Here is a 144,179-nt window from a genome sequence, read left to right as displayed (position 1 = left end):
CATAAATGACGATTCAGATATGTGGATGTATTATAAGCAACGCACTGTAAATTAATTGCAGCACTCCTCAAAACAAACCTAATCTTCGTACACAGTGGTTTCTTAGAAATTCAGTTAACTCCTCCAAGGGGCAACACAAACTGACGACGACGTACGAACTCTTCTTTCGACAGTACAGGTTCCCTCCTCCCGAGACCATCCTAAATTTCACACACCTATTGATTCGGTGGCTCGGCCGGCCAGAGTGGCCGAGAGGTTCTAGGCGCTTCAGTCTGGAACCGCGCGACCGCTATGGTCGCAAGTTCGAATCCTGCCTCGGGCATGGATGTGTATGATGTCCTTAGGTTAGTAACGTTTAAGTAGTTCTAAGTTCTGTGGGACTGATGATCTCAAGTCCCACAGTACTCAGAGCCATTGGAACCATTTTGACTCGGCGGCTCAAGTTTCCTTACAGAGTGGCATAAACGTCCAGGCGATAGGCCATTCAACAGGGGTAACCACAGCACATAAATGCTTATATTTAATGTATTTTTGCTCCGCTCTTTCTTCTTGTATCTAAAAAGGAGTTGCATCACTGAATTTCTCTCATCGAGATCAGATATCCTACTGGCAAAATTTTTTTGTGGGAAACTAAATTGATGCCTATATATCGGTTATTATCGATGCTTTGCAACATATTTCTGTTTGTTTCATGAGGTCCTGGTCACTGTTAGCCTAACTGAAAACAGATTACAGAGGTCGGGAGGAATTTGAAACAGAAAACTTTGGCATCTCACTGTATTTGTATGAATTTTTCCTTCGATTTATAACTTAAACTGTAGTACTACCATCAACAGCAACTGATAATTCATTACTAAATCAATTGTATTTGATGAAGCAGAATATCCATAACAAAATTTTATCTTATCTTTATAGTCAAATAGCCGCAATAAATCATCCCCATCACCCAACTTTAGCTAAGAAGAGAAATGTACAGTTTCATAAAATTATAAATGCTGACTCAGTCATAACATTCAGAGGAAATTTACAAGATGACAGAGAAGAAGAAGGGAAGCATTATACTAAGGTCACAAAGGAGGATAGAAATTTAATATTTTCCTAGATGTATGACCCAAGGGATTTAGATTTTCTTTACAGAGGGTCAGACACAATTACAATGCAAGTTGAGACAAAGAGTGGCTAACATTTGGCCCCAAAATTTCTTGTGACCAGGAGATAAAATGCTATTTAATGCAGAGGATTAGCTGTCATGAATAATTAAAGGTGCACTACGAGCAATATTACAAAATTCTTGACTGTGTTTGTAAAAGAACAATAATCGACACACTACACACAAAAAATTTAAAATTCTGATAGAAAAGTCGAAGGTATTCACCAACAGAGACCAGTTTTGCAAAATCAGCTGTTAGAAATATCACAGAAAATAATTAAGTAACTGATAAAAAGTAATTATGTTTTTATGAAAGTACTAAAATCCTTCGATTTGATTAGATTAGTATTTGTTCCATAAATCATGAATACGACACTTTGTAATGATGTGGAACATGTCAGGTTAATAAAAGGTGTCTATTTTAGATATTACATTACACAAAATATTTTTGTTTTTTTACTTTTTTTTATTTTTTGTGGGGTTGGGAAAATTACCCACTTATTATATCCAAACGAGTAGAAGGAGTTGCCATTAAGAAGTTCTATTAATTCCCTTTTAAATGCTATATGGCTGTCAGACTTTTAATGCTATTAGGTAAGTGACCAAAGACTTTTATGGTAAAATAATTTACCCTCTTCTGATTTAACCTTGAGTAGTGAAGATCATCCTTTCTCCTAGTGTTGTAGCCATGTACACTGCTATTACTTTTGAATTTGTTCGGATTGTTAATAACAAATTTCATAAGTGAATATATATACTGTGAGGCTACAGTGAAGATCTCTAGATCTTTAAATAAGTGTCTGCAGGATGATCTTGGATAAGCTCCAGCAATTATTCTGATTACACACTTTTGTGCAATGAACACTCTTTTACAAAATGATGAGTTACCCTAGAATATCATGCCATATGAAAGCAGAGAATGAAAATAGGCATGGTAAGCTGATTAACTCAGACGTATATCGCCAAAATTTACAATGACCCTAATAGCATAAGTAGCTGAACTCAAACGTTTCAGAAGATCCTCAGTGTGTTTTTTCCAGTTCAACCCCTCATCAATGCATACACCTAGAAATTTTGAATATTCTACCATAGCTACCAGTTTCTGATCGAAGTCTATATTTATTAATGGTGTCATTCCATTTACTGTGTGGAACTGCATATACTGTGTTTTGTCAAAGTTTAATGAGAGCCCATTTGCAGAGAACCACTTAATGATTTTCTGAAAAACATCTTTTAGAATTTCACCAGCTAATTCTTGTCAGTTGGGTGTGATAGCTATACTTGTATCATCGGCAAAAAGTACCAGCTTTGCATCTTCGTGAATGTAGAATGGTAAGTCATTAATATATATTAAGAACAGCAGAGACCCAAGACCAAACCTTGTGGCACCCCATTGTTGATTGTTCCCCAGTTTGAGAAATCACCAGTTTTTTGCATATTATGTAAACTGCTTATTTCAACTTTCTGCACTCTTCCAGTTAGGTATGATTTAAATCAGTTGAGCACTGTCCCATTCATACCACAGTACTTGAACTTATCTAGAAGTATTCCATGATTTACACAATCAAAAGCCTTTGATAGATCAAAAAAAAAATCCTAACAGGTGACTTCCGGTTACTCAGAGCATTTAATATCTCATTAGTGAAAGTATATATAACATTTTATGTTGAAAAACCCTTCTGGAAACCAAACTGACATTTTTTTAAGACTTTATTTTTACAAAGGTGTGAAGTTATTCTACAATACATTACTTTTCCAAGAATTTTGGACAAGGCAGTCAGAAGAGAGACTGCGTGGTAGTTGTTGACATCAGACATATTTCCTTTTTTATGCAGTGGTTTAACAATGGCATACTTCAGTCTATCTGGGAAAATACCCTGCTTCAGAGAGCTGTTACATATGTGGCTAAGAATTCTTGGGAGCAAGCTTTTATTATCCTGCTGGAAAACCATCAATTCTGTGTGAGCTTTTATTCTTGAGAGAGTTTATCCTCTTCCTAATTTTAGAAGGAGAGGTGGGTGGAATTTCAATTGTATCAAATTGTGTGGGTAAGGCCTCTTCCATTAACTGCCTTGCTTCTTCTAATGGACATTTAGATCCTATTTTCTCTACAACATTTAAAAAATGATTATTCAAAATGTTTTCGACTTCCAGCTTGTTTATCAAGTTTCCATTCTCTTTGTTGGTGATGCCATCATCCTGTACTCTTGGTTGCCCTGTCTCCCTTGTAATAATATTCCAAATTGTTTTGACTTTGTTATCAGAAGCATCTCAGAGATGATGCACATGCTTCTGGACTTTTTAGTAACCTTTCTTAATGTAGCACAGTAGTTTTTATAATATTTGGCTGTTTCTGGGTCATTACTCTTTCTTGTTGTTAGATACAGTTCCCTTTTCTAGTTACAAGATATTTTTATTCCTTTAGTAAGCCAAGGTTTTTTGCATGGTTTCTTATAATTAGATTTAACTTCTATCTTGGGGAAACAGTTTTCAAATTCTCTTACAAGTGTATCATGAAATAAATTATATTTTAAATTAGCATTGGGTTCCTTGTACACCTCATCCCAGTCTAACTGCTGAAGATTTTCTCTGAAATTTCTAATTGTTGAGTCATTAATTGAATGCAAAACTTTGGGGGGTAGTTTTGAATTACTGAATGGAGCTATGTCATATACTGTAACTATCTGAGCATCATGATCAGAAAGGCCATTCTCAACAGGACAAGAATTTATGTTTTTAAACCTATCTTGGTCCATAAAAGTGTTATCTATTAATGTGCTGCTGTCCTTTACTACCCAAGTAGGAAAATTAATGACAGATGTCAAACTGAAAGAACTGAGCAAGACTTCCAGGTCATTCTTCCTATTACACTCTTTCAGTGAATCAACATTGAAGTCCCCACAAATAATAATTTGCTTTCCCCTATCTGACAGATAGCACAACAAGGCATCCAAGTTTTCCAGGAATAAATGAAAGTTTCCTGAAGGGGACCTATATACTGTTACAACTATAAAAGAGCCCTCCTTCAGTTTAAGTTGACAGGCACATGCTTCTATATGTTGCTCTAGACAAAACTTTCTTGTATCTAAACTTTCTACACAGTGTTAACTTTTGACATATATGGCAACTCCTCCTCTCATCTTATTCTCCCTAATTATATGTGCAGCTGCTTTATAACCACTGATATTTATCTTTTCCATATCAGACACAATGTGATGCTCAGACAGGCATAGTATATCTATTACATTATCAGATTCAATGTCATCTAAACAAACCAGGAACTCATCTACTTTATTCTTCAATCCCGGAATATTTTGGTGAAAAATGGTAACATTATTTTTTTACTTTACTGTTGTGAGAATCTATTTTTTTCTTTAATCCAACAATATTTTTGTTAAATATGGTAACATTATTATTTACTTTCCTGTTGTGAGAATGTTGTGAGTTTTGGAACTCTTTAGCACCTGTCTGCCTGAACTTCTCATTGGACACTGATATTAGTCTAAAAAAGAGGTACATCCATGAGTACTAGTGTCCCCCCTTATGGATTTCGCTAACAACTCTGCCACTTTACCCTTCCCTTTCATATTGAGGTGTGGGCCATGCCTTGTGAAATCCCCCCTATCAATAGCCTCGCCAGGAACCAATCCAATGTCTGACAGAGTGGCCGCCCTACGCAACTGATCCAACTCCATATTTACCCTCCTGACAGAGCAGTATAACTGGGGCTGATCATGCCACATGAAAGCAGGCACCAGCCCAACACTGGTATGGGTCGTTGCTGAGGCTATTTTCACCAGGTCACACTCAATACTGTAGCTCTGATCCCTATCAATACTGTTTCCCACTCCACCCACTATCATCACATGGTCCTGCTTTGTGAAACCCTTGCACAAGGAACCTATATCCTCTACCACCCGGCTAAGACTTGCACTTCGCTTGAAAAGTTTGCGACCTGGTACTTGTCACCTAATTTTTCCTGCTTACTTAAGTTACCTGTCTAGTCAATCGATGAGTCAAGTTTTATTTCCTGAAAGACTGAAATATGTAGCAGAAATACCCAGGCATAAAACTGGAGGTAAGGAAGTGACCTGTAGATATAGAATCGTCACCGTCCTTCCTCTTTCCTCAAATATTTTTAAGAAGGCAGCACATAACAGACAGCTGCAAAACTTTCCAACACTAATATTTTAACAACAGCTCATTTTGGCTTCTGTAAAGATTTCTCTACAGGGAAAGCAGCATGTGATCCCACAAACTCAGTTCTCATACAATTAAACAAGACTGTTAGCATTTTCTGTGATGTTACAAAAAAAAAAAAAAGAGCCTTGGTTGTGTTGCTCATATGAGTCTACAGGAAAAACTGGAATCTTATAGTGTTAAACACATTCCTCTATCACTGATAGTCATTTCTTAAGAATATAAAACAGGTGGTCACATTAACTAATAATATCACGAAAATAAGCCTAATTCTGGAGTGGGGAAACATTTCATATGGTGTCCTGTTAGGTTCAGTGGTTGGCTTGCTTCAGTTCATCACCTATATAAATGATTTACCAGTGACACCAGACGATTATTTAAAAATTAGTGTATATTATTTTAAAAATTATGTATACTGTTAGTACAATAATATCAATAAATGACCTGCATACAACCACATCAGACACAGACAGGAGAATACAGGAGAAAATTACAATTGATTCATAATAAACAGCACAAAGCCCTGAGAAAGGCCACTCGCGTTAGTGCATTAAACGTCAGACAATTTTATGTGTTGACAAAGCAACCAACAGCCCAGAAGAATTTTATTGACAGCTTAGTGTATTTATCTACTTTGGATTAGAGCTGTTGCAGACATTTTGCAGTACCAAACTGCAGTTCAGTTGATTAAGGAAGCTGCTATATATGGAGCCCTCTGAGATATCCAGTTACCTTGAACCGACTTCATGCACCAAGTAAAAATGGACGTCAGATCACAGGGTACAGAGGAATGGGAAACATCATCTATAAATAAAGGAAAATATTATAGTTGGATTCAAACCCAATTACTCAGCTTAACGTGGTTTCACAATACATCTGTGCAGTGCAGAGCTGTTTCTACAATCATGAGGACGAGGTTTAATCACAGCAGCTACCCTTCTCATTTACTTCGTCTACAATTTAGGAATTCTGACATCTGTAACTACAGAAACACACATTTGGGAGAAAATAATAACTTAATCCTCACCTGCCCTAAGTATACTCAACATAGAGAACAATTCCTCTAAAAATTTGACAAAAAATTTTTTAACGCCCTGAATTTATACCTATGAGCCACCAATGTTTGTCAGTCTCCTATATTTGTGTTATGTTATGTGTGGCGAACGTCCACATGCCTCTTTTATCGAACCACTTGATAGTAAACAACTTGTCATTTACTTGAACTCAGTTTCTCCTAGTTTCAACTTCTTTTACAGTTTTGGCCTTTTGCACCTATTCTTACAAACAGCATCATGCTTGTTCCATAGTTGTGGAGCCAGAGAACCAGATCTACACTGGAATACCATTGTCGACACGCAGAATATGTTTCTGTTCCGAATATTGTCTCAAAAGCGTTGCTACTTTTCTCTAAATTGTGGACTCAAATTTCTGTTGCAGCGCCTGTATAAACAATGAAATCCAAAATGTACCTAGTTTGATAGTCACGCACCACAAATTTCTTTATTCCAAATCTAGGTGAAGCTCAGTGTTTAACGTCCTCTTGGCAACAAGGTCATTAGAGATGGAGCACAAGCTCAGTTCAGGGAAGGGTGGAGAAAGAAAGCGCAACACCCTTTTATCCTGGTATTTGCCTTAAGCACTTTAGGGAAAAGCTAAAACAGGATGACCGGACACGGTTTTGAACTGCCATCTTCCCAAATGCAAGTCCAGTGTATTCCAAATCTACTTTGCATTCATGGAATAAATTGTTTAAAAGATAATCGACCTTTGAACAACAAGAGACACCTGTCAGTGCAAAGCTTATGATATGGACAAATGCTCTGCGAAGCGTCGTATGAACTTTACAGCAAATATTTCTAATTTTAAATAAACTGTCGCCTCCTGTACTCCCACCGTTGTCACTAAAGTGCAGGATCTCAAAATTAAAATAAAAAGGCCTCAGGACATTATTTCCTGAAAACTGACGTGCTTAAAAATATATCTCTGGACCAATAATAACTTATTTTCTTTTTACCTTGAGCCATTGGAACACAAATAGCAATAAAACAATACAGTTCGTCAAATGCAGTATTTTTTCACTTTGACACTCGAGAATGCACAGATTTTGGAGCTTTTGCTTTGGTATATACACAAAATTTGTACGTCTCGTCTGCTATAAAAAGAATCAGGTCTTCTGATAGGAATATCGTGAAAAACGCCAGAATTTACAGGGCTGAGGACTATTACATAGAGATTCTGTTGAAGCCTCACCACTGCTACCAACATCATAGAATTCTCACTCACAGTCGGTGCCTGTGAGTATTTCCATGATCTCTCCACCTTTGCAACCATTGTGACGTGACATTGCTCGTAGAACAGAAAAGCGCAAAGTTAATACTGATAAAAACATACAAAGCAAAGTCTAAATCTGCAGCAGCAAACGTAGCTACACACTCGGTCTATGAACCAGAACTATGAAAGTCTCTGGAAGAACAATGCAGAAATTTGGCTCTGTGTGCTACATACGAGATGTGAGTGGAATGTTTTAAGAATGGACCCACTACTGCTTACTGGTTTGGTGGGCAGGTACAAAGAGGGTGGGGAGTGAGTCATTGCCTTGTCTTTGAATGCCCTCTGATGGGAAACTGCGTTTCCTTTATTCAGTTCGTTGTGGCTGCTGGCTGAGTGCGGGTCTGTTAGGGTTTGTTGCCAGATTCTGTCTACATGAAAATGGACGTAGTAACGGAGCATCGAGTTTGTGTGAAATTTTGTTTTAAAACCGAGAAATCAGCTTCTGAGACTTACGAACTATTAAAAATAGCTTTTGGAGATAATTGTATGAGCCAGTCAAACGTTTTTGTCTGGTTAAATAGATTTAAAAATGGCCATGAATCATTTGAAGATGAACCACGGTCCGGCTGTCCTGCCACCTCAAAAACGAATCGAAATATTGTGAAAGTTCGTGACTTAGTGCGCTCTGATAGTAGACTTACAATCAGGGAGATGGCTGATGATCTTATTTTAAGTTTCTATACAGTTCAGTCCATTTTGACCGAAGATGTGAACATGCATGGAGTGTCTGCAAAATTCATTCCGAAAGTGTTGTCAAGTGACCAGAGACAATACCAACTTGAAGTGTGCCAGGATCTGATTAATCGGACTAAAAATGACCTATATTTGTTGAATAGGGTAATTACAGGTGACGAATCATGGGTATATGAATATGATCCCGAAAAGAAAGTGCAGTTTCACCACAACCGAAAAAAGCACTGCAAAGGCGGTCGAAGGTGTAGACAATGTTGGTGATTTTTTTTCGATTCTATCTGTACTGTGCATCATGAATTTACACACGAATACCAGGAATACTACAAATGCGTCCTTGAGCGTTTGGGCGAAGACGTGCTGAAGAAAAGCCCTGCATTGTGGAAAGACAGGAGTTGGGTGTTAAACCGTGACAATGCTCCGGCTCTTCGTGGCTTCTCCATCGTTGAATTTTTGACCAAATTCAAAATTCCTGTTCTTCCACAACCGCCATATTCTCCTGATTTGGCCCCTGCGGACTTATACCTGTTTCCCAAACTGAAATTTTCACTGAAAGGGAAGCGATTTGACTCGATTGAAGACATCCAGGCAAATACGGAGAGTGTCCTTAACACACTTAAGGAAAAAAAATTCCAGGAATGTTTCCAAAAGTAGGGACACCGTTGGAGTCGGTGTGTTCAGCCGATAGGGGACTTCTCTGAAGAAGATGCATCACAGTAGCATGTAAGTACTACCATTGTACAATTACAAGCCCATTCTTAAAACTTTCCAATCACTCCTCGTATCTAGAACTTGCAGCTACCTGTGGCTGAGCATGCTTACAATGCATGAAAGAGAGAGTTGGCAGGACACACCTATAGCACTTCAGGAAAACCCAGAGGCTGCGCTTAAATGCGTCAACAGCACCTGGGGAGCTGCGAGGTATGATTAGTTAACTCGTCTATAGAAGAAAAAGGGTTGAATAAGATGAACTATTAAAGTATTCTGTATCGAATTTGGGAGTTACACTGAAGAGCCGTAACACCATCACCACCTGCTTAATAGCTTGTCGTCCGTCTTTGGAACGAAATACATCATTGATTCAACGTATCAGCTATCCAACAATTTGTTAGTAGGTTTTTGGAGGTATGTCGCATTAGATGTCTACGCAAAAGTCATGTAATTTGCAAAAATAACGGGATAACGGGCCGCTGATTTGCGTACGCAGTGATAGTGCCCGATAGCGACCCAGATGGGTTCCATAGGATTTACATCAGGCGAATTTGGTCAGCGAGACATCAACGAGAGTTCATTACGATGCTCCTCAAACCATTGTAGCAGAGTTCTGGCGCCGAGACACGGACAAGTACACTGCTGAAAGATGACACAGCCATGGGGGGAACAATATGCATGGTTGCTCGAAGCTGTCAGCGTATCTTCGATTACTACCACAGGTCCTATACAAGTGCAGGCGAACATTTCCCATGGCATAATAGTGCTCCAACAAGCTTGCGTCCGTGGCACTCCGCACGTTTCTAGTCGCCGTTCACTTCGATAACGGCGTTTTTGGAGACGACCATCGACCTAGGGTACCAAAAATTTGATTCAACCAAAGAGTCGACACATTTCCACCCATAGTCGGACGAGTACCGATGGTCTCATGTCCATTGCAATAGTAATTGACGACGTCATTAGATCAATATGTGAACACATAGGAGTGGTCTGCTGTGGAACTCCAGGTTCAACAATGTACGATGAATAGTGTGCTCCAGAACACTTGTGCGTGCTCCAGCATTGTACTCTCTCGGGAGAGATGCCACAGATCACTAAAATCCTACTTTAAAGAGCAGACAAGCCTCCGAACCGCACATTCTGTGAAGAGTCGTGGACGTCCAACCATTTAGTGCCTAGTGGTAGTTTCACTGTCGTTCTTCCTCTTCCCATAGACCCTCACGACGATAGTGTGTGGACATTCGATCAGCTTCGCCATTTTCGAGGTACTCGTTCATAGGCTCTATGTAATAATAACCTGCCCTCGGTCAAAGTCGCTTATCTCAATGGATTTCTCCATTTGCAGCCCTTATCTTTGCTAGGGTGATCCCCCTCTGTGTTTGCTCTTCTTACGTACTTTTGTTACAATGTCACATGCCTGCAACTGCCACCAGGCGGCAGCCAACATCTTCATGGGCAGTGGTCATAATGTTTTTGGCTTTTCAATGTATGCTTTGTGCAAATTCACTAACAGACACTCTGAAATGGTTGATTTCCTTTAGTAAAACCCACACTCCAACTGAGATTATAATGGCTTCGGAAGCCTTGTTAGTGCCTTTCTAAAAATCACTAGGCAAGTGTTTAAGAGCATTTAAGTTGCCAGTACCAGGGTCTGCATATACTGCCAGCTTTGCATTAATTTTCACCACTTGTAGAATTAAGTGAGCTGCTGTGAAGCTACAAATCACCTTTCACTAATTACTCGATAACACATGCCTAGTCACACATAAATCTTACCTATACCACATATAAAAGAAAAGTCATATACTTTCACCAAATAAATTAGCCATATATGCTCATAACTGCAATGGCAAAACCTTTCATTACGAGAGGTCTTGAATGTAGAAAGTTAATATTATGTTTCTTTCAAAATACACACCTTATTGTGACCAGTTTTTTGTTTAGCTTAAGTACCATAGTAGCATTATTTTTATCAACCTTTCACATACATCTCACTTGTATTTTAAAGAAAATGTTGGAATTCTTTTCTAAATAGATGTAAAAGAGAACAATACGTTTTTTAAGCAGGCTACAATTTATTTCACTTGATAAATATACAGTAGCTACATAATTTGCAGTTATCAACATTTTTAGGTGCCAGATGGACCTGCAGACACACCACTCTTATAAGATTTTGATGTGGCATCAAATCGAAAGACCTGCACCAGGCGAACGGTCTACCCGACGGGAGGCCATAGCCACACGACATTTCCATTTTTTTAACGCTCTGCTGTGCTTGTTGATATAGTAATTGCGAATGCTTCTTATTTTAGCTTTTGCAATACTTAAATCACAACTCTGGACATTTTCCTATATACCATTTACTACTTCAAGCAATGCTTAATATCTGCCCTGTAGCACTCGTTTTCATCTTTCAGTGAACAAGATCAGTCCTTGTATAGTTCAATAAACTGTATAATTATTGCTAACAGTCATTTTATAGATAATTTTAAGTACTGCAAAACATATAAATGCCCAAACTTCTAACATAAAAAACCAAATATTGCGATGCTGGTTCGCAATACCACAACAAGATGACAGTCGAATCATTCTAATTGTTGGTGGAGGAAAGAAAGAGGTATCATAAAGTTAAATAACTTTAACTTTTATGGAATAGCTAGAAGTGTAGTCACTTGAGTCTCGACACAGGGTTTTGTGTGTTTCTGCAAGCAAATTCATTAATGTCATTAAGTGGCGACCAAGTCATGTCAGTTCTGCTGCTTGTGGAAACATGGTTTTACCACATGATATCTTAAGATATGTCCTACAGCCTTGTCCCTTCTTCCAGTCAGTGTTTCCACATATTCCTTTCCTCATCGATTCAGCAGAGAACTTCCTAATTTCTTGTCTTACCAATCCACGTAATTTTCAGCATCCTCCTGTGACACCTCATCTTGAACACTTTAATTCCTTTGCTATCCAACTTCTCGAAATGTCATGAGTCACTTCTACACAATGCTGCTCTCCAAATGTACTTAGGCTTTTTACCAATAGACTCCCTTTAACGAGGAATACTTTCTTTGCCTATAATACTCTGCCTCTTATATTCTCCTTGTTTCACTTCCCATATATAACATCTAATATGCTATTTGACGTTGTTGACTGCATTTGTACTAATGCATCTGAAACCCTTCTGTATAAATAGTAGACCCTTGAAGTCTCTGTAGGGATTGTTTTCTGGTCCTAACATTATATTCATGCTTTGCAGTTTCTTTAAGAAGAGAAAAATAGTGGTAATTAGTAAGGACATTAAAAATACAGTTTTCAAAATTTGAAATTTTCGTCGAAGTCCATGTAACATGCTCTAGAAATAGCATAAGATAAGACTCTTATAACACAGTTGTGTATTCTGTAAATTGGGTTTCTCCCCCATCCCCTCTTCTGGAGAAAGATAAAGCCCACACTGCCCAACAAGAAAAAGTTACCTGTATTGAAGAAGAAAAATACAAGCGCTTTGGACATTATTTGCTGTTCAGAAAGAAAATAAAACTTAATAAATAAGGTAAAGAAGTACCATGTATTTGTAAGTACATATTTTCTTGAGCAACAAAAACGTTAATATTTTGAAATGTTTGTATGACATTATTCCTATTCTTTTACTTCTCAGCACTGTCAAAAATTATCATACAAACTTTTTCAGGACTATTGGCTATTAATTTTGCTTTTAACTTTAGTAAAGTCAGCTGTCATTAACAGTTCCTCAATTCTGATATTATATTCTGACTTTTGTATCACAGATGTTCCAAACCTCATTTTAACATTATGTTGATCTTCTTTATAGAGAGTACACATCCCCATTAAATGGCGAGACTGCCTGCTGTTCCTTTCCGCTAACGTCCAGCATAAATCAACCTCATATTATCCTTAGCTGATATCAACAGGATGGCGCCACATGCCACACCTCTCAAGTGACCATGGCTGAGGCCAAATCATTTGTCCTGGCGGAGTGATTTCGGAAGGACTGTGGCTCCTGAGATCATCTAATTTAACAACACTTGACATTTTCGTCTGGGGTGGCCTAAAAGGCAAGGTCTACAGGAACAAACCACACAATTTCGAATATTTACGAGAGAACGTCATCCACGAAATCCAGGGAGTGACCCCAGAGGTTCTGGCAGCAACATTCGAGAATCTGCAGCATTGTGTTCAACTGTGTATACAAGTCGAGGTCACTTCCAGCACCTTTTGTGATTGACTTCAATTTCCTGATGAACACGGTATGACATGATCATTTAATTTCATTTCCTAGTTTTTATGCAAATCCTTTAAGTGTAATTCAAGCAAATGTTTGTTTGTGAAGCCTCTTTCGAGTCGGTCAATCTGTAGCACTGGGAATTTCGAGTTTCCTAAAAAGTTTTCCAGTTGCAGATTGCGACAGTACCTAACGGTTACTGCTTGTGTAATTGCTCCTCTAAACAGCAGTCCATATGAGCAAACCAGTTGCATGTTTACCTGCAATTACTCGTTCTTTAGGTACAATACGTGGGCTATGCATGGCTCTGTTTAAAAAGAATAGCTCGACATAGGCAGAGCATACCTGCTTTCATGCCCTGCAGTCAACTCGCTGCAAATAATAATCTGTAGCTGTGATCCTGCAGTTAAATATTCTATGCACTGGCTACAGTTGTGAGTTAATAAAATATAAGAAATATAATATAAAAGTTAAGTGAATAGTTTAGTAATAAAGGTTCTATTCTAATGTCTGTAATTGATGTGAATGAGAGAATTATGTTGGATAGTGTTTATTCAATAAAGATCATATCAAATAAACAGGAAGTGGTCCTATGATATTCAGTTAATACACAGATACAAAATACCCTTACGCAATGCAGTAGAGATACATTGAGAGCCTTATGACAATGGTAACAATATACTCAGACTAAACAGTCATCAAAGATACATGAAAACTAACTCCATTTTGTGATCACAACAAGCGAAATACTGACCAGCTAAAAAATAGTTCAAAGTTCAACAAAATGATTCACAAATTAACTCACACGACACAAAGAATGGTGACTCATACTCCGTCTATCCTCAGTTCAGAAATACGGAAGTAGAAGTTAGAGTCCGACTCTGGAGCACATTCAGACCTCTTGAAATATAAAGCCCTTCAAAACTATTGTAGTGGCCTCTCACTACCCAGGATTAGCCATCTAAATCATTGAATCACAGAGTTACCATAGGCAGGTCTGCCCCCTTACAGTATTTGACATAAGTGGCCAGAATTGCTCCCTTGAGCTCTTGCCTCGAAAAGTCTGTCTCCACTTAACTCCTGTAGTGTTCCATTACTGTCCAACTCTCATTGGCTGAAGGCCATCCCCACCAAAAATACATCTTTCCTAAGCTATACAAGCATGATTTGACTCATCATGACCACTTCCCAGACAAAACTAAAATATGAGAAGAATATTTAGTTAAAGAAATATTATAAATATTCAGTCACACATTGATCATTTGTGGTAATTACAAATAAGTAATAGTTCATAAATAAATAAGCTAGTATTCTTGTGCAAGTGCACTCATATTCAATGACAAAGAATCGTTGTTAAATATTTTTTAAACAATTATTTATGCCTTCTTGACATAAGTTTCTTTTGGTTCTCTTTTCAGTTGTGGTGTCTACTAACACATGCAGTTCGTGACATTTAAATTAACACAGTATTTTAGTAGCACTTGCAATCAACACACAAAAAAAGTTACTGGCAAAATAGTAAACAGCACATGAAATAAATGCACAATTATGAGAAAATATAAGGTACTGATGCAGTGTTCTTTCACTGTGTAAGTGTGGAGAATACAATGTTCTGGCAAACATTTTCATTATAAGAAGTTACAAAAAACGTAATTAATCAAAAACTAAAACAGATGCAGATACATAGCTTTCAAAGGTGATAACTGTAGTACAGTGCTATCATCTGAGATACAATGTGATGAAACTGCATGAAGCAATTAAAAGATGTTATTCAGTGGTTCATTGTGAAAATATTTATTCACCATACAATATCAACTTCTATTGTTCAAAAGGTATTTAAATTATTGTTGTGTCACTGGATGCAACTCATTTTTCTGGGATCACTGATGTACTCAGATTTGCATTAAAATTTGATTGTAAATTATTAAAGACTCTCAAAGAGCAGTAAGAAGTTATTTTTCAGCTTGTCTGACACTCCACCATTTCCTGGATCATTGTTTCCTGCACAAAGACGATGTGATTGATAGCTGTCCAAATTCCCAGCATTTGGATTTTCGTGTTTCCGGTCATGCTGCTTGTCTCTGCACCTGGCTGGATGGAACTGCTCAACTAGCCAGGCTGGCCATTGTGTATCTTGTGCCCTGGGCCCACTAGCATCCAACCATGCAACAAATTCATCTCTCCTCAGTACCAGCCCTCAGTGGACTAATAACTCGCCCACATACTCGTAATGTTAAAAGACTTATGGAGAACTCCACTCACATGACTCATATGTGTGCTTACAGTACTTTCCTAGCAACGAGCAGATTCTTCCAAAAGATAATGCCCCAATGGCGTGGAACTAAGCAATGACATGCTGATTTAACAGTATCCATATTTCTACTAGTGCAAACAACGTTTAAAGTAAAAGTTGCTTGACCAGCTCAATTTACTATGGATACTGCATCAATACAAATAGCTGATAGTTGAAAAGTTTTCACAGTCACCAAAAATTTTATTTCCACCCAGCAATAATGTCACTGCAAAATGCCAGCTATCTTTGTCCCATTAGCATACTTGCCGACAGGAAAATAAAATTTGTGAAATGTTTATCTGCATTGATGAATTACAATCATCACCTACAGTCAACATGACCTGCCTCTATAAATATCACACGACTGCTAATATAGAGATGTTAATGTTGCCAGATTTAGGTTAGAACTTCTGTAAAGTGGAAATTAAAAAGGAGGTTTAGCCACATTTATCATGAATCTTCATAATTATAAGAACAAAGATATTGATAAATTTTTCTTGGATCGGAATACAGAAGCATGCAAAGCGGAAGTAAAATGTGAAAACAAATCCTTTTCAGTAGTGTGTAATTTAGCACTTTAAATAAATTTCAAGCTGCTCACAAATCACTTGGAAGCTCTATTGCCTTATTCAACAATTAAAAAGGCAGTTATTGCTGATGATTTTAAATTACATTTCCTAAAAACTCTTCCACTAAAAATTTCCTGTTGTGAGCAACATTATCGTTCAGTCTGATTGCTACTATAAACTTTCAAGCTAGGGTAACTAATTACTAATTTCGTTATGGAAAGGTCTAATGAACAAAATTATATGAAGACATTAGCTGTAAACAGTTGTAAGGGCAGTTTATGAGAAACATAGTTAGTGCATGCAAAACTGGTAAGTGATGTGCTTCATTATTGTTAATTGGTAGTTTTGTGATAAACTGAGAATGGCAGCTCTGTCTCTAATTTCAGATTCCTACTAATGGCGCCTTTATCAAAACATGTACAGTGAATAGTGATAAGTGTCAGAAACATAGCTACCAGTAATAGTAACGTATGCAGTGTTCATGGCAGGAAAATGCTTTTCAGGGTGTATTCTTTTGAATCTGAGAATGATGTGGATAACTATGACTCAGATATCAATCCTGAATATGTTCCTAAATGCAAATGCAATTCAAAAGTTCTTGCTAAGGTAAATATGAATATTTATTGAAGCAAGCAAACAATGTTAAGTTGCATCCCTTACCATAGTTCATCTAAATTTACATCACTGGGTGAAGGTAGAAATGTTAAGGGCCATCCTTAACATTGTGCCACAGTGAGGTGCTTGCTGAAATTAATTTTATATTGTGCTGAATCATAGATCAATTTTTGAGGTTGTTGTACATCATTATTGGAAAAATTGTTTGTCTAAATCTTAATATCAAAAACTGAAACAATTTGAGCCTTTTACATTTGTATTTTTGAGGGCTTTTACAGTAATGTTTCATTATTTCACCCAGCAAGTAAGTGGAGGTAAGTATGTTAAGCCATATGAAGAGCACTCACTTAGCAAGCAAACAATATTAAGTACAGTTTTTAAGAAAAGAATTTTTAGCTGCAAATTACCATTTTAAAAACATAATTACTGAAAGTATATTTGAAAACAGTTACCTGTACGAATAAAAAATTACATTGCATCTGCTTGAAATATCTTATTTATGTTATTTTATTGAAATCTTACTGTGCTCTCTCTCAAAACAACAAATTTTCGCTTACCATTGTTTACAGCAAGGTCTTCCTACTAAATATCATGATTGTCCAAAATATGTGGAGTTAAGCCTCCGTATAACAACAGAGACAAGTAAATACCATCAAACTTATATACGAGGAAACCAGTCATCAGTAACATTACTAGATGCTATACAAGCCACATATATTTTGTTTTCAGGTGACAAATATTGCAATCAATAGCAAACCAAGCATAATTTTTAAAAGCTGAGTTAATGAAATTTGTATGGACATAATAAATGATTCCTAGCCAATTCCATCTCATTTAACTTCGAAAAGACACACTGTATGCAACCTGGAACTTTATGAAAGGTTTAGCATATGCCAACAATATTGATACCAGGTCAACAGATGTGGTTGATAGTGTTAAATTCTTTGGATTATAGCTCTATAATAAATCCAAGTACGAGAAACATACCACAGAAGTGATGAAGCATCTGGACAAATCTTTGTTTACAGTGCGGATGTGATCAGACACTGGCAAAATAAAAATAAAATCACTTGAATATGTTGCCTATTTTCTTTTTATTTACAGTGCGGATGTGATCAGACACTGGCAAAATAAAAATAAAATCACTTGAATATGTTGCCTATTTTCTTTTCAGAATGTAAGAAGAGACCAAAAGAGTGTAATTCGAATTCCTTGTGGTGTGAATTCATGAGCATTCTGCAGAGACCTGCTCATTAAATGGAGGATACTAACTGTTGCTACCCGATGTATTTATTCCTTAATGGACTTTGTCATATAAAGATTTAAAGTTTCTTTTTTGTCAGGAGTATCCAATTTTAATAACTTATCAACATCCATAAAAAGTTATGCTATTTATAAAATTCTATTCAATAAAAGCTTAAATGATTTATTGGTGGACAACTCTATCTATAGCAATGAAGAATTTCTTAGTAGAACGGATTGATATCGTTATACCGGTACATTATTAGTTTCAAATGACACTTTTTTTCAAATATGTACCAGTATTACGTATTCTTGATTCATAACTTGTTCTACATGCTTAAATCGATGGAACAAAATGTGCAGTTAATCTAATCAGTATTTACACCTGTGTATTTTATGTGTCTGTAACACAGGCTGCCGATCTCTAACATTGCTATTAACTGGCTATCCAGTTTTTCTTACGCTTCTTCAGCCTCTTTACGAACTGTTCGAAACAAATATTTTCATTGCAACAAGATGCAAAAATGTTGAGTCTACTTACTATATGTGACGCGCAAGAATACAAATTCAGTAAACTTCAGTTACCTACATTGTTAATAATAATAATAATTATTAATAATAACAATTTGAAGTCTTCCATATTGAGTTTGAAATGGGAGTAACGTTCTTAACGCTCACAGACATCAGTCCCATTCTATATGAATCGAGGTGACGTCTGCCTTAGCGAAACCGACGGTACATGACGTAAAAGTTTCAAATTGAAGTCGGACACCTGGCGGGAATGTGTGACACTTGGTCATGTGAACACATCTCTGTCCACACTGACGTGGTGGTTAAATATCTCTGACTGATACTATATTTGTGCTGACTCGGAAAGTGAAGTCTTAGTCACTTTGTGCGCCGCGGCTGTTGGTGAATTGAGTTGAACTTGTTAAGCTACCGTGTTACCCGTGTATTGATTCAAAGTTCAGTATGAGTCTCCAGTGGACAATAATTGCTGCTTTTCTGTATGCAGAAATTGCTGTTGTTCTTCTGTTGGTGTTGCCTGTTGCTTCACCGCAAAGATGGCAAAAAATTTTCAAATCAAGATTCTTAAAGAGCCTCACAAGCCAGGCACAAATCTATTTCGTTGTGTTGCTGGCAGTGCTGGTTCTCTTCTTTCTCGACGCCATACGTGAAATGAAAAAGTATTCCAGTCCAGATGAATCTGCGCACCAGCATCTTGATGCCGAAATGCAGGTGAATATGCGCCTTTTCAGAGCTCAGAGGAATTTTTACATATCAGGATTTGCTCTGTTCTTGTCACTGGTAATTCGGCGACTTGTGTGCTTAATGTCAATGCAAGCAACGTTGTTGGCACAAAGTGAAGCTGCTATGCAACAAGCGAGATCAGCAACTACTACAGCTCAGAGTCTCATGGCACAGAATCAGACAAGCGCGGCACAGAACGACACGAACGAAGCCCATGACAAGGAGGTGACAGAGCTGAAAAAGAAACTTGCGAAGCTGGAGAGCGATCTAGAACGCGAGAAGAAAGATAAGGAGGCCATTAAAGCTCAAGCACAGTCTGTTAGCACAGAATATGATCGTCTAAATGAAGAATTTCGTAAGATGCAAGCCAAGGTAGACGTTGCTTCTGGTGAGCCGAAGAAAGATGCTTAACTTAACGTGTTTTTGTGTTGTGCACACACAGCATTGAATATTTGTTGTATATACTGCTATTCTTTATGTTTGAGAGAGATTTTAGTACGTTATGGCATATTTTCATCTAAAATGCAAATTTTCCTCCACTTTGATTTCGTGGTTTCAGTGTTAACCAGAAAAAAATCTTTCTATTGTGTTGTCGTTTCCTTTTCATCAAACATTGTGTAGTCATGTGCTGCCATTACTTTGCATTAAAGTACAAGGAAGGTGTAAAATTTGGTTACGTGGTGAGCTCTGTGCTACATAATTTTGCTTGTAGGTCTTTCTTGTAAAAAGAATAGCAGTAAAATGGAGACTGACTATATTCTCTCTCCCCCCCCCCCCCCCCTTTTTTTCCTCTTCCATCCCTCCCACTATTCCTTCTGTTTTTTGTCCATTTATTTAATTTCGTTATGTGGTAAGCACTGTAGAGCCTTTTTCAGACTCTCATTAATCTCAGATTCAAACGATTATTGAATATATAAATTGTTATTCTGTAATTAGACTGATATCTTTTAAGATAGTTGCCAGCATGGATTTCATAATTAGGTTGTTTTGATTTCATAATGCATTTAATATAACACATTTATGCATTTCATAAAGTTGATATAAAATGGCAGCTATGAAAGTATTTTGGCTTCATAAGTGAGCTGTTAGGATATTTCTAAATCCTGTGCAAGTTTAATGGCTGTGTCAATATTATTGGGTTTAAGATTTGATACATTTAGGCGACCTGTTTGCCCTATTATGTGGAATTTCAAAAACTATAATTGTAGCTGTATCCTATTTGAGAGTACAGCATGCCAGTGATATGAAATCTGTGAGACTTTCATGTAATAGAAAGTTTTCAGCTTCATGTTTTATTCATATAAAAGTTAATTTAGGTGACTGAATATTATCAGTTATTTGAATTTAAGAAAAATTCTTGGTCAGTATGCAGTTGATTCTATGAAAGTTTTTACCTGTATAATGATGTAGTTTTTCTTCTTTTAAAAATATAAGCAATCTGCACTGTTACATAAAGTGGTTTGGTTACATCCACTAACTAATGATAATTTCTTTGTACTGAAATATTATTTGAAGTAAAAACTCTCAATTTCATAAAATTCTTTCATTTTGCCTGTTTCCCAGTTATTTCTCCTCATAATATGTGTGTGTGTGTGTGTGTGTGTGTGTGTGTGTGTGTGTGTGTGTGTGTTTTACCACAACCTTTACTTCAAACTCGCATTTTAGCTTTGCCAAGTCTCAACCATATAAACTGGTCTGTAACTGTAGCAAAGATTTTAATGGAGAGTTTAACTGTCATACTCTAGCCAAAGAAAACATATTCCATAATAGGTTCTCTTTAAGATGTGAAGTTGTCCTAATGTGCAGTAACATTGTCATCATATCACGTGAGGCAGCTGCAGCTGAATTCTTTTGTGGGCAAGTCCAAGTAAAAAGTGCAGGCAAATTTAGTTTGAGATAAATGTCAACAGGTGCATTTGTAAGGGGAAATGATCCCACATTGTTTGCTGCCCTATCTAATGTTGTAATTAAGATGCAGTTCCCCACCCCCCTTCTGCTCACACAGACCTAAAGCTGTGTTTTTCTAAAAGGTGTAATCTGGGTGCTTTGTTTAAGGAGTCAGTAAAATTTGGTATACCTTGTAACTTGTTTTGTGGAATTGTAAGTTGGAAAGTTAACATGTTTGCTGTGCTCAGGTGTGGCTACAACAGTTGATTTCCCTGTGGGGGAAAAAATCAAATTAGTTTTTATTAGATCTGCTGGAAGGGGATGGAAAAAAATTGAGATACACACTAAGAGAATCAAAAGCAGTATTGTCCTGAAATTACTGTTCATTTCGTACTGGAATATTTGATTTGTGAAAAACATTGTTATGAATGCTGATGTTAACATTTAAGACTGCTGAAAGTGTAATCTGAGTTCAGTAAAGTGAGAGAGAAATTATGGTCCAGCTACTATCAATTTGCCTGACTACTTCTCTCTCATACATTTTATTTTGTCATAATTCTTCCATTCTAGTCTGTTCTTTGAGCCACTTACTGAAGAGCTATCAGTTTTTAGTAGTTTTTGCATTAGAAGCCCATTTCGTACTGTCAATATGCAGCACTAGAGGCAAAGAGTACATCATTTTTCTCAGCAAAATAAAGATGGTTCAGATATGCTCACTCAACACAGAATTATTTAATTTTTACAGTTTCAGGATCTGGAAACCTATTTTGGGGCTGTTTTGCCCGATCCTTTTTCAACTCTGAATTTCCCACTGCCTGGAAGCTGTAGCTTTAATGTATGTTGATTGAGGCAATATTTTGTCTCCCAAGGGCTGTCGGTGTAGATTTTGTTGACACAGTCAAAAGTTATCTCAAAATTTTTGACACTCACATTACTTGTGGGTCTATTCCATAATTTTGTTCACTGCTTGCAAATGGTCCATTTCTAAAGGCAGTTGGTTCCTTTGCCTGACTGAGATTTCAGATTTTTTTACCATCTTGATGGCTTCTTTCTTTTGAAATAGAATAATTATGGCTTTGTTACAGCTATGGTGAATTGTCTTCGTATGCAAACATTTTATAAACAATTTTGCATGCTTCTGTTTTGTAACTTTAATCTTTGCCAGTGAAACATCATCTCCTGGCACATCCTCTTTCTTTGTACCTTGAATGATTTTATTAACATCTGGAATCATTCTTTTTTTTTTTTTTTTCAATTAATTATCTATGTTTCCAATACATATCAAGCTGTAAAAAAGTTTTTAATAACTGCAACTGGATAGGCTTCCACAGCCAATGTGAGCTTTAATCTTTCGTAATATTTGGTGGCGGCATTTCATTAGAAATAAAACTATATAACCAATGTTTTGAACATCTTTGCATCAGTCATCTTCAGGGTGACTTAATTCGTTGATGAGTATTGCTACAAAGATTGTGAAAACATGGCTTTTGTTACTGTTTTTATGTTACAAAATTGCAGTACCTTAGATTGTATTCAAATTTAAAGAAATCTTGCGTGCTTGTTCAGTTTTCTCCCTGTTAATCACTGTGCCATCTGTAATCTTATCTATCCAACATGTTTCTGTTTTGTCTTATTCATAATTCTACTGTTTTTAGTTTATATTTGTATAGCATCTGTTCATATCCTCACGAAGATATTTACTGGCACTTTGTTTATTAATTTAGCCTAATCTGTCATGTCCATAGTGGTGCTTGTCTGAAACTCTCATCCTCTTCAATACTGCCTTCTTCCATTTGAGATTTTATTTTACTTTTGCCATAGGACACTTGCATAATTTTTTGTTGTCTGTGTAAGTTCTTGTATTAAAGAACTTCTCCTTTGGCCTCACGAAATTCAAGGACTTAAAATTCCTGTTTGTTGCATGGCAAATATTGTTCACTGCTTGACAAGTAGGAGTGTATTGTAAACAAGGATACGTTGTTACAGATATAGGCAAATATTTTCTTTGAAAAATACCAGTGTAATAAAGTACATGTCAAGCTAACAATAGAAAATAAACATCAGCTAATTAGTTTAACTGTGGAAGCAGCAGCTTTTTTCAAAGTACTTGTTTTCCTTCTAATTCACTTAGCTGCTATTAGCAACTGTAAGCATAAATAGCACTACACTGTACAATGATATTTTAAATTGGTTTACGGATGATGTTTCTATGATTTGCTTGTGTTTTGTCGAGCTATAGCTTAATTTATTCCATGTAATTGAAGGTTCTCCTTGATGACATCAACAGAATATGGGGAAAACTTGCTTCACAAGATGCTAGTTGATAAGTACTCTTCTTATGCCGCAATTACAAAATGTCCAGAGTGGCAAGAGGCTGTGGCATCTTGTCTTGATAATACAAGGAAGGATATGCTGCTTTGTCCGAGCCTGGCAATTCAACTTAGATGGATGCAAGGGATATGTATAAGTGAAAGCCTCTTTAGGGTAGAGGTTAGTGTCACTGATTGCTCGTGTGAACATCCAAGGTTCACTCCCCGGTGATCCTGTTTGATTTTTCTGCTGTGGTATCACATGACAAGCTGCTCTTGACAATAAGTAGTAAAATTGAAATTGAGCAAGTTTTGTGAAGCAGCATCAAACTGAAAGGTCTGCAGCAGACTGGGAGTCCCAACATTTACTTTAATGATAGCAATACTTTTAGTTCATTTTAGTGGCTACAAAGTGTAAACTATGTGCCTTTGATTACCTATTCCCAAAGACAAAACTGCACTACTGTAGTGAAGTCAAATGTGTTCTACTTATTACAGAAAAAGATTAAAGTAATAATGGAGGCATATTCATTAATAAATGTAAGTGTGAACTAGATACTTTTCACCCTACCTCCATTACTGCCCATCTAAGTAAATATAATCATAAATACAAGTTGCGGAATAAAGATAATATAATTTGAAGGAAGAGCGTACACAACTTTGATGGAAATCAAGACATTCTCTTTGTGTTTGAAAATCGTGTCAGGTTGGACTTGTTTTAGGTCTCTCTAGCCTTTCTAAATAAGCAGTTTGGTTCCCTCCAACTTAAAAAACATTGGTATATGGCACAATGTACGTAAGTTGTTTATTAACAACAGGTATATGATAAATTGCTACACTCGTCAGAATGCAGTGAACAGTGACCATGTGTGTGTGTGAAATCCACATGAGTCAATTTATGTGTGTATTTCCACATCTGAAGAAAGCCTCAGTCTGATAGTTTAGTCTACCTTTAAATGTGCCACTCAATGCATGCAGCACTGTATGTGGTGAGTAGCAGTCTATTTTATAACACATTGTTGTTGTTCCATCCCAGATATTCCACTATTAAAGTTGTTTGCTAATTGGAAATAAATGTTTTCAAATGCAGGAAAGAGAAATTGCTATAATAATATAGTCTTTCTCCAGAACATAGTAATATACCAAGAAACATATGTTACAAACAGGGATTTCAGTACAAAATCATTTTCTGAGTGGCTCTACATGGACGGAACACTCAGTATGGCCAAGTTTGAAGGATAGTTGTTGAGAAACCTTAGGACACTCCCAGCATTAATTCTTTAAATATCACATTAGGATGGTGTCTGCTATGCTCCGTAGTGTCAGAACAGGAAAATGTACTGGATAAAAAATGTAAAACAATGAAACCAGATTTCCTGGAATAATAATAACAATTATTGTTTCATTTTGTGCACTGGATGTTCTAAAGGATAAGTTATTTGCCAACTGTGAGCAGTAAGGAGGGGAGGGCGTGGATTTGAAAGAAAACACTTATAAAGTGTGGACAGTATAACATGGCAGTGAGCATAAACAAACGAGAACTTAGACCACCCGAGAGGAGAGAAGTGGAGCAGCAGAACAAGCCTCACTTCCCTTTTACAGGGCTGGTGCGGCTTACATCCATGCTATATATGTGCCTGCGAAAAAGAACTAACATAATGGGCTTAGGGATCACCGATCTCTTTTGGCGTTGTGAGGGTCATACCCAAATCTCATCATGGACCAGTATTAGTCTCTTCACTCATTTTAAAATAAGAAAATAAAATGATGAGCAAAGCATTTGGTAATGGTTACAGCACAATTCTTCGCTGAGGTTGGCAATGTAGTTCAGGCCCAACCTCTACCTGTCTTTTATGCAACTGTAGTTCACTACACCCTCTCACCTAAAACTGTCATTTTAAAGTGTCTACATAACACCTGTGTTGGCACTAGCAAGATTTTTTAGTAGGTTTTATTGACAATGAGCCTTAAATAGAACTACTTTTTTGCCAGTTCATTAGTTACTTCTACTTCAATATGGACCCATTTCCTTTCAGTTATGACAGAGTTAGGGCACCAGTTTGTTGTGCTGAGCTTCAGAGAGATGCTGTGATCATATTATGCTCACATTATTAAACAAAAGAAAATGTGGGATGCACTAACAACAGTATTATGAAAAGGATAGACTGGTTTTCCCCATATAGAGGAGATGTTGAGTCGCCATTTCCTGCTCCCACTCCAGCGTTACTCCACCTTCTGTTCCCTCCGATACATCCATTAGTCTCTTTCCCCTTTATTTCTCTCCTTTTCTGCCCCTCCTCCCCTCCAAACCTCCCGACTGGACCTAGCAGCCCTACCCTGTATGGCCGGTCGAAGTGGCCGCACGGTTCTGGCGCTGCAGTCTGGAACCGCGAGACCGCTACGGTCGCAGGTTCGAATCCTGCCTCGGGCATGGATGTGTGTGATGTCCTTAGGCTAGTTAGGTTTAAGTAGTTCTAAGTTCTAGGGGACTAATGACCTCAGCAGTTGAGTCCCATAGTGCTCAGAGCCATTTGAACCTACCCTGTATGCTTCCACAGCAGCACTACACTCTCTCTCTCTCCTACCCTGCTATCCCTCCCCCTACCCAACCTTCTCCTTACCACCATAGATCGCTTCTCCCATCAGGCATAGTTGCTGTGCACAGTCCAGCCTCAACAGCCAGAGACAGTGGTCGCATGCGCGCATGGAGGGTGGGGAGGGTGACGAACATGTCTAAATTACAACTGTTTTTGCCAGTCAGGTAGCAACCTTTAATATTAATCATCCAGATCCTTAAGCCTCAGTTGGTATTAACTATCATGGACAAAAAAATTTTGCAATTACAGTGACACTATCCATGGTTTTTTATGCAAGGAAAACTACAGCAAATTATGGGAGAGTGGCACAATGCACACAGAGATATTTGTGTATTTGAGGTAAATGAAAAATAAAACAATAAATTAACTTGTTCAGTCCTTTTCAAAGAAAGTATAAATCCAATAGCATAGATGAACAAAAATATTCTGGGGTTACGGCATGTTAGGTAGTCCCAGAATGAATAAATAAAATAGGAAAGGGGAGCTGTGTAACACAATACTGGTCCTCTCCCGAAGGAAGTATGGCTAGTCTGTGCCACACACAATGCATGGTGGCTTGCAAAGTATGGACATAAATGTCAACCCCCAGGAAGCTCTTTGTCCAAAACATAACCAACCCAGCTTCAGTGGAAGATATGTATTAATATTGACCAGTACACCCTCCCACCCCAATTCTTTAAAAGATCAAACTCCATTGTACAAAACAACTGCAAACTTCTGATTACTTTAAAATGATATAATGTGTGATGTATTTCACATTAAGCATGTAAAACTTTTATGGGTGAAGACACAAAACACTAGTTTGATATATATCTCAATGTTTATGACATATCTTCTCAAGTATGTGTTGTACTATACTAATACAATGTTGCAGGTATTTCAGGTACACTCAGCAGCATATGTGGGTACTGTCTGCAAAAATCTGTTGCAAATAGGGTTACTGGAAAAGAAGAAAAAAGTACACGATAAATTTTTTCCTTTCAGTGTTTTGTTGGGGGGTGTCAGTGAGAAAAAGTTTTGCAAAGGTTTGAAAATATGCATAAAGTTTACTCAAAGTCACAAAGTACTCGAATAGTCAAACACTAGATGAATATAATTTCAGTAATTTGTGCACTGTGAATTATGCTGCCTCAAGACATATGCACAGTGTCTAACTTTAATACGTGAATGATTATGTTAAATGCTGAACATAAGGTTATACCTGATAATCAGCAGATTATGACAGAATTTTAAATTTGGTCAGTGGTTGTTCGAAATATTGAAAACCAAGTTTTAGTTGGCCCTGGAAGCCATGCAACTGGGACTGCGCACCATGCAAACCGTTCAGTAATATAGACATGAAGGCACCCATTAACCACCTTAACATGCCTCCGTGGGGCAGTACATAGTCCTATAGTATTCAGTTGCAGGTTCCTATACCAGTTGTAACTAGTGGTTACCAGTTTGTGTTGTTAACTACAACCAGTTACTGTGTGGACAATCTTAGCACTTTGTGCAATGCTGTTGCATTTTCAAATTCAGACAGTGTTACTTTTGTGTATGGTGATCTGGTAAGTACTTGTATCAACAATTCTTCCTGCCACAAATTAATAATGTACATAATTATGTACACATAGAGACATTCTTTTTGGAGTGTTGACTCACTACCCCTCTGTATCACAGCTGCTGCTAGGGTATAGTGAGCCTATAAACATTACCCTTCTGCTGTGGGAATACAGATGAGTTTTAATCACAGAACCCTGAATATAATCATCAGATATGCACAATATGAGGTTGGTGTAAAATTTTGTGTGGGTACTTTCTTTTCTGGGGAAGAAACCATTCCAAAGTGAAACATTACTCTTTTTAGCATTCTGTTGCAGTCTACTTTATCGTAAGTTTTTCAGCACAATAATTTCCCTTATTTCTTTTCACCTTGTCCAGTCATTTCATATTTCCATTAAATGCAAAAACAGAGCGCGTTGTTATACAGAAATTAAGTCACTATATCTTCCTTGACAGAATCTTGTTGTTTACTATCGTTATACAATATTTTAACTGTGTAGAATCTTATCCTGAGATGAGGTAAGATAAGGGTAACAATTAATAATGACCTGATGCTGGTTAGGACACTTCATGTACCATACAGCATGAATACGAAAATATGTCACACTGCTTGCAAGCTGAGTCCATCTTACAAAGATATGCTTGGCGAGGACCCAATTGGTCAGAGAGGTTCCTTACTTGTGATGTCCCCACAGATGATGGAGCACTTGTGAGCAGATCTCTCCCATGTTGTGGTAGATTGTAGTCCCGGTTGTGAGATGAGGGCGGCCATAATGGGAATGACTGTAGATGTCCATTGTCGAGTTGGGGCTGGTGTAATCTAAACCTTCAGTGAGGCAGACACGTCAGGGTCCATCAGAGTAGAGGCGATATTGCACGGTGCTGTAGGTGTGATGTGATGACAGCCGGGTCTCTGTCATTAGGTAGGTTGTAACTGCATGAGAACTGGCGGGTAATGAAACCATTCTCAGTTAGTCATTCGGCCTGCCACTCCAAGCCCAACAGGATGTTGTGAACTAGTTTCATATGTAGATCATCAGGCAGAAAGTGTTGGGTATCAAGGTAAACTTAAAGACACTGGATGCAGATGGGTTGGCATCTGTGGTGTACAGCTATACAGCCATGAGCAAGACTGCGTCTGAGTCTGTGATGGTTTCCAATGGCAGTTTTCTGGGGCGGACTTAGTTCAGATGTTTGTGACATTGGAAACCATGCAGGAGCAGTACTTCAACCATCACCCATCTTAACAGCTGTGTCACTACCACTAGAGTCTAATGGCAGCCTTGTTGGGAGAATGTCAGGATCCACATGTCATGGATGGAAAAGCGATGCAGACGACGTCGTGATGGTGGCTCGACTGCAGTGAGTGGAGGCTGCAGCCATCCATGGAGTCGTTCAGCTGAACTAGTCCCCTTCTGTAGTGTTGATTGGTAGGAGGCCAAAAAGGTGGAGACTGCATTGTCCAGACAGTGGTGATGGTGAAGCTTCAATGGCTGATCTTTAAATGTTCAAATGAACCTCTCCACCAGATCACAGGATGCCAGGTGGAAAGGCACTGTGCAGACAAGACTAGTTCCATTGGATGCGCTGAAAGATATGAACTTGGCAGCCATATACTGAGGCCCATTGTCTGTGAGTCTTGTTTCTTGGCAGAGCTCGCGAAGATGCGACTCAAGGCTTGAATCACATGCTGAAAGGACATAGAAGACATCTGGAAGATGTGATAGGAAACTAGATCTGGTGTCGAGCACAATGAACCATGAATGTCCAAGAAAAGGGCCTGTGAAATTCAAATGGATTCATGACCATCGTGTCAATGTCTCCGGCCATGGAAAATAGCGACTAGGTGGGGCTGCTTGTTTGCTTTGGCAAGATGGGTGGGTGGCCACCAAGGCAGCAATATCATTGTCTATCCCTATCCAATATACATTTTGCTGCACCAGGTGTTTTATCAGTACATTGCACTAATGACCTTGAAGAAGCAGGTATATAATCCAGTATTGAAGAGAGGATGGAATGAGCACTTGAGTCTGGTCGCTTTCGCCCTCAAGCAACAAGACACCAGTGAGGGCAAAGAATTCATGCTGGTGATGCAAATAACGTTGAAAGTCTGGGTTGACTATATGCTGGCCGTCCAACGTCTATCCCTGCTGGACCAGAAGGAGAAGTTTGCAAAGAACAGGGTCTTCCGCAGAATGTTGAACCATGAGCTTAACATTGATAGGGAGCAAGGTGAGAGCTGTTTTGTCTTCGGTATGTAAGCAGACACAGACTTCTGGATCAGGATTAAAGGAGGAGTCCTGACCCACTGGCAACTGCAAAAGTAGGTCAGCAATGGCATGATGAGTCCTAGAATGGTGTTGAATTTCATAGGAATAACAGGTGAGAAATAGAGCCCATCATTGAAGGCGGTGAGCCGATTTTATGGGAATACTGGCAATGGCACAAAATAGTGGCAGCAATGGTTAGTGGTCAGTCAGTAAGGTAAAATGACAACCATAGACAAACTCATGGAATTTTTTTGAAGCAAAGACAACGGTCAGGGCTTCCTTTCCAATTTGTCCATAGCTGCATTTGGCACAATATCAGTGTCTTTGAGACAAAAGCGACCGGTCATTCCTTTCCATCAACTATATGCGAGAGGATGGCTCCTACACTGTAACTGGATGTGTCCGCCACGATTACCACAGGAAGTGATGGATCATAAGCCATCACCCAGGAAAGCGCAACTAATGTCCCAATTCCATTCCATGTTCTTGCATAAGAGATGGTGCAGTGGAACAGCAAGAGTTGCAGCATGGGGAATGAACTTACAATAGTAATTCAGGTGGCCCAATACAGACTGAAGTTGCTTGACATTTGTCGGTGTCAGTAAATCCTGCAAGGCCTAGACATGTTGCAACATCAGCCAGATTCCTGAGGCGTTAACAATGTGTCCCAGATATTCCACTTGAGGAACGAAAAACTGGCATTTCTCCAAGTTACGAGGATATGCAGCATGGGGGACGGATAAAAAGAGTGTCTAGGTTATCAGCCATGTCTTGTGCGGGTTGTCCCACAATGATGATGTCATCTAGGTAGTTGGCTGTGCCTGGCACTTACTGCATAAGGAGCTCCAAATATCACTGGGGCGCCCGCAATCCGAAAGGGAAGGCAGTTGAAGTGGAAAAGGCTGAAAGTATGTTCATCACCAAAAAATTGCACAATGCCTGATCCAGTGGAAGCTGCACCTATTCTTCCTCGAGTTCAATTTTTATGAAGCTCTTGCCCCCGGTCAGCTGAGTAAGAATCCAATCCATGTTTAGGATATGGTAAGCATCCACAATATATGTGCATTAATCATGTTCTTAAAATCGCCACATATGTAGAGGAGCCATCTGGTTTGTCAACCTGCACAAAGGGTGCTGCCCACTCACTACTGGAAACAGCCATAGAGATGCTGGTGTCCTGCAAACATTGCAGCTCCACCCACAACTTACCCCTTGGGGTGAATGGGACATGCCAAACCTTGAAAAAGTGGAGTGTAGCCATTGGGAGGAGGATGATATGTGCTTCAAATCCCACGAATCCCGTAGTAGAAGGCTCAAATACTGAATGATACTTCTCATGAAGGGCTGTCAATGCCTGGCCGGATGCTACTGGTTGAATCATGCACTTCTAGTCCCAAAGCTGTGAAGAGGTCGAGTCCTAATATGTCTGTCACTCCTGGGGTATCAATGAGAAGGACGCACCCTTTACAGGTGATTGTCCCATGTTGGAAGAGGTTCGTTAACTGTCCTTTGACCACCATTATGTCACTACTGTAACTGCGGAGGTGCTGGGAGAACAGTTGCAGTGGAGGAGAGCCTAACCGCTGGTAGGTGCTCCACATGATGATTAAGGTGGTAGAACTGGTGTCTACCTGGAATCGACAAGGAGATCATTAACAAACACCGGGAGGGGCATTTGTTAATACTGGATACGAAGAGTGGCATGGACGTGAAGCACCTGTGGGTGTGCCAAGTCCGATTCCTCTGTCAGGAAAGTATCCACTTGAGCCAAATCCACATGCATCTTGGTGTAGGCCTAGTAGACCTCTGCTTTGTGACCCTTCTTGCCGCAGGAGGGACATCAGGTAAAGCGAAACTGGCATTGGTGCAAGGATGCATGATAAAATTGTTAACACAAGAGGGCAACTGTTGGGGGCGGTGGACAGGCAATGCTTGTTTACCAATATGCAGAGAGTCCAAGGGAGCAGGGGCTGCTGGGGTAGTGGGCAGTGAATAGGGCAGGCCACAAAGACAGAAGAAGGATCTTGTACGGCAGCTGATGGACTGCTCAAATGATGTGAAGATAAGTGTCCAATGTGAGGTCTTTCAGCCACCTTGTATAGCTGGGACACAGAGGAATTTGTGCTGATGCAGTTCCGCACACTTGACACAGCGGAGGAAATAGGTCCCTGGCATGGAGTATGTCTTATGGCGCTTGTCTTGCCATCTGGCATCTTTGTTGTGATCAACACAGTCTGGGGATGCAACACCTTATATATAGTCAACCACGTAATGCTTCAGTGTTTGAGGGGTTGATGAACCCTTTAGGCGAACAGTGGGTATGTGACAAGGTTGGTAGCAATAGAATTTAATCATCCCAGAAAACAACAGAACTCATGAAAGTCCTGCAGTGGTGGCAGATGGTGTATGAGGTTGGTTTGCTGTGGTGTAGGGTGAATACTGCCTATGTGGACAACATGTCTGAGAAAAATAACTTCAGTCTGCTGAAGTTGGTATTTGTCATCGTTGATACTACACCACTGGCAGTGAGCACATTGGGAACTTAAGATGTAATTTGTGCAGTTTCTGCAAAGGCGATAAGATGAGAATGTCATCCGGGTATGCATAGCAAAAAGGGAGTTTGAACAGAACACTGTTGATAAACTGCTGCTAGGTTTTAGCTGCATTCTTGAGGCCATGTGGTATACACAGGTTTGTATAAACCGAAAGGTGGGATAACTGGAGGTTTGTGAATGTACTTTACACTCATTAGTATCTTCAGGTATGCTTTCTTACATTCTAAGATACTGAAAAATAGCCACCAGTACGCTTATGGGTGAAGTATTAGGGATGGGAAAAATCAATTGGCTAAAATCAAAACTGGTATTTTAGTTCTGAATGACTGATACTGTTTGATACTTGTTTTATCTCAGTTATAACAGGTTTTTTCATTGTTTTGCTAATAACAGAGTAAAAAGACAAAAAAAACAGCAAGTCAGTTTGCCATAACAAATTTTTGGTTTTTAAATACAACTTTTTTAAAAAACCTCTAATATTCATTCATAAAATTTTCATTGTTGGGAAACATTTAATTATTATACGAGGGATGGTCAATAAGTAAATCAGCCCCCCCCCCCCTTTTTTTTTCCTCTGCCAGTTTCAGTTGAAAAAATGTGGAATTTGTAGTGGAAGATCATCTAATGTTCCAGCTTCTGCCCCTACAGTTGCATAAAGTTCTGATTGGTGTGGCAGTATATGGCTTTCAAAATGGAGCCTGTAACAGAGGTACATTTCAATCAGAGAACTGTTATTGAGTTTTTTTTATGTAAAACCAGAGCATCACAGGTATTCATACATGCTTGGAAAATGTCTACTGAGATCCTGCACACAGTAAAAGCATGGTGAGTTGTTCACCGAGGTGTCTGTTATCATCACAACCAGGTCGAGCAAACCTGAATGATCTCCTGCATGCTGGCCGGGCACACGTAGTTGTGACTCCTGCAATGTTGAAACGTGTGACACACTAATTCAAGGTGATCAACATATCGCAATAAAACACCTTGTTGCTCAATTGGACATCTCTATTGGTAGTGCAGACACACTGGTCTACAGGTGGAGGTACTCGAAGGTGTGTGTCCACTTGGGTCCTCACTTCCTAAAAGAGAACCATAAAGATCAACAAAGCGCCATCTGTGCAGAGTTGTGTTACCAGTGTGACTGAAACAATTTTTTGTGAAACTCTACCACAGGCAATGAAACATGAGTTCATCACTTTGAACCAGAAACAAAACAGCAATCCATGGAGTGGCACCACATCACCTCTCCTCCGAAGAAAAGGTTCAAAGCCACACCCTCAGCTGGTAAAGTCACAGCAATGGTCTTCTGGGACACTGAAGGGGCTATTCTGTTTGATGTCCTCCCTTGTGGTGCAATGATCTGCTCTGCAGAAATTGAAGAAATGACTTCAGCGTGTTCATCACCACAAAAATGCAAATGAACTTCTTCTTCTCCATTGCAATGCAAGATCTCACCCAACTCTGTACACCCAAGAGAAGCTCACAAAACTTCACTTGACTGTTTTTCCTCATCCGCCCCATAGCTGATCTCACACCTTCCCACTTTCATCTGTTTGGCCCAATGAAGAACGCAATCTGTGAGAAGCAATACATGAGTGATGGGGAAATTATTGATGCAGCAAGACGTTGGTTCCAATGTCGACCAGTAGAGTGGTACCATGCAGGTGTACAGGTCCTCCCAGTAAGGTGGCATAAGGCTATCGTATTGAACCAAGATTTTGTTGGATGATCAGGTTTTGTAGCCAAAATAGAGGGGAATAATATGGTGTAATGGAATCTTGAACCTGCTATCAGAAAAAAAAAAATGTGTTGCATTACTTATTGAACACCCTTCGTAGGACTTAGGAAAAGTGAACTGCACTATTTTCATAACAAAGCCTACATTTACAAACATGGCATAATAATCCGTATGACACTGCAGAGACAATAATATACCTGTTGCATACGGTGTGGCCTATTAGACAATAAGTGTGTACGTACAGTGTGAAAGACTTGCCCGCACCTGGTCTGTAGGGTTGTTTCTCGCTGTCATCCTCAGACATCAGTTGTATTGCACTATAGTACCATCCCCAGTTATGAAGTACTTTTTGAACTGCAATAGCAATGAATCACAATGCTCGCTGTCGTCCTTGGGCACCAATTGTACTGCAGCAAGGTACCATTCCTAGTTGTGAAGTAGGAGGGGCATTTGAAAAGTCCATGCAAAGTCCGATAGGTGATACCACCGGCACGCATCGAGGTCATGGTTAATTAGTAGCATCTTTGGAAAAAAAGCACACCAAGTTTCAGCCATATTGGTCTATTCATTTGTGTTTGGCATTCATGTGAATCAGGAAGTCAAGTGATTGTCAAAAAATGGACGAAGAAGAATTTCGTGTGGTGATTAAACATTACTTTATGAAAGGCAAAATGCCACAGGAGACTAAAGAGAAGTTTGATATACATTATAGTGACTCTGCACCTTCGATTAGAACCGTTTATAAGTGGTTTCAAAATTTTCGATGTGGCCATATGCGCACAAGTGATGCTGAACATTCTGGACGCCCTGGAGTGGTTACGACTCCAGAAATCATTGACAAAATCCATGATAAGGTGATAGATGACAAAAGAGTTAAGCTGCGTGAGATTGCTAATGCTGTGGGCATCTCGAATGAAAGGGTACATAATATTTTGCATAAACATTTGGACATGAGAAAGCTATCACAGCAAGGTGGGTTCCGTGATTGCTCATGCTTGACCAAAAATGGAGTCGTGTGAAGTGTTGCAAGGATGGTTTGCAGCTGTTCAGGAAGAATCCGCAGGACTTTAGGCATTGCTTCATCACTGTGGATGAAACATGGATACATTACTATACTCCTGAGATCAAACAACAATCTAAACAATGGGTTACCAAGGGAGAATCTGCACCAAAAAAGGCAAAGACCAGTCCTTCAGCTGGAAAGGTTATAGTGACTGTCTTTTGGGATTCGCAAGGGATAATCCTCATCGATTATCTGGAAAAAGGTAAAACTATTATAGGTGCATATTATTCATCGTTATTGGACCATTTGAAAACCGAGCTGCAGGAAAAACGCCGGTGATTGGACCGCAAAAAAGTCATTTTCCATCACGACAGTGCACCAGCGCACACCTCAGCAGTTGTGGTCGCAAAATTAATGGAAATAGGATTCCAACTCGTTTCACATCCCCCCCCTCCCCCTGCTCTCCAGAGTTGGCCTCCTCGGACTGCTATTTGTTCCCCAATTTGAAGAAATGGCTGGTGGGACAAAGGTTTTATTCAAACAAGGAGGTGATTGCAGCAACTAATAACTATTTTGCAGACTTGGACAGCTCCTATTATTCGGAAGGGATCAACAAATTAGAACAGCATTGGACGAGGTGTGTAAGTCTAAAAGGACACTATGTCGAAAAATAAAAAAGGTTTACCCCAAACACGTAAGTAGTTTTTATTTTTGCAAGGACTTTCCAAACACCCCTCGTATTTTATGAAGTGTGTTAGCAGTGAAGTACAATCCATTTGCTTTAAAAAATTTAAAACAGGAGGCGGCACAAAATATTTGTGACCTAATGTAATGAGAAAATAACCATATTGTTCCATGGACGAGAAGGTGAATTTAATTAAATCGATACCACCCAAAAGTGACGATGCAGGGAAGTCTTTATTTTGCAACCTTTCACTCATGCTGTCACTTCACCTGTCTCCTCCACCTTTGTAATCTTTGCTGGAGACACTGAGACCAATTTTAGCAGCAGTCTCAACCCCATATTGATCATGATCTCCTACTTCTTCATCTTCATTAGAATTTATCAATCTTTGAAGCTTACATTTATTACTGGTAGTAATAGGAATAAAAAACTGAAAATTGGTTATTTCAGAAATCAATTGTTTTAAGTGACTTTAAAAGTCACGTTAAACTGGAGATGAGAGAACCAGTGTAACCGAAAACTGGATGTTTCAGCGATAACTGCCATTGTTATCTTGTATGTTCAGTATAGGACAGCTCAAGGATCGAGAAGGCATTAAGAGCCCTACACTCTCTGCACAGTCATACTGACCCATTTTCCTTGGGCACCATCCTAATGGGAGAAGCCCATTAACTATTAGGAGATCTCACAATCCCAGTACGTAAGAATTCATTGACTGCTGCTTTTGTGGTGCGAATCATGTGTGGTGGTAATCTGAATGGCCTCTGCAAACAGATGGGTCTAGGGTGCTGATAATCTTGTAGAAAGTTACAGTAGGGACACAGAAGCAGGAAATGCACTACTGACTAGGGTCACAAGTAGATGATGTGTGGACACTGACACTGCCAGGAATGACTACATTGTCGTACTGAGATCAAATGGAGATGATGTGTTGGAGTTGTCTGGAAAAGGTGTGAGTGAATGAAACATCTGAGAACCAATCAGGTAGCATTGTGTGGCACTGAGTTCCTCCAGACCTGACAGACTGCGTGACGTATAGTGTCATTTTCGTCACCTGTACATAATGACTCCAATATCACATAGAAATAATACAGTAGAAGTTGCTGCAGTTCGACGAGGGATGCGATGCAGTCTTGTAGGTATCGCTGTTGCTGAGTGCACTCCAACAGAGATGTGGCGTGAATCCCAATGCAGAAACTATTATTATTTTTTTATTTTCAACTTTTACATTATTTGCATTACATAAACCAAAAAATGAACAAAGTAACCCACTTGAATACAGCACAATATGCTATCTGGAAAATTACTGCCAAGAGTCTATGAATGCTTAAAATAGTATTAAAAAAGTGATGGATGAGCATGTGAGGAATGTCACCATTACATTTTTTATACAAAAATTTTTTGACTGATCCATTGAAGCTTAAGTGCAAGAGAACAAACTACTTCTGATAATTGACTCGTGTGGAGGACAAACAAAATCCATAATTATATGACGAGATTTTTCAAGATCAAGGAGGACTGCCATTGTTCGGTATTAAAGTGATCTCCCCCCAGATGCAGTTCCCTTGTGGAACACTGTGATGTCTTTTTTAAATGCAAGGGAAGCTTCAAAACAGCTCTTTTCTCATTGAGACAGAAAAATATACCGTACCCCAAGAAGATTGAATCAAAATACATTTCACTGTTCATCACGAATATTTGGCGAAATAATGTGTTAAGTGTGATGTGCTGCCAAACGATGAAAGCGAACCTTTTATGAACAGAAACTGAGTTTGTTTTTTTATAGAAACTTTAAAACAAATATGTAACTGTAAAAAAGTGGCTTTTATAACATGTCCAAAAAATAAAGGAAATTACAGTTTTCCCAGTTTTTTTATGATGCGATCACCCCAGCATGTGTAAATAATGCATGCATGCAAAATAATAAAAGTATCTAATTTTATTTATATAGATCTCATGTACACTTTGTAATCCCTTCCTGGAAATTTATTTATAATCCCACATTTTCCTTCGCCTCTTCTTTTCATGCTTTTTCTGGAAATACTAACAAATGCAAAATACCTGTATTGAACATTATCTCAGTTTACTTGCAGTATAAGTAACACAAAAATTTAAAATAAAAATGTTTCCACATAGGGATATGACCCCACAGCCCTCGGATTACCATTCTGTTATCTTTCTGCTGCACTATCTTTGGTGGAAACTATGCTATCGCAAGTGCCCGATGCCTCACCCAACCAACTCCAAAACTGCTGTTTCGTCTACAACTTTGGCCACCTGCAGCTCCAACTTTTGTCACTTTCATTTATGGACAAGCCCTGCATGTACCATAAATTTGAATGAAATCGGTAATGACAAATAGGCATGGTCCCATTGTCAGTCCACCTTACAAAGATATGCTTGGCAAGGAGGCAGGCGATATTCAAAGAATTTCCTCTCTCCTGCCATTCCCAAACTATATAATGGCATCACGAGTTACCTTACATGCACACGCATAGTCACAAATAAAATAAATGAACAGCACAAGATGACATATTGTTTCCACAGTACTGCCAATCATTGTCTGTACCATAACGACGAATCTTGACTTTCACAACTACATTTGCGATGCTTATCTCCGCAGTTTTATTTCCTCCAATTGAATGGGCTTTTTGTAAGTCCTTACACTCTAATGCATTATGGAAGGTTGTAGAATACAAAGTTGTTCGTTTCGTTTATTACTGGAACGCTCCTTAGTAGCTCTTTTTTCCAAAGAACAGTGAACATCTGAAACTTTTTTTCCACTTCCTTCATGTAGCTGCATCTAGATTATTTTTATTTTGAGTTAATAGCCCCAATTTTCGACAAATACTGGGTTATAACCTGCCCCATATTTGGATTCATTATCTTTGTTTAACCTATATCACTAAATAGCTACCCTGGTTCATGGAACCAATCCCAATTTCAGAATGCCTACCTAACAGCTTCCATGGGCAACAAAAATTTGATTATTAGTATTTCATATAATTACTGACTGAATTTAAAATTCTGTCATGATCTACTCATTAAGAAGTGTAATCTTACATTAAAAGTTTAACACAGTAAGACAAGCATTAAGATAAAACTGTATATATATCTTCAGGCAGCATAATTTACCACACGTAAATTCCTGTATTACATCCACCCAGCACCAGAGAATATGAGCACTTAACAGCTAGCAGGAAACTTTACATATAATTTCAAACCTCGATGACAGTTATATGCTTAGTGTCAAATATTTTAACACATTAACTTATATGTAATCAGAAGTTTGAAGCTGTGTTATACATGAGATTTCATTTCTTTAAGCTGAGTTTGTTTTTCTGTAGAAACTTTGAAACAAACGTGCAGTTGTAAAAATGAGGCATTTATAACAACTACAAAATACTGAGAAAATTGGTCTTGACTGAATGAGGTTAACTGAAATGAAATGAACAGATCAATGAGCATAAAGCTAATAAAACTACAATGACACGAAATGATCTCACAAGAAGACCACACAGCAACCAGATTTTTATAATTTTTTATATTTATGGTTCATGATGTTCTGAACTCAGATGTCAATCACCAAAAGCAATTCGATGCAACTCCCAAAAAGTCTTAAGAAAATCAACTTTGAAGCTTTCCAAGAGCATTTTAATATCCTAAAATAATTTCAGTTTTCCAACAGGCAGTATGGCCCTGCGGTAAAGTGCTTGCTTGCCACGTGAGAGTCTAGGTCCAAGTTCTAGCAAATGCAAATTTTTAAATGAAGGTGCATGTTCTACAACCATCTCTGGAAAATGCAAAAAACATAAATATGGGAAAGACTCGACAGCACTCGAGGCTGGTAACCACTGGATTGCTGGTTTGTCTCTCCTTTTGGTCATTATTGTTTTTATTCAGTTCAAACATCTAAGTCATTGATACAAAAAAATTCAAATATATGCTAATTAGCATGTGCCATTTTTATGAAAAATCCTGTCTTCTTATTTCTCATTACATATCACACAAAAATTTAGTTTTAACTGCAAATATAAATTCTTCATTACCAGTCTTTTATCAAAGTTTGCTTAAATTAAAAAATATATATAAAATAATTTTTTTCATCTTTATGTACTTTACATTTTATGGAAATGCTCGTACACTCCTTTTCAGAGGAAACTGATCAGATTTGCTAAGTCCGCAATGTAATAAATATTGGCAAGCAATGATAATTTGTGCCACATTGGGGCTAATTTCTACTTCTTGTGAGCAGTACTCAGAAATCCTACATGGAAACATCAGTGGAATGAAAGTACTGTATGAGGCACTGCTGGAGAATACCTCAAACAGCCCAGTGGTTGAGGTGACCACACACAAAAAGCAAAAAATCCAGGTTCCAGTACCAGTCTGGTGCAAATTTTCATTACTCAGCACACATTCAAGCAATACTCTGTACAGTGTACTTCAGGCTAAGATCTCAAGAAAAGGGAATAGAAGTAAGATTATCATTTAACGTCTTATCATTATCACGGATATTTGGGATAGAGCTAACACCCAGATTGGGCTAAACAGGAGTTGAGTTTAAGAAATCACCTCCTGCCATTTGTCTCAAGTACAAAAAATTTTAACAAGGGTTCCAGACAAAGATTTGAGTGCTGGCTCTCCAAAGAAAGAATATGGTGATGTAGGCTTCTGTTACATTCTAATTTGATGCTGCTCTCCACCCTAGTCTTTCACGTACAAGTCTCTTCATTTCTGCGTAACTTCTGCACCATACATCCAAGTGAGCCTGCCTATTCTTTCTCTCTTTCCACTGTTTTTACTCCTGACACTTCCCTCCATTACCAGTTAACTACTTGTGTTTTTTGATGCATCAATGCGTCCTACTAACTTATTGCCTTCTTTTAGTCAAGGTGTTCTGAAAAGATCTAGATTTGCGACATACACTCCTGGAAATGGAAAAAAGAACACATTGACACCGGTGTGTCAGACCCACCATACTTGCTCCGGACACTGCGAGAGGGCTGTACAAGCAATGATCACACGCACGGCACAGTGGACACACCAGGAACCGCGGTGTTGGCCGTCGAATGGCGCTAGCTGCGCAGCATTTGTGCACCGCCGCCGTCGGTGTCAGCCAGTTTGCCGTGGCATCGTAGTCTTTAACACTGGTAGCATGCCGCGACAGTGTGGACGTGAACCGTATGTGCAGTTGACGGACTTTGAGCGAGGGCGTATAGTGGGCATGCGGGAGGCCGGGTGGACGTACCGCTGAATTGCTCAACACGTGGGGCGTGAGGTCTCCACAGTACATCGATGTTGTCGCCAGTGGTCGGCGGAAGGTGCACGTGCCCGTCGACCTGGGACCGGACCGCAGCGACGCACGGATGCACGCCAAGACCGTAGGATCCTACGCAGTGCCGTAGGGGACCGCACCGCCACTTCCCAGCAAATTAGGGACACTGTTGCTCCTGGGGTATCGGTGAGGACCATTCGCAACCGTCTCCACGAAGCTGGGCTACGGTCCCGCACACCGTTAGGCCGTCTTCCGCTCACGCCCCAACATCGTGCAGCCCGCCTCCAGTGGTGTCACGACAGGCATGAATGGAGGGACGAATGGAGACGTGTCGTCTTCAGCGATGAGAGTCGCTTCTGCCTTGGTGCCAATGATGGTTGTATGCGTGTTTGGCGCCGTGCAGGTGAGCGCCACAATCAGGACTGCATACGACCGAGGCACACAGGGCCAACACCCGGCATCATGGTGTGGGGAGCGATCTTCTACACTGGCCGTACACCACTGTTGATCGTCGAGGGGACACTGAATAGTGCACGGTACATCCAAACCGTCATTGAACCCATCGTTCTACCATTCCTAGACCGGCAAGGGAACTTGCTGTTCCAAAAGGACAATGCACGTCCGCATGTATCCCGTGCCACCCAACGTGCTCTAGAAGGTGTAAGTCAACTACCCTGGCCAGCAAGATCTCCGGATCTGTCCCCCATTGAGCATGTTTGGGACTGGATGAAGCGTCGTCTCACGCGGTCTGCACGTCCAGCACGAACGCTGGTCCAACTGAGGCGCCAGGTGGAAATGGCATGGCAAGCCGTTCCACTGGACTACGTCCAGCATCTCTACAATCGTCTCCATGGGAGAATAGCAGCCTGCATTGCTGCGAAAGGTGGATATACACTGTACTAGTGCCGACATTGTGCATGCTCTGTTGCCTGTGTCTATGTGCCTGTGGTTCTGTCAGTGTGATCATGTGATGTATCTGACCCCAGGAATGTGTCAATAAAGTTTCCCCTTCCTGGGACAATGAATTCACGGTGTTCTTATTTCAATTTCCAGGAGTGTATATTCAGACTGCACTTTCTAATGCTTACATTTATATTCTCCCTCTTTTTCATAAAAGCATTTCTTGCTATTGCTAATCTATATTATATAATTCTCAAACAATGGAAAATCCAGGATGGAATGTAACAATATTATGAAAAGGAAAGTTGCTACTCACCATATAGTGGAGATGCTGAGTTGCAGAAATGCACAACAAAAAAAGACTCACAAATAAAGTTTTCGGCCATTAAGGCCTTTGTCAACAATAGATATACACACACAGTGGTTTCAATTGCCTGAGACTGCAATCATTTGTATGAGCTGTGTTTGCATGTGTGTGGGTGTGCGTCTACGTCTATTGTTGACAAAGGCCTTAATGGCCAAAAGCTTTGTTTGTGACAGTCTTTTTGTTGTGCCTATCTGCAACTCAGCATCTCCACTGTATGGTGAGCAGCAACTTTCCTCTTCATAATATTGTTATATAATTCTCTTTACTTCTGCTACAGTCAATTGATCTGCTGCCCCGGGTAGCAAGATTCTTCTACAATCTTTAGTGTCTCATCACCTAATCTCATTCTTTTAGCACCCCCAGATTTGACTACACTCAAATACCACTGTTTTACTTTTGTTAGTGGTCATCTTACACCCCTCTTTCCAAGACACTAGCTATACGTCCAATTGATTTTCAAAGTACAAGCTTTTTTTATTTCTTCTACCTAAATTTACCCCCCATGAACCATGGACCTTGCCGTTGGTGGGGAGGCTTGCGTGCCTCAGCGATACAGATAGCCGTACCGTAGGTGCAACCACAACGGAGGGGTATCTGTTGAGAGGCCAGACAAACGTGTGGTTCCTGAAGAGGGGCAGCAGCCTTTTCAGTAGTTGCAAGGGCAACAGTCTGGATGATTGACTGATCTGGCCTTGTAACAATAACCAAAACGGCCTTGCTGTGCTGGTACTGCGAACGGCTGAAAGCAAGGGGAAACTACAGCCGTAATTTTTCCCGAGGGCATGCAGCTTTACTGTATGATTACATGATGATGGCGTCCTCTTGGGTAAAATATTCCGGAGGTAAAATAGTCCCCCATTCGGATCTCCGGGCGGGGACTACTCAAGAGGATGTCGTTATCTGGAGAAAGAAAACTGGCGTTCTACGGATCGGAGCGTGGAATGTCAGATCCCTTAATCGGACAGGTAGGTTAGAAAATTTAAAAAGGGAAATGGATAGGTTGAAGTTAGATATAGTGGGAATTAGTGAAGTTCGGTGGCAGGAGGAACAAGACTTCTGGTCAGGTGACTACAGGGTTATAAACACAAAATCAAATAGGGGTAATGCAGGAGTAGGTTTAATAATGAATAGGAAAATAGGAATGCGGGTAAGCTACTACAAACAGCATAGTGAACGCATTATTGTGGCCAAGATAGATACGAAGCCCACGCCTACTACAGTAGTACAAGTTTATATGCCAACTAGCTCTGCAGATGACGAAGAAATTGAAGAAATGTATGATGAAATAAAAGAAATTATTCAGATTGTGAAGGGAGACGAAAATTTAATAGTCATGGGGGACTGGAATTCGAGTGTAGGAAAAGGGAGAGAAGGAAACATAGTAGGTGAATATGGATTGGGGGACAGAAATGAAAGAGGAAGCCGCCTGGTCGAATTTTACACAGAGCACAACATAATCATAACTAACACTTGGTTTAAGAATCATGAAAGAAGGTTGTATACATGGAAGAACCCTGGCGATACTAAAAGGTATCAGATAGATTATATAATGGTAAGACAGAGATTTAGGAACCAGGTTTTAAATTGTAAGACATTTCCAGGGGCAGATGTGGACTCTGACCACAATCTATTGGTTATGACCTGTAGATTAAAACTGAAGAAACCGCAAAAAGGTGGGAATTTAAGGAGATGGGACCTGGATAAACTAAAAGAACCAGAGGTTGTACAGAGATTCAGGGAGAGCATAAGGGAGCAATTGACAGGAATGGGGGAAATAAATACAGTAGAAGAAGAATGGGTAGCTTTGAGGGATGAAGTAGTGAAGGCAGCAGAGGATCAAGTAGGTAAAAAGACGAGAGCTAGTAGAAATCCTTGGGTAACAGAAGAAATATTGAATTTAATTGATGAAAGGAGAAAATATAAAAATGCAGTAAGTGAAACAGGCAAAAAGGAATACAAACGTCTCAAAAATGAGATCGACAGGAAGTGCAAAATGGCTAAGCAGGGATGGCTAGAGGACAAATGTAAGGATGTAGAGGCCTATCTCACTAGGGGTAAGATAGATACCGCCTACAGCAAAATTAAAGAGACCTTTGGAGATAAGAGAACGACTTGTATGAATATCAAGACCTCAGATGGAAACCCAGTTCTAAGCAAAGAAGGGAAAGCAGAAAGGTGGAAGGAGTATATAGAGGGTCTATACAAGGGCGATGTACTTGAGGACAATATTATGGAAATGGAAGAGGATGTAGATGAAGATGAAATGGGAGATATGATACTGCGTGAAGAGTTTGACAGAGCACTGAAAGACCTGAGTCGAAACAAGGCCCCCGGAGTAGACAATATTCCATTGGAACTACTGACGGCCGTGGGAGAGCCAGTCCTGACAAAACTCTACCATCTGGTGAGCAAGATGTATGAAACAGGCGAAATACCCTCAGACTTCAAGAAGAATATAATAATTCCAATCCCAAAGAAAGCAGGTGTTGACAGATGTGAAAATTACCGAACTATCAGCTTAATAAGTCACAGCTGCAAAATACTAACACGAATTCTTTACAGACGAATGGAAAAACTAGTAGAAGCCAACCTCGGGGAAGATCAGTTTGGATTCCGTAGAAACACTGGAACACGTGAGGCAATACTGACCTTACGACTTATCTTAGAAGAAAGATTAAGGAAAGGCAAACCTATGTTTCTAGCATTTGTAGACTTAGAGAAAGCTTTTGACAATGTTGACTGGAATACTCTCTTTCAAATTCTAAAGGTGTCAGGGGTAAAATACAGGGAGCGAAAGGCTATTTACAATTTGTACAGAAACCAGATGGCAGTTATAAGAGTCGAGGGACATGAAAGGGAAGCAGTGGTTGGGAAGGGAGTAAGACAGGGTTGTAGCCTCTCCCCGATGTTGTTCAATCTGTATATTGAGCAAGCAGTAAAGGAAACAAAAGAAAAATTCGGAGTAGGTATTAAAATTCATGGAGAAGAAATAAAAACTTTGAGGTTCGCCGATGACATTGTAATTCTGTCAGAGACAGCAAAGGACTTGGAAGAGCAGTTGAATGGAATGGACAGTGTCTTGAAAGGAGGATATAAGATGAACATCAACAAAAGCAAAACAAGGATAATGGAATGTAGTCTAATTAAGTTGGGTGATGCTGAGGGAATTAGATTAGGAAATGAGGCACTTAAAGTAGTAAAGGAGTTTTGCTATTTGGGGAGCAAAATAACTGATGATGGTCGAAGTAGAGAGGATATAAAATGTAGGCTGGCAATGGCAAGGAAAGCGTTTCTGAAGAAGAGAAATTTGTTAACATCCAGTATAGATTTAAGTGTCAGGAAGTCATTTCTGAAAGTATTCGTATGGAGTGTAGCCATGTATGGAAGTGAAACATGGACGATAAATAGTTTGGACAAGAAGAGAATAGAAGCTTTCGAAATGTGGTGCTACAGAAGAATGCTGAAGATTAGATGGGTAGATCACATAACTAATGAGGAAGTATTGAATAGGATTGGGGAGAAGAGAAGTTTGTGGCACAACTTGACCAGAAGAAGGGATCGGTTGGTAGGACATGTTCTGAGGCATCAAGGGATCACCAATTTAGTATTGGAGGGCAGCATGGAGGGTAAAAATCGTAGAGGGAGACCAAGAGATGAATACACTAAGCAGATTCAGAAGGATGTAGGTTGCAGTAGGTACTGGGAGATGAAAAAGCTTGCACAGGATAGAGTAGCATGGAGAGCTGCATCAAACCAGTCTCAGGACTGAAGACCACAACAACAACAACAACAACCTAAATTTAATTTCCTTTCCTAATTTAACCTTATTTTCCTTTACTGCTAGCTCAATGTACAGATTGTGTAACATGGCAGACAGACTACAACTCTGTTTAGTTCTTTTTTCTTGGCTACTACCTCCCTTTCATGTTTTTTGACTGTCTAGTCTGGTTTTACCCCAAGTGGTAGATAACCATTCATTCACACACTGTATTTTATCTCTATTGCCTTAAGAATTTCAAAGGGTGTATTCCAATAAACATTGTCACATTCTTTACAATCTTTTCTACAGTCTGTCTTCTAAAATAAGTAGTACGGTCAGCATTGCCTCGCACATCTCTATATCTGTCTGGAACCCAAATTCGTCTTGGGGACTGATAACCTAAGATGTTAAGTCCCATAGTGCTCAGAGCCATTAGAATTCGTCTTCCCCCACAGTTACCTCTACTAGTCATTTCACATTTCTGCAGATATGTTGTGTTTGTATTTTCACTCATTACTTATTAAATTGACAGTTTCAGAATACACCTTTCAGCATATGCCTTCATTAAGTTCTTCTCAAAGTCTGAGGGTTTCTCATACATTGCACACGAAATAGTTTCATCATGGCTGATTCTCCCAAAAACCTTAATAATTCTGAGAGAATGTTATCTACTCCAGGCATCTTGCTTTTACTTGGTCTTTCATTGCCTTCAAATTCCACATTTCAATCTTTCTTTAGATGTTGCATGCCATCTGGTATCTAAATCCTCATAAAACTGATTATCTTTTCACCAAAGATTTTTTTTATTTTCCTGTTACAGCATCTGACATTGACATTGGCATGTGTATTTTTATAACTTTGCATTTGTCCTCGAGCTGTTACTGCTTTGCCGCTTTCTGTCAGTCGCATTCTCTACACATTTCTATCCCTTTTGCCTGCTTCATTTTTATATTTTATCCAATAAATTGTGTATCATTCAAGGATTTCTGCCCGGCCTTGTCTTTTCACCAAGTTGTTCCTCTGCTGCCTTCACTAATTCATCTCTCAAAGAAGCCTACTGTATTTCAATCACTGCCTATCGTTCCCTTTGGGACACTCAACAACGTATGTCTTTTCTAAATTATCCTACCTTTCTTCCATTTTAATTTGCAGTTCATAACAAATTACAGTCAGAGTCCATATCTGCCCTGGAAAAGTTCTGCAGTTTCAGCTTTTGTTTCTACGTCTCCATCTTACCACAGTATATTCTATCTGATATCTGGTGTTTCCACATCTCTTCCACATATACAACTTTCTTTCACGATTCTTAACCTAAATGTTTGTAATGATTAAATTGTGCAGTGTGTGAAATTCTGGCATGTGGTTCCCCCTTTCATTCCCTGCCTCTAGTTCATGTTCTCTCAGATATTCCTTCTTTTTCCAGAAGTCAATTTCAGTCCACCATTAGAAGTAAATTTTCATATCTTGCACTGTACTGAATAATCTCTATCTCATCATACATTTTTCCGCAAAACTCATGTGCAGAGTTAGTAGGCATGCACTGTACTCTTGAAAAGATGCTGTTTGGGCTTGTGGAAAATACCTGTGATCTTTGTGCAAGATTAGATTCAAAAGTTATCTTGGTCACATGTTACTTTATTAAAATTGATTACCAGTCTGATGGGCAGCCATCATCACATCTAATGATTACAACATTGCCAGTATTCACCAGATATTGACTACACACCTATGTATTGCTGCTGTAATCATTAAATCCGATGATGGCTGTACAGCCAAAACCACCCAGCAGCATTAATGGTAGCAGCACGTGACCAAAACATTGACTTTTATAATCTAACTCACGTCTGCTTCCACTACTGTAACGGTTCATGGCTGTGTGTGTCTAGGCTGTAATAATCCATTCACTATGTTATTCATAGTATATTTTATCTGCATTCCAATTTTCTTGTTCATTACACTACTGAACAACTGTTTTGCATCTCTGGGATGTGATATCCCAATTAGTATGTATAGAACTCCAATCTACCTTTCAAAATGTTCTAGCATGTAAGATTTTTGAACTATCAAGGGTGGCTGTTTATTTTCTGTATATCAAGAAGCATGCCACCATTATTAAGCCATACAGAAGTACTGCACATCCTCAGGGTATACAGCAACCACAGTTTTCCCTTGTTTGCAGACATGTTGCTGAATCAACACAGCTTGGCCATGTTTGCTACTGTTACAAGGCCAGATCTTTCATTCACCAGACAGCTTGTTGCTGCAGCTACTGAAAAGGTACCTTCTACTCTTCAGAACCATACATGTGGCCTCTCCACAGGTAACTTTCTGATGTGTTTGCTCTCAATAATGCTAGCTGTACCACTGTGGATATAACTCATCCAACCATGCCGATCTCCATGTCTAAAGGGGGACAGGGTGACACAATATCCAAGTTCCAGTGCACAAATTTTGCTGTGTTCTGGAAAGAAAGTACTTTTCTTCTGTATCCATTTATATACTTTCAAGACCACCGTACCAACTTACTTATAAAAATGTTTCCAATGTGAAAAATATATTTCTTGAAGAGTACTGGAAGGTGTAAAACATTCACAATAAGAAATTCTTGTTGGTCTTTCTAGCAACGGTTTCATGTTTACTGCATTTGCTTTTCTATTTTATGATTTGGCAATTACTTTGTGACTTGCACTTCCTGTCACCATAGCTATCAATTAACACAGGGAAGAAATTTGTGTGTTATAACTGCCTGTGCATCACAAACTACTGTAGCATGTGTGTTACTGTACTTCAACTGTTTGTGTATAGTGATTTGAAAGTCAAAAGACTGGGGACCATTTTCCAAAACAAGCATGAAAAACCACTGGAAACCACGTGCAGGCTGCAAGATTATGACCATCAGGCACTTGGCAGTTAGTGGTTGACATGTTTTTGACAGAACAGGGCTATTTAAGTTGTGGGCAAGGCCAGATAAATAAGGTGAAGGCTGTGGGAATTTCTGAGGAGATGGCATGTTTCTGCTGGTGTACTCACATGGGTCTTGGAAAGTCCAGCTGGTTGGAGTAGGTTGCTGTGGGGTTAGCTGCCAGCCATTTTACTGGGGCCTTCCACTAACTGCCATTTGCTGACTTCAAAATACGACTAAAATTGACCTACATGTTACAGACTACCCACATTAAAACTAAGTACAACAAACTCTCTGTATCAAGGAGACAAATTCATTGCAGCTTTGAATTTGGTTATACAGCCACAATTACGAAAACTGAACTGTGTTTACGAGTCTTGAAACTGCACAAAACCATTTTAAGCATTGCTGTGCACAAATGCATACAGCCACAAACAATATCTAACCAGCAATTGGTGGCAGACAGCTGTGGCTGGAAGCTGTTACATTTGTCCCATGTCTACTGGGTGTGTGTGTGTGTGTGTGTGTGTGATGCATCCTCCTAAACCTAAACCAGAGTGATGCATCCTCCTAAACCTAAACCAGAAACAGTGAGATGTGTGAAAAATTGCTGCATCAGGTGTACAATTTAAACTTATAACTTCTTCGTTACCAACTATCCACAACATATTTCGCAGACAGTATCCACTAAATATACTACATAAATAAATCATTGTAAAACATGTTTCAAGAGAGATTACATAAAACACCAAGATGCATGAAAAAATTATATATAGTTTTAGCAAATTTTTTGTTTACTACTAAGACATGCCTACAGTTGAGTCAACTTACAGAATCCCTGACACCTGGCAGTTCTTTTGATGGCTTTCAATTGCAATGTGCAAATGGCTATAGGCCAAAGCAATAGCTTTCTACAGAGCTATGAAGAGGCATTGCCATAGAAATATTTACAAAATGCAAAGCAGCTGGGTGTAGTGTCCAGAAACTGCCTAGAGTCATATCCCAGTTAGTCTACTGCAGGAGTACATATAAGGTTTTGTTTCTAATACAAAATTGGCAAAATGAATACCCTTGAAATGCTCAGTTTGTCAGCCCGTATACAATAATCAGCATGTATTACGAATACAAATCTGTGACAACCTATGTATAATGTTCACCCTTACTTATCCAAGTAGTAGCTGCAATTTAATAATATAATGAAATTAATGACTGAATTTATGAGCCAATATTAAAATTGCCTGTTACTCAAATTTGGTGTCATTTAGAATAAATGTGTTGTGGGTGTGGCTCAATCACGCAAGTTGGTGGCTGTGTATTTCATAATAATTTTATTCAAATGGTTGTTTGTATCTTTTGCAGTGTCAAGAGATTTATACTTTTAATGCTCATTTAAATATAGTGAATGGTCTGTAGACAAAAGGACAGAGTGATCAGCGTCAAGAAACACATCTTTTGAGGTATGTTACTTATTTGTTGCATGTGTTAAATTTAAATGGATTCCGAAATTACATATTTGTGAAACACTGGGAAGAATGAACAGGCTACATAAATCATGGGAAATCAGCAGTCACCGTCAGTAGGCCAGCCAGTTAATGAGTCAATTTGTGCAGGAGTTGCCAGCAGCAGTAACTCCGAGACACACAAATGATGTGTGGTAGAAGGCTGCACTATTTCAACTGATAGAAATATTTTTGTTTTAGATTTTGCCAAATTTACTCTTGGTTTCAGTGACAAAGTCTCACACAAGTTTCGAACTAACTCTAGACAGTTTCACAATCATTCGGACTCAGAATGTTGTCGATACTTGGAAACTTCAATTTCATTTAATTTGATTATATGGCCTAGGACTTTCACTTATTGAGCAGCATTTCATTATGTTTGTTTTTGTTAAGATATTATCCAGATTTTTTATTTAAGCATCTATCATCTGAATTGAAGTATCAGTCAATGAACCTTTTCCTTTTTTATAAAAACCAATTATTTATTTTGCAAGCTGTATCTGAGCAATTATCTGGCACTGAACAAATACACAGGATTTAAGTGTATGATTACAATCTGCCTGAAGAGCTGCTTTATTCAAACAGAGACACACATTTGCCCAATTCCTTGTGCAGGTTGGTAAACGGATTCTTCGTCAGCAGTTTTTTTTTAGTGTAACCTACCCAGCAAGGGATGTTACAAGGCTGGCTGGTGTACCAGAAAAATAATCGTTAATCTGGCTCCATATCTTGCAAAATAGAGCAGTGCATGTTACTATACATGTAGATCTCTCAATACATAGTTTTTAGCAGCATGACTATGGGGCACATTTTTCTGCCATCCTTGAGTTGAACCCTAATTAGAAAACCTGCTATACTGTACATTAAAAAATAAAGTAAAATGCATTTCAAAATGCACAAATCCATATTTGTTACTGATGAGCATCACTTATTGTCTGGCTTTGCTGTTTATTTTTTAAATTCATTTTACGTCAATGTTTCAGAGTACAACATATAAACACGTTATCACCAGTTCTTTCATATCTCATCTTACTCTGTCTGCAGCTGTAGATAGTTCTCCTGTCTCAACCTTGAAAAATCTATTGTTATTTACATCAATAAACAGACCTCAAACTTCATAAGCTACAGCGATCCTCAGCTTTTGTCCGCTACTACATCACTATTAAACAACTTTTCTTATCTTTGATGGTTTTGTGAGTTTGGGCTACAACAGAGCAAGATTTTAAGTCCCAAACATAAGAAGTTAAACAAATGGGTTTTGTGAAAAATAAAAACTGTACACATTAAATAAATGTTCTTTATTGCCTCAACAAGAAAATAAGATACAAAAGTCTTGTTTTCTTGACTTTATATTTACACAAAAATACGTTAACAATTAACATCAGGATTATAAAACACCTCTGGTGTTATGAGAAATACGACCTATGAAGAATAAATAAGATGAACGAGTTGCTGGTGTGAAATACCTCAAAGTCAACCTGTCACCATTTGCTTGCGAAACCGTGTGGTTGCCCAGATAAGTAGATTTTGTGTATGCATTGTGAAAGTAAGGTGTGGTGCAGTAATACTGTCAAGCCTGAAAAACTTACGTTCTAAAATAGAATTCTGCTTCAAACTTGGGCAAATGGCAAGCAACTGTCACCTCATGCTGCAGCAGAAGCATGGAAATAGTGCTTTTGTATACAAGTGATACAAGCATTTCCATAACGGTTGGGGCATCCCGTTGGGCCTGCAACTTTTTGTACCACTGGTACAGAGCTAATTTAAGTCCCAAGTGTCAAAAGCCATCACTTGGTGTGCACCAGAGGCATCGCAATTCTAACATTTCTGTACAGGGCATTCCACAATTAAGACCAACCGCTTGGGGCACCAAGCTGAGAGGTGTTAGGGGTGGCCAAGTACAAGATTTGTATACAGCCCATGCAAAAACTGACAAGAGTGAAAATGTATGAGGAAAAAAGAGGAGGGGAGCAGGGATAAGTGGCACCAAGTGATAAATCGCTTGTGTGGAAAAATGTTCCTTAGTGGCTCTGCGGTAACAACACAGTGAATTTTCTCTGTATCTCAACTAAAGGTCATTGACAGGCAGTTGAAATGATGGCAGACATTACAGAAGCATCAATATGGGAGGTGTTTATAGAATTGTAACGGAAAAATTGGGCAAGGCTAAAACTATGTCTGCAGTTCCAACCTCATGAACTAACTCATGAACAGAAACATGGCAGGATGGAAGTGCGTAGGGGGAGGGGGGTGGCAGTTTTAATCTATCAATTATGGATGACATACTGCAACTGTGATTTAAATTAGCAATAACAACCTTTCCTTTTCAAAAACATTTAACTATCAACAGCTAAAGTTCTGCTGTTTTCCCCAGCATCTAGCTGCACTTGGCCCATGATATAATGTTCTTTTAACACATCCATCTAATGATATGTTAATCGTACAATAAATTGTATAAAAAATCCAAAAAGAGCATATGGTTCCAGATTTATTCCCAAATAAATCACTAACAGTGGATAGAGACCCCACCTTTCCTGAATGGACCTTTATGGGTGACGAGTTGTGTTGCTTGAAGTACAATTTTGAATTGATGAGGCAAAGCATGATGTGGCTTTGCTCAGGGTTAATGAAATCCTGAAAGGTTACAGGTAAAATGATCCAATTCAGGGCACTGAAAGCAGCTACCTATGTGAAAATTTTTGGCCACAAACTAGAGTGAATGAGACGTGCACCACAATACTTAAACAAATGGACCCTGGCAATACTGCATAACGATGCGCAGCCCGCCCTATACTGCCATACTGTGCAGCGGCTCCTTTGCATTTAAAGGGGTTATTTTGCTCCATCCTTCCTTTGATTCACTGTATCTTGCCCCTGCTAAATACTTACTCTTCTTGCCTTGGATGAAACACCAATAAGGACAATGCTTCAATCCAGAACCATACGGATGCTTAACGTAAGCTCATCTCACACGTTGCCTTTGCCCAATATGCATATTTAGTTCACAAACATACCATATTTCCTGCAAATTCTTCACCATATTTATTGAGCATAGGTTGTATTCTATTAAAAGGCACTGCTGGGTATCAGGATAACACTTTAAATTTCATTTTTGCAGCATTTTAGCACACTTAGTTAAAATTACTAATTTCAGCAACATAGTACATCTCTTTTTATCTATACTCAATAAATCATGCAGAACAGACATTGAAAAACATTACAGGAGAGCATAAAAAGGGTAAATACACCTTAAATCACATCCTTTATCAAAATTAAATAGATCATTGTCAATTTTTCCACCTGAAAAAATCGTCCAAAAATTCTGCTTTTTTGTTTCTCTAATAATGATAGTGTTCATCATCCGAATCCAAGCAGACCAATACTGACGTTTCCACAACAAATCATAAAAGTAATGATATTAATCTGAAAACTCCACAATGCTTAACAACATTTTGAAGGCGGCATACTTATGTAGCCATTTGATCCAAAACAGAATCAGCCAAACAATGCACGAAGGACAGTAATAATAGTGAATGTGTAATTTAATTGCAAACACAGATTACACAGTCTTTTTAATGAACACGAAGTGTGTTGGTTACAAATGTGACATTAACTGCCAGAATAAAATTCTAGTAGCAACTGGGGATTCAGGATCAAACACAAAACCTCTGGATCATCAAATCTCTACCTTAAACCCAATAAAATCTCACAATTCTTGAATGTGCCATCACTGAACTTTCAATTTTCTAATTTTTACATCCGGTACTCAAATTCTGGAATATGAATGAGTTATTTCATTTTCACATTAGAATTTATGCTTATAATTTTGATTATATACGAATTTAAGTGCTTTAGTTATAATAATACTTCACAAAATAATAGCTCTGCTTCATCACACTGGTAAATTATCTGAAACAGAAGAATATATGTTCAAAAAGTCTCATTATGGACACACAACATTTTCATTTCAGAAAAATTATGTTTTACAGCTTACTAAGGAGTTCTTATAGTTATTACCTGTTTTGTGATCTTTAAACGAATACATTTATCCAACAATTCTTTGCATTATCTTTCTTCTTCAGATTTTGCTTATTTGTTGTTTAATTTCACATCCACCAGAAACTAACAGAGAAACTGGTAGATAAAGCTCTTACATGGTGCCACCATCCAGGTGGAATGTACAGCATCTCTCCTGGCAAGAGCACAGTTTCCATTGCTGAGATTTCTTTGTACAAAGGGAAACTTTCATAATCAGGTGCTTCCGGGTCTACTTGGGCCGTGTTAGTAACCAAGCCACTTTTTGGAGGATATAAGGCATCCGAATCAGTTGGTGAATAAAGAAGTACTCTTTTTTCACCTATAACCTGCAATCAAGGACATCAGTATAAGCTCTTGTTACCATTTAATAATTTTTTTTTATAAAAATGATTTTCCCTATTCAAAAGTTGTCTACTTCAGCTTACTGTAGGAAAATGTGTCAGTTGGCCCTTTTTCATGGTTTCTAAACCAGAATATTATCTACAAATGTTGAGCATTCGACAAACAAAAATTCCTGAGAACTTTGCAAAGCTAACTGATACAAAACAAAAATATGTTACCTTTACAGTTTCCATTATTAGAATTTCCCCCCAGGAATTTCCATTATTATATTAACAATGAAAATAATGAATTATTGATGATACAATGTAAAAGGATAGATAAAAAAATCTACTCACCACGTGGCAGTAGGAGAACACACACACAAAAATGTTAAACCCTTAAAAGCTTTGGGAGCCAGTGGCCTCTTCTTATGGCAGAAGAGTTTACTGAGATTACTACTAAAACATCATGTACAAGTCAAGTGAAAAGCTAACTCCATTGTATGAAACAGGGGTGGTAGGGAGAATAGTGGAAAATAGACAGGTCAGGAAATGACAGATGTAGAAAATTAAAATGGGGTGAAGAAAGGATTAGTTATTGTGAATAAATGCTGAGACAGAAGGAATTAAAGTAAATTAAGGCTATGTGGGTGGCGATAACCGAGGTTATCTTGTCCTTAGTTCCCACCTGTGGACTTCTGAGAAACTGATCTCTAAGGGAAGAATCCACATGGCGTGTGTGGTGAAACAGGCACCAACATCATGACTGTTGTGTTGTAGAACATGCTCTGCAACAGGATATTGTGTGTCGCTGGTATACACCTTCTGCCTATGCCCATTCTTCCTGAATGACAACTGGGTGGTAGTCAAGCCCATGTAAAAGGCTGAACAGTGTTGACATAACAGCTGGTATATGACATGTTTTACAGGTGGCTGTCCCTTTGATAGTACATGTTTTGCCAGTTACAGGGCCAGAATAGGTGATGGAATGAGGGCACATAGGGTAAGTCTTGCAGCGGGACGGTCACAGGGGTAGGAGCCATATGATAGGGAAATGGTGCAGGAGCAGCATACAGTCTGACAAGGAAATTATAGAGATTGGAAGGGCGACGAAAAGCTGTTCTAGGTGTGGTGGGCAAAACAGGCAGAGGGTGTATACAAGCGACACACACTATCCTGTTGCAAAGCATGCTCTACAACGCAACAGTCATGACCTCAGTGCCTGTTTCACCACATGCACCATGTGGTTTCCTCCCCCAGAACCAGTTTCTCAGAACTCCACAGGTGGGAACCAAGGACAAGATGTCCTTGGTTCTCGCCACCCACCTGGCCTTAATTTATGTTAATTCCTTCTCTCGCAGCATTTATACACAGTAACTACTACTGTCTTCACTCCATTTTAATTTTCTACATCTGTCATTTCCTGACCTGTCTATTTTTCGCCATCTCCCTCCCACCTCTGTTACGTACAATTTACTTAGCTTTTTTACTGTTATTAACTCGTGCACAACATTTTAGTAGTACTCTTTCTTTTACATTGTATGCTGTCTTCCACTGTTAAGTTCTCAGGTTTTCAAATCTTGACTGGTGCTGTTCTCAACAGTCTGTCTTTACTTCTCATCCTGTCTCATAAGTCTCCCCCAATCCGGGGTTCTGGGTGACTTTCCTGAACTGTACCCCTTTTCCTAAGCCTCTCCAGTCTTTTTTCCTCACCCCTCTGCCTTCTCCAACTCTTCTGCCAGAAGAATGAGCCACTGGCTCCAAAAACTTGAAAAAGTTTAACCATTTTGTGTGTGTGTTCTCCTGCCATTGCTTGGTGAGTAGATTTTTTACCTATCCATTTACATTATTATATTAATGTTCTTTACATAATGTACAAGGTGTACAACTTTGCTTCCACTGTTTTTTTCCCAACATTTGAGGCTTTAATGGAACAAATTGGTTACATATGTATCATTCAAAGTATTTTCCATCGCTGGCCACTACTTTCTCCCATCTTTTGGGTAGTGTACGAAGCCTGCGTTGAAAAAATTGTTCATCCTTTGAAGTGATCCACGAATCAATCCAATTTGTGATTTCGTGAGATCGGAAGTGTTGGTCAGCCAGGCCATACGCCATTGATCTAAACAGGCGATAGAGGGAGCAATGCCTGGAGAATATGGCGGGTGGGGACTTCCCATTTTAACATTTCCAAGTACGTTTTGACCTCTTTTGTAACGTGGGCTCGAGCATTGTCGTGCTGCAAAATCACTTTATCGTGTCCCCCTCTGTATTGTGGCCATTTGTTTTTTAATGATCTGCTCAAACGCATTAATTGCGTTTGATAACGAGCACCTGTGATAGTTTCACTTGGTTTTTACACCTCGTAGTACACGACGCCGAGCTGGTCCCACCAAATGCGGAGCATGATGTTGGAGCCGTGAATACTCAGTTTGGCCATCGATGTGGAAGCATGGCCGAGTTATCCCCATGATTTTTTGCATTTAGGGTTGTCGCAATGAACCCATTTTTCGTCCCCTGTCACAAAGCGATGCAGAAATCCCTTCCGCTTTTGCCTCTGAAGCAACTGTTCACAAACACACAAATGCCGTTCGTCTCTTGGTTTCAGCTCACACGGGACCAAAGTTCCTTCTTTCTGAATCACGCCCATAGCCTTGAGAAGTTCTGAAATGGCTTGCTGTGTAACTCCCACTAATCGTGCCAATTCTTCTTGAGTTTGATGCGAGTCTTCTTTCAGCAATGTCTCTAATTCTGCATCTTCGAAAACATTCTCTCTTTCACCACTGTGGCGGTCTACGATGTTAATATCACTGTTCTTGAAACATTGAAACCACTCATGACACGTTTTTTCACTAATAGTGTCCTTACCACACGTACTTGAGAGCATTCGTGAGACTCAGCCGCTGTTTTCTTTATACTGAAACAAAACAGTAACACCTCCCAAAATGATGAGAATTAGGCTCGTAAACTGACATTTTCAATCGAGAACAACTTTATGATGCAGGCACAAATCGTCTAATGTTTGAATGAGGACCAAGCTAACTGCCTGACGTCTGCAAACTGTTTCTTTCGACCGCTACTTACTGTTCCCGCCACCTATTGGCAAACGGTGGAAGCAAAGTTGTACACCTTGTAATTAAATGTGTTATCTGCTTACAATATTTTGCACTTCACTTCTGAATATCATATGACAAAGTAAACTGGATTTAATGTAATGTATTGCTGCAGCTATTATGCAGTATTCTATCTGGATATCACAACTAAAATGCTGTCAACCCACCTCAATGGCCACTGTCAAACTGTGGCTAACCCCAAACAATACAAATCCTGTTGATACAAGGTATTATCATTTGAATTTGACCAGGGGAAGAGCTTTAGTGTGGTACATTTCCTGGGGAAAGAAATACAGTAGAAGAAGAATGGGCAGCTCTGAGGGATGAAGTAGTGAAGGCAGTGGAGGATCAAGTAGGTAAAAAGACGAGGGCTAGTAGAAATCATTGGGTAACAGAAGAAATATTGAATTTAATTGATGAAAGGAGAAAATATAAAAATGCAGTAAATGAAGCAGGCAAAAAGGAATGCAAACGTCTCAAAAATGAGATCGACAGGAAGTGCAAAATGGCTAAGCAGGCATGGCTAGAGGATAAATGTAAGGATGTAGAGGCTTATCTCACTAGGGGTAAGATAGATACTGCCTACAGGAAAATTAAAGAGACCTTTGGAGAAAAGAGAGCCACTTGTATGAATATCAAGAGCTCAGACGGAAACCCAGTTCTAAGCAAAGAGGGGAAAGCAGAAAGGTGGAAGGAGTATATAGAGGGTCTATACAAGGGCGATGTACTTGAGGACAATATTATGGAAATGGAGGAGGATGTAGATGAAGATGAAATGGGAGATACGATACTGCGTGAAGAGTTTGACAGAGCACTGGAAGACCTGAATCGAAACAAGGCCCCGGGAGTCGACAACATTCAATTAGAACTACTGACGGCCTTGGGAGAGCCAGTCCTGACAAAACACTACCATCTGGTAAGCAAGATGTACGAGACAGGCGAAATACCCTCAGACTTCAAGAAGAATATAATAATTCCAACCCCAAAGAAAGCAGGTGTTGACAGATGTGAAAATTACCGAACTATCAGTTTAATAAGCCACGGCTGCAAAATACTAATGCGAATTATTTACAGATGAATGGAAAAACTGGTAGAAGTCGACCTCGGGGAAGATCAGTTTGGATTCCGTAGAAATGTTGGAACACGTGAGGCAATACTGACCTTACGACTTATCTTAGAAGAAAGATTAAGGAAAGCCAAACCTACGTTTCTAGCATTTGTAGACTTAGAGAAAGCTTTTGACAATGTTGACTGGAATACTCTCTTTCAAATTCTAAAGGTGGTAGGGGTAAAATACAGGGAGCGAAAGGCTATTTACAATTTGTACAGAAACCAGATGGCAGTTATAAGAGTCGAGGAGCATGCAAGGGAAGCAGTGGTTGGGAAGGGAGTGAGACAGGGTTGTAGCCTCTCCCCGATTTTATTCAATCTGTATATTGAGCAAGCAGTAAAGGAAACAAAAGAAAAATTTGGAGTAGGTATTAAAATCTAGGGAGAAGAAATAAAAACTTTGAGGATCGCCGATGACATTGTAATTCTGTCAGAGACAGCAAAGGGCTTGAAAGAGCAGTTCAACGGAATGGACAGTGTCTTGAAAGGAGGATATAAGATGAACATCAACAAAAGTAAAAACGAGGATAATGGAATGTAGTCGAATTAAGTCCGGTGATGCTGAGGGAATTAGATTAGGAAATGAGACACTTAAAGTAGTAAAGGAGTTTTTATATTTGGGGAGAAAAATAACTGATGATGGTCGAAGGAGAGAAGATATAAAATGTAGACTGGCAATGGCTAGGAAAGCGTTTCTGAAGAAGAGAAATTTGTTAACATCGAGTATAGATTTAAGTGTCAGGAAGTAGTTTCTGAAAGTATTTGTATGGAGTGTAGCCATGTATGGAAGTGAAACATGGACAATAAATAGTTGAGACAAGAAGAGAATAGAAGCTTTCAAAATGTGGTGCTACAGAAGAATGCTGAAGATTAGGTGGGTAAATCACGTAACTAATGAGGAGGTATTGAATAGGATTGGGGAGAAGAGTAGTTTGTGGCCCAACTTGACTAGAAGAAGGGATCGGTTGGTAGGATATGTCCTGAGGCATCAAGGGATCACAAATTTAGCATTGGAGGGCAGCATGGAGGGTAAAAATCGTAGAGGGAGACCAAGAGATGAATACACTAAGCAGATTCAGAAGGATGTAGGTTTCAGTAGGTACTGGGAGATGAAGCTTGCACAGGATAGATTAGCATGAAGAGCTGCATCAAACCAGTCTCAGGACTGAAGACGACAACAACAACAACAACAACAACAACAACAACATTTCCTGATTACAGGCGTGAGAACTAATACTTAAATTTAAATCTTTATCCAGTATCTATGTAGGGAACGCATGAGACCACTGATAGCACGTCGACCATTAGAAGCAGACATTAAGTTCAGTGGATCCACTGGTCATATTTAGAATTATGTACCAGCTCAATGTTCATACTCTTATCGTCACAGTAGTATATAATTATCAGGTTTTTTTACATCTCACTTTTTCAGCCAACAAGTCATACAATTTTCCTTTTCTTTCCTGCTTTACTGACTTTATAACTACAACCTTCAGCAAGTTATATCTCCCCTTTATTACAAAAGACAGTGCCCAAGTCTTCTAATTAACAATCACATATATAATGTTTTAAGTCAGTACCAGTCAATGGAATGGACATCAAAATTATGACACTTTAGTCTATTGTCCATTTTATAATGACTGACCCCAACTTCAAGCCCACATTTTGGTTACACTGCATGACAAACATCGATGTATTTACTTATTCCAGCATATTTTGGCGAGTGTCAACAATGGAATTAAAACAGCCAGACAACAATTAGGAGAAAAATTTCCTTTGCACAGTTTAAAGATACAACCTTTTTGTATTTTCAGGCAGAATTTTTTTTCTAAATGGTCATCACATTGCTATAATGTCCAACACAATATGCTGCAATTACACTTACCACTCTAGCTATTGTGGTGAAAAAAGGATGTAAAGCTTGAACTTTTGATGGTCACATCATATATCATTACTAATGAATACCGTATTTACTCGAATCTATGCCGCACTTTTTTTCCGGTTTTTGTAATCCAAAAAACCGCCTGCGGCTTAGAATCGAGTACAAAGCAAGCGGAAGTTCTAAAAAATGTTGGTAGGTGCCACCGCAACTAATTTCTGCCGTCGAATATATGTACCGCTACACAGGCATGCTTTGTAGGCACAAAGATAAATACTGGCGCCAAAATCTCTGCGTCAGTAAATAAATTAAAAAAAAGGTGGAAGACGAGCTTTTTTTTTCTCCGCCCTGAGTTTCGACCACTGCATTTTCATACATTATCCAACGAAGTAAACACAAATTCTGTATTGTTCATCTTCGAATGTAGCAGCATTTCAATGTACTACGAAAATCCGACAGGAAAGACTGTTTGGGATGTTTGTCAATATGGCCAACTCTACATTCTGAATTTTTTCCTAGCTGTGAGAAGAGATGGTTGCTAATAGGAACCTAACAAGATGTGAATCATATGCAGTATTCTCTTCACCATAAGAAAGAATACGGATATAAACATTTTACCATGTATTCTTTCGTGTTTGCTGCTATCTCATTTAAATCCTGTCTGCCTAATAAACTACGAAACTAGAGTGAGACAACAGCAAACGCGGCAGAATATACATATCGTGTCATGTTTATATTTGTATTATTCTTATGCCTAATAGTGATACAGTCAGAAATGGAGCATGGCAAATGACTAGATTTTTAAATATAAGATGACTAATTTCTGCGCAGAATTTGATGTACTAAAGAAGCGGCCGCAAAGATTTTCAAACGGAGAATAATTTTCGCCGAACTCTCGTTCAGAACATGTTTTATCATACGCAGTCTATTATTTGGTTCTTGTTGATCATTATCAAAGAAAGCAGCAGTGTAAGTAACAACAAATAGCAGTCTCTTGCCATTGTTTCGCTAATGAGATGATTCCTCTCTCTCTCTCTCTCTCTCTCTCTCTCTCTTTTTTTTTTTTTTTAAATTGTAAGCGGCGCTAGCGCGCACAAAAGCAAGCCATGCTGCGAGCGGCGACAGGCCATAAACACGCACTATCAGAATGCTACAAACAATGCACGACACAGTACAGTAATGGATTTTCAGCTTAGAGTGACGTAAACACCTATAACAAAGAAAACGGCACTTATCAGATCAAAGCAAAATAAGCAATTGATTCAAACCAGACGAAGCATGTGAGAAAGTTAGGGTACCCGTATAAATATGGACGGAGCGCCGGACGCATAGCAATGGCTACCTGGTAAAGCTTAACTGCTAAGCTTACGACTCGAACCAAACTACTGTAGCTGCACCGTCATTCATTCGACCTAAATTGTGTCTCGTATTACAATGGACCAACTTTGTTTCGATTTGGAGGTGCGGCCTAAAACTGTTCTCCCCCCTTGAATTTCGAGTCTCAAATTTCACATGCGGCTTAGATTCGGGAAATTTTTTTCCTTTATTTCGAGTCTCATTTTTCAGGTGCGGCTTAGATTCGAGTAAATACGGTAACTCCATTGTTTGTCAGTTATGAGTTTATAAAGTAATTAAATTAGTAGCTACAGTCTACATGAGAATATGGTGGAGGGTACTTGTCATACTAACATGCCGCCACTCTTGTGATGTGGATAAGCACCTATTCACCAGCGAAGAATGGCAATTTTGTATTCACATTCGAATACAGCAATGCCACTTTCATTTGCTGCGGGTAGAGGGCATTGCTGAATACAGAGCTCTTACATCAGCACACCCCAAAAGGAACCTAACTGGTATGCAATCTGGAGCAGAAAACTTCCCCTTATTAAGTGATTTAAAGTTACTTTGCTACACCCAGGGCATCTGCTTCTGTTACTCATGTTGTCAGCTGCTCATGGCTCAAAATCTGGAATATTTAGCAAGTTTTCTTTGCTTAAGGGATTTCAAAACCATGTTTAGTAATTCTGCTTTCGTGGCACTGTCAATGGTAACATTATCATTGCTATCATGCAGTGAAAGTATTAATTGTGTCTTGCTGCTGTGTACGTTACATATGATGAAACTCTATGGATTTTCTGCCAGATTTCGAGACAGTTTTGTTGTGTATTACAATGAACTCAATGGCAAATTTTGAAACATTGTGAATTTACATTCTTTTAAATATTGCACACATTTTCATTGGTTTTGCAATGCCCTGATCTGTTTTGCATACTGAGGAGGATCTGTATCATCCTACTTAGTAAGAATCTCTCAACTGCTGTTAATGCTATCTCTTTGAATTTAATCCAAATACAGTCTATGTCATCGTAGTTAGTTTGGAAGAAATGGAGATTACCTTAGGAAGGTGTCAATCAAATTATTTATCTGCTTTTTTAAACAGGTATACTGTACTCTGCATGACCTTTTGGTTACTGAACCCTGCATCTGTTGTGATGCTATTTATTTGTTCAGGTTTACACGATTCTAAGATGTCAAACATGTTATCATGGCCATCTTCACTTCAAGCAGGTTGAACTAATTGCTCAAAATAATTTTTGAAGAAAGCACTTAGAATTTTGTACAATATTTCATACCTACCACTGACTCTGAAAATGTATTTTTGCCACATATTGAGTGTCAATCGAAACTGACACCAACTGCAATTTTTTTGAGTCAGGTACTTATTTGAGCAACTACCTCATTTAAATCTGAGCATTGGTAAGAATCAATTATTAATTTATTCTGTCTGTCAAGTATAGCCTCTACCCATACTAACTTACAGCAATTACGTACTTCAACTTAGCTACAACACAAACTATTTTTAATAGCAAAAAGCAGTTCATCACTAACCGAATTTAATCTATCCTTTCCAAACAACGTTTGGTCCTTTGTACAAAAACTTTGGCTAAACTTATCTGCGGCTGTAGTCAGCTCTCAGTATCTACAAGATGTCCCAGAAGGAATGCTCAATATTCATATTATATGACAGAAATAATCATTCAAAGCAAAAAAGGCTAGTAAATCTAGGCTCTAAAATGCATACCTTAAGAGCTATGAGCACTTTGTCATCTTTGCTACTGTGAAATACAAGTTTGCATAGTTCTTAAGGAGAGATGGTGGCAGTCTTGCACTGATCTCTTTGCAAATCCATGCCTGTCATTTTTTGTTCAACTCACTGAAATTTTGCACCCTTATGTATAGGGATTCAATCTGCTTTAAATAATTTTTACAAAATTGTTAATAAAATTTTAAAGCTGTGACCAGAATTTTGAACTTTTTGTTACATTATTATTTTAAGGCACACTTTTCCAGGAAATTGGCAAATTTTTTTCTATGGCAAAGTAACCTACATTAATAAATGTACAATTAAGTGCAGAAACTTGTTGGTAAATTATTTCTATTATTTTCTGTGATTTTTGGATTTGAAAATTTTTTTATGACAAATTTTCCACATATTATCAACCATAAAACTGTATAATGTTTAGATTAAAATTTTGTTTCACTTAAATGTTGCTTCCATGTAAAAGAATTTGCGTGCCATATTTCATTGAAATCTTTCCAATGTGTGGGTTCCTGAAGGAGAAAACCTTGAATTGCAAAAAAATCTTTTTAAAATTTGAATGAAGTGTTTTAAAAATTGCTAAAACTGCCCATATCCATATTCCAATTCTTCCTCATGATCCTCTGCTCCTTTGCCTAGCAAATTTTTCTATTCTGCACTGAATTGTCCGCCTTTGCGATTCGTTGCTCTTCGATGATCCGCACTATCTGCTGAGTGAAGACTCCAAGCGTAAAGCCCAACTTGCTGACGATGTGAAGCCTTGCCACATTCCCACCATTAAACACTGCTGCAGCTTCCAAAGCAGAAATCTCCACTACCGTATTGGAAACAAGCACCGTCTTTGGACATATCTACCAAATAAGAGCATTGAAACTTTCATTCGGATTCTGCATTTTGCTGTGTAGACATTTTTCTAACAGTTCTGGTGAAGCCAGTGCTCAAAAAGTTGGTTTAACCCACTTCTGACTAGCGTAACATATATGTCATGGAACAGCCTGTCATTGTTTTCTCTTGTTCGCAATAATGCCTGCGTTTGGAGTGGCTATTGTTGTATGGCTTTCAGATAAGGAGGCTTTGTTGTTCACGTTTAGGTAGGTTTCAGTCGGTTGCAAGCATTAAGTGGTCAGTGACTGGTGCTTCAAGTATGGAACACTTTTCTGACTGAGATTATGTCTTTGAATGAGAAGTAAGTATCATTTTTTATCGCAAATTATAACACAATTTGTTTAAATTATGGTTGATTATAATGTTAAAAGTACTGAAATTTATGTTAATGGTTATCTACAAAATGCAATTCTTATTTTTGTGGCTCCAAATACAGTTTTAATTTTGTGTTGCATATACGTCACGCTAGGCAAAACAGTGAAGATAACGATTCGTTCTCTTTAGACGTCTGTCTCTCCACAAGATCCTGGCTATTCTTGAAGGGGAGGACGAAGATGCAACAGATATACTTATTGAACCTCCTGAAGCTAATGTGGATTCAGATGAAGATTCTGGGGAAGAAGATGGGGGAGGAAACGTCGATAATCTTGGACCAAGGCAACTCCGGGCTGGTGCAGAAGTGGTTTTAGCTAGTAAAAACAGGTTAGGCAGTGAACCTGAGATAAATTTCTCTCCTGATGATAAACCAGATGAACAGGAAAAGTCACAGATCTTAAAAACTGTAATCAGAGATTGGGAAAAAAAAAGAGAAAGAAAAATGATCTGCTTAGTGTTAGTTCTGTATTTCCTGAGAGTGATTATAGTAAATACAAACACTTGTCTCCAGTTCAGTGCTTCGAATTATTTCGGAACGACGAAGTAATTGAATTTCTTCTCACTGAATCGACGAAGTATGCTTTGTTCAAAAACTGCTCATATCCAAAAATAACACATGAAGAGATAAAAGGTTTTCTAGGAATTCTAATTCTTTCTGGCTATAATCCTTTACCTAGCAGAAGATATTACTGGAATTCTGGATTGGACATGACAAATGAAATGGTCCACAGCACGATGAGAAGGGACAGGTTTGAAACAATTATGAGATTCATTCACTTGTGTGACAACACAAAAATAGATGCTAATGATAGAATTTGGAAACTTCGTCCATTAATAAATATGCTAAGAAAAAAAGTTTGCTTTCATTTTGCTAATTACAAGTTGCATACACATTTACATATTACCTCACAACTGAAAACTGCTGTTTTGCAACCATTTCCCAGCACCCACAAAATATTAAATGAGTTATGAGACATAATTTGGCTGTACCTGTGCTAACAAGTTATGTTTTGGGTCATAATGCAATGGTGTAACAGTACCCTGAGGCCCAAACCAAGCATTGATGTCTGGATCTTCACTCTGTTCTTCATTTTTGTCCTCAGAACTAAGGCAGCAGTAATCTGGTATTCTAATGTCATCTTTAAGCTCTGGGATCTGCAAAAGATAATGATCAATGAAACTGTGTCTGAAGCTTTACTTATTTAACAATAAAAAATTATTCTCATAAAAAACAATGAGTATCACTGCATTATTAAGCAACAAAATAACAGAATGAGCAGCAATGTCACTTTTCTTTCCAATCAGTGTGTTCAAACTTCTTAAGTTCACCAATGCAACTGATAATCACGTTCATTTCTTCGCAGTAAAACTGTAATTTATTACTCTGATATCATACATTCTGAACAGTTTGATTCAGGTACAGCAAGAATGCAGAAAAATTGTGATAAAATGCCAACCGTAGGCTAATGCTAATCTAGTTCTGTTATGAAAAGTAGTTAATAAATCTCTAAGGTACAGCATGTACATACTATCAGTTCATCCTGCACAAATTCTTCTCCTGAATAGTATCCCACAGAATGTCCTATAGGCTTCTTTATAGAACATCCAGCTTCACAATCAGAACATTTTTGCATACTAATTTATTATATTTTTTTTCATCCACATGTACTGTGGAGTCTAAGCATGTAATTTCAATAGGTGTAAATGAAACTCAAAATTATCTTAGTCTTTATGTTGTAAGTGTGGCCAGAATGATTTTCCCCAAATAGTGTTAGTCTGCTCTGAACACGATATTAATTTCCAAGAGTTGTAGGGAGGGGACAGTCTGGAACAGCTGTTTTCGAAATAATGGGCCACCAGTATCTTTTGTGTCATCTTAGTCTTTCGAGGTGGCATGCCTGAATAAAATGTTTAAGGTTTCAAGCCAGGTCGTTTAGAATAAAATACTCTAGCTTTCAACAGCTGTCTCCTGCTGATGATGGCAGCAATGTCAGCTGTTGAAGGCTTGAATATGTTATTTAAGATTCTTTTGGCTGTTGAGCACATATGGAGCTTGCAGTTTCAGCATAAAAGATATACTATTTAAATATCACCGGAAAAAGAATACCATACCTTATGTCGGATTCAAAATAATTATGATGTGCTATTTTTTTATGTTTTGTAATCTGCTAATATCTCCACGGTCAATTGCAGAACTGATTAATTTGCTAGTAAGGTGGCTCGTGCCATTCGACTTAAATTGTCATCCAAATGTAATCCAATAAAGCTAACTCATCAACTTTTTACATTAGTTGATTGTTATCATCCTACTTTAATCACTTGGATTTTTAATGTTTGTTTTTTAACTGTACCATATAGGTTTTTGCGATGTTCAGTTCTAATCAATTTAATAAAATAAGGAAAAAATAGATTGGTACATGTGATATGTTACACTGCAAACAGGAAAAATGAAAAGACACTTCCATTGGCTTTCGGCCAAAGCCTTCACCAGAAAAGGGAAAAAAACACACACACACACACACACACACACACACACACACACACACACAAAAAGAAGAAAGCACACCTCCCACACATATGATCATCTCCAGCAGCTCAGACTGGAATGCAACTGTCGCATAGAATGGAAATAGTAATCTGCTGGAGGGGAAGGGGGAGCAGGGTACTGGTGGGGGCACAAGAGCAATGTCAGGCGGAGCACATAGGAACTAGACTGCCGACAGGCGCAGCGTCAGAGGCTGTAGGGCAGGGAGGTTTTGCGCGGGGGGGGGGGGGGGGGGGGGATGTAGAAAAGAAGGAGTGGGGAAGGGGCGTGCAAGGATTGGCAAAGGGGGGGGGGGGGGGAAACAAGAATAGGTGGGAGGTGACAGGACAAATGGTGTGGCAACTGTTGGGTAGTGGGTTTGGGGACAGTATATAACCGTGAGTCGAGGACAGGATAATTTCGGAAGCAGAGAATGTGCTGTAAGGGTAACTCGCATCTACGCAGTTCGGAAAAGCTGATGGTGTAGGGGAGGATCCACAAGGGTTGGGTAGTGAAACAGCCACTGAAATCAAGCATTTTATGTTCAGCTCCATGTTGTGCCACAAGGTGGTCTACTTTGTTCTTGGCCACAGATTGTCAGTGGCTGTTCATCCTGGTGGTAGTCATACCAATATAAAAAGCTGTGCAATGATTGCAGCTAAGCTGCTGTATGGCATGGCTACTTTCACAGGTGGCCCACCCTCTGATGGGTTAGTATAAGCCTGTGACAGGAACGGAATAGGAAGGGCTGGGTGGGTGGGCGGCTTGGGCAGGTCTCACACATGGGTCTTCCACAAGGATATGATCCTTGTGGCAAGGGGTTGGGATTGGGAGTGGCATAGGGATGGACAAGGATGTTGTGGAGGTTCGATGGGTGACAGAATATCACTTTAGGAGAGAGGGACAGGATGTCCCTCATTTCAGTGCAATGACGGATAAAGCCCTGACGAAGGATGTGGTTCAGTTGTTCCAGTCAGGGGTAGTATTACTGTACTAGTGACAAAAGGCTCATTCCTTTGTTGCTGGTTCTGAGGGGGGAGGGGGGGAGGGGAAAGGAGGATTCGGGATGTGAGGAGAAATGGCACATAAGATCTGTTTGCAGACCAGGTCTGCAGGATAGCCCCGTCTGTGAAGACCACAGCATACTGGGCAAAGGAGTTCTTGTCACTGCAAATGTGCCATCCCTGGCTGGCCAGGCTGTAAGTGAGGGATTTTTTGATGTTCAACGGATGAGAGCTGTCAAAATGCAGGTACTGTTGGTGGGTTTAATATTGACAAAGGTGTGGAAGGAGCCAGCAGAGAGGAGTAGGTCAATGTCTAGGAAGGTGGCAAGCTGGGTTGAGAAGGACCAGGTGAAGTGGATGAGAGACAAGATGTTGAGGTTGTGAAGGGATGAAGACAGGGTGTCTTGGCCCTGAGTCCAGATCATGAAGATATCATCAACGAACCTGAAGGACTATGGGTTTGGTATTTTGGGAGGCTAAGAAAGTCTCTGTCAGACAGCCTATAAACAGGTTGGCATAGGAGTGTGTCACCCAGGTGTCCATGGCTGTGCCACAGATTTGCTTGTATACCTTCCTTTCAAAGGAGACCTAGCTGTGAGTTGGGATAGAGTTCATAAGGTGTATGAGGAGTGAGGTAGTGGGTATGGGTTCTGAAGGACACTGGGAAACTATGTTCAATAGCGGTATGACCACGGGCATGTTGGATGTTGGTGTATAGGGAGGTTACATCAACTGATCAACTGTGTTGAGTAGGTTGGTTGGTTGGTTGGTTTAAGAAGGGTGGGCGGGGGCTGGGGGGGGGGGGGGGGGGAAGGGACAAACTGCGAGGTCATCGATCCCTTGTTCCCAGTAAAATAATTAAACAAGGGAAAGCAGAAAACAAAGGAGACGTCCAGTACAACAACAGGAGAAAGGAAGAACCAGAAGAACAACGGAAGGATAACCAACACTACTATGGACAAAACAGAAAAAGAAAACCACAGAGAGAAAAAAGAAACAGGTAGAAGGGGCAAAAACAAAAGCACAGATGACCGTGGCTGGCCGACCATAAGAACAAAAAGGAAAAGCCAGCCACTCTGGGACACATTAAAACATCCACCCTAAAAGCATTAGAGTGGAGAACACAAAGGGATAAAGGTCATGCGCCAAAACTTATACAGAATGATAAAACCCACTGTCGCATATAAAACATAAAGCTAAATTGGCTGATGAGGCATTGTCAGCTGAAATTAATGGCAACGAGTCCAGAAATGTAGAGTCCGTTGAAGGGCAGCCATGGAAGGACAGCTCATCATGATATGAGCCATTGTCAGCCGGGTGTCCAACCGACACTGAGGTGGGTCATCACGGTGCAGGAGGCCAATGCAGAGCTGGCAGAGAACCACAGCGTCCCTGTGAGAGGCACACATGGAGGAATGCCACACATCCGTAGTCTCCTTAATGGCACTCTGTTGTGCACGCTGAGGTTATGCCATTTCCTTTCCCAAAGCCATAAAACCTTGCAGCGTAGTACTGAACGCAGGTCAGTTGCAGAGAAGCTGATCTCCGTAAGCGGTTTCCGTGTAGCATGTTTGACCAGCCTGTCGGCAAGTTTGTTGCCTGGCATTCCGACATGACCTGGGGTTCAGACAAACACCACCGAACGACAGGACCGTTCCAGGGCATAGATGGACTCCTGGATGGTCGTTATCAAAGGATGACGAGGGTAGCACTGGTTGAGAGCTTGTAGTCTGCTCAAGGAGTCTGTACACAGAAGAAAAGCCTCTCCAGGGCATGAACAGATGTGCTCAAGAGCACGAGATATAACCACCAGTTCTGCAGTGAAAACATTGCAGCCATTGGACAAGGAATGCTGTACAATATCTCCTCCATGGACACACGCGAAGCCGACGTGACCATCAGCCATTGAGCCATCAGTGTAAACCACTTCGTGGCCTCGGTACTTGTCAAGAATTGAGAGGAAGTGGCAGTGGCCTATGTGTACACCACGGAGATGTACGTGAATGGACCTCAAGTATAGGTGGTAAAGGCAAGGCTTCCAATTGAGAAAGAAGGGATTGGATACGAACTGCAATTGGAAGCCCTGACCTGGGCAGTCGATGCGAGAGATGAACCGCCCTGGGTGTGAAAAGGAGACTGTGATTTGGATGCTTGGATGCGCAGGAGAACTATGAACGTGTGCTACATAACAGGCCAGTAGTGCACGACTCACTTGCAATGGACGCACTCCAACCTGCATAAGGATGCTGGTCACCGGACTCGTCCTAAAAGCTCCTGTCGCTAGGTGAATGCCACAGTGGTGCACTGGGTAGAGTGAACGCAAAGCTGAGGGCACTGCCAAACCATAAACCAGACTCCCATAGTCAAGGTGGGATTGAACAAGGGCTCTGTATAGCTGCAGCAGCATATTTCTGTATAGCTGCAGCAGCATAGAGCGATCTGCACCCCAGTTGGTGTTGCTCAGGCAGCGGAGGTCATTGAGTTGCTGCCAGCACTTCTGCTTACACTGAGGAAGGTCAGGAAGGCAAGTCAATTGGGCATCGAAAACCAGTCCTAAGAATCAATATGTCTCCACTACTGTGAGTGGATCGTCATTAAGGTAAAGTTCTGGTTCTAGATTAATGGTACGACACCAACAGAAGTGCATAACACACGACTTTGCATCCGAAAACACTGGATACCGGATGGCTCCCTATAGGTGCCGCTCAGCAACACCAGTACTGGTGGAGCAGTATGAAGTGCAGAAGTAGTCTGCATACAGAGAAGGTGAGACGGATAGCCCTACAGCAGCTGCTAGACCATTAATGGTCACTGAAAACAGAGAGAGACTCAATACAGAGCCCTGCGGGTCCCTATTCTCCGGATATGGGAGGGGGGGAGGGGGGGGGGGGACTATGGGAGGCATTAACTTGGATATGGGAAGTATGAAGTGACAGGAAATTCCGGATAAAAATCGGGAGTGGGCCTCAGAGACCCCACTCGTATAATGTGGAAAGGATATGATGTAGCCAGGTGGTGCCATACACTTTTCGTAAATCAAAAAAGATGGCAACCAGGTGTTGGTGTCTGGAAAAGGCTGTTTGGATGGCAGACTAGGGGCAAGATTATCAGTGGTAGAACGACCCTGGCGGAAGCCTCCCTGACACGGAGCCAGTAGGCCACATGACTCCAGGACCCAACCCAACTGCCGACACACCATACGTTCCAGCAGCTTACAAAGAACATTGGGGAGGCTGATGGGTTGACAGCTATCCACATCAAGTGGGTTTTTACTGAGTTTGAGCACCGGAATGATGGTGCTCTCCACCACTGCGATGGAAAGGCGCCATCACACCAGATCCAATTGAAGATGATGATGAGATGTCGCCTGTAGTCAGATGAGAGATGTTTAATCATCTGAGTGTGGACCCAATCTGGTCCAGGAGCTGTGTCGGGGCAATGTGCAAGGGCATTGAGGAGCTCCCACTCAGTAAATGGGGCATTATAGGATTCACTGTGGCAAGTAGTGAATGAGAGGACTTTCCCTTCCAGCCACCGTTTGAGAGTGCGAAAGGCTGAAGGGGGGACGTAATGGGGTAATTCTCCGACGCAGAGGCTCAAGCATAGTGCTCAGCAATCGCGTTTGCGTTGGTAGATAACACGCCATTTATGTTAACACCGGGAACACCTGCTGGGGTCTGGTACCTGAAAACAAGTTTGATCTTTGCCTAGACTTGGGGAGGTGACGTATGACCACCAAGGCACAGTCTTTTGCTGGGGGCACTCTAAAGAGTGAGGATCGTGTTTTCTGCCACAGAAACGATTGCTGGATTGCTGTAGTCACCTGCTCAACCATCACATCGATGTTCCCGTGTGGGGTAGATTCAACGGTCACAGCAGAGGTGAAATTTTCCCAGTCTGCCTTGTTTAAAGCCCATCTGGGCAGGCGTCTGTGGGCTTGACACCGGGGCAGTGACAGGAGGATAGGGAAGTGGTCACTACCGTGCAGGTCATCATGTGCTCTCCAGGGGATAGAATGGAGAAGTCCTGGGTTGCAAATTGATAAATCAATGGCCAACTACCTACCTTGGGCCACAATGAAATGTGTGGCAGCCGCAGCATTTAGCATTTAAGAGGCAGAGGTCAGACAGACAGTAAAGTTTCGACATATCTGCCTCGGCCAGTATGCACAGTGCCATCCCACAAGGGGTTATGGGCGTTACAATCTCCCAGAAGTAGGAAAGGTTTAGGGAGTTGAGCGATCAGTGCAGTTAAAACATTCAGGGATAGTACACCATCTGGAGGAAGATATACAACGCAGACAGTTATTTCCTGTGTAGTCCTTATTCTGATAGCCATAGCTTTGAGAGGGGTTTGAAGGGGCACAGGTTCACTACAGACTGAGTTTAGGACAAAGGTACCGGGACGAATAAGAGACGCTGCCATCCTTAGCCTGACGTTCCTCCCATGGTGGGGCAGGAAGGGGAAGGGAATGATTTGGGGTCGTACTTCTGTGCATTGAACTGAACTCGTGAATACTTAGAGACTGCTGGTGCTTGACCACCAGCAAGAGATGACGTACTACGCTTCATCGCTCGTCATCCACCCTGATGCCACCCACTCCGACCAGGGGCCCTCCCCACGGGCACCACCCAGACGCAGCAAAGGTCACCTGGCAGGATGGCCATTGCCGGGAGTCCCGATGCCCCAGGGGGATGGGCATCTACCCCTTGACATACATGGGGAGTTAACAGTGCATGCATCAGCAGAGCAATCCCTTTGTGGTCAGGGGGCTACAACCAACAGGGTACAAGGCAGCCCCACCACAATGGACTGGCTACCTTGCTGGATATCAGGTGCAACCAAGCAAACAAGTACATTATCATCGTCAGCATAGAAAATGATACTGCACAGTTGATGGATAAATAGGCACCCATGAGGGTGACCTCACTCAACAGTTGGAGAATGAGCAGAAGTGCAGACCCTCATCAACGAAGGATGCGATAGGTCTCAGTGCATGACGGACACGATGCACCATGTAAGGCCCCCTTCCCCAATTGGCTCGCTCTTTGGGAAAATTTTGAAAAACAGGAGTCAAACCCTACAGGGGACAATCACAAAGGCCAAAACGTGAGAGACTCCTTTTAGGCACCTCTTATGACAGCCAGGAATACCTTGAGCCTATTCTAACCCTCAGACCTGCAGGGGGCTGTCAAGTAGGAATGGGAATTTCGGAAAGTCAATGAAGAAAATAGTTGGTATCTTTCTCGTGGTATGCTAGATTATGGGCAGTTGGTTGGGGATGCTGCTCAATTAGGGCCAAAATTCTTTCAGTGGGAGCACAATAACCAGCTACAATGGGATGTCCAGGATTGTTCAGTTTGTGGATTTTGAGGAGCATGTAGAAGGTGGGTGTGTGGGTTGTCATAGGGGTGAAGACGGAAATGGATCCAGAGGAGGACACAAGGCTTAAAGCAAGGACTGGAGGTTATGATGGACTTCTGGGATGGGACCACTCCAGCACAGTTTATAGGTGGAGGAGTCAATTGGCAGAGTCCTTCCATCAGGTAGTCAATGTGATTGATAACAGTGGTGGAACCCTTGTCTGCAGGATTTGGTTTTTGAGGCTGTGTATGGCTGTCCTTTCTTCTGCTGAAAGGTTGGTGACCTTGGGAAGGTTGGTAAGATCAAGTTGGAAGTAAGGAATTTCTGGAAGGTGACCAGAGGGTGGTTAGAAGGGAGGAGGACGGCGGAGGGGGGGGGGGGGGGGGGGGGCAGGATAATAGTTGGATAGTGGTATGAACTGGGAGAGGCAAGGTTCAACGTTGGGATTTTTTTTTTTTTTTTTTTTTTTTTTTTTTTTTTTTTTTTTTTTTTTTTTTTTTTGTGGTTTTAGGGCGCAAAACTTCTATGGTCATTAGCGCCCAGCCCGTGACGTAGAAAACAGGAAGAAAACGAAATTTAAAATCAGCAGCAATGGGAACAAAGTCATAAAATTTGAGAAACTAAAGGCAGAAGGAATGCTTAAAAATCCACTATAGAAAGGGGTTGGTTGTCCCCCCAAAAAAAGGCTTCAAATGACTGACGTCATTTCACTGTCACTAATAAACTGTAGAACGCGGTCAGCTGAGCGCGTGTCATCTGCTAAAATCGACGATAGATCAGGCGATAGCTGTAGACGGGAGCGTAACGGATTAAAATAGGGGCATTCAATTAAAAGGTGTCTGACCGTCCACGGCTGAGAGCAGTGGGGACAGAGTGGGGGAGGATCACCGCTTAAAAGATGTCGATGACTAAAAAGACAGTGCCCTATCCGGAGTCTAGCTAAAATTACCTCCTCCCGACGACGCGATCGGGAGGAAGAGGTCCATGCGCAAGGAAGGGCTTTCACTTCCCGCAATTTATTATGGGGAAGTGTTGACCAATGCGCATGCCATAAATGAGCAACTTGGCGACATAAACCGCTCCGTAGATCGGTAAACGGAAGAGACTGAATAGCTGGCCGAGGAAGAGAGACTGCAGCCTTGGCCGCTATATCGGCCGCCTCATTTCCACAGATACCAGCGTGTCCTGGGAGCCAGAGGAACGCCACTGAGACGCCCCCCAGGTGGAGCAAGCGCAGACAGTCCTGAATCCGGTGGACCAGAGGGTGCACAGGGTAAAGAGCTTGGAGACTTAGGAGAGAGCTGAGAGAATCTGAGCAGATTACGTACTGTATCCGCTGATGGCGGCGGATGTAGTGGACAGCCTGGAGAATAGCATAAAGCTCCGCAGTATAAACCGAACACTGGTCGGGAAGCCGAAAGTGATTTGGGGTGTCGCCAACAATATAGGCACTCCCTACACCTAACGATGTTTTCGAGCCATCGGTGTAAATAAATGTGGCTTCCGTCATTTGTGCACATAGAGCAGCAAATGCCCGACGGTAAACAAGTGTAGGGGTACCATCCTTGGGAAATTGACATAGGTCTCTGAGCAAGTCGATCCGGGGACGGAGCCAAGGCGGTGCTGTACCCCAAGTTGTCAAGAAGGTTTTAGGAAAGCGGAAGGAAAGAGAATGGAGCAGTTGACGGAAGCGGACTCCCGGGGGTAGTAGGGAGGAGGAGCGGCCTGCATACCCGACATCAAGGGAGGCGTCGAAAAAAAGGTCATGGGCTGGATTAGCAGGCATGGAAGACAAATGGCTAGCATAACGACTCAGAAGGACTGCCCGCCGATTGGATAGCGGAGGTTCAGCAGTCTCAGCATAAAGGCTTTCCACAGGGCTGGTGTAAAAAGCTCCAGACACTAAACGTAATCCACGGTGGTGGATAGAGTCGAGACGCCGAAGAATAGACGGCCGAGCAGAGGAGTAGACTATGCTTCCATAATCCAATTTCGAGCGCACTAAGGCGTGATAGAGGCGGAGAAGGACCACTCGGTCCGCTCCCCAAGAGGTACCATTCAGCACACGGAGGGTGTTAAGGGAACGCAGACAGCGAGCCGAAAGATAGGAAACGTGGGAGGACCAGCACAGTTTTCTGTCAAACATAAGACCCAAGAATTTAGCGACGTCGGAAAACGGAAGGTTGACAGGACCTAGATGTAAGGAGGGCGGAAGAAACTCCTTACGTCGCCAAAAATTAACACAAACGGTCTTACTGGGTGAGAAACGGAAGCCGGTTTCGATGCTCCACGAGTGGAGGCGATCGAGACATCCTTGAAGACGTCTTTCAAGAAGGCTGGTCCGTTGAGAGCTGTAGTAGATCGCAAAATCGTCCACAAAGAGGGAGCCCGCGACATCAGGAAGGAGACAATCCATAATTGGATTAATGGCAATGGCAAACAGTACAACACTCAGCACGGAGCCCTGGGGTACCCCGTTTTCTTGGGAGAAAGTACGGGAGAGAGTAGTGTTCACCCGCACCCTAAATGTGCGCTCTGCCATGAATTCGCGAAGAAAAAGGGGCAGCCGGCCTCGAAAGCCCCAAGAGAACAGTGTGCGGAGGATGCCTGTCCTCCAACAGGTATCGTATGCTCTCTCCAGATCAAAAAATATTGCTACCGTTTGGCGTTTCTGGAGGAAATTGTTCATGATATAAGTGGAGAGAGCAACAAGATGGTCAACGGCAGAACAATGTTGTCGGAATCCGCATTGGGCTGGTGTTAAAAGACTGCGGGATTCCAGCCACCAAGCTAATCGGTAATTCACCATACGCTCCAAAACCTTACAGACACTACTCGTGAGAGAAATGGGGCGATAGCTAGAGGGGAGATGTTTGTCCTTTCCAGGTTTCGGAACGGGAACGACAATAGCTTCCCGCCATCGCCTGGGAAAGGTACTGTCGGTCCAAATTCGGTTATAAAGGCGAAGGAGGTAGCGCAGGCTATGGGTTGATAAATGCAGCAACATTTGGACATGGATACCATCCGGTCCTGGGGCGGAGGAGCGAGAAGAAGAGAGTGCATGTTGGAGTTCGCGCATGGAGAAAACAGTATTGTAGCTTTCGCGATTTTGAGAGGAGAAAGCAAGATGTCGCACTTCCGCTGCACGTTTCTTCGGGAGAAACGCTGGCGGGTAATTTGAAGAGCTCGAAATCTCAGCAAAGTGCTGACCCAATGAGTTAGAAATTGCGACGGGGTCCACTAAGGTATCATGCGCGACAGTGAGCCCAGAGACCGGGGAGAAACTAGGCGCGCCTGAGAACCGTCGAAGCAGACTCCAAACTTCCGAGGAGGGAGTGAAGGTGTTAAATGAGCTAATAAAGAATTGCCAGCTTGCCTTCTTGCTATCGCGGATGACGCGACGGCATCGCGCACGGAGCTGCTTATATCGGATACAGTTGGCCAAAGTTGGATGGTGACGGAAAATGCGAAGAGTACGTCGCCGCTCACGTATTGCGTCACGGCATGCCTCGTTCCACCAAGGAACTGGGGGGCGCCGGGGCAATTCGGAGGTGCGTGGTATTGAACGTTTCGCAGCTGTGAGAATAACGTCGGTAAAATGTGTGACCTCATCGTCGACGCTGGAAAAGCGACTGTCATCGAATGTCGCTAGAGACGAAAAAAGTGTCCAATCGGCTTGGGCAAACTTCCAGCGTCGCGAGCGCATATATGGCAGTTGAGGCTGCAGTCGAAGGACACATGGAAAGTGGTCACTCGAGTGTGTATCATCAAGGACGAACCATTCGAAGCGCCGGGCTAGCGGAACAGTACCGACCGCAAGGTCCAAATGAGATAATTTTGCCGTGGAGGCAGACAAAAATGTGGGGACCCCAGTGTTGAGGCAGACTAGATCCGCTTGGTGGAAGACGTCTAGCAATAGTGAGCCACGTGGACAAGGATGTGGAGATCCCCAAAGCGGGTGGTGGGCATTGAAGTCCCCAACCAGCAAATAGGGGGGTGGAAGCTGATCAAGAAGATGAAGGAGATCAGCTCGTGCCATTGGTGTAGACGATGGAATGTATACCGTACATAGAGAGAACGTGTATCCAGAAAGGGAAAGACGGACGGCGACAGCTTGGAAGGAACTGTTTAAGGGGATTGGGTGATAATGGAGAGTATCATGGAGCAGAATCATGAGTCCTCCATGGGCTGGAGTGCCTTCAACAGAGGGGAGGTCATATCGGACGGACTGAAAATGAGGGAGAACAAAGCGGTCATGGGGACGCAGCTTTGTTTCCTGAAGACAGAAGATGACCGGCGAGTAGGATCGTAAGAGGATCGACAATTCATCCCGATTGGCGCGAATGCCGCGGATATTCCAGTGGATAATGGACATAGGGTGAACAGAAAATGGAGAAACGTGACCAAGGGTGCTGTCAACTCAACGACTGCTCAGAGCTTGCGACCGACAGCATGGAATGGCATTCAGTCGAAGGCAGAAGATCCTGATCCATAGGTTGGTCAGGAGCAGCTCCTGCCACCAACGATCGGCCAGGTGACCGGCCACCAGCAGTGCGCCTCGGCGACACGGAAGATGGCCGAGGGCGATTTCCGCCAGGTGGTGCTGTAGTTGGGACACGCCTTGGCGGAGAAGGAGAGGAACTGTGTTTCTTCGTAGCCTTCTTGGAGGTATGATGTTTAGATGAAGGAGGAACCGATGGTTGTGAAGTTGCAGTACGTAAAAACTCTTCACGAGAATACTCTTTTTTCGAAGACTTGGCGTCTGACTTTTGGGCTCGAGATTTAGCAGAACCCGACGAAGGGTGAGCCATAGAGGGGGCAGGCGAAAGTGGTGAGGTTGAACGGGCGATCTTTGCGCTGGCCGATCTGACGACCGTGGTACTAAATGTGAGGTCGCAAGTCTGCGTGGCCGCCTCCTTTGTTGGCCGAGGAGAAGCAAGGACAGTGCTGTATTTTCCTTTCTGAGGCACGGTGGGCTGTCGACTGGCGAGTAACTTTCGAGCAGCAAAGGTCGACACCTTTTCCTTCACTCTTATTTCCTGGATGAGCTTTTCATCCTTAAAAACGGGGCAATCTCGAGAGGAAGCAGCGTGGTCACCCATACAGTTGATGCAGTGCATAGCCTGCTTTGATTTTTGATGGGAGTTGAACTTTGTCAAATGTCAAGAAGACAGTGCGGGTGGGAATGATGTTCGAGTCAACCCTTTTCATAACCCGATGAACAGCGGTGACGCCCTGGTCAGACAGGTAGTGCTGAATTTCTTCGTCAGACAATCCATCGAGGGAGCGTGTATAAACGACTCCACGCGAGGAATTTAAGGTACGGTGCGGTTCCACCCGGACAGGGAAGGTGTGGAGCAGAGAAGTACGCAGCAATTTTTGAGCCTGGAGGGCACTGTGTGTTTCTAACAACAGGGTACCATTCCGTAATCTGGAACAAGACTTTACAGGACCCGCAATTGCGTCGACACCTTTCTGAATAATGAAAGGGTTGACCGTGGAAAAGTCGTGACCTTCGTCAGACCGAGAAACAACAAGGAACTGTGGCAACGATGGAAGAACCGTCTGTGGCTGAGACTCAGTGAACTTACGTTTGTGAGCAGACATAGTGGAAGGTGAGGAAACCATTGCGGAAGAATCCCCCATGATTACCGGCGTCTCCGATGGCGCGCTCCTCCCTTGTGGGGGCCCTCACCGAGGGCACACCCGCCTTAGGTGATTGTTCACACCTCAGGTCACACCTCCCGACAAACGGACGGAGGGACCAATCGGCACTTTCGGAAGGTATCAGCTCGGGTAATCACCCCTCCCTGGGCCTGGCCTTTACCAGGGGGTACGTACGTGTCCTACCTGTCTACCCGGGGCGGGGAATTACGCGTTACCCCGTCACCGGCTACGCATGGAAGTGCGTGGGTCGGCCTTCAGACACGCACAGGGAGGAAGAAAGAGAAAGGGAAAGGAAAGAAGAGGGGGCCTCAAACGCCGCAGCGGAGAAAAGGGGAAAGAGAAGAGGTAAGGAAAGGAGAAGGACAAAGGAAGGAAGAAGACATACAAGCAAGGAAGAAGAAGAATGCGGTACATTTACAAGCGTCCGTCTCCGGACGTAGGCGCAAACCATACTCCCAGAGGGGGAGAAAGTGAAGGAAAGAGCCAGAGGTGAGGGGGGGGGGGGGGTGAAGACAGGGGATGGGGAAGGATGCGGAAAGGGAAGGTATGCAGCCCAGAAAGGAAGGAAGGCCACATTAGCTCGGGGCCCCGTGCTCGCTACGCACGTATCCACAAAAGAGTTGTGGATCCCCTGGGGGGATAGCGTTGGGATTAGATTGGCTTTGGCTGGAGGGACTGATGGCAAAGAAGTGTTTCCATTGCAGACACCAGGAGAAGGGGAATAGGTCTTTCACCTGTCCAACATTGTTAAATTTGGGTGTGGGGTTAAAAGTGAAGTCTTTGGACAAGACAAACTCCTATGGGGCTGAGGGTTTTGATGGAAAGGTTGAAAGAAGTGTTACAGGAATGTTTCGGGCCTGGGTTTCGGGTAGGTAGCAAGTTGAAAAGGAGACCCGGGCAGGGTCTGGGTGCTATGAGCAGTTAACAAGGACGATAGGAGTTGGGTAGTGATACCCCAAGGCAGCAGCTGGATGTCAACAGGTTGGATAACTTATGGAGATGATGTCTGGAATGCACCTCCAGGTGCAGGAGAGCAAGGGACTCAATTTCAGAGATGTGATGTATGTCGGAGGGATTGCACAGTAGCAGTCTTTCCATTGTGCCTATCTGCAATGTAATGTGTCATCTTTATGGTGAGTGGCACTCTATCTTTTCCTTATATTGTTGATATTCTTACTTGGAGTTTCCACTGTTTGATATAATCCATTTAACCATTACTAGTTTCCCAGAATATTGAAGGAACTAGAAATTGTTTCTGCATCACTTCCTGACAAGTTCCACATCATCACAAATTGTTGTATTCATGATCTAAGAAACAAATATTAATATAATCTAATATAGTCATGCAAGTATCATCTGCTAAATGAACTAATGGAGAATTTATATGTACAGGTAACTCATTTGTGTATGAATACAAACAGGATTGGCCATGAAATAGAGTATTGAGGCATACCTTGTGAGATACTTTACCCCATATGGATTAATAAATCCTAGTGTGAGGGGACATTTACCCTTTCTCTACTGTTCTGCAGGTATGATTTAAGCCATTGCAGAGCAATGTTATTAATCTCAAAATTATCTAATTTGTAGGAAAAAAAGCAGCATTTATCAAGTCAAAGGCCTTTGTAAGGTCATAGAAGATACACGCAAAGTTTGCTACTTTGATCTAATGCTTTTAGTATCTTTTCAAAAAAGTTGTTTATTCGATTCTTCGTGCTTCCTCATAGTTGGTTACTAAGACAAATAGATTGTATAATAATATACAGTACAGCATAAAACAGACAAGGTTTTCCTTTACAAAATACTTGGAGGCTATAGATCCATATATAGCCCAGATTACCAGGGCACTGCCTTGTGAGGCACTAAGTAACATACTCACATACCAATAAACAAGATTATAAATTTCAACAGGATTAGAAGAAACCCTGAACTGGCAAAAAAAGTGAAGAGGATTATTATCGTGACCATAACCACATGGCACAACTTTACAAAAGATGAAAGAAGGGGCTGATTGTTACGACAGATTCTGAGGCTTTACGGAAAGGTCAGTTTGGTAATGGAAGGAAGTGTGATGTGTAGTAACTGTAGAGCAATAAACAGTTTCAACAGGATGGAGGTTGCACTAGTTACACAGGTATGAAAAGGCTTGCAAAGGATGTAATTTGATGGACAGCTATAGTAAACTAGTGTGGACTGAAGACAACAAAAGTTACAACCACATATGACAATCTTCATGAGAAACACACTACATTGTTCATGGAAACATAATATCTCCAGCAAAAGCATACCATATTAGTCATGATAAGTTGGTACTTAAATCAGCATCCTAAGATTTTTGTTTCTGAGGTAAAGACAGTTTTTTATTTTTCATTAATAAGAGAAAGGAACATACTCCACAGCAGATCAGTTTTATGTTTCTCATTACTGGTACAGAAGCTTTCTCTGAGCAATGAGAAATTCTGAAAGGCATGAAGGGACTACTTATTGTATCGCTATTGTAGGATTACTTATTGTATCAATATTGTAGGACATGTTCTGAGGCATCAAGAGATCACTAATTTAGCATTGGAGGGCAGCGTGGAGGGTAAAAATCTTAGAGGGAGACCAAGAGATGAAGAAGCTTGCACAGGATAGGGTAGCATGGAGAGCTGCATCAAACTAGTCTCAGGACTAAAGACAACAACAACGACAACAACAACAACGTTACAAAGCATAACTGAGCATCATTTTTCCACTTTGAATCACTCATTTGCCCTTGTTCATTGTTCCTTCATTTTTTCTTATGTTAGGAAATAACCCAAACTCTGATATCATGCAGTTTATTGTTTCTGTGAAGTATTTCTCCTCTTCACAGAGCACTATATCCTGTCTAACTTCAACTCTGAATGCTTTAAATCTCCACACATCAAGAGAGACCAACCATTTTTATTCTACTAAGTACAATTATCTTTGTCAGTCAGAATTAATATTTTATTTATCATTCTGCCTTAAATATTTTTTGGCAATACTCTGTTACCTGATCAAAAAGAGGATGCTGAGCAAGATAACCCACATCTTTTCCCGATTCTGGATTTCTTACGTAGTCCTTAATAAATGTGCCAACTGTCATCAGCTTTTGACTCCAGTCAGGATGCAAGTAGTGAGGACCTAATTCCACAGGAACAGTGCGGGCACCAGCTTTAGCTTGAAGGTAAGTGAAGTCAGTCCATCGCTCCATAGCTGGCCAATGGGACATGCAACCTAAAAAAAAATGACGCGTACTGTAGGACACTAATTACTTTTGTAGTCATTATTCAGTGTTTGTGAGCCATATAAATTAACAATGGAAGACATGGCAATATAAATTAAACTTGCATTACTAAAATTTATATTACTAAAACTAGCTCCTTGATATGACGCCTATGGCGTATAACTAGTGGTGCGCTATACATGATATACACTGTTGACAAGCTATATGTAGACATTTCATTCATTGCCGCTATAGGCAAATGAAGTAATTTACCCAAGTTGTAGGGCACCCTTTGGGCTGCAGGCAGGCAGTTTTTCTGAAATGGTCAAGTTTGTGATGTATTTGTCCTCTCTTGGGCTAAAAGTATAGCATAAATGCAATAATGGAAGCACTGCGAATTATCGTCATAGAAACTGTTGAGCTCCACATGCCACTGATGTACATGGTAATCAACTGACATCTTACAGCTCAACAATTCTGGAAGAACACCAACCATTAGTAGTGGCATTATGGTTTTGTCCATGTCGAAGGCAATCTTGAGTGATCTGCTTACAAAGAATGAAGGAGGAAAGATAGGGGTTTGAGGTGCTTTCAGTTACAAGTTAATTAATGATAGAGCACAAGCTCAGGTAAGGAAGGAAATCAGCCATGCCCTTTCAAAGAAACCATGCTGCCATTTGCCTTAATCAATTTCAGGAAATCAAGGAAAACATATAACTGGATGGCCAAATGGGGCATTTGAATTGTTGACCTCTTCCATAGAAGTCCTGTTCATTCCGATTTGATTACAAAACCATCCTTGAAGATCACATTCACCTCCCTATTATGATTAGCTGTAGGAGACTGTTTTATCTTACAGAAAAGTGTCTACAAATGGCTCAAAAGACAGCAAAAAATACTTCAAACCACTTTTTTGATATCTCAAATGTAGGAAACCACGTTGCTTTAAATTCACTCATTACCTCAAAGCATGGGTACAAAACTGATTAACTTACATTTTTGTGTTTCATTCCACGGTAGGGACTGGGCCTGGTCTTCAAGTTGATTAGATGCCTCAATACCGCATTTACTCGAATCTAAGCCACACTTTTTTTCCAGTTTTTGTAATCCAAAAAACTGCGTGCGGCTTAGAATCGAGTGCAAAGCAAGCGGGAGTTCTGAAAAATTTTGGTGGGTGCCGCCACAACTAACTTCTGTTGTTGAATATATGTAGCGCTACATATGCATGCTTTTTATGCACAAAGATAAATACTGGCACCAAAACCTCTGCGTCATTAAATAAATTAAAAAAGGTGGAAGACGAGCTTTTTTCTCCGCCCCGAGTTTCAACCACTGCATTTTTGTACATTATCCAACGAAGTAAATACAAATTCCGTATTGTTCATCTCCGAATGTAGCAGCATTTCAATGTACTATGAAAATCTGACTGGCAAGACTGTTTGGGATGTTTGTCAATATGGCCAACTCTACATTCTGAATTTTTTCCTACCTGTGAGAAGGGATGGTTGCTAATAGGAATTTTTATGAATTGTGACTCACATGCAGTATTCTCTTCACCGTAAGAATAATAGAAATATAAACATTTTGCCATGTATTGTTTCGTGTTTGCTGCTATCTCATTTAAATCCTGTCTGCCTAATAAACTACAAAACTAGAGTGAGACAACAGCAGACGTGGAAGAATATATATATCATGTCATGTTTATATTTGTATTATTCTTATGCCTAATAGTGATACAGTCAGAAATGAAGCACGGCAAATGACTAGATTTTTAAATCTAAGATGACTAATTTCTGTGCGGAATGTAATGTACTAAAGAGGCGCCTGCAAAGATTTTCAAGCGGAGAAAAATTTTCGCTAAACTCTCTTTCAGATCATCATCTATCATACGCAGTCTATTATTTGGTTCTTGTTGATCATTATCAAATAAAGCCGCCATGTTAAGTAACAACAAATAGCAGTCTTTTGCCATTGTTTAGCTAATGAGACTATTCCTCTATTTTAATTGTAAGCGGCTCCAGCGCGCACAAAAACAAGCCATGCCGCGAGCGGCGACAGGCCATAAACACGCACTATCAGAATGCTACAAACAATGCATGACACAGTACAGTAATGCATTTTCAGCTTAGAGTGACATGAACACCTATAACAAAGAAAATGGCGCTTATCAGATCAAAGAAAAATAAGCAATCAGTTCAAACCAGATGAAGCACGTGAAAAAGGAAGGGTACCCGTATAAATACGGTTGGTGTGCCTGACGCATAGCAATGGCTATCGGGTAAAGCTTAACTGCTAAGCTTACGACTCGGACCAAACTACTGTAGCTGTATCGTCATTCATTCGACCTAAAATGTGTCTCATTACAATGGACCAACTTTGTTTCGATTTGGAGATGTGGCCTAAAACTTTTGTCTCCCCTTGAATTGCGAGTCTCAAATTCCAGGTGCGGCTTAGATTCGGAAATTTTTTTTTCCCTTGATTTCGACTACATTTGAGACTTTTGACCACATCAAATTCTTTTTCGATCACATCGAATTTTGGAATTCTGTACCATGTAATGTACCATTCTAATGCCTGCTGGGATGGTCATTTGTAGTAAATAAATTCCTCAAGCAATAATTTCATTAACAAGTAATTTATAACCTCACAACTATGAGCAAAGAACCTGTTTCCACAAGGAGTTACACTTTCCTTGGAAAACCTCTTAACATATGCTTGTCGACATTCCCCAGAATTAGCCCCACCTTCACCCTTATGGTAACAGTTCAATTCGCCTTTGGGTTAATTCTCTATTTCTGCAGCCTAAAAGATCACAGACATTTTCAGTTCGGATGCCTTGTTGTCTGGATTCTCCGTCACTGACGAAGTTCAGGTCATCTCTGTGCCGTATTTGTGTGTTTATTCAAAACTGGCCTGGGGTGTGCCACAGATTTCCTGTCTCCCAACTGCTTGCGACTAGACGTGGTACCTTGTTTCAGTTGAACACGGGTCATTCTGGTCTCCTTATTGGCAGCCATTAAGCAGGAGCTCTAGTGATTCTATGAGGCTGGGTGACTGAACCAATTAAAACAAGCACTTGAACCAGACTCCTGTTAGTAGTCAAGAAACACAATGGCTCCTTCTGACTAAGTGGTAATTTTAAATCAGAAGTCAATGCCTAGGCATGAGTAGAAACTTGCCCTGTACCACATCCAGAAGGCCACATCACAAAGCTTGTCAGAGGAGAGTATTTCTCTACAATCCACCTAGCCAACCCACATTTGCAAATACTACTGGATGAGGAGCTGAAAAACATCTTAGTTATCAACACCCCCTTCAGCTTGTACAAATACAAGCACTTTCCTTTTGGGATCTCCTTCACTCCTGCACTATTTACTACATTAGATGATACAGTACTGAAGCCCCACTTAGACAAATGCCAGTTTTTCCAGGAGCACATGGAATACCTCGGGTACTTGCTATACAAAGAAGAGATCCCACCCACTAACCACAATGTAGCAGCTATCAGCCCTCTACATCACCCTCGAAACTTACAACAATTTTATTTAAAGTTAAACCCCCCCCACACGCACACACAAATGGTCAATATCATGCAACCACTAAATCAGTTGTGGAAGAAATGTGTTCAATGCAAGTGGACAGCTGTCTGAATGACCCTTTACATAGTTAAATATTACGCTTCATTTGGCACCTTGCCTTACATAATTTCCACCATCACATCCACTGCTTATGGCCACAGATTCCTCTACATGATAGTGGTGCCGTGTTGGCTCATAGAAATAATGATGATACTGAATAATCCATAGGCTGTGTTTCAAAAATACTGATACCTGCACAAAAGAATAGTCACACAGAAAAGGAGGCATCGGTGATTGTATTTGCAATTAAGAAGTTCCATGTATACCTGTTCAGTACTAAGAACACTTTAATCACAAACCAAAACCACTGGTAGATTTCTTCAGGCTCCAGTCTTCCAGAGTGAACAGCACTGACTCCAACATTGGCACTTTTCCTGAAATTCTTCACTTATGCAATGACATGCAAGGCAACAGGGCAACACGCAAATGCAGACACTATCTCATCTTCCTGCAGGATCAGATCTAACCTCTGACCAGCAAGGAAGGAATCATATTCCCATTGCGCACACGCACACCCGCGCATATAACAACCCAATATTATGACAATTCATGTGCTATGTGCTCAATCTTGTCGCCCACACTTTTTGAACAACAAAAATCATAAGTTCCAGGCCATATGGTGGCCTCAGCATGGACCCTTTCCCATGGTTTACAATTCTCTCCTATGAAATTGTGGGTCATGCGTTTTCCTGGATGTAGTAACGCAGTTCAGTGTCTTGGGATTTCTTGTTGATAAAAGGGGACATGGCTGTCCCATCTTCATCTGAAGACTTGCTGCATGTGGAAGCTTAACGCTCTGCTTCCTTGCCCACATTCTTGGGATGTGGATCATACTACTCTTATCCATATTTACTGGGTCCTGGTTTTGTCCAGACTGGATTATGGTTGCCAGGTTTGTCCTGGCAGCTTCATCAGCTGTGAAACTGTTAGGCCCAGTCCATCATTTTGGTGTGCATGTGGCTGCTGGTGCCTTTCGGACTAGTCCCATAGATAGTCTCCTTGCCAAACTGAAGATCTTCTTGCTTCAGATTAGATTGTACACTTCATGTACTTAAGAGGGGTATTGTCCACCTGATTCTTGCCCTCGGATGGGATTACCAGTTGGAATGCGCCTGCCAAGATCCCGGTCTCCTCTAACTGAACTGCATTCCCCATGTCTTCTTGTGCACTCACCCTGGATAGTGCTCAGCTATTAAATTAGGACTGGTGTCTTTTGAAGTCCTAAACTCTATCACCCACATGACCTTTCAGCATCTGTTACATCCAATTCAAGAGTTCCAGGGTTCTACCATCTTTCACACAGGCAGCTGTAAAACTGTGGATGAGATTGGTTTTACATCTCGTGCAGATATGGAATGCCATTAGCTGCCACAAACATACAGCGTGTTTACGGCAGATCTGACAGTCTTTAGCTGTGCCCTCCATTTTATGAAACAGGACTGCCTTGAATGTGTTTTAATACGTTCTGACTCAATGAGCAGTCTACAGGGTATTAACAATACTGATCTAGCCACCCTTTGGTCTGAATTATTCGTGAACTTCTCACTGACCTTGGTCGTGCTGCCTGCTCAGTGGTATTTCTCTGAGACCCAAGTCATGTGAGCATCCTGGGGAATGAACAGGCCAACCATATGGCTAGAGGGACTTTACTCCCTGCTTGTTGGCTTTGCTGACCCCACGTGTGGATTTCCAGGTGCACATGAGATCTCTGCTTGCTTGGAAATGAAACGACATCTCGTGGGCTACTGCCTCATCTAATAAACTCCCCACAGTGAAGGAGACTACTGCAACAGGGTGCTCTTCCTTCCGTTTCTCGTGGAAGGAATCTTTAGTCCTATGTCATCTCCACATCGGTGATACCAGGTTAACCTGTACTTTCCCGTAGTTTTCTTCCGTGTAACGAGACACCTCCCAATTTGGTTGTGGAGTCTTACAGGCAATAGCTCATACCTTTTGGCCCTCCGTAATAAATATGGACTTCCAGACTTAGTGCATCTTAATATTGGCAGACACTCCCCGCATGGTTGAACTGGTTCTTTGTTTTCTCCACGAAAGTGGTTTCTGTTCACTGCTACAAAGTTTTAATTTACCTCCAGAGCAGATGCAGGGGCAAGGCAAGGCAGTTGTGCTAAATCTAGGGGATCCCTGATCCTACCCCCTTGACCATTCATTGTACTCTTTCATCCCTCTTTAACACTCTTTTAATTGTTTTCAGATTTGATTTGCATCCTGTCTGCTGTATCCAATTATCTGTTTTGGGTGTCGCACTTCGTTGAATAGTAGGTGCTCTTGACTGTAAAGGATCAGGGGTGGGACAGCTGTGGGTGGCATGATTCCTGTTGCAAGCAGAGCCATCGGGGATGCCCACCTGATGACTTCCGTGTCTCCTTCAACTTTCATCTATTACTGACTGTACAAAAGATATCCAGTACATTTTTAACCTCCTTGCTTTTTTTGTTATGAATCTCCTGAATAGATCAGAAAATTTTCTTAGGGGACATCGCTACTTCCAGATGAACCTTTCTGGGATTTTGGGACTGATGACCTCATTGTTTGGTCCCTGCCAATCTACCATTTTCAGAATCTGTTTCGACTCGTGTTGAAGCAACAACAGCCCCTCTACAATATTTATAATAAAGTGATTAGTTTTTAGCATATTCAGGTGGAGGAAATACATACTACTGTGTGAGCCAATAGTTTTGTGCTGCCATTGACATTCATCATTGTCAATTCAATTAACCAACAGAGCACAGAGCATTGGACTGCCAACTGAGGAAAGAGACAAATGGGGAGGGGGGGGGGGGGGGGTGCAGCGGCAAGACCTGCTGCAGCTTTACTGGTGACAACACGAAAAATGTTTAGTGTAGAGGGAGGAGTTGGACAGCAGGGGAACTCTTAGGTTATATTATGTTAGTGTACAGTATAGAACTGGTAGGTGAGGTGTGTTTAGGGAGTGGTTGACTGACATCTGCACAGGGTGAGAGGGCCTTGATGAGGCAATACACTTGGGTAACAGGTCAAGGCTAGCGATCTGCACATATACAGTTGATGGTGGTATCGCGTACACAAGGTAAAAAAGGCCAGTGCATAGGAAGAGCTGTCCTTCGTACTCAGGTGATTCATGTGAAAAAGTTTCCCCACATGATTATGGCTGCTCAACAGGAACTAGCAGACTTCGAATGCAGAATAGTAGTTGGAGCTAGATGCATGGGGCAATCAACTTCAGAAATAGTTAGGGAATTAAATATTTAGAGATCCACAGTGTCAAGAGTGCCAAGAATACCAAATATTAGGCATTACCTATCAGTATGGACAACACATGGGCCCAACAGCCTTAATGACAGAGCAGTGCCATTTGTGTAGAGATGTCATTGTTAACAAACAGCTCTGCAAATAACTGCAGAAATCAATGTGGGACGTACGACAAATGTATCCATCAGGACAGTGTGACATAATTTGGTGTTAACAGGCTATGCCAACAGGAGATCGACACAAGTGCCATGGCCTGCAGTGGCCCACCTCGACTCGTGACCATACCGTTTTGACCCTAAACACCTGGAAAACCATTGCCTTGTCTGATGAGTCCCGATTCCAATTGGTAAGAGCTGATAGTAGGGTTCAAGTGTGGCACAGACCTCACAAAGCCAGGGACCAAAGTTGTCAACAGGGCACTGTGCAAGCTGATAGTGGCTCCACAATGGCGTGGGCTGTGTTTACATGGAATGAACTGGGTCTTCTGGTCCAACTGAACTGATCACTGACTGGAAATGGTTACGTACGGCTACTTGGAGACCATTTTCAGCCATTCATCGACTTCATGTTCCCAAACTATGGAAGTTTTATTGGTGATAGTGCGCTGTATCACCAGACCACAGTTGATCACAAATGGTTTATAGAACATTCTGGACAATTTGAGTGAATGATTTGGCCACCCAGGGTGCCCAACATGAATCCCATTGAACATTTATGGGAAATAATTGAGAGGCCGGTTCCTGCAAGAAATCCTGCGCTTACAACACTTTTACAATTATGGGCTGCTATAGAGGTAGCGCGGCTCAGTATTTCTGAAGGGTACTTCCAATGGCTTGTTGAGTCCATGCTCACCGAGTTGGTGCACTATGCCAGGCAAAAGCAGGTCTGTATGAACATTAGGTTTTATCACCTTAGTCCATTGGGAAGGTGTAGGATATGGAGTAAAATTAAATCATAACAAAGGAAGGTACAAGTCAGTTACAGTAGAAAAGGGGGAAAAGTATACATGATTTGATGACAGAGGGTTAAATGGGGCATGCCTAGGAGATAGTGTTCAGAATGATGAGGTACAGGGACTAGTGGAGATTGAGAACAGTAGTTGCATTTATGAGGAATGAGCTATATTTCCATATACTCCAGAAAAATGTACAAGTTATGAGAGTAGAATCGTCAAGAAATAACATTTTTTATTGTAAAATTTTTGTCTTTTGTTCAGAAGTCCTACAGCCATAAACTCACACTTCACGTTAAAAGCCTCTTCATTCAACACACATGAAATACAGAGCTGAACAGCCCACCTCAGTGAAGAATTCTCTTAGTTGTACCTACAAGAACTGTTTCTGCAAATGTAAATATTTCATGAATAGTAAGACCCAATATCTCCCAGAAATGAAGAACTATATATCAGAAATAAGTGCAGGATATGGGAACTGTACTGATAAGTCACATATGTCCGACCAGTGACTATGATGTTTGGCTATAAAATAATGGGATTTCTGTTTTAAAACTTAAGATAAAAAAAATTCTCCCCTTCATCTATCCCTACAATGCTCCATGCGAATTCTCCATTGATGGTAACAGTGCTGGAAGTATTCCTCTGTGAGCTGTTTCACGACACCTGCCACTTGTTCTTTCACAACTTCAACGGACTGAAATCTTGCTCCTTTTAATGTAGATTTGACCTTAAATAACAAAGGGGTAGTGTTGATTAATAGGACCCCAGTGAAGACAATTCTGTGAATTTTTTTCCCCACAGTCATTATTACTTGAAACTTCTTGGCAGATTTAAACTGTGTGCCAGACAGACTCAAACTTGGGACATTTGCCTTTCATGGGCAACTGCTCTACCATCGGAGCTACCCAAGCGCGACCCATGACCTGTCCCCATAGCTTCACTTCCACCAGTACCTCGTCTCCTACCTTCCAAACTTCACAGAAGCTCTCCTGCAAAGCTTGCAGAACTAGCACTCCCGGAAGAAAGAATATTGCAGAGACCTGACTTTGCCACAGCCTGAGTGATGTTTCCAGAATGAAATTTTCACTCTGCAGTGGAGGCAAAGGTTCCAAGTTAGCCTTGGTCTGGCTCACAGTTTTAATCTGCCAGGAAGTTTCATATCAACAGACACTCCACTGCCGAGTGAAAATTTCATTCTGGATCATTATCAGTGTTCGAATTTGTTCATTTGAGCGTTTTTGTCTTATAATGAAGTTGGGCCCTTCCAATGCTTGGGTTGGTGCTTAGTTCCTAGGTCATAAGCGGAAAACCAAAATTTGTCACATTATCACTCTTTCCAAGAAGTCAGGGTCATTTTCAGTGGTATTCAAAGTGTCGGTACAAATCTTTTCACAAGACTCTTATTTAATCGTGACGATTTTCAGTGCCAGTTTTGCACGCACTTTTCTCATGTTAGTTCAGTTGTGTAAAATTTACAGTGCACTGTTTTTCAATTACTACATTTTCAGCAATTGATCAGATAATCAACTGACAGTCAGATCGAATCAGATTATGTACTTTTTCAATATTTTCATCCTTTTTTTATACTGAGACATTTTCATCATCATCTCTGCCATCTTGGAAATGCTTGAATCAGTCAAAAACTCGTGTACTTGATGAACAGGCTTTGCCATACACTTCTTTTAGTGAAAGATGGCTTTGCCATACACTTATTTAGTAAAGGTAGGTTTCAGTAGCAAGGTCAGTCCTTTATGAAATCAACCAATGGTCTTGATCTTGACATCTCAGATTTTCATGATTTTTTTGTACATTTATACTAGTAGTTGAATGAAACATTTTTGACTGTCAAGAGAGCAATGTATGATGCCTTTAATGACTATTTTAGCAGGATATTACACATGATATTTCACAGAACCCAAAGAAATTCTGGTCGTATGTAAAGGCTGTTGGTGGCACCAAAGTTAGCATCCAGTCCCTAGCGAATGAGACAGGAACTGAAATTGAGGGTAGCAGAGCAAAATCTGAAATGCTTATCTGATTTCAAATGGCCCTAGTTTAAATCCTTGTACCACTGAAAAGATGAATGAAATAAGTATTCATGTCAGTGATGTTGAGAAACATCTGAAATTGAACAAAGCTCCAGGACCCAATGGAATCCTTGTCAGATTCTATACTGAATTTCCAGCTGAGTTTAACCACTCTTCTAACTATAAACTATCATCGATCCCTCAAATGAAAAATTTTGCCCAGTTCTTTGAAAAAAAGCACATGTCGCACATGTCTACAAGAAGAATAGTAGAAGTGATCCACAAAACTGCTATCCACTGTTCTTGAAATCAGCTTGTTGTAGGACTTTTAACATATTCTGAGTTTGAACATACTGAGGCATCTCAAACAGAAAGACCTCCTCAATGCCAACCAGCATGGATTCCAAAATCATCAACCATGTGAAACCCAACTTGCACTTTTCTCACACGACTTACTGAAAGCTCTGGATCAAGGCGGTCAGGTAGATGCAGAATTTCTTGATTTCCAAAAAGCATTAGACTCACAGTATTTCTTGATTTCTGAAAAGTGTTCAATTCAGTATCACACTGATTCTTATTGTCAAAAGCAGATTCATATCAGGTATCAAATGAAATTTGTGGCTGGACTGAGGACTTATTGGTAGAGTGAATGCAGCATGTTACCTTGGATGGAGAGTCGTAGTCAGATGTAGAAGTAACTTAGTGTGCGCCCCAGGGAAGTGTGCTATTCATGTTGTATATCAACTACCTTGCAGACAATATCTGTAGTAAAATCATGTTTTTTGCAAATGATTCAGTTATCTATTATGAAGTACTATCTGAAAGAAGCTGCATAAATATTGTCAGATCTTAAGATTTCAAAGTAGTGCAGAAATTGGCAACTTGCTTTAAATGTGCAGACATGTAAAATCTGACTGCAGGGATCTGACACCTCCAGAGGAACCAGAGGAGCTTTGTAGTGATTCTTCTTCTTTTCTTCTGCTTCTTCGTCCTTTCCTTCATAATCTTTGGGGAGCAAGGTGGCATTTAAAGGTCTATTTGCATTGAGCACTAGAACATATGAAGAGTGGACAGCCCTGGGACCCACTGGTTGTGGGTCCATCAGCCACCGTTTGGTGTTAGGACTCATGTACGGAGGTTGTCAGGGAAAGGGATTCCAAGAGAAATCCATGTACCAGTAGACACTGGTGAAGGAAAATGCTTCTCCAGCCAGCTATGGGAAGTGGTTCCCAAGGAAGAGACTGCAGGAATCACAGGAGAGAAGGATGGTGTGAGAATTGGTTTGTGGAAGGTTGAGGTAGGGGCGATGGTCATACGTTAACATAATTAATGGTCATACACACAGGATGTAGGAGTTCATATTTCTTACGTGCATCATTATACAACAAACATATTTGCATTCTTGGATCTTCTTTCTTGAAAACTGGGTGAACTAGAGAACTTAGAGGATGGTGTTACATGCAGATGACACACAAAGGTGCATGTTTAAAGGGACTACCTTCGTGGAATGGTCGTCCACAGTTGACACATTCTGGGTTTGCCATGCAGCAGGATGACATATGCCCAAAGCATGAACATCTGACGCACGCAATGGGACATATGGTTTCACATCACACCTGTACATCATGACCTTATCTTTCTCCACAATGGCATTCCCATCAAAGCTAAGATAAATGCGCATGTATCCATATGATTATCCTTGGGTCCTATTTGAACATGTCTGATAAAACGTACACCTCACGGTTGGAGGTGAGTCTCTAACTCCTCGTCTATTTGGAGCATAAGATCTCCGTGGAAGATGATTCCTTGTACCACATTCAAAGTTTTGTGTGTGACAATGATCACAGGAATGTTACCTAGACAATCACATATCTGAAGGGATGTAGATTGGGCAGCAGAGGAAGTTTTAATTAATAATGACCCATTTTGCATTTTTCCCACAAGTTCAGCTTCCCCAAATTTGTCTTCAATGTTCTTGACAAAAAATGGTTTCATTGCAGTAAAAGTATCCTCATTAGTCCAAGTCTGGCTTGTCCCTCTTCCCACAGCGTAGCCAGGGAGGGAAACATCGTGGAGTCTTATCCTCCTTAATTATAAGAATATTTCCAATATAAAGAGACTGCTGGGGCCTAGCAGCCACCAGCAGACTAAAGTTTATTAATTCACTTTATGCATGGGTCTTCCATCATGATACCACCCACTTCAAATGGGGACTCTCCTCAATGGCATCATGCAGCCACAGCAATGGTTACCTGGCAGTAAACCATTGCACGGAGCCCTGTACCTTAGCCATGATGGGCACATACCCCTTGGTTTGCGGTGGTGGGAGGCACATTGATACCCCTCCCCTTCACACACACACACACACACACACACACACACACACACAGAGAGAGAGAGAGAGAGAGAGAGAGAGAGAGAGAGAGAGAGAGCTAGCTCCAGTTCTGGTCTTCACCAGTCTACACATTTCACCCATTACTTACCTGTAATCTTAACTGGTACAAGTGGTTTAAAATACATGGCGTAGAAACTTTCAAGTGATGGACATTCCACTGTAGGTACTGGTGTACCATGAATGCCACTGATATCTGAGGCTAACAATCTCTGCCTTTTGATTTCTGATACTGCTAGAGGTTTCATATCCACATCTGAAACAAAAGTTGCAACCTGTGCACAGTTACCAGAAACTTCCAGTACATGTTACAAAACTGAATAACTAAAATAAAAATAATAATAAGAGAGAGAAAATCAACACTAACTGTAAATTTCAGAAACCTGAGATATACACACTGACTTATTTAATTACTTTCACACAAAATAAATGGTTATATGTTAGAATAGCAGAATGTGGAATGAATGTGGAAAAGATGGATCAATGATAACTGATGTGTAATGTGATTGGAGCCTATAATTAACGAATACAATGCAAATTATTGATGGTAAATTTCCATGCAACTCTGTACACCGTCAGCTTCGTACCTGAAGAAATCCAAGGAACTGAAATTAGTTTGCTCACTTTTCACTATCTCTAAAGAGTCAAACTGAATTAGTTTCCTGTAAATAATTCTTGTATAGCCGTAATCTTGATTTAAATTCTGCACTTCAGTGAAAGCAGTGATGTTACAGAAATTGTTATAGTTACAGCACAGATTGGTGATTCTGGTACTCCAGGTTCATCACTCTTCCGATAAATACAAACATTAATTCCCTTTTATAATGCTGAGAGCTTTCTCTAGATGCCTAAACGAAGGCATCTTTACTTCCACTTCTGATCATAACATTAGAATTCATTTTCTGCTACCTTTACTTTCCTGAGTATTTTGTCATTGTCCAGTGCGAGTTCAGTCTCCTCTACATTTTTTGTACATTCTTTTTCCTGAATAAGTTTAAAACATGTGAGAAAAAGCTGATTTACAATTCTCTCATTCATTTCACGAAATTATACAATCAAAACCTTATCTCAAACCCACAGGACATACTTCTGTTGCAACTCTTCTGAACTTTTTTCATAATCACTGCAATTTGGATCACCTCCAGGAATTCTGAATACAGAAAGCATTATCCATTTTACAAGCTACTCAGCTATTCTTCATGAAGTCTGCACATTACTTCCTTTCTTATTGACCATCCCTCTGATAATCTTTTCTGCCATTGCACTGTGCTCTTAACTAGACACACACACACACACACACACACACACACACACACACACACACACACACACACAGATATATATATATATCATTACAGTACAGTGCTCTGCACTTCTGCCTCGACTGACATCTCTGCCAAAACTCTTTGTCTTTAAATATGTCTGCTTGTGTCTGTATATGTGTGGATGGATATGTGTGTGTGCGCGCGAGTGTATACCCGTCCTTTTTTCCCCCTAAGGTAAGTCTTTCCGCTCCCAGGATTGGAATGACTCCTTACCCTCTCCCTTAAAACCCACATCCTTTCGTCTTTCCCTCTCCTTCCCTCTTTCCTGATGAGGCAACAGTTTGTTGCGAAAGCTTGAATTTTGTGTGTATGTTTGTGTGTCTGTCGACCTAGATATATTTTTCCTACGTGGAATGTTTCCCTATATATATATATATATATATATATATATATATATATATATCACTTCTTGGGCACTAAGATATAAGAGTCATAAATAAAACTAGTACAACACCATCAATAGAAATTTTGTGTAAATACCTAAATAATATTACTTTTGGTGTCTGACAAGTACAGTAATAGATATCTAACAAAACCAAGATTTTCACAATGAGGTATTAAGTTATTACCTTTTGAAATATTCTCAGAGAGAATACGGGCAAGATCAGATAGATCAGGGGCAGGTGCTGCAAGTGGTGCTCCAAGCAGCAACCCCATGTCCAATATCTCCATCACATTCTGATGCATTATGGTCTCTTCTGACGGCTGATCTTGCGTTTCAGATAAAGAAAGTTTGACCTGGTAATATTTCAAGAGACTGAGCATAGAAACAAGAGAAAAATCTCTGTAAATTTGTAATATTTTGTGTGCAATGGTACAAAGATAAAATGCAGATTATATTAATAATTAAAACCAGAGTATTTAAAAGATGGGAACCGTGCAAGTTCTTTTTCTACACCTGATCACATTTTTTTTTTTTTCAGTTAAACAATTTCATGTACAATACAGTACTAATATTTCACATCTAATACACCTGGTCTCCACAAATTGGGGGAAAATCAGTTAATAACAAATAACCCAAGAAATAGCAAGCAATCCACAAGAAACATGGGAAACACCTGTACAGAGCTATTAACTGCCTCTCTGAAAGCAATACGGCAGTCACTGGTACAAGAGGAAATGCAAATTTGCTCAAATGGCATCCAGGCACCATTCGTCAGATTAACTTCAGTGTTGGGCAAGTTTTGGACTGGAAGCAAGACAACTCGTACAATGATTTTTAAATGGTTAAATGTTCACTACAGACAGTGACAACTTTAAAAATCAGCTAAATTAACCAAGGGCTATGGAACTGATATTTGTGACCCCAAGAAGTACAAGCCTTACCTCATAGGAGCAACTGGAAAAGTCATATCAGCAAGTTCTTTGCTGAGAATGCTTCAGGGAATTCTTGTGTATGCAAAATGGGCAGTTTAGTAGCCCTTCCAGACATGCAAATGGAAGACACTGACATATTGATATTGGCAAATTATTTGGAAATAAATATGCAATTGGTCACTTTTTGATTTTTTGATACAATTTATTTTACCATTAACATTTTTTGGCCTCCTGCAGGTTCATCATCAGGTGGAGATGTCACAGAAACATTACATCGTGAATCAAGTGTAGCTAGATACTGTGGTGGTGGTGGCGAAAATTACAGAAACTTAGTTATCGATGGCGAAATGTTTACAGAACAGGAAGGTTGTCACATTTTCGTTACCTACAGCACACTGCATCATATTCACAGTAAATCCACTCCCATAATGTACATTACCAGGTAAGACACAAAAACTTACGCAGCACTTAGCAGCACTGAAGGTAAATACTTGATGTTATCACAAAGAATATGAATATGACTTATCGCACTTTACTACATCATAATCTTTGGCCTGAGATGCACTGTATTACAGTATAAATTTATAAGTACACACAATATATTTGAGTGAATTTTGTAATATGAATTAAAATTTATACAAAAGATAAACAGAGTTAAATATGTGCTATGTGATTGAAGACTAACTGAGTTACAAAATGCTATAATTGCTACATGAATGTAGGATATAATTTATGCATAAGGATGAATCTATTTTATTATTATTGGTGTTTTGGTGCCAGATTGTCTAGGAAATTCTTGAAGAAAAAGTTCTCTATTGATTTAGTTTCTTTGCTAAGGAATTTTTGAGGTGATTTTAGCTTATGAATAAAAGTCTCTAATTGTTCAAGGAGATCTATCTGCAGCACTTTTTCAGCCATGTGTAGCACAGCATGATGAGTAATAAGTGAGCTGGGCTTATTTAACTTTTTGAGTTGGAGGGCATCCATATGTTATCTGTGGTGGGTTGCAAAACTTCTTGCTATTTGCCCTATATAGAAGCAAGAACAGGAGCAAGAGTTTGTATGCCAATCCAGCAGATTTATTATTATGAACAATTTTATTTTGTAGTTTGTCAGTATGGAAGGATGTGATCTGCAAAGATTTTCAAGTTAAAATGACACACTGCCAAGGAATGGAAGACTGGCAAATTTTGTCATTTCTTTCTTAGCTTGTCATGTTGGTGGTGGATTTTTTCAACTAGGGTGTTTATTATGGTGGTGTTATGTCCATTATTTTGGACTACAGGTTTAACCCAGATAGTCCTGAATTATTTGTTTTTCAAAATTGCTTTATATCTTATCTACATTGATTCACAAGGTTGTAAAAAAGAAAGTAAAAACAATTTTGAGTATTTATTTTTATTTAGTATTTCCAGAAGTGGGCGTCCTTCCAGAAGGACGTCAGAACAATAAGGGAAAATGTTTTTAATGTATATGACATTGCACAATTAATTTGTTTTGGTTTTTATACTTTCAAATAAACATAAATAAATTTGAATTATGGGCTAAAACAGGTAATAAATACAAAAAATAAAGAAAATAACCAACACACATATTTTATGCACTAGTATGATAAGACAAAAAGCAACAAACATGAAGTGGTTCGTCACATTTTACGCACATAGTAGTAGTTTTTTGTGGCAACTTCGACATTTCAGCTGCTGCTTCTTTTTTGGTATCTCGTCCGTTGGTAATTCAGCAACCTAATGTTCTCTTCCATCACATCTAAAATCTAGTTTTGTCCTCTTACTAGGACGTCCTCTACTGGTAGTGACTCTTTTGTTACTTTCAAGAATTGCAGTGACAATTCGACGACGGAATGTCAGATGATCTATGGGTTCTTCATTGTGCGTGTAAAGATCCCAGGCATTTTGCTCTGCAATGTCTATAAAATGTCCAATGATCGGGAAATACCACTTTTTCCCCTCTTACAGACCATCTATATAGGGATACATTTTGGTCAGCTTGATCTATGCCTCCCATATGAGTATTGTAGGAGTGTAAGAAGTTAGGTTGAGGCATGCTAATCCGTTTCTTTTGTTCCCTGGAAAATCTTGCTCCAGAGCGTAGTGGTTGCACTCTGTCAAAGTTGGTGGCTGCAGTAACAACATTGCTGTCATTCCAACATACAATGGAAATCCCAGATGCTGATTCAGAGCAAACTTCATATGATCCTCTATTTTCTTTTATCATTTTATCTACAGATGATAGAGTACAATTCTTAGCTCTGTTTCCTCTTTTTGTTCCTGTTGCTTCCACCCCCATCTCTTTTAGGTCATGTAGTAGTTCAACACTGGTAAAGAGGTTATCAAAGTATATTCGATATGGAACATGTGGAAGTAACTGGTCAACATAAGTCATTACCACACCGTACCCCATGCCTTTCATTTCATAATCCTTACTACACAGGCCAGTATTAGGTATTTCCTCATCTTTTGATTCTAACATGTCCAAAAGTTCCATCAGTGTACATCATTTTCTGTGAATACAAAATGACAACATATTACCCTGACGACCTTCTGGAAGGACGGTTGAAAACATTATTGAATTACAATTGACGAAAACTTTCAATCATAATATGAACTTGTAAATAATATAGGTTAATTCTTGAAGATATCATATGACAAGTTTCAGAATTATTGATGCAATATGAAAGAAAATATACATACACATCGATGACAAGGTCAGTCAGTTCGTCCATGGTAAAATAGGCCCTATTTTCAAGACACAGTTTCTCACTCCCTATGAACGACAGCGTCAAACTGACTGTCGCAGCGCACAACTGACTCTGCCTACTTCATATAACAATGAGTCACAGTCCGTTGCAACAATGCATTATTCGCAAAAATAAATAATTTCAACAGTGAGTGACGCTGTCCTTCCAGAAGGACGTCAGGGTTATCTGGGTTATCACATTCATTTACTTAAAGGCATCTGCTTCACTGATAGGAATGCAAAACACATGGTTTACAGGTGACCTGAAGAAAGTGGTTTTATATTGGTTTGGGTGGCCTGAGGTATTGTTAATGGCAATATCAGTGGTAATGTGTTTTCTATATATTTGGAAGGCATCAAGAAGAAGATCAATGGCCGGTTAGCCTTAACTATATGAAGATGGTATCTGTTCTTTCTCCTGTGCTGTGTGCACATGCATTGCCCGAAGTCTTATGGGACTCTCTAAGATTATCTGCTGCAATTAATGAGTGTAGTCGGCAGGGGCACTACGAATGTAGTGTGTGGACATTGAGTTGGGAATGTGGGTTTCATGGGAAGCATGCAAGGGATAAATCCATGCAGTCGCACTATCCTCTGTGCTCTCGGTGGCTCAAATGGCTAGAGCACCTGCCATGTAAGCGCGAGATCCTGGGGTTGAGTCCTGGTCAGGGCACACATTTTCAACTGCCCACATTGACGTATATCAACACCTGTCGACAGCTTGGGGTCTTGATTTAATTATCATTTCATAGTTAATCCTGATGACCAGGAAGGAGGTTGTAGGTATGGAATCCACCGGACATTGTCAAAGGTAGTGTTCAATAGTGGCAAGGCCATCACCAGGCACTGCAAAAGGTAGTGTTCAATAGTGGCAAGGCCATGGAAATTAGGGATGTTAGTGTAAAGGGAGGTGGTGTTAATAGTGATGGGCACGGCGCCATGTGGTAAAGGGACAGGAACTGTGGAATGTCAGTGGAGGAAATCACTGGTATCCTTCATACAGCAGGATAGGCTGCAGGTAATAGACTGAAGGTGCTGATCTATGAGAACAGAGATTCTCTCAGTGGGGGCATGGTAAATGGCCACAATTGGGCATCCTGGGTGGTTGGCTTTAGAAGGTAGGGGAGTGGGGAGTGGTAGAGAGAGAGAGAGAGAGAGAGAGAGAGAGAGAGAGAGAGAGAGAGAGGGGGGGGGGGGGGGGGTTGGGATGGGCCTAACAATTTGAGGAGACACTGGAGATCCTGCTGGACTTCTGGAATGGAGTCACTGTGGCAGGGTTTGTAGACAGATGAATCTGCCAGGTAATTGTTGTGGTTCAAAACAAGTCAGCAGGTAGGATTGTAAGGTCAGGATCAAGATAGTGGATTGCAGTTCTTTCTGCATATGTAAGATGTGCTTGCACGTTGAGGTATTTGGGAAATGATAGTGATGCAAGCTTCGAGGTTAAGAAATTCTGGAAAGTAAACAGGGGGCAGTGGGAGTGGATCACAGTTGGATGAACTGAGTCAGGAAGGGTTCAACACTGGTCTTTGGTTGAGTCTGATTGGTAGGGTTGGTGTCAAAGTTTCCACAGTAGGGACTGGGAGATGGAGAGAAGGTCTTTAACAAGTCCTGCATAAATGAATTTGAGAGTGGGGCAAATGGGGAGACCTTTGGAAAGGACATACTTCTGTGCATCAAAGGCTTTTTCGAGGAAAGGTTAATGACTGTTTCGGGTCTCTTTAGGTTCTGGATTCTGTATGGTCATGGGAGGGAGTTTTTGAGGCTGGGGTAAATGTAGTAGGTCTGTGACACAAGGTTTGTCAGCCATGACAGGAAGTCGAAGTGGTTTCTAGGTTGTTTCAGAGGTGGTGGATAGTTGAAGTTGAAGGCACGAGTAGGAAGTGAACAGGTTGGAGTGGTTTTTTTTTTTTTTTTTTTTTTTTTTTTTTTTTTTTTTTTTTTTTTTTGAGGTGGCATTGTGCATGCTGCTCTAGTTCCTGGAGGGCAAGTGATTCAATTTGTGGGATGAGATCCAAAAATTTTGGATTGCACAGCATAAGAATTTTACGGATGGAGAGGAGATATTGCAAGAAAGTTAGGGTCTGATTTACATGGTTTAGCAGGGATATGTTGGTGAGGATTGAGGACTGGTAGAATCTGAACAGATGGAGGTCACTGTGGACAGAGGGGTGGCAGCCAGAGATGGGTAATTTGGTGGTAAGACCATTTGGGGGGATTTCATGACCCAAGCAGCAATGCAGGAATAGTATGTGGGACAGTTCTGGATAGGGTTAAGGAAACTTTCCTGTATTGGCGCAGGTGAAAGGAGCAAGGATCCATGGTGAAGGAGCAGAAATACATGTGAAAAATCTGCAAACTACACCAAAATACATCAGAAAAATCACAAAGTACGGAATGGATGAAGCATGGGGAAACAAGATGAAATCTGATGGAGTTCACCAATAGTGAAAGGCAAAAACAAATTGAAGGAGACATAAAAACAAAATGAGATCAAAGATGAAAATATTATATGTGGGTTGTAGGCTGGTAAGCAGATATGTCTGAAGAAGGGGGACAGGAGATGAAACTTATTAGGTGAGGTCAGTACGTGCCAGCACTACACAGCCTGCCATTCCAATGCACCCAAAGTCCTTTTATTTCTCTCTTTTTCCACCCCCCCCCCCCCCCCTCCAAATCCTGCTGCCATCTGTCTAACCACCCACTGCACCTAGATGCACTACTCTCTTCCCACCTTGTCCCTGTATGCTCCCATATGCAACATTTTACCATCCCCCTCCTCCCCACCCTACTATCCCTCCCTCTCCCTGTCGCAGTCTCCTCCTGGCTCCTACCACCCAGTCCGCTGGCTTAGGCAGCCAGAAACTGTGGTTCTGTGTGTGTGTGTGTGTGTGTGTGTGTGTGTGTGTGTGTGTGTGTGTGTGTTCCAGAAGAAGGACTTTTGGCCAAAAGCTTACTTATTTAGCCGTCATTTCGTTGTGCCAGTCTGCTACTCTGGCATCTCCACTATATGGTGGGTAGCAATCTATCCTTTCCATTATATTGTCATTATTTGGAAGATATGCTTGTTATAGTGACTGTAAATAGCCTAATCAAGGAAATTAATTCCTTCGGCAGTCTGATGTTCAACTGTGAATCTGATATTTGGGTCCATTTTATTCATTTAATCTGCTAGGATATTTAGTTATTTTATGGTCCATTGAACAAGATTATGCCATGCACATATGTTTTATAACACACAATTTTGTGAGTAAGTTGTGGGTGAGCTAAGAAGCTTTCTTGTTAGAGGTTACATGTAAATATGTCAGCAAGAAAGCCAGCCTGCAAGGCTGCTACCTACTGCTAGACCATTGCTTTGCGTATAAAACTTGTCCCTGTATGAAAAATAGTTATGCAAGGGGGTAAATCAAGCCACATCATGAGCTTATAAATGTCTGCACTGCTTAGCTTTCTGTATTTGATTAAATTCTTTAGTATTATTAAGAGAGTGCCTTCCCAGGGGATATTTGTGTAGTAGTTTAATATCTCAGAGGAGGCAAATGTTCCTACGTCTGGCACTATTGGATCCTTAATATTTGAACTAACTCTAAATTTTTGGTAACTGAATAGCTATTCTCAAAAGAGTGCATATTTATTACAAAATAAATTACCGATTTTAATCACAGTTGCACTTGGTTATCCAAACTGATACACTGAAATTACCACTACTTCGCAGGATAAAATGACAAATTAACAACTACAGGAACAAAAATGTTACCGTATTTTATGGACTATTATACGCACTTTTTTCCTTTGAAAAATCGCCTTCAGAATTCAGGTGCATCTTGTACTTAAAATTAATACAAAAATGTCCAGTGCAAATTTAAAATTTTCGCCAGTCTTAAAAATGGCCATATACTTGGCACCGCACAAAACCTCTCTCTATCTGACAACACTGAAATAAACCAGCAGCAGCAGCGCACTGATGTGATGAACATGAGTTACGGAGATTCACAAGCTTGTTAACACTGTCTCCCTCACAACCCGCCATCACAAACCCATAACATTGTCTAGCCTATGATGCATCATTGCAGTCTACACTGCCAGTCAACTTTAATTGAAAGTGATTTGTGTTATCAATGACAGTACAATATTTTTGTAATAGAAAAAAAGGCATTATATGATGCAGACCACAAACTGAAAATAATAGCATATACAGAAGAACATGGAAACAGAGCTGCTGAGTGACATTTCGACTCTCCACCAACAGATAAAAACCAGTTTTGATTGACGGGCTAGTAATGGAAAAAAAAGAAAAAAAAGACTAAATGTGTAAATAGAGAACTGAATGTAAAATGACCAAAACTAGAGGAAGATGTATTGAACTGCAGTCAAGGACACCGTCAAAACAGCATTGGCCTTAATACAAAAATGATTCCAATACATGCTCACGAGCTAGCACTACAGTCAAATGTATCGGACTTTAAGGTTGGAGCTGATTGGTGCTGTAGGTTTACGAAGCGTCGTCGACTTAGCATGAGAACCAAAACCAAAATATCTCCGAAAATGGCACAAGAGTATGAAGAGAAAATATTATCTTTCCATCACTTTATTATTCAACATCAAAAGAAAACCCGTGCGGAACTAAGCCTAATAGTGAATATGAATGAAACTCCTCTGACACTGGATGTACTGAATAACAAAACTATTGTCAAGAAATGTCTAAAACTGTAATTATAAAAACAAGTGGACATTAAAAAATGCACTGTTGTCCTTTTATGTTGCATTGATGGTACTAAATTTAATCCAATGATCATTTTCATGTGCAAAACAATGCCAAAATCTTCTGAAATACCATCAGATGGTGATGTTTACTTACATGACAAGGCTTGGATGGATGAGGCTGGTATGAAATTATGGATTAACAGAGTGTGGGAGAAAAGGAAAGGTGCTTTATTGAAGAAGAGTTCTCGAGCTAGATTAGTTTAGCACTAGTTTGAGATAGAGTTTTCTGCTATTCCAGGACAACTTACTTCACAATTGCAACATCTTCATGTCTTAATAAATAAACCAATTAAAGTGTATGTGAGAGAGAAATGAAACAAACACATGATGGATGAAACTCAACACGAATTCATGCTGAATGGAGATTTAAAATGACCTACAATCAAACAAGTGTTTCAGTGGATAACACAGTCATGGTCTAGAGTGAGAGAAGATATTATTGCTAAATTTTTCAAGAAGAGTGGTATTAGTAACACTCTTGATGGCAGGAAAGACCATCTTATATACAAAGGGGACAATGATGACAACAAGGAGGAGGAGGAAGAAGAAGAAGAAGAAGAAGAAGAAGAAAAAGGAAGGGGAGGAGGTGGAAGAGGAGGAGGTTCAGATGACTATTTTCAAGGATTTTATAAAGATCAGTTCGATTTTATAAACAATTTTTTTTGTCTGGCTTTGCAACCTACAATAAAAATGGTGAAAAAGTTATTTAAAAAATGCTGAAAAATAAAGGTGCATCTTATAGCCTGTAGCATCTTTTCGTCTGTAAAGTATGGTAACTGATGAAATCCATCCAAACCATGATTTAACAAGAACTGAGGAACAAAGTAATTCCATATTACACTAATGTAAAGATCAATAACAGCAGCATGTCAGCACATAAAGCCAAAAGAAACTGAAATTTTCTGGCTAAAATCTGAAATCAGAATGCTCTATAAGCTGACAGACTCATTAACTAAACGGCTTTATGAGTTTCATTTTGAACTATGTTATGTCATGGATTCAAGTCACCTTACACAAATTCTGTCAATGCTGACACAGGGGTGAATAAATTAAAACTAGAAATAAATCCAAGCAAAAGAGATAAGTTTCAGATCTGATCCCTAACAAAACAAAAAACTAATCTACAGACCTTGTGTGTACATCACATACACTAACGTAACTAAGATTTCGGGGATCCTGCAAATTTTGCAAGCCTTGTTTACTAATAAACCTTCAAGGAGCAAATAAGAAAACATTAGACATTCACACACCAGAATTCAGGTTATCCCCTCATGAACCATGGACCTTGCCATTGGTGGGAAGGTTTGCGTGCCTCAGCGATACAGATAGCCATACCGCAGGTGCAACCACAACGATGGGGTATCTGTTAAGAGGCCACACAAAAGTGTAGTTCCTGAAGAGGGGCAGCAGCCTTTTCAGTAGTTGCAGGGGCAACAGTCTGGATGATTGATTGATCTGGCCTTTTAACACTAACCAAAACGGCCTTTCTGTGTTGGCACTGAACGGCTGAACGCAAGGGGAAACTACAGCTGTAATTTTTCCCAAGGGCATGCAGCTTTACTGTATGGTTAAATGATGATGGCGTCCTCTTGGGTAAAATATTCCGGGGGTAAAATAGTCCTCTATTCGGATCTCCGGGCTGGAACTACTCAGGAGGACTTTGTTATCAGGAGAAAACAAAAACTGGCATTCTACAGGTCGGAGCGTGGAATGTCAGATCCCTTAATCAGGCAGGTAGATTAGAAAATTTAAAAAGAGAAATGGATAGGTTAAAGTTAGATATAGTGGGAATTAGTGAAGTTCGGTGGTAAGAGGAACAAGAGTTCTAGTCAGGTGAATACAGAGTTATAAATACAAAATTGAATAGGGGTAATGCAGGAGTAGGTTTAGTAATGAATAAAAAAATAGGAATGCGAGTAAGCTACTACAAACAGTGTAGTGAATGCATTATTGTGGCCAAGATAGATATGAAGCCCACACCTACCACAGTAGTACAAGTCTATATGCCGACTAGCCCCGCAGTGAAGAAGAGATGAAGAGATAGAAGAGATTGATGAAATGTATGATAAGATAAAAGAAATTATTCAGACAGTGAAGGGCGACAAAAATTTAACAGTCATGGGTGACTGGAATTCGATTGTAGTAAAAGGAAGAGAAGGAAACATAGTAGTTGAATATGGGATTGGGGCAAGGAATTAAAGAGGAAGCTGGCTTGTAGAATTTTGCACAGAGCATAACTTAATAACAGCTAACACTTGGTTCAAGAATCATGAAAGAAGGTTGTTTACATGGACGAAGCCTGGAGATACTGGAAGGTTTCATATAGATTATATAACGCTAAGACAAGAGATTCAGGAACCAGGTTTTAAATTGTAAGACATTTCCAGGGGCAAATGTGGACTGACACAATCTATTGGTTATGAACTGTAGATTGAAACTAAAGAAACTGCAAAAAGGTGGGAATTTAAGGAGATGGGATCTGGATAAACTGACAGAACCAGAGGTTGTAGAGAGTTTTTAGGGAGAGCATTAGGGAACAATTGACAAGAATGGGGGAAAGAAATACAGTAGAAGACGAATGGGTAGCTTTGAGAGATGAAATACTGAAGGTAGCAGAGGATCAAGTAGGTAAATAGATGAGGGCTAATAGAAATTCTTGGGTAACAGAAGAGATATTGAATTTAATTGATGAAAGGAGAAAATATAAAAATGCAGTAAATGAAGCAGGCAAAAAGGAATACAAACGTCTCAAAAATGAGATCGACAGGTAGTGCAAAATGGCTAAGCAGGGATGGCTAGAGGACAAATGTAAGGACGTAGAGACATATATCACAAGGGGTAAGATAGATACTGTCTACAGGAAAATTAAAGAGACCTTTGGAGAAAAGAGAAGCACTTGCATGAATATCAAGAGCTCAGATGGAAACCCAGTTCTAAGCAAAGAAGGGAATGCAGAAAGGTGGAAGGAGTATATAGAAGGTCTATACAAGGGCGATGTTCTTGAGGACAATATTATGGAAATGGAAGAGGATGTAGATCAAGATGAAATGGAAGATATGATGCTGCGTGAAGAGTTTGACAGAGCACTGAAAGACCTAAGTCGAAACAAGGCCCCAGGAGTAGACAACATTCCATTAGAACTACTGACAGCCTTGGGAGAGCCATTCCTGACAAAACTCTACCATCTGGTGAGCAAGAGGTATGAGACAGGTGAAATACCCTCCGATTTCAAGAAGAATATAATAATTCCAATCCCAAATACCCAAAGAAAGCAGGTGTTGACAGATGTGAAAATTACTGAACTATCAGTTTAATAAGCCACGACTTCAAAATACTAACACGAATTCCTTACAGACAAATGGAAAAACAGATAGAAGCCAACCTCGGCGTAGGCTAGGTGGTAGTGTGAGGTAATCTGATGAACATTCATTCACTAGTTGACACACAGATACGGAATTCAGACCAAGTTTCAAGTAAAGACACTTCGACCATAAAATATTTATCAGTAAATTGTAGAAGTATTTGAAACAAAGTTCCTATTTATTGAACTCCAGGAAATCTGTCACACTCAAATCATTCTCAGGACAGAGAGCTGGCTGAAACTGAAAGTAGAAAGCTCTGAAATATTTAGTGAGTCATGGAAAGTATCAAAGACAGATTACCTACAACAGAAAGGGAAGAGTTCACTTCAGTCAACAAAAATACTGTGTCTATCAAGGTCAAAACTGAGTCCGACTGAAATTATCTGAAACACTTAACACGTCTAGGATACATCAAATTACTTGTCTTATGTTTCTACTGGTCACCCAATTCTGCCATGATAGTTTTAAAGTCATTCAAAAGAAGTCTATAATCAGTAGTGTAGAATAACCAAACGGTGCTTGTTAGTTGGAGGCACCTTTAGCCTACCGAGTATACACTAGGGTGTCTATGGATTCATCGGAGGGGGGGGGGGGGGGGGGGGGGGTGTACATAATGGCAGTCTTTAAACATTTCCAAAAACTGTCTGGACCACCTAGTTCAACAGCCCACACGCAATGAAAATATTTTAGACCTCTTAGCTATAAACAGGCCTAACCTTATCAATGGTGCCAGTACAGACCCAACGATTACCGATTATGTTATCATCGCAACAATGATTGTTAAGGTTAATAAATCAATCAAAAAGGCTAGGAGAGCATTTTTGATAGATATAACACATAAACAGTTGCTAAAATCCCACTTAGACAATGAATGGACATCATTTAGTTCCAGTATGACTGAAGTAGATAATATGGATTATGGGCAAATTTTAAATGGATTGTAAATCACAATCTGGAGACATGTTCTGAGTTAAGTGGATTAAGGACAGCAAAGACACACTGTGGTTCAACACCAGAATTCAGAAAATGCTAAGGAAACAAAGGGTGTTGCACTCTCAGTTCAAAATAGAATGCACAAAAGATGACATGCAAAAATTAGCTGAGATTCGTGCATCTGTAAAAGATCAAAGTGCGAAGCAACACCACCTACCAGCATCATACTTCAGCAAAGGATCTAGCTGAGAACTCAATAAAATTATGGTTCTTCATAAAATCACTAAGCAAGTTGAAGGCTCCTATCCAGTCAAGTGTTCACCAATCTTTTGTGGCAACAGAAGACAGCAGAAGCAAAGCTGAACTTTTAAATTTAGTTTATAATAAATCTTTCACATAGGAGGATCATACAAATATACCATTGTTTAATCATTGCACGAAAGTATGGAGGACATAGTAATATGCATCCCTGGTGCAGATAAACAACTGAAAGAACTAAAGAACTGAAAATAAATCAGACATTAGGACTGGACGGAATCCCAATTCAGTTTTATGAAGAGTACTCTACAGTACTGACGTCTTACTTAGCTTCCAATTATTGCAAATCTCTCTCAGTGCGAAGACCTCGGCGAGTTGAAGAAAGAGCAGGTGACTGTGTCTAATGTATCCTCAGAATATACAAAAGTTTCTTGAGGCGGAAAAGCTTCTGTCTACAAATTAGCACGATTTTAAAAAGCATTGCTTTTGCTAAACTCAGCTTATCCTTTTTTCCACTAATATGCTGCTAACTATGGATGAAGGGCAACAGGCAGATCCCATATTTCTATACTTCCGTAAAGTGTTTGACATGGTGCCACATCAGACTGTTAAAGATATGGCATATGGAATAGGTTCCCAGAAAAGTGAATGGCTCAAAGGCTTCTTAAGTAACAGAACCCAGTATGTTGTCCTCAATGGCAAATATTCATCAGAGAGAAGGGAATCGTCAGGAATGCCAAGGGAAGACTGACAGGACCACTATTGTCTTCTAGACACATAAATGATAGGATGGATGGGGTGAATAGCAATCTGCAGCTATTTGCTGATTGTGCTGTGAAGTACAGAAAGGTGTTATCACACACAGACTGTCAGACAATACAAGACGGCTTCGTCAAAATTTGTAATTGGTCTGATATATAGCTCTAAATGTAGAAAAATTTAAGTTAATGAAGATGAGGGGGGGAAAAACAAACCCCTAATGTTGGGATACAGCATTAGCAGCGTGCTACTAAACAGACTGATTACACATCAAGGCACAAGGTCACAAAGCGATATTAAGTGGAACAAGCATGTCAGAATTGTAGTGGTAAAGGCAAGTAGCTGACTTCGGTTTACTGGGAAAATTTAAGGAAAGCGTTGTTCATCTGTAAAGGCGACCGCATACAGAACACTAGCACAATCCATTCTTGAGTACTGTTAAGAGTGTCTGTGATCCCATAAAGCTGAATTAGAAGACACTGAAACAATTCAGAGGTGGACCACGAGATTTGTTACCGGAGGGTTTGATCAACACGAAAGTATTACAGAGATGTTTTTCTGACAACGTACATTTTGTTTAAGGAACACAAGAGAAATTAGGGCTTTTACGGTAATCATTTTTCCCTCACTATTTGCAAGTGGAACAAGAAGAGAAATGATTAGCTGTGGTTCAATATACCCCTCCACCACACTTTGTACAGTTGGGTTGTGGAATATGTACGCGGAAGTAAATCAGAACTGCTACTGTTCCACTCACATATGGACAGCAGGAAGAATGACTGCATGAACGACTCATTGCAAGTTGTAATTGGTATAAACTTGTCTTTGTGATCCCTACAGAAGCAATATGTAGGGAGTTGCAGTATGTACCTAGATTCCTCACTTAAAGCTGGTACTTGCAACTTTGTTAAGTAAGCTTTCACAGGACAGCACACACCTATCTTTAAGTGTCTGCCATTTCGATTTCTTCAGGGTCTCCATGACACACTCACATGGGTCAAAAAACCATCTGTGACCATTCATGCTGCCCTTCTTTGCTTATGTGCAACATCCCCTGTTAATCCTATATGGTGTGAGTCCTACACATTTGAACAATATTTTAGGATGGATTGCGTCGTAAGTATTTTGTAAGCAATCGCCTTTGTTGATGGATTGCATTTTCACAGTACCCAACTAATAACTAAAATTCTGCCACCTTTCTTACCTATGAATGAGAGTTGTATGGTCTCCCTACATAGGTCAGATGTGTACTAAACATCAGAGGCAGTTACCCAAGTAGCTGACTGTCTTTGGATGCACACAAGGTTTCTTTTTCCATTAGGTGACTCTACCAATGCGGGTAATGACAGCTATATGAAACCCAGACATATCATTGTAAGATCTAAAGAAATACCTCCTGCAGATGAGAGTAATAAAAGCCTAGTGGTTACTGTCTAAGTATTCACAACAAAGTGCCAGAATTTGAAGCACTGCTAAAAAGCACTGAGGCTCTCATAACATTAGGCACAGAAAGCTGGTTAGAAACTGAAGTTGACAGTAGTGAGACCTTTGGTAAAAAGTTAAGTGTATACCAAAAGGATATGGAAACAGGAAATGGAGATAGTGTATTTGTCACAGTACATATGAAACTCAATTCCACAGAGAGAGAAATGTAAGCGGCACGTGAGTTTGGGCAAGACTCACAACGAGAGACCCCAGGGGGGGGGGATTGGGTTTTTGAAACTATCTATACAGTGATGTAGGGCAGGGTCCAAGGTATCACATCCTGCAGCCATTCACTCTAGTGGGCCCTCATTTCCAAGCAATTAACAGGAAAAAAATTAAAAATCTCAATTCTGAGTGATGTTGCAGAGCCTTAAAATTGTCAGTTGTACATTTAGTGGTGTTGAAGCGTAGTGGTTAGTGTACGAGCCTGATGTACAGAAGGTTATGGAATCTGTTCTCGTCAACTGCACCAAAATTTTTATTCAATTAAATGGTTCAAACATAATTTTTAAATAATTTACAACAATTTGTAATGTTACTTTAACCATTGAATTAACTTTTATTTTTTCACCTGGGATCTTCGAGCTTGTGATCTAATTATTTTTTGTATTAATTTTGATTTAATTTCTTCAGTTTGATCATTTTATATTTTTGTCCATTCATTATTTCTGTTCCTCATTTTGTGCACTTATTTATAATCTCTTCTCTTGCTTAAATTTTCATATGTGTTATTTTGTCCATATTGAGACAGGAATTTGTGTTTTATGTGATTCTATGATGATTCACCATCCAAAAAAGTACATCTGGTACATAAAAAACAGTTTTTAACCACCACTAAAATAGATTATTTCATTTTGTTTTTAACTGATACCATTTTTAAACATTTAATTACTGTGATTGATAAATAAAAACAAGTAAAATCAAATATTCAAAGATTCCAAAAGAAAACTATGATAAGAAGAAAAAATAAGGGCAAATGAAAGTTAATATAATGATTAAAATGACACGCAAATGATTAGAAATTTAAAAAATACAGTTAAACCAATTAAACGAATAAAAATAATGATCAGTCAGTACAATAAATGCTTAAAAATATACTATTTTGAAGTGCCTGACAAGATTTAAGCACACAACCTTCTACAAGGTATGTTCATATGCAAACCGCTACAATGCCACCATCAATCTTGAGACTCTAGAGGTGTTGTTGTTGTTGTTCAGTCCTGAGACTGGTTTGATGCAGCTCTCCATGCTACTCTATCCTGTGCAAGCTTCTTCATCTCCCAGTATCTACTGTAACCTACATCGTTCTGAATCTGCTTGGTGTATTCATCTCTTGGTCTCCCTCTACGATTTTTACCCTCCACGCTGCCCTCCAATGCTAAATTTGTGATCCCTTGATGCCTCAAAACATGTCCTACCAACCGATCCCTTCTTCTAGTCAAGTTGGGCCACAAACTTCTCTTCTCCTCAATCCTATTCAATACCTCCTCATTAGTTACGTGATCTACCCACCTTATCTTCAGCATTCTTCTGTAGCACCACATTTCGAAAGCTTCTATTCTCTTCTTGTCCAAACTAGTTATCGTCCATGTTTCACTTCCATACATGGCTACACTCCATACAAATACTTTCAGAAACGACTTCCTGACACTTACATCTATACCCGATGTTAACAAATTTCTCTTCTTCAGAAACGATTTCCTTGCCATTGCCAGTCTACATTTTATATCCTCTCTACTTCGACCATCATCAGTTATTTTGCTCCTCAAATAGCAAAACTCCTTTACTACTTTAAGTGTCTCATTTCCTAATCTAATTCCCTCAGCATCACCCGATTTAATTTGACTACATTCCATTATCCTTGTTTTGCTTTTGTTGATGTTCATCTTATATCCTCCTTTCAAGACACTGTTCATTCCGTTCAACTGCTCTTCCAAGTCCTTTGCTGTCTCTGACAGAATTACAATGTCATCGGCAAACCTCAAAGTTTTTACTTCTGCTCCATGAATTTTAATACCTACTCTGATTTTTTCTTTTGTTTCCTTTACTGCTTGCTCAATATATAGATTGAATAACGTCGGGGACAGGCTACAACCCTGTCTCACTCCTTTCCCAACCACTGCTTCCCTTTCATGCCCCTCAACTCTTATAACTGCCATCTGGTTTCTGTACAAATTGTAAATAGCCTTTTGCTCCCTGTATTTTACCCCTGCCACCTTCAGAATTTGAAAGAGAGTATTGGCTCTGAGCACTATGGGACTTAACATCTATGGTCATCAGTCCCCTAGAACTTAGAACTACTTAAACCTAACTAACCTACGGACAGCACACAACACCCAGCCATCACGAGGCAGAGAAAATCCCTGACCCCGCCGGGAATCGAACCCGGGAACCTGGGCGTGGGAAGCGAGAACGCTACCGCACGACCACAAGATGCGGGCTGAAAGAGAGTATTCCAGTTAACATTGTCAAAAGCTTTCTCTAAGTCTACAAATGCTAGAAACATAGGTTTGCCTTTTCTTAATCTTTCTTCTAAGATAAGTCATAAGGTTAGTATTGCCTCACGTGTTCCAACATTTCTACGGAATCCAAACTGATCTTCCCCGAGGTCCGCTTCTACCAGTTTTTCCATTCGTCTGTAAAGAATTCGCATTAGTATTTTGCAGCTGTGACTTATTAAACTGATAGTTCGGTAATTTTCACATCTGTCAACGCCTGCTTTCTTTGGGATTGGAATTATTATATTCTTCTTGAAGTCTGAGGGTATTTCGCCTGTCTCGTACATCTTGCTCACCAGATGGTAGAATTTTGTCTTGACTGGCTCTCCCAAGACCATCAGTAGTTCTAATGGAATGTTGTCTACTCCCGGGGCCTTTTTTCGACTCAGGTCTTTCAGTGCTCTGTCAAACTCTTCACGCAGTATCTTATCTCCCATTTCGTCTTCATCTACATCCTCTTCCATTTCCATAATATTGTCCTCAAGTACATTGCCCTTGTATAAACCCTCTATATACTGCTTCCACCTTTCTGCCTTCCCTTCTTTGCTTTGAACTGGGTTGCCATCTGAGCTCTTGATATTCATACAAGTGGTTCTCTTCTCTCCAAAGGTTTCTTTAATTTTCCTGTAGGCAGCATCTATCTTACCCCTAGTGAGACAAGCCTCTACATCCTTACATTTGTCCTCTAGCCATCCCTGCTTAGCCATTTTGCACTTCCTGTCGATCTCATTTTTGAGACGTTTGTATTCCCTTTTGCCTGCTTCATTTACTGCATTTTTATATTTTCTCCTTTCATCAATTAAATTCAATATTTCTTCTGTTACCCAAGGATTTCTATTAGCCCTCGTCTTTTTACCTAATTGATCGTCTGCTGCCTTCACTACTTCATCCCTCAGAGCTACCCATTCTTCTTCTACTGTATTTCTTTCCCCCATTCCTGTCAATTGTTCCCTTATGCTCTCCCTCAAACTGTCTACAACCTCTGGTTCTTTCAGTTTATCCAGGTCCCATCTCCTTAAATTCCCACCTTTTTGCAGTTTCTTCAGTTTCAATCTGCAGTTCATAACCAATAGATTGTGGTCAGAGTCCACATCTGCCCCTGGAAATGTCTTACAATTTAAAACCTGGTTCCTAAATCTCTGTCTTACCATTATATAATCTATCTGATACCTTTTAGTATCTCCAGGATTCTTCCAGGTATACAACCTTATTTTATGATTCTTGAACCAAGTGTTAGCTGTGATTAAGTTATGCTCTGTGCAAAATTATACAAGGCGGCTTCCTCTTTCATTTCTTCCCCCCAATCCATATTCACCTACTACGTTTCCTTCTCTCCCTTTTCCTACTGACGAATTCCAGTCGCCAATGACTATTAAATTTTTGTCTCCCTTCACTACCTGAATAATTTCTTTTATCTCGTCATACATTTCATCAATTTCTTCATCATCTGCAGAGCTAGTTGGCATATAAACTTGTACTACTGTAGTAGGCATGGGCTTTGTGTCTATCTTGGCCACAATAATGCATTCACTATGCTGTTTGTAGTAGCTTACCCGCACTCCTATTTTTTTTATTCATTATTAAACCTACTCCTGCATTACCCCTATTTGATTTTGTATTTATAACCCTGTAATCACCTGGCCAAAAGTCTTGTTCCTCCTGCCACCGAACTTCACTAATTCCCACTATATCTAACTTTAACCTATCCATTTCCCTTTTTAAATTTTCTAACCTACCTGCCCGATTAAGGGATCTGACATTCCACGCTCCGATCCTTAGAACGCCAGTTTTCTTTCTCCTGATAACGACGTTCTCTTGAGTAGTCCCCGCCCGGAGATCCGAATGGGGGACTATTTTACCTCCGGAATATTTTACCCAAGAGGACGCCATCATCATTTAATCATACAGTAAAGCTGCATGTCCTCGGGAAAAATTACGGCTGTAGTTTCCCCTTGCTTTCAGCCGTTCGCAGTACCAGCACAGAAAGGCCGTTTTGGTTAATGTTACAAGGCCAGATCAGTCAATCATCCAGACTGTTGCCCCTGCAACTACTGAAAAGGCTGCTGCCCCTCTTCAGGAACCACACGTTTGTCTGGCCTCTCAACAGATACCCCTTCTGTTGTGGTTGCACCTACGGTACGGCCATCTGTATCGCTGAGGCACCCAAGCCTCCCCACCAACGGCAAGGTCCATGGTTCAATATCCTTGACAGCCTTTTGTTGCATAATCTTAGAACGTATTCTGAGCTCAAACATAACAAGGGATCTGGAACAGAATGACCTCTTCCACACCAACCAGCATGGATTTCAAAAACACAGATCATGTGAAACCCAACTCTCACTTTTCTCCCATGACATCCTGAAAGCCGGGAACTAGGTAGTCAGCTAGGTGCAGTAGTTCTCGGTTGAGGAAAGTATCTGACTCAACATCCACCTACACCAATATGGGCAGATATAGCATGTTATCTTGGATGGAGAGTCATCAACAGATGTGGAAGAAACTTTGGTACCTCAGTGAAATTTGTTAGGTTCCTTGCTGTTCATGTTGTATATTCGTGATCTTGTGGACAATACTAATAGTAACCTCAGACTTTTTGCAGATGATGCAGTTATCTACAACTACGTAGTCTGAACGAAGCTGTACAAATATTCAGTCAGACCTTGATAAGATTTTAAAATGGTGCAACGATTGGCAGCTAGCTTTAAATTTTCAAAAATATAAAATTGTGCGCTTCATGAAACAAAAAAAATGTAGTATCCTAAGAATAATAGTGAGTCACGGCTGGAACTTGTGAAATCAAACAGTTGGGTGTCACACTTAGTAGGGACGCAAAGTGGAATGATCACATAGGTTCAGTCTTGAGTAAAGCATGTAGCAGACCTCTGTTTATTGATAGAATACTACGGAAATGAAACCAATCTACAGAAGAGACTGCTTACAAATCACTTGTGTGACTAGTTCTAGGATATTGCTCACGAGTGTGGGACACATAGCAAATAGGACCAACAGGGTATATTGAATGTCTAAATCCACAGCAGAACAAGAATGTAAGTAAAAACACTCCAACGAAGACCCTGAGTGAAAACATATAGCTGACACAGCTGTCAGAGATTTGTGTTGGCCACTTGCCTTGCATTAAGTGAAATCATTCGAACATGGAAAGTGAATGAAAAACATTCATATAGTTGAATGAGGGTTGTTCACAGCCCCCAGGATGTGAGCAAGCATAGCTGAAATAACTGTCAACTTTGAGCCACCACTCTAGATGACTGTGGAACCAGGAAATTCGCCAAGAACGGAGAGAAACAAATACTGAAATGCAGAGAGGTCTATCATTTCCTTTGATCCAATGGAAAGGTCCAGCCAGATCCTTCGATGATGTATGCACCGCGAGGAGAGTGGATGGGGTCTTATCAAGAGCTGATTGAATATTTCCGCAGCTTTTTTTTTTTCAGACAGTACTTCATTATAGGTAACTGCATTGTCGGCAAAAATCATTAATATACAGCATAAACATAATGAGTCCTAGCACACTTCCCTGGGACACTTGTCCAATTACTTCTACATCTGCAACTACTTCCACATATTGCAATGATGGTCCACACAGGATAACACAATGTGTCCCCCTAACAAGAAATTCAGCCAAAAAATTCACTTTATAATCCATACAATCTTACTTTCAATAATAAGTGTAGAAGTGGTAGAGTGTCAAATTATTTTCGGAAATCAAGTAATACTGCATCTATGTGATTGTCTTGATCCATGACTTTCACGGTGTCATATGTGAAATGAACGAGCTGGGTTTCTCTCTACTGATGTTTTTGAAATCCATGCTGGCTGGTGTGGAGGTCATTCTGTCTGGTGTGGAGGTCATTCTGTCTGGAGCTCAGAATATGCTCTAAGACTCTACAAGATATGGTGTCAATTATATTGGACACCAGTTTTGTGGATAACTTCTGCTACGCTTTTTGTAGCTGGGTGGGACTTGGGGCTTTCTTCCAACCAATGGGCCCAGTTTTCTGTTGGTGAGATTTACATTATATTATGGCTAAAAGAGTGGCTAAATTAGCAGGAAATTAGATACAGAATTTGACAGAGATTCCTTAGTGCCCTGAAGTTTTGTTCAGTTTTAGCAATTTCAACTGTTTCTCAACATCACTGACACAAATGTGTGTCACTTGTCTTTGCAATGGTGTGAGAAACTGGGGCAATACTCCTTTATTTTCCTTTATAAATGAATCCTTCAAATTTGTATACAGTATTTTTTCTTTGGCTTTTCTACCCTCCACTTCAACTGCTTTGTCATCCATCAGTGCCTGGAAACTGACTTTGGTAGCAACATCAGCCTTTACATATTACCTGGACTTCTTTGGGTTGTATAACATCTTTCAATAATATTTTTTCTACGTCTTTTGAAAATATTTTTCTAGGGTAGTCTTCTAAGTGTTCATGGATTGTCTTCTCGGCATTCATGGATTGTCTTCTCGGCAAAAACTTATTTCATTCACCATCTCTCTATCTATAGCGCTACCCTATTATAAAGTAGACTGTTTCTTTATAAACTTATTTACAGTGATTTTACAACATGCACGGTCCCTCACAGCATGAACTGTTTTACTGAGTATGTACCCAACCAGTGTATGGTAAACTGTTTTTTTAAGCTCTTAACTTAAAACCCAAAGTTATCTAGTTTTTATTATTTTGACAAACTTAAAATTCACAGTATACTCTGAGAACTTAGAGAAAGATCTTCGAAAAAATAAAAGCCCACTTATATCCGTTTCAGCACTGATAAGTGTTTCTGCCACTAGAGAGCATCTAGTATGACATTTGTAGGCTGGCTGTCATGTTTTGGTTGAGATGGTTGCCACTAGATATCATCATTACTGTGTGCAGCTTTGGAGACCCGACAACAAAATGGGCGCTTTCAGACTCTTCTCTACAGATGTTTATGCAAGGCTTTCAAAACATATGGCTATAATGATCCAGAGTTCGAAACTGAACTTAGCGGCTCAGAAAGAGAAAGAAAAATGTGATACTACTTCATCACAGACTGAAAGTGATATTTCGTCAGTTCAGGAACAAGAGCTCGCCAGTGGTACAAGATAAATACCATTGTGCACCAGCCAGCTCTTCCAAGATTTATGTTCATCAGGAAACCATTGTGAAATACATGGTTAGGCTTCATAGCTACACAGAAACTTAAAAATGACAAAGTTTCAGTATAAATAAGTAGAAGTCCAGTGCATGAATATACTCAGGTTTTTATTACTGGCGATCTTCAAAATTTTGTAACTCATTATTTTGAGCTTGAAAAGCTACATTTGTATGTCTATACGTAATGTGATTCATTACAAGATGGTTTTCATTAACAACAGTATTATTTTTAGAACATAACTTAAAAAAGAAAAAGTATTCATTAAGTTAAGGTATTAAACTTTAGCTATTTTTCATCTGACCAGAGGTAAATGTTTGGAGTTCCTCTGAGATGTGACACCACTGCTTATTTATTTAACTTACTAAATATGTAAATTTTCCTAGTTGTTTTAGCTGTCCTTTGTACTCTGGTAATCACTACTAAAACTGTCTCTCAGTCAATGACACATGTCAACATGGACATCCTCAAAGACGTAACTTCTATTTGTTGCCCTTGGATCCAAAACATCCCAAATTATTTGTTCTAGGTAGTTTTCAGGGAAAACATTTAGTGTTGTTCCACAGGAGGTTTCATCAGGCCCACCACTTACAGAAACTATAATTGCTCCACTTGTCTGTTGGATGATTAGAGACTCCTCCAATGATTACAGTATGATTGGGGAATTTGTGTACTAGCAAAATGATGTTTTCTTTTAAAGTTTTCGGTTACATCTGAGAGTCTGGTTGTCGATAGAAAGACAAACTGTAAGTTTGTGTCCACTCTTAATAATGAGTCTTGACCAAACAATCCTGCATTCATTTTCAGTCTATCTCTGTATCTGAGTTCCTTGGCTACTGCAACAAACAACAACCACCCCATTTCCCATTATCCGATACTTTCAATATACACTTAAATTTTTTCCCCAAAAATCTCCCTGCTGTCAGTTTTGGGCTTTAGTCAGACTTGTGTATCTAGTTTCAGTGAGCCACACTGCTTTTTTACAAGTGCTTCACACACTGACACTGTTCTGAATGCCTCAGAGTTAATATCACTAGCATTTTAACACTCTTGCCTCTAGGGACACTTCTTTGGATAAGATTCCCTACAGCTATCATAGTCCGTATTGGATGGAGAGTCATCTTACTTGAAGACTTGTATGCATGCGATAGTTAGTTACCTGGGAATCAGTCTTTAATGTCTTAGTGCACACATGTCATTTAGAGAAATCCTACAGAACTGAAACCTATGGCCCAAGTCTTTGATGTCACAGACTAACTGGTCACAAAAACTTTCAAATTTTAAGCTTCACTGAAACTCCACGATCAAGGCTGGTCTTCTCCACCTCTGCCTGTTGCTGGAATGGTCAAGGGCCATGGAGCCTAAACTATAGGCATCATCTGTTCCAACATGCATCACAATTTGTGCCCTTGATGGCTACAAGAGCAGCCTCAACAACAGTCTATAAATGGAACCTCCAAGGATACACACAATGAGAGCACATCCCATCTCCTCCTGCCATTTCCCCCAGGGGTACAATTATTCATCCGAAGTTTGAACTACTGATGATTTACAAACTTACTATTTTTACATTTATCTCCCCTTCATGGAGTGCCAGATTTACCAACAGTTTTCACGCTACAGAAAAGAGCCATACAAATAATAACTACAAATAGCAGCCAAGCTCATTTTAAAGATCTGTTCAAAAACACTGGGGATTTTAACTGCACCCGGTGAGTACATTTACCCACCAGTAGTGCACATGAAAGATAACATTGGTAACTACTACTCAAACAGCTCTTTCCCTAAGCTTCAAACAAGATACAGACTGAACTTATGTTCACCAAGGCAGAATAAAGATAAAATTCAAAATAGTATTTTCTACCAAGGAATGAACTTGTGTAATAAATTTCCCTAGGAGATTACACAGATGAGCAGTTAGAAAGTATGTGCTAAGCAATACATTCCATACAGTGGAGGGTTGCTTAGATGAAATAGGCAGATAAAAATGTAACACAAGTAAATAATAATAATAATAATAATAATAAACATTTATCATTTCATGTAGGTCTTTCACATAATGTACTTTTATTTTTGTTTTCTGGAAAGCTTCACTCCCTAAGCTACACACTGTAAAGGGGATAGGCAAAATAATGTGAATATCTGTACTTACATCTACATCTACATCTACATCTACACTCCGCGAGCCACCTTACGGTGTGTGGCGGAGGGTACTTATTGTACCACTATCTGATCCCCCCTTCCCTGTTCCATTCACGAATTGTGCGTGGGAAGAACGACTGCTTGTAAGTCTCCGTATTTGCTCTAATTTCTCGGATCTTTTCGTTGTGATCATTACGCGAGATATATGTGGGCGGTAGTAATATGTTGCCCATCTCTTCCCGGAATGTGCTCTCTCGTAATTTCGATAATAAACCTCTCCGTATTGCGTAACGCCTTTCTTGAAGTGTCCGCCACTGGAGCTTGTTCAGCATCTCCGTAACGCTCTCGCGCTGACTAAATGTCCCCATGACAAATCGCGCTGCTTTTCGCTGGATCATGTCTATCTCTTCTATTAATCCAACCTGGTAAGGGTCCCATACTGATGAGCAATACTCAAGAATCGGACGAACAAGCGTTTTGTAAGCTACTTCTTGGGAATGGTTTATTAATAAGGGGTTGGACCCCCATTTGTCTGTAATACAGCTGCAATTCTTCTTGGATACTGGCATACAATGAGGGTTCGGTAATGTTCAAATCAGAGGACTGTGCCGGCCAGGGAAGATGCTGCAGTTCAGTTGTGTGCTCCTCATACCACAACTATATTGTCCTGGCTGTGTGAATGGGTGCACTATCATTCTGAAATGTGGCACCACTACTGGGTAACAACATTTGAATCATGCAGTGCACCTGACCATCTAAAATGTTAACATAATGTCTGGCTGTAACACAGCCTTTGAGAGTAATGATGGGACCAGCAGAATACCATGATGTGGCTGCCCACACCATCACACTTCCACCTCCATGCTTAACCACTGGAATCAAGCAATCAGGATTGTAGTCTGCTTTTGGCGTTCTCCAGATGTAAACCTGGCCCTATGTTAGAAATAACGAAAACGTTGACTCGTCGGACCACATGATGTGTTTCCACTGATCAGCCGCCCATGATTTATGCTCCTGACACCTTGTTTTACACTCCTCTGCATTGATGGTTGTCACTAAAGGTTTTGGTATAGCAACTCATCCATGAATATTCCATTTATGGAGTTCTGAGTGGACAGTGATGGTAAATACAGGGTCTCTAAGTGGCATTGAGCCCTCCAGTCACTTTAGCCACTGTAGTTTTGTGTTGTTTTGACAGAACTCTTGTTAACCTACAAATATGCCTGTCATTTAGTTTTGATTTGTACCCACTATTACGTTTACATGATGATGTCTTTGCAAGTTTTGTGTAGGCTGTCATGACTGTTGAAACAGCTGCTCTTGAAACATTCAATAAGTTGGCTCCAGCTAATCGGGCCCCCACAATTGGTCCTCTTTGGAACTCTTAGGTCTTTCATGGCACATCAACTTCAGCCTCTGAATGCAAATACAAAGTGTGCACTACTCGTGAACAACCTGCACTGATGCCTAGTTTGTGCTCAACATGCACAGTCCAGCATAACACGTGCCTTAGCTGCATTGTTGATCATCAAAAACAACCATCCCATTACTACCGCTGTTCACATTATTTTGCCTGTCCCTGTATAATACTAACACCTTATCCACTTTCTGAGTCCAGAGTGTCACTCATTGTAGGCAGATGCTGACACACTTTCTCAGACCATGAACTGGGAACATGCAGTACACAGAGTACAAATGAAACATTGTCACTATTGTCCTGATGTCAGCTGACGGTATGTATAGTGTTACATTATTAAATACTGTGTCTAGTGTGTGCAATGACGGAGTGATAAATGAATTAACAGTGTGGCACTAGCCTTTTATATTATTAACCCATTGACTTACACAGCTGGTCACAGGTTTCAAGCCCATTGTTACATTGCCAGCTACGGTACAGTCTGAGCAGCTATAGCTTCTTCTTAGTGATTCTTGTATGTTAATAGACTGTATGGCATGTTACAGTATAATCCCACTTTTACATTCCTTGAATTAACATTTTCCCATTGTTTATGACTTTTATCATTCCCGTCAAATTTCCGATGCCCACAATGTTAATTTGCACCTGATTTTGTGTCAACATATTTATAATTTTCCCACTATTTACACCTTAAGAAAAAATGTTTGTGAAGAAAAAAATGATGCTGGCATGATGTTGGCCATCCAGTAGTGTTTACAAATATTACACGGTTAAGTTCCTTGACACCGGGGAGCTCTATTCAGCAAATCTGAACCGGTAAATGGGTCCAATTGGAACAATGCCATATCTCCCGCCACTGCCACTTGGCATGGTGGCTGGTGGGAGTAACTAGTTCATTTGAATAAAGATATCATGACAAATTACAACCATTTCCAAACTGTCTACTGCACAAATGTAGTTTCCTGATTATTGTGATCAGTGTGACACCTTTGTCGAACCATATTTACTGTGTCTCGGCGTTTGGCCACTTTAAGCATTAGTTGATACCATCATTCACTTTGCATTGCTCAAATGTTTTTTGTTTAAACACGGTGCCGGTTACATATTTTTTTCATGTTGAACAAAACATGTTTCAAGAATTTATTCTCATTGTCAAGTGCAGTATTTATTTATGTATTTTTGTGATGTTATATAAACAATATGAGTGATTTTGTGTGTGTGTGTGTGTGGGGGGGGGGGGGGGGGGGGGGGGGGGGTTGTTTGGTTTACACATAACTGAGGCGGCACAGTACCTGCTAACCTCAAAAGAAGACAGCACTGCAAGAGATGCAGAATAATACATATTCAAACATCACACAAAATACTTATGTACATATCTGCACTTGACAATGAGAAAAAATTCAAAATGTGCCATGCTAAGATGAAAAAATATGTAACTAGTGCAGTATTTCAAAAACATCGATTACGATTTATGAAATTGAGTCAGACATTCCTATTCCCCCGTCAAGTTATCAGTTCCAGCTACATCAGCGGTTATTAGATAATAAACCTTTATGAGATTATAAACAAGTCCCTGAGAAGCCTTTTGATGCCTGTTATGTACATATACCATACATAAAGTGCGAAAATTCAAGGGGGTATTCTACACGGAACTTTTACAGCTTAAAATGTTATTTTCCACATTTTACATTTTCCCGCATTTTTCGTCATTTTTTGAAGTAGCTTGAAAAGTGTAAAAGCAGGGTTACACTGTATATACCACTGGAAATTTGTGAAATCTATCTATTTAGTGGTGTATAACACACATTTTTTGAGTTATAAGCAATCGTTCAAGTTTTGTTAGCCTCCCAATCCTTATCACGAAAACAGCCTCAAAAAATTGTGTAGTGTGCAAAGAAATGAAGAAGGAAAGTGATACATGGTACAAGTGTGAGAAACATCTACTGGCATTGCAAAAACTTCAAAAACAGTATTATCTTCACTCCTCGCCACTTCAGTAAATAGTAAGGGTAGATTTATAGAGAACTCCTATCAAAAAATTATATAATTTTGAGAATAGAAGTGCAAGACAAAATATGCTCATTTTTGTTAATTTAAATAGCAAATTTTGGGTTGTCGAACATGGGGCAAAATATTAGTGTGTCAATGGGTTACATAACTTCTTTTCACAACAGTATTATACACTAGGGATAAACTGAATGAGGTAGCACTGTTTTAAATAGGCTGGCCTTTTATTTGGGAGGATGGAGATTGCAATCTTCAGCCACCCAACCCAATTCAGATTTTCCTAAATAACTTCCCACAAAAGCCATCCTATTATAAGGGCCACGGCTGACAGCCTGTCCCACCCTTGCCAAACTAGACTGGTAAGTATGTATTTGCTTGTGTAAATGAGTAATATTATTCTTTGTTTTCTTAGATTACAATACCTTGACCTTTGAAAAAGTGGTTTATGGATGAATAAAACAAAGTCAATGATGACGACTGTGAAGATGACTGGAAGCACGACTAGTCAAGTGAGTCTCACTAGCTTACGTTCAGATCAAGTACAAGACAGCACCTCATACTTGTTGGTTAGGGAGATGGGTCTTGTCTTTTAGTTTAATGTATTCAACTGCAAATGGCTCACCAACTAGATAAGCCAACTGTGTCTCCTGGCCAGTTTCCCATACACCATTGTAAGATGTTCTGGGGAGGTGCAGTGCTACCCTCACCCATTTGATGTGTTAAGCAAATGAAGGTCAGGAAAGGATGATAGTACTGAAAAACTACCTCATCATACCAAAATGTGACTTACAATGTGCCAGTGTAGAGGCCCACATAAAGCAGCTCCCAAGCGTAAAGAATGCCCTTTACTTCACAGGATCGCAAGCATAATCATTAACTGTGTGTGTGTGTGTGTGTGTGTGTGTGTGTGTGTGTGTGTGTGTGTGTGTGTGTGTGTGTGTGTGTGTGTGAGCGAGAGAGATAGAGATAGAGAGAGAGAGAGAGAGAGAGAGAGAGAGAGAGAGAGAGAGCACAGTATTCCCACTTTTGAGAATCAAAATCTTAGGTTACATGGAAGTGATATCATGTTTTGTCCACTGAAACTATGGCTTGTATTCCACTTACTACATTTCATTATATCAGATGCATAGCTTTTACTTGTTAAGTTGTAATTTTTCCTTGATCTATGGAAAATAGTGTACAGCAACTGATGTAATGACAACACCCCTTTGTTAAATATTTTTAAAGAAGTTCATGAAAGTTTAGATTCTGATTTCCAAGTAAGTGTAGTGAAAAGGTGATATTAAAAGACATGTCACTGCTGTTCAAAGGAATTTTTGTTTCACTAATTTAAACAGGACTACCAACATCAACAGAGCTGCAATATACTGCCCCTTAAGCTGAATTCAATAGGAGGGGACTGAGTACATCTGAACCTTCTGCGTGGGAAAGCTCTAACTTGAAACAGAAAAACTTTGACATGTCATATTTAAAATCTTTTCCATACAAGGCATACTGAAATTTTTGTACTTGCTCTAATGCTTACCTTATATTCCCATCATATTTTGTAGATGCACTAAGTCTTGGTGGTTCAGAGTAACACGATAGAAGCTAACTTTGAGTTAATAATACAGTACTCTTATAAAGTTGGAACTGCAGTCTCTCCAAGAGCCGAATAATTCATTTTACAAGGGTTGTTTGAAAAGTTCTCTGAACGGAATAGAAAAAAAAGTGCTTAAATCACTGAAACTTTTTTTATTTTTCAATGTAATCTCCTTGTACATTAATGCACTTGGTCCACGATGCTCCATTGCCTTGCTTCCATCCGGAACAAGCGTCTCCTCCAGGCCTGCAAAATAGTTGTCAAATCCAGCTATCAATTTTTCATTTGAAGTGAATCTTCATTCACCAAGAAAAATTTTCAGAGTTGTGAAGAGATGGAAGTCTGATGGAGCCATATCAGGTGAATAAGGCAGGTGTGGCAACAGTTCATACCATAGTTCATGTAATTTTGCCATGGCAACAGCAAATGTGTGCGGGTGTGCATTGTCTTGATGGGAGATGACTTTCTTCCTTGCTAAACCTGGCCTTTTTAAGTGTATATTTTGTTGCAATTTGTCTGGGAGGTTCGCATAGTATTCTCCAGTAATTGTTTGCCTGGTGGAGAGAGAATCTACAAACAGAATCCCCTTCGCATCCCCGAACACTGATGCCATGACCTTTCCCGCTAAAATAATTGTCTTTGCTTTCTTTGGTGTTGTAGAATCAACATGTTTCCACTGCTTTGGCCATTGTTGTGTGTCTGGGGCATAGTAGTGCAACCAAGCTTCATCTGTGGTCACAAACTGGCACAAAAAATCTTGTTCGCTTCTCCTAAAAAGGGCCAAACGTTTTTCGATATGTCTATTCTCATGCATTTTCGACCCAGAGTCGAGTCGTGGTATCCATCTTGAAGAAAAATTTTTCATATCTAATTCTTCAGTTAAAATGTGATATACCCTTTCAGGTGACATCTGGCAAGCGTGAGCAATTTCATGCACTTTCAATTGGCGATCCTCCATGACCATTTTGTGCACTTTAGCAATGACTTCTGGAGTAGTGACACACCTCGGCCGACCACTACTCTGATTATTATCTAAGCTCTCCCAACCAAATTTAAATTCATTTGTCCACTTGGCAACAGTTGAATATGAAGGAGCAGAGCCCGAGTGTATTTTGGAAATCAACATGAATGTCCTTTCCTTTCATACCTTTCTCTTCTAAGCACTTAATCACTGCTTGAATCTATCTTTACCATCTTCATAAATCACTATGCAGGAACAACAATAGAGCCATATCACTGCCACAGCTCTCTACCAAAAGCACTGATGTGGCTTGTGTTTACAGGCGACAGTGCAATCAATATCATGCGAACAACTTGTTGCACTAGCATTGACCTCTCGTGGTGATTCCGAGAACTTTTCAAATCACCTTTGTATATTAGCCTAGCTGAAATGAAGGTTTTGTGAATGTATCACCTGCAAGCAGCAGTGCTAATACCTATGGCAAGAAAATGTATACATCACACAGATACTCTAAGCAAAGAATAGGGATTCAATGATTACACTTTGAGGAACTCTGTATCTATGGTGTTATTCAGTAGAAGCAGTTTTTTTCATTATTTAAAAATATTGGGGCCAGAAACATCAATAATTTCTCCTCCATTCACAACACAAAATATAGGCTTCTGCGTGTGTACCCATTTAGTGCCACTTGTTTACAAGTTCTACAACAGAAGTTTGTTAAGAGAGACATGAAAAATATTTTACTCATGTCAATGAACAGCAATGTGAATCTAAGATATATGAAATGAGGGATTTGTTGCTACAAGGTAAATGAAAAGTAATACGTTACTGAATACAAGGATGCTCTGTATTACAGGATACTGAAAAACTTTCCTTTCCCACTTTGCTTCCTGACTAAATCTTGTTCTGTAACTGCAACGCTAAACCACTGAATAATTGTAGAATGATAATGCTTTAATTATTTAATGGTCCAATGATTAATACTGCCCAAAGACAAAATCTGCTTCAAATGAGTGAATAACAAGTCTCACCTTGATGAGGGCTGCAACAGTGTAAACTTGCCTCAACCACACAGGAACATTACACCAATGTCCAGTATTCAGTTGTTCCCAGGTGAAATCCAGAACAGCATCTACATAGCCACTGAAAAATAGACAACATATGGTACACATTTCCAGCATTATGAATATAGAATGAAATGGTCAACAAATTTCACAAGTAGCAATGATATTTTCTCTTCACTGTATGTGCTGTAATGATTGGAAAGGTATGTATTATCTAGCTCATTTTCTTTCATCTCCTAGATACCACAATAAGTAAGCAGTTCTTAAATTATGAAAAGTTTCCCAACATTTATTTCTCTGGACTTTTTTTGTAGAGGATGTGTTTTGAAACTTTTAACACTTAGATAACTCTTTATCTTAGTATTAAATGAATCATCTGTAGATAACAGCACTGTTCAGTAACAAACTGAAGCTCTCAGTAGGTCCATGTGAAGTGTGCTTGGATAGCACAAGTGGCAACACACCACTAATGATTCAGAGAGCCAGTTCACTGGGCATCTGTCATTTGAAGATAATCTCAATGCAACAGCACAGAAATGCTCTAACCATATGGTACCAGCATATAATTAGTTTATCCAGTATCAATTACGAAAACTGCAAAATAACAGCCAGCAGTAAGACCAAACATTCTTCAGAAATGTAATTTTTACCACATTATGAGACAACTGGTTCAAACGACTAATTGTACAGATCACCGTGAAAGAAATACTTTACAGCTCCTGGCTACAGTCCTACATGGCTTTAAAATGAGGGTAGCTGACATCTGTTTACAAAAATGATACAAGACTGACAGGATCTGTAAGCATATTCTATGCCCAAATGCTATGACATTTCTGGAGGAAAAGTCACTACCAAAAAATCGTAATCTTATACTCTCACAACTCTCAGCTATTTAATATTTCTGGTGCTTTTTGCAAGCCTTTTTTCTTTACTATAGCTGCATTTTAGCTATGAAGTACCAATAGTTATGCAATAACAGCTGATTAAATTGTTTGTAGCAGTAAAATTGATCTTTGCCTGTAAAAAAATTTGGTGAACTATTATTGTTGCTCACTGTGCATGCACTGGGCATAATATGAGGGCAATGCCGAAAGTTTTTAGCAGCCCGTAAACCGTAAGGCGGAGGACAATGGGGTTGTTTTCATTCAAAAGAGCGATGTTTTTCGACCTTGGGATGTGCACACACAGCCCCTGTCTAGCGGTGATACCCCCCACAGTGCGGTAAGAAAGCACAGACAGTGCTGAGTCGGAGACGATGCAGGATGGAGCTGTTGCGCCACGACTTCCGCGCCATGATTTTTTACTATTATGAAAAGGGTTTAAGTGCCGAAGGATGCCATTCTTCTTTGCTGCGTATTTTTGGTGAAGCTTCCCCTTCTAGGGACACAGTTGGGAATTGGTTTCGCAAGTTTTCGAGAGGTCGACAGTCAATTGAAGATGAACCTTGTCCCAGTCGGCCAGCAACAGCTGTGACTCATGAAAACATTGATAATGTGAGGAAAATGATCAAAGAATATCCACATCTTACATTTTGCGGCATTGAAGGGACCCTAAATATTGGCTCAACAGCAGCACAGACCATCGTTCATGGTCACTTAGGCCTTACTAAGAGATGTGCCTGTTAGGTGCCACATTCCCTGACAGAAAGCCAAAAGGAGGCGAGAGTGGACTGGTGTCGTTTCATGCTCGAAAAATTCAATGGAGGGAAGTCCCAAGACACCTACAATATCGTCGCAGGTGATGAAACATGGGTCTACCATTATGACCCTGAAACGAAGAGACAATCTTCTGTGTGGTGCTTTCCAGGGGAGGAACCACACACAAAAGTTCGACGAAGTTGGAGCTCTGGAAAAAATATGGTGGCAACTTTTTTCACAAAGATCAGGCATCTCACCTCTGTGAGCTTGGACACATGCCGTACAGTCAATGCTGAATGGTACGTGAACGATTGTCTTCCAAAAGTCATCGCCACATGTAAGTCACAGCATCCAAAGTCCAAGAGTGGGCACCTTCTGCTGCATCACGACAATGCATCTGCGCACAGGGCTGCCAGAACGATGGACTTTCTGGAGAAGGAAAAAGTGCTAGTGTTACCCCATCCCCCCTATTCACCTGACCTGGCCCCCTGTGACTTCTTTCTTTTCCCTAAGACTAAGGAAAAAATTAGAGGGCAGCGGTTTCCATCAGATGAAGAGGCCATTGCAGTGTATGAGAGTGCACTAAGTGACATCCCAAAAGAAGCTTGGACTGACATTTTCTAAGTGTTTTCAGAGAATGGAAAAATGTATACATGCTAATGGAGAGTATTCTGAAGAATTGTAAAAGTCTTTTTGCAAATAATTTTTTTTCACACATTCTGCTAAAAACTTTCGCCATAGCCCTCGTATACAGGGTGGGAAAAACAAAACTGACCCAGAAAATATCTGAAAGGCTGACACCAAACTGACCCTGGTTAATGAACAAGAGAACTTTCCATCACAGAAAATAATGCTGGAAACAGTTATTTCAATGCTCTAACCAGTTGGTGTTACATTTCTGCAAATGTAAATCTATCTGCCATGTGCTCTGTTCCAAGTCTCCCACTGTGACACTCATCTGGATGAATGAGAGTAGACATGGCCAGCTGAATCCAACATAAAACAGTGCCCACAATAAAACAGCAAATGTTCACTGTCAAGTGTTAGCACTATTCGTAGAAAACATCTAGGAACTATTTGCGCAAGAGTTTAAGATGGGAAGTGTTTTGGTAAAACCTCCAGCAAACCCTGCAAAACAAAACCTGGTAGCAACATGGCACAAAACGTGCTCTGTAGCAAAGAAGAGCCATAATTATCTGAACAGTGTAACCACCAGAAAACCTTGGTTGAGTGAAGGAAAGCCTGGAACAAGTCCAACGAAATCTCAATGCTGATTTATCTGTGCAACTGGAAATTAAAAAAACGTCATGTCAAAACATTATCAAAAACACTCTGCACTTACAGCCTTACAAAATTTACTGTTGTTGACGAGTTAAAGTGCCCAGGAGAACTTTCCCATGTTGAGTTATGCCATTGATTTCTAGGCAAAGTGATAATGACTTTTCAATCAACAGCTTTTCATTTCTTCATGTGAGCCCTGGTTCAGCTTGTCAGGCTGTGAGAACTCATGTAATATACTCCGTTGTGAATAAGAAAATTCCTATCAGTACTTTGAAAAGTCATTGGACAATCTCAAATTTCTGGTGCACAATGCATGATGTCTGCATCGTAACATGCCTCTCACTAAACTGTCACTGCTAACCAGCACATCTGGAAACTGTTTAATCCGTATGTGGATCAATTCATAAAAGGTGAATGACTGTATGGATATTTTCAGGAAGACAGAGCAACAGCACACATGGCCTTGACAACCTGGTCAAAAGAAAGAAACACTGGGTTTAACAACCTGTTGACATCGAGGTCATTGGAGACAGAGCACAATTTAAGGAAATCATGGAAAACCTAAACCTGGATGGCCAGATGCAGGTTTGAACCGTCGTCATCCCAAATGCAACACCAGTGTGCTAACCACATCACCTTGCTCAGCGACAACCTCGTCATGAGAGCATGAGGTAATTGGTGAAAACAAGACAATCGGTGGAAGGATTGTAGTCTCGTGGCCACTTCAATTTCCTGACCTATATCCCTCCGATTTTTACCTGTGGGGCACTTTGAAGAGTCAGTTGAACTCAAATAATCCTCAAATACTGAAGAACTTACAGAGGAACAATGAAAACATTACTGCTGCTGTCCTTAAGGCACAGATGCTAAGCATGTCTAACAATTTATAGTACATTGAAAATTTCAGTGTGAAGTAATGCGCTGTGTGTGTTAGCACATGGAATGTTACCGAATTCAAATATATCTTTAATTTTTTGGGTAAAGATCAACTGCAACAGTAAACAATATATTCTGTGGTCTGAAATTATTTGTTGTCAATTACAGACTTTACTGTACATACCACAATCAGATTCTTAAAGAACTCTTAAATCATTATTTGACTAATTCAATCAATTTAATTAATCTACTAAGTGAAACTCGGAAATTGTGAAATAATTAACTATACTGAGAGGATGAGGACAAGTAATGCAGCACCATCACCATCATCAATATGGAACAATGGAGTCACAAGAGGTTCAGGAAAATCATTCATTCAAGAGACAGCTCCATTGATTCAGATGCAAAGTTGCAAATAGTAAATGCTGATGAACGGATGGAATCTATTTCCCTAGTTTTCCAGAAATGTGTTTACTGCTCTACCTCACTGTTCACTGGTAACCAAAATTTGATCATACACAGTAACTTCACCAAAGTGCAGCTGGTTCATAGAACCCAGTATATTACACTCGCTGATGAACACTAAACAGAAACAAAAGTAATGTCAGGTGTCCCCCATCCCTGAAGAAAGTGTAATAGTTGAAGTTCAGTTCTCAAACAACACCACCTGAAAGCTACCCTTTGTCATTGCAGCCACTCCTCTATTATGTGTTGTCCTCTTCATTTCTTGATAATTTTGACTCCCTGAACCTTCAAACACATCCACCGCATTTTTCTTTCTTGGCCTCCCATTTCATTTCACCCTGGCAATTTTTTCCATTATTCAGTCAAATAATGTTTGCAATACTTACCACATCACTGACCAGTTAATGATGGTTAAAATAAATAGTGTACTTGTGGATTTGGTAATGATCCATATATTTCCCAATATCGGATCAAACTTGGAAGAAGTGGAGGAGTAATTTCATGTCAATTCAACAAAGCACTCAACCCGATTCACTCAGATTTCTTTCAATTTGGGGCATCCAATGATACAGATAAGAGATGGAAAAGTACCAGTTTGCAGAGGTATATGACAATTGTGAAGAAAGTTATGGGTCTGCAAAGTTTGGAAATTGTACGACATTTACAAATGTCTGTCTCAACATAAATGATTAATTCTCGTTCTAAGTCAGAAAAGCTAATTAGTAGAGCTTCACATTGATGCAACAAGATGGGTTTCAAAGAATTTTGTTGTTCAAGGTCATTGACCTTAATATTTGATCTTGTGTATCTCTAAACGCCATATCTTCAATTTTTTGAAAAAATATATAGTATTGTTTCAATATCTTACTATAGATGTAAAAATTAAGATGGCGCACCAAGGCATCACACCCAAAATGTCATCTATGTACATCGCAACACTAACAAAACGTAGTAAGCAACTATGTATCTGTTTTTCTCCAGAACAGCAGCCATACCAATAACCGATTCTTCTTTGCTCACTGAAGAAGCAGAATACAGTGGAACCTTGCATAGCGAGCATAATTCGTTCCAGGACCTTTCTCGTAGCGTGAAACACTCGTTAGTGAAAATTTATCCCATATAAATTAGTGTAAAATACGATAATGCTATCCATCCAGGGAAAGCACTAAAAATTTTAACTTATTCATGCCATTTATTCAAAGAAAATTACATGTACAGTATTATGTACCTTATTATCTACAATACATAACCAATTCTTTTTACCAGGAAACTATTCATCTGTTTGTGTCGACACTTCAACACTTGGTAAAAATGCGACACAGTATTACTGTCAAATTTGTAGTGCACATAGCCACTGCTTTATTGAGGTGATGACTTTCGATGTATGATGTAACCATCTCCCACCCTTTCAGCGTTTCTCTTATTGCACCAGAAGGTTGCTGCTTTGTTGTTACTGCCACCAATTCCTCTGAAGAACACTTCTCCACAACTTCCTGCTGTGAAACACATTGCAACTCCATAAGCTCTTTGGTGGTTATTTCTTGGCTGTGATCTTCCACAAGCTCATCAATATCATTCTTATCAATTCTGGTCCCAAACTCTTAGCTAAAGAGAATATCATTCGCTACAGGCTCCACAGGTACTTCCTCAAATGCCTCACTCACATTCAACAATGCACTCCAGCCAAAACTGCTTCTAAGCAGAAGTGAGAGTTCTCTTGGTAACCCCTTCCCACACCTTTTTGGACATCTTGACACAGGGAATTATGTCAAAGAGATTTCCAAAACTCATAAAGTGAGATTGGTAGCTTCAGTCAACTCAAAGCAATTCTCTAACAGGGGGTTGAGAGTAAAGATTCTTAAAACTAGAAATATTCTAGTTGGTCCATAAGATGGATTAACAGAGTGGAGTTGGAGGCAGAAACTGGATTTTGATGAACTGAAGTTCTTCAAGGAGGTGATCTTGTAGGGCTGGAGAATGGGCAGGAGCGTTGTCCATAGCAAGCAAGACAGGGAGTGACAGATTTATCTCAAGCCGGGGACCAAACACTTCATCGATCCCATCATAAAGAAGACCACGTGTCACCCAAGACTTCTTGTTGGACCTCCACATCACACTTAACCTGCTCTTCTGGACATTACACTTCTTTGAATGAAAACAAGCAGCGGTTTAATTTTCAAATCGCCACTTGCATTGGCACATAATAGCAGTGCGAGACGGAATTTCACTGGCTTGTAACCGGGCAATGCAGTCTCCTCTTCTGTTATAAAGTTAGGGTTTGGCATCTTTTGCCAGAATAGACACATCTCATCACAATTAAAAGCCTGTTGTGGCAGTTAAACCTCAGAATCAACGAGTATCTTGATGTTGCTGATGAAGTTCTCTGCTGCCTTTGTGTTGGAGCTGGCTGCTTCACCATGCCTCATAATGCCATGGATGCCAGTTCTCTTAAACTTCTGGAACACCCACAACTTGCAATTGCTTTTCATTTATCTATATAAGGAGCAATCTTTCGACATCATCCAGAATACTAAATGTTGTTTAGACACTCTTGTCACTCCCTTTGAAGTATCTATCTATCTCCTTAATCTTTTCCTTGGTCTTGAGGATACGGCAAATAGTTGATGTAGACGACTGTAAATGAATGCTGAATCAGCAGGGCTCACACCATGTTCGCATTTTTCAACAATTTTACGTTTCATTTCTAAGATAATTTTTTTCACTTATGGTCATCATCTTGCAGCTTTATCTTTGGGGACATTTCTGTGAAGGTTATTAAAATTTGCACACACAAAAACACAGCAAGAACACAACTTTAGAAAAATGTGTGATCACAAGCTCCGCTAAGATGGTAGCAGAAAGAGCACAAAACATCGACTGCAGTACGTACTAAAGACATTGTGTTCACATATGCCACAGCCGACAATAAAACATCAACATCTACATCTACGTGATTACTCTGCTATTCACAATAAAGTGCCTGTAAAGGGTTTAATGAACCACCTTCATGCTGTCTCTCTACCATTCCAATCTCACGTTTGAGAGTGGAACGGTAGAGAGACACACGCGGGAAAAACTAGCACTTTTTCTGTACGAGCCCCCGATTTCTCCTATTTTATCGTGATGATCAATTCTCCCTAGCTGCCTCCACTCATTTCCGATGGAGGAAGAGCTCGAAACTTCCACAAAATGGTGGCCCATGGTGTTGGTGATAGCAATAGGGTCCAAGATAACCATCTGCTACTGTCAGGCCGGAAATTGGGGAATGTATCTTGGTCCCAGAGAGCCATCGGAGATTGGCCCACATGACAGAGGAAGAGGTGGGACTGTTAAAAGTACTATTGAACAAAATCCATCTAGCTCTTTTGCTATCCCAAAGAGCGCGATGACACTTTGCACGGGTCTGTTTATAATGAATGCAGTTTGTCATCGTAGGACAACGGTTAAAAACATGGAGAGCACGTCTCCGTGCGCGAATTGCATCGCAGCATGCCTCAGGCCACCAAGGGACTGGGACATGATGTGGTAAAGAGAACTCCAGGGAATGGAACGTTCTGCAGCAGTAAGGATAATGTTTGCTAGATATTTCACCTGGTCATCACAGCTGGGAAAATCTTGCTCTTTGAAGGTCGCCAGGGAGGAGTAAAGCTGCCAGTCAGCCTTAGTAAGCTGCCATTTTGGTGTGTAAGCAGGTGGATAGCATGATGCCCCCATGAGATAGAATGCCGACCTCAGGGGAAAGGCCAAAACGAATCGATAAGTAATGTGAAAGCTCAAAGCAGTCGTGAGGGTGCAAGTTCATTTCCTAAAAGCAGAGTACAAGGGGATGCTACAAGCAGCTGTAAATCCTCTTTGTGGGACCAAAGGCCGCGAACGTTCCACTGGAGGACAGTCATGATGAGGAAGAGATGTAGGGGGGTCAACTTGGCATCTGCCAAGTGACAGCCGGTGTAGAGTCGCTACTACCCCGGTTCCTGCTCCATGGGGTCCACAGAAATATCAGCTTGCTTATATCCACTGAGAAAAATGTAAGCCAAGTGTCACCCAAATCTGAAATGGTGGGTGAGAAAACACATTTCAGTTGCCTAAATGACCCTCCATTACTCTCCAACAGCCATCATACCTGCAGGAAGATGAATTTTTGTAACAGAAATACTCTTACAACCTGCACAAAAAATATGGAGAGTTTACTGAAATCAGAATAAACACAAAAGGGTCATTCCACGTCAAATCATCCAGAAATTTTAGGAAATGACAACCATTGTCACACAAATCCTTGAAATTTTGGGTAGTGGAAGTTTACCTAGACATATTCAGATTCCCAAAATGTAAATGTTGCAGGTAAATTACTTTTTCACTTATGATAAAAAGAAGTCGTATAGATTGAGGAATTCAGGCTTTCACAGATGAGCTCTTGAGCTCCTTTACAATTTAAAAATACAATAGCTCCTACAGTTCCTGCAGTAGAAGCTTGATGTTTTTAGTTAAAGGGAAATGTTTATAATTTTATAGACATGCTTCTTGTAGTGAATATCCACCATATATGTCTCAGAAAAAAAATTGTAAATAATTTCTTTTAAACAAAATCCATGAAGGTCATAATTTTTTAAGGCACTGCCCCCTCATAGATACCGTTGAAAAATTTACAATTTTATTATAAATATTCCATTATGTCACACAAAAAGAATCAGTTTGTAGAAATAATGGAAAGTGTGAAAAGTAAAATTTTGACACATTTTAAGCAAATCTCAAGTAAAAACCGTCTTCTGCCCTCCAACTAAAACCTCAGCACTTCTTGGCAGTGTTAAGGAAGACCTTGGTTTACATTAATCAGGGGTTTACAAAATACTGTGCCAATGCGGTAAGGAATACATAGATCAGACAATTTGCACCATTGAAGACCGATGCTGTGAACACCAATTGCACAAAAGATTGCAACAGCCTAATAAGTCTGCAATCGCCGAGCATTGCCTGTCAGAACTACATGGCATGCACTACGACAAGACCGAGGTCAAAACACAGACTTCAAAATATCAGGACTGTATCATCAAAGAAGCTATAGAGATCAGAGTAAGAAAATCTGATCTGAATCGTGACAGCAGACATTCCCTTAACCAAGCTTGGGAACCAGCCATTACCTGGATTAAGGAGAAGGCAGAAATATCCCAGAATGTACTGACTTCGAGGTGAGGAGGAGGAACCTCCAAAACACCGGCAAACCTCCCTGGGCACGGACCTTTGAGTGAACACCCAGACGCGGGCCCACAAGCTGGGCGTCGAACGCTGGCGCAGACGGCCAAGAGCGCGCCCACGGCGTGGAAGGCGGAGGGATTGCCTGAGGGAGGGTGAATTGATATATACCTCATGCCTGCCATCCCTTGACAGTATATCAGCACACCTGATGGTGGCAGAAAAGTAGACTGCCGAAATATTGTGTCCTTTGTACACTCACACCAGGCTGTTCACCCGAGATTTATTTCGTCAATATGCTATGTATTTTTACATTGAGTTAATTTGGTTATGGCAGAGGTAAGAAAGTGTTCATATGACATGTAGTGTACATGTTACCTTATATTTTAAATTTATAATTTTGTTTCATAGATTGCAATTTTATTCCATTTGGACGTTGTTATGTGTACTTAAGTTGATGTCTCTTTGGTAATAATTGTACCTCTCTCCAGTATATATTTTTTTCCACCAGTGCCATTCATTTCTGTTTTTTTGTGTGATGAAACTTTATTACTTTAGATCACTTTCTAATTTTTTCAGTGTTTTCCAGAGGGGGGCAATTGTCCAAAATATTTTTTTCTAATTTAACAATAAAATTAAATAAAATTAATTGTACAATTCTAACATTTTCAGAAACTACACGTGCCAAAGGATATTCAGGGAAAAAACTGTTAGAATACCATTTTTTGTTTAAAAACTGCAGCTAATTTTCAAATCTTTACAGTTAGCTTTGAAGTAATGCATTGCACCAAACTTTCAGCAATTGCTACTAACAGAATGTATATAAAGCAATAAAAATTGGCAAGAGTTCATGATATTATAGACAAATGCAGTACACAAAATCTCCGTTCACAACTAGATAATGGGTGTCATGGCCTGGATGGCTTGACATGGAATGACCCAAAACTGGTATCATATAAAACTAATACACAATGTTGTCCTGTGAGCCCTACATTGCACTATTATACACACAAGATAACTCGTGATTTTGCAACGGGGATGTTGACAGTGGAGATAAAGGGCAGTAGGCCTATCCCTTACGTATGCTTGAAGCCGTCTCTCCTTCCAAGCATGAAGTATCACACTGCATTCTGGGTACAGCGAGACTATATAATATTACAAGAAAGTACATACCAATGTAAGTCAAGTAAACAACATGTGGACAGTCTTTCTTAACGCTTTTAACTCACAAAAGTCCAGTAAAGCCAGGTAACCCACGCTTTTATCCACACTATTTGACATCGTCCTCCCCCAACCCTTTCCCTGATTATTTCCTGCATTAATTAACTATTTAGCACGAAAGTCATAACCAGATGATCACAATATTCCCACTTCATTTAAAACAACACATCACAAAGGTACAGACTACCCCTACCTAATAACAATAAATTGTACTCAGATTTCTATAACGACGTTCTTATATAATGGATATCCTGACAACCTCTTTTACTGTACCGTGTGTTGTTGTGAAATACGATTACACAACAATATTGCTGTAACGTATCAAAAGCACTGCTCAGACACCTTAGACTGAATGTTAATTATTCGTGTGAGACTTTTTGAAAAATCTGTGACGATCATTTTTACCGGCAAATTCCATATAATGATGGTAAAACTGCGATCCATCACGTGGCTACAGCATTACCCTATAAAACAAATAAGCCATCTCCAGCCCTCCTGAACATAAGGCAGTACAACTTTATGCGTAATTTGTTGTAGAACTCTTTTATATGCCAGGAACATGTTGCATGTGAAACAGCTTCTGACAACTGCAGTACAACTGTCTCTCTTAACATCACTCAACTATTAAAATCAACAGGCAAACTCCTTTGTTGTGAACTGTTTATCCTAGACTGAAAACATGCTGTTGATAGATAATGCAACAACCGATAGTAAAGCGCCTTGCATAAAATTTTGCAAGTGCCATAACCCCTCAAAATTTGAATACACGCATTGACAATCGTTTCCTCCTTTCGCAACGCGAATTGCACAACGAGAGAAGCGACTGCAATCGTAAGACACAACTACCACAAAAATAGTAACCTACCTATTCTGATGATTAAGTGCCACACGAAGCAGGTAAAGAGTGGCAGGGTGTACTTCTTTTGGCAAAAAAGATAAAAGATCGTCCGGAATGAGACCACCTATCAACTTCACTATAGTCTCCATTCCAAGTCAGGTAATACGACAAATAACAGATCACATACACAAATTCTTCTAAAATTCTCATTACTGCTCACATGCGTTTCAAATTGCGCCCGCAAATTACATCTCTGCTCGTGATAGATTGTTAGAATCTCTGGACCAATAACATGTAGATGCGTAAGGCGAAAGTACTTTTTTTCCTATTATCATATCATACACATGGCACCCGTACAAGCATAACATAACAGAATCACAATGACGCAGATAAAGTGAGATATAAAACTGTTACATAAAAACCGTGGTCCTTGTGATGTAAAAAGTTATACCACAGTCTAACATAACAGTCGCGACACTTCGCCTCGATTTTGTTGCTTTCAGCGCCAGCAGCGCCCCAAGCGGCCGGTAGGTTGAACTGTGAGTTCGGCGCGATCATGAAAGCGAATAGTGATTGTTTATTTTGATTTATACAATGGTTTTTACCATCGGGAGCGTTTGTAGCGCAATAAATTGCAGCAGCAACAGGAAGAAGACACCGCAGCTGTCTTTTTAGCTTTCCTAAGGATCCTGAGAGGTAAATACCGTCATGTTACTAAACTGTATCGTCAGGATTCACTTGCAAACTGTATGTGTATAAATGATGACTGTTTCGTTTTAGGAGCAGAAAATGGCTAGTTAATAGCAGACGAGAAGACCTTATGAAGAAAGACCCAATTTACCTGTATAATAATATTAGGTTTTGTTCGCTACATTTCGAACAACACCAGTTCATGAACGCAGACAATAACAAACTCGTGTGGAATGCAGTACCCACACGGTTTGACATTCCAAATAACCCACCGCAGCTGACGATGAAGAGGAAACTGCCACAAAGATTCGACAGTCAATCTAAAGCTGTAAAACAGTCCTATGACACAGAAGCAGCCAGTTCAACTCTCCATGTATCAGTGCCAGATTTGTGTGAATCATCAACACAGACCTGCTTTGACGATGAAGTGGTTAGATTAAGTGCAGCTGTTCGTGTCTTACAAAAGCGTGTGAAGTGTCAGAATGTGCAGATCGCTAGACTTCGAGCGAAACTATTATGGGACAAGGAAAATGCCCACAGACAGATTGTTTGAAAATTATTCAAATATTTGGTTTTTCGTGAAATGTAATGTAATCAGCTCATTATAATGTTTCCAGTACATTTCTCCCACTATTTGGCAGTTGCTTGTCCCACTTAGAATAATATAAAGATGAAGGTCGTACTTGTGGCGACAGGCGACATGACAAACACAGTAGGCCTACAGAACGATAAACGAGCTGTCGATCGTTTTTGCTTGTAGAGGTACATGTCTGTGCTTCTTACATTTGAATCTGTGTGTTTATATTCTTTTGATATGAACATGGTAAGCTGCAATTCTGTTCAATGTCACAAGTGTTTCTTCACGAATGTGTTGTAGCTTGCCACTCTATTCATGGTTTTTGTCCATACTTGCGCTTATTTTAGAATCTTTTTTAGAAACATACATGCCTTCTGATACTACACAAACTCTTGGAGGCAAGAAAATAACTCGAATAATTCGGAAATTACGTAGGGAATGGATGTAAACAAACATTATGCTTACGACGCGTCTGACGTTCACCTTACCTGCCGCTTGGAACGCTCCATCTGTCAAACGGCAACAACTTTCACAGCAGTTAGTGTCGCGACTGTTATGTTAGACTGTGGTTATACCCTTTATCAATGTACCGTAACTTTGTTTCTCAAAAATTACAGAGAGATTAATATACAAAAGAGTCTCTGCTTTCCTGAACAAAAGTGACATATTTGTCAATTAACAAAATGGCTTTAGAAAAAAAATAGATCAATTAAAACAGCTATATATAATTCCTTAAAACTTGTTCGAAATTCCATACATTACAATGAAGTCAACTGTGGGGTGTTTTTAGATTTAAGGCATTTGATGTTATTGATAATAAACTATAGCTCGAAAACCATACTGCTGTCTGACAGAAGTAGAAATATCATACTTCACGTAGGAAACTCAGGAGTACCCCAAGGTTTGGTACCTGTACCCATGTTGTTCTTGACATTTACTCCGTTTACATGGAGCTCCCAGACACGCATTTCGTAAACCGACGTCCCTATACTGCTTCTGGGTGGTCAAATTAACACTTCAAAATCGATTCTGGAAATCCGCCTGTAGTTGCCTGTTTCCCAATTCCGCAATCAATTTTCACTCCAATGTAAACGCAACCGACGTTGAAACGTGCTTGGGCTGCCAGTCTTCGTCCTGTTTTTGAATATGTTCGGCTAATATGGATGGTGTGGCTTTTTGTTCAGTGAAGGACAAATTAAAATATTAGACTTATGCTGTTTACTCCTCAGCTAATTGAAGAGAAATAGCGATTGTGTTAAATAAATCAGAAACTGTAACAGCTGTTTTTCAGACGCCATATTTAACTTGGGCTAGCAAATCTGCTTCAGACAATCAGACCCAAGACCACCTACAATACATTTTTATTGTAGGTGGTCTTGTTCAGACCTTAACATGCAAACACAAAACAGTTTCCGAAGTTCGGTTTTCGTCTTTCGAAAGATGTGTCGCATGTAAACATACTGTGTTATAAACGGCGGGGCAAGCTATTTACACAAGCTAATGCTGCGCTTTTTCATGATACTAAAAGTATTTTTATTAATGCTGCGAATGAGACCGACTTGCACAAAAAAACAGAAATAACAACAAAAGAAGCAAGTAACTGATTTAGGGATAACTTTTTATTTGTAAATGAGAAAAAAATCATGGATGAGTATCACCCACATATCAAATTATGTGAAATTCGGTGAACTGAAGATACTACAAACGCTAAGTACGAAACTTCTAGGTATTTGGTTTGCTGACCATCTAAAGTGGGATAAACGTATAGATGTATTTTGAATACTTCAAAACTGGTGCAGTGAACAAACGTTAGTTTGTACCTGTTATGGATTTATGCGTAGCCAGTTGTATTATGGTGTCTTATTTTGGGGAAATTCAAGTCTGGCCAAACTCTCATTTACTATTAAGAAACGAGCAATAAGAAGGGCAAATGAGGCTGTGCCTAGGGAGACCTGTAGGGAAATTTTCAAGGAATTTAATATTATGACCCTTCCATCTGTGTGAGTCACCATCTGCTGGGTTGGAGACGACTACTAATTTCTTAGGGCGCAGACTGAGGATCTTTGTGGCATTGTTACAACCAATAAAACAATATTCAAAATTATTTCATTCATTACTGAAGCTACAAATCATTGCTGCTTCATTTATGCTGACTAGAAGCTACATAATCC

The 144,179-nt window shown here is 40.1% G+C and overlaps 2 protein-coding genes across 3 annotated transcripts; one reads left to right on the top strand and one right to left on the bottom strand.

Annotated features, from left to right (window-relative positions):
- Positions 1–18,866: 18,866 nt before the first annotated feature.
- Positions 18,867–20,807, top strand: LOC126457189 (B-cell receptor-associated protein 31). Its single transcript, XM_050093280.1, has one exon. The coding sequence runs from the start codon at positions 19,005–19,007 to the stop codon at positions 19,692–19,694; it is 690 nt and encodes a 229-aa protein (XP_049949237.1). The 5' UTR covers positions 18,867–19,004; the 3' UTR covers positions 19,695–20,807.
- A 32,016-nt stretch (positions 20,808–52,823) lies between these two features.
- Positions 52,824–141,092, bottom strand: LOC126457188 (bifunctional peptidase and arginyl-hydroxylase JMJD5). 2 transcript variants are annotated; one of them, XM_050093277.1, is made up of 8 exons: positions 140,769–141,092; positions 129,201–129,312; positions 97,345–97,513; positions 95,542–95,706; positions 82,974–83,197; positions 66,389–66,553; positions 54,596–54,942; positions 52,824–54,487 (listed from the first exon to the last, which is right to left on the bottom strand). In XM_050093277.1, exons 1-7 carry the CDS (start codon positions 140,888–140,890, stop codon positions 54,685–54,687), a joined length of 1,215 nt encoding a protein of 404 aa, XP_049949234.1. In that variant the 5' UTR covers positions 140,891–141,092; the 3' UTR covers positions 52,824–54,487; positions 54,596–54,684. The 2 variants fall into 2 exon arrangements, with proteins under 2 accessions (XP_049949234.1, XP_049949236.1); XM_050093279.1 differs by lacking the exon at positions 140,769–141,092 and adding an exon at positions 139,763–139,814.
- Positions 141,093–144,179: the final 3,087 nt, after the last annotated feature.

The sequence above is a fragment of the Schistocerca serialis genome, chromosome 2 (assembly GCF_023864345.2).
Source record: "Schistocerca serialis cubense isolate TAMUIC-IGC-003099 chromosome 2, iqSchSeri2.2, whole genome shotgun sequence".
NCBI lineage: Eukaryota > Metazoa > Arthropoda > Insecta > Orthoptera > Acrididae > Schistocerca > Schistocerca serialis.
This window is presented reverse-complemented; position numbering and strand designations above follow the sequence as displayed.

Excerpts from the sequence above, each read along its gene's own strand:
- LOC126457189 (XM_050093280.1), top strand. The coding sequence starts at position 19,005 with ATGAGTCTCCAGTGGACAATAATTGCTGCTTTTCTGTATGCAGAAATT.
- LOC126457188 (XM_050093277.1), bottom strand. The coding sequence starts at position 140,890 with ATGGAGACTATAGTGAAGTTGATAGGTGGTCTCATTCCGGACGATCTT. Across the intron at positions 95,707-97,344 it reads CTCTGAGAATATTTCAAAAG|ATGTGGATATGAAACCTCTA; the intron begins GTAATAACTTAA and ends CTTTTGTTTCAG. Across the intron at positions 66,554-82,973 it reads AGCATCCTCTTTTTGATCAG|ATCCCAGAGCTTAAAGATGA; the intron begins GTAACAGAGTAT and ends TATCTTTTGCAG.